The sequence below is a fragment of the Oryza brachyantha genome, chromosome 6 (assembly GCF_000231095.2).
Source record: "Oryza brachyantha chromosome 6, ObraRS2, whole genome shotgun sequence".
Taxonomy (NCBI): Eukaryota; Viridiplantae; Streptophyta; class Magnoliopsida; order Poales; family Poaceae; genus Oryza; species Oryza brachyantha.
In genome coordinates, this window is record NC_023168.2 from 7,069,930 (window position 1) to 7,194,259 (window position 124,330).

General features: G+C 40.9%; 12 protein-coding genes and 2 pseudogenes across 17 annotated transcripts; 8 read left to right on the forward strand and 6 right to left on the reverse strand.

Annotated features, from left to right (window-relative positions):
* Nucleotides 1-533: 533 nt before the first annotated feature.
* On the forward strand, nucleotides 534-3,067 carry LOC102719774 (protein NOI4-like). Of its 2 annotated transcripts, none has more exons than XM_015838343.2 (3): nucleotides 534-704; nucleotides 2,392-2,583; nucleotides 2,709-3,067. In XM_015838343.2, exons 1-3 carry the CDS (start codon nucleotides 699-701, stop codon nucleotides 2,748-2,750), a joined length of 240 nt encoding a protein of 79 aa, XP_015693829.1. In that variant the 5' UTR covers nucleotides 534-698; the 3' UTR covers nucleotides 2,751-3,067. The 2 variants fall into 2 exon arrangements, with proteins under 2 accessions (XP_015693829.1, XP_006656004.1); XM_006655941.3 differs by having other exon boundaries at nucleotides 553-704; nucleotides 2,706-3,067.
* A 6,805-nt stretch (nucleotides 3,068-9,872) lies between these two features.
* On the forward strand, nucleotides 9,873-17,753 carry LOC102711987 (annotated as a pseudogene).
* Nucleotides 17,754-19,130: 1,377 nt separating this feature from the next.
* Nucleotides 19,131-21,028, reverse strand: LOC102712268 (leucine-rich repeat receptor-like serine/threonine/tyrosine-protein kinase SOBIR1). The gene has a single exon (XM_006656830.3). The coding sequence runs from the start codon at nucleotides 20,858-20,860 to the stop codon at nucleotides 19,418-19,420; it is 1,443 nt and encodes a 480-aa protein (XP_006656893.2). The 5' UTR covers nucleotides 20,861-21,028; the 3' UTR covers nucleotides 19,131-19,417.
* A 10,774-nt stretch (nucleotides 21,029-31,802) lies between these two features.
* On the forward strand, nucleotides 31,803-33,531 carry LOC102720054 (UDP-glycosyltransferase CGT-like). Its single transcript, XM_015838816.2, has one exon. It carries the CDS (start codon nucleotides 31,910-31,912, stop codon nucleotides 33,305-33,307), a length of 1,398 nt encoding a protein of 465 aa, XP_015694302.2. The 5' UTR covers nucleotides 31,803-31,909; the 3' UTR covers nucleotides 33,308-33,531.
* Nucleotides 33,532-35,597: 2,066 nt separating this feature from the next.
* On the forward strand, nucleotides 35,598-37,123 carry LOC102712546 (UDP-glycosyltransferase CGT-like). Its single transcript, XM_006656831.3, has one exon. The coding sequence runs from the start codon at nucleotides 35,602-35,604 to the stop codon at nucleotides 37,105-37,107; it is 1,506 nt and encodes a 501-aa protein (XP_006656894.3). The 5' UTR covers nucleotides 35,598-35,601; the 3' UTR covers nucleotides 37,108-37,123.
* A 532-nt stretch (nucleotides 37,124-37,655) lies between these two features.
* On the forward strand, nucleotides 37,656-42,258 carry LOC107304504 (protein FAR1-RELATED SEQUENCE 8-like). Its single transcript, XM_015838823.2, has 8 exons — nucleotides 37,656-37,742; nucleotides 39,624-39,782; nucleotides 40,146-40,240; nucleotides 40,334-40,396; nucleotides 40,472-40,567; nucleotides 40,665-40,754; nucleotides 40,864-40,929; nucleotides 41,039-42,258. Exons 1-8 carry the CDS (start codon nucleotides 37,688-37,690, stop codon nucleotides 42,149-42,151), a joined length of 1,737 nt encoding a protein of 578 aa, XP_015694309.1. The 5' UTR covers nucleotides 37,656-37,687; the 3' UTR covers nucleotides 42,152-42,258.
* LOC102720334 lies at nucleotides 39,763-43,622 on the reverse strand. 2 transcript variants are annotated; one of them, XR_423591.3, is made up of 3 exons: nucleotides 42,965-43,622; nucleotides 41,268-41,372; nucleotides 39,763-39,968 (listed from the first exon to the last, which is right to left on the reverse strand). XR_423591.3 is itself a non-coding variant. In XM_015838824.2 (3 exons), the coding sequence occupies exons 1-3, from the start codon at nucleotides 43,280-43,282 to the stop codon at nucleotides 41,739-41,741; spliced, it is 372 nt and encodes a 123-aa protein (XP_015694310.1). In that variant the 5' UTR covers nucleotides 43,283-43,622; the 3' UTR covers nucleotides 41,697-41,738. The 2 variants fall into 2 exon arrangements, 1 of the variants encoding a protein (XP_015694310.1); XM_015838824.2 differs by lacking the exons at nucleotides 39,763-39,968; nucleotides 41,268-41,372 and adding exons at nucleotides 41,697-41,758; nucleotides 42,278-42,311.
* Nucleotides 43,623-44,947: 1,325 nt separating this feature from the next.
* LOC102712824 (UDP-glycosyltransferase CGT-like) lies at nucleotides 44,948-46,608 on the reverse strand. The gene has a single exon (XM_006656832.3). It carries the CDS (start codon nucleotides 46,541-46,543, stop codon nucleotides 45,113-45,115), a length of 1,431 nt encoding a protein of 476 aa, XP_006656895.2. The 5' UTR covers nucleotides 46,544-46,608; the 3' UTR covers nucleotides 44,948-45,112.
* Nucleotides 46,609-73,958: 27,350 nt separating this feature from the next.
* Nucleotides 73,959-78,722, forward strand: LOC102720804. Of its 4 annotated transcripts, none has more exons than XM_006655943.3 (6): nucleotides 73,959-74,043; nucleotides 74,160-76,690; nucleotides 76,959-77,079; nucleotides 77,175-77,930; nucleotides 78,027-78,121; nucleotides 78,204-78,711. In XM_006655943.3, exons 2-4 carry the CDS (start codon nucleotides 76,644-76,646, stop codon nucleotides 77,928-77,930), a joined length of 924 nt encoding a protein of 307 aa, XP_006656006.1. In that variant the 5' UTR covers nucleotides 73,959-74,043; nucleotides 74,160-76,643; the 3' UTR covers nucleotides 78,027-78,121; nucleotides 78,204-78,711. The 4 variants fall into 4 exon arrangements, with proteins under 4 accessions (XP_006656006.1, XP_015694305.1, XP_015694304.1 ...); XM_015838819.2 differs by having other exon boundaries at nucleotides 73,965-74,043; nucleotides 77,161-77,930; nucleotides 78,204-78,722; XM_015838818.2 differs by having other exon boundaries at nucleotides 73,965-74,043; nucleotides 78,204-78,722.
* A 7,709-nt stretch (nucleotides 78,723-86,431) lies between these two features.
* LOC102713645 (UDP-glycosyltransferase CGT-like) lies at nucleotides 86,432-88,091 on the forward strand. The gene has a single exon (XM_006656834.3). It carries the CDS (start codon nucleotides 86,485-86,487, stop codon nucleotides 87,907-87,909), a length of 1,425 nt encoding a protein of 474 aa, XP_006656897.2. The 5' UTR covers nucleotides 86,432-86,484; the 3' UTR covers nucleotides 87,910-88,091.
* Nucleotides 88,092-94,429: 6,338 nt separating this feature from the next.
* On the forward strand, nucleotides 94,430-98,435 carry LOC102721086 (U-box domain-containing protein 35). Its single transcript, XM_006655944.3, has 4 exons — nucleotides 94,430-94,918; nucleotides 97,516-97,634; nucleotides 97,747-97,862; nucleotides 97,959-98,435. Exons 1-4 carry the CDS (start codon nucleotides 94,564-94,566, stop codon nucleotides 98,245-98,247), a joined length of 879 nt encoding a protein of 292 aa, XP_006656007.3. The 5' UTR covers nucleotides 94,430-94,563; the 3' UTR covers nucleotides 98,248-98,435.
* Nucleotides 98,436-99,216: 781 nt separating this feature from the next.
* LOC102721370 lies at nucleotides 99,217-103,600 on the reverse strand (annotated as a pseudogene).
* Nucleotides 103,601-106,265: 2,665 nt separating this feature from the next.
* LOC102714198 lies at nucleotides 106,266-107,790 on the reverse strand. The gene is made up of 3 exons (XM_040524923.1): nucleotides 106,989-107,790; nucleotides 106,453-106,807; nucleotides 106,266-106,332 (listed from the first exon to the last, which is right to left on the reverse strand). Exons 1-3 carry the CDS (start codon nucleotides 107,788-107,790, stop codon nucleotides 106,266-106,268), a joined length of 1,224 nt encoding a protein of 407 aa, XP_040380857.1.
* An 8,313-nt stretch (nucleotides 107,791-116,103) lies between these two features.
* LOC102721652 lies at nucleotides 116,104-120,012 on the reverse strand. The gene has a single exon (XM_006655945.3). It carries the CDS (start codon nucleotides 119,896-119,898, stop codon nucleotides 116,512-116,514), a length of 3,387 nt encoding a protein of 1,128 aa, XP_006656008.1. The 5' UTR covers nucleotides 119,899-120,012; the 3' UTR covers nucleotides 116,104-116,511.
* Nucleotides 120,013-124,330: the final 4,318 nt, after the last annotated feature.

A 124,330-nucleotide genomic window follows, 5' to 3' on the forward strand; every position in this document is an offset into this window, starting at 1 on the left:
TCACCAAAAACAAACCAACAAACACCCTCCGCAAGCTGATCTTTTCTCAAAACCACATAACCAAAAAAAAACAGAAAAAAAAAAGAAAGAAAGAAAGAAAGAAAAGGGAAATCCCGTCACTACCCCTATGGACCTAGTCCCAGATTCCCGAGCCGTGCCAGCTAAGCACACACCGACTACGTGCACCCCTCCCCCTCCCCCTCCGCGTGCGTCTCCACTCTCTGTCTGACTGTCTCCCCCTCCCCTTCCACACCGCGCACCCGGTCAAACTCAGAAGTCTCACACCCACCACCACCTCCCGCCGCGCCGTCACACCGCCCACCGCCGCTGCCCTCTGGGCCCCGCCTCCCCCCCACCGACGCGTGGGCCCGGCCGCGCCGGTCACATTCACATGCGCGTCGCCCAGACTCCGAGGCGTGGCCAACGGACACAAAACGAAAAAGCAAAAAAGGAAAAGAAAAGGCGAGAAATACTATATTTCTTTTTAATTTTTATAGCCGCTCTAGGTATAAAAATCTACCGACTACTTTTCCACTTCGATTCGCCTCCTCTCCTTCGTCTCTTCCTCCCCGCTGCCGTTGCCGAGCTCCTCCTCGCCTCCCGTCCCCGTCGCTTTCCCCTCCCGCGCGCGCCGAGAGGAGGAGGAGACTTTCCCCCCTACAGAGTCCGTGCTCCCCGGATCGAGCTCGGCGCAATCCATGTCGGTGAGTGATGTTCTTTTCGCCTGCCCGGTGTATGTGTGTGTGTGCGCGTGCGTTTTTTTTTCTCGTTTGATACTGATTATGGAGTGCTGGGTTGCCCTGGCTAGATCGAGATGAGCGCGCCCGCCCTCCCTTCCTTGGGATTATATTGGCTATAGAGGCGAGGGAGGTTGAGTTTTTGAGGCGTGTGGGAGAAAGAAAAATGGGGAGAACTAGATGGGTGTTTGGTAGTATGTCAGCGACGCACGGCAGAAGGGACGTTATGCAGTTCTAAGGTGTTGGGAGGAGTTTGAGATTCAGATGATGTTTTGTTCTTTCGGTTCCAGGATTGTTGGCGGTCAGTGTTTCCCGCTAGCCTCTTTATTGGTAGAGTAGAGAATTGGGGTTAGGGTAGAATGTGCAAGTTTCTGAAAACAGAAGTAGCGAACAAAAAGTAAGAGAATATGTCAAATTGGTAGAAAGGAATGTCAAGTTGAAACTTTGATCAAGCTTGGGTTGCTTTACTAAAAACAAGGGGATATGCGGCAAAGGGAGAACAAAAGGCAGCATGATTTCTGCTGCTGAGATGGCATTACCGCATTACAAAGGTTTACTTCTAGTGAATGCCAGGGCTTGAATTCATGAAAGCTCATTAGGTTCCAAAACCCCATGAAGCAATTGTCAGATACGAGGTCCCCTGTCCCCCATATCACATAGAACTGCAATTTAATGCATTCAGGCAGCAAATATACTACTGTCCTATTTACTGTTGTGTACTGTGCGACATGCATAAATCAATGCTGGCTTGTGCAGCATGAATAAACAAGATGCATCTGTACTATAGCCTATTAAGTTTTCTTGGTTCATTTCGTTGAAATTTGCTACCTATGATTGTGAGTGTTACATAGCATTTTGTTCTCCCTTGGTAAATCCTCTTTACTTGGTGAGATTCATTCTTTTGATATTTCACTTATGGGGAAATGATACACATACTTAAATTTCTTTTGGTAATTCTAGCCAAAAGCATTAAATGGGCATTCTACCACGTCCAAAACATTGATCCTCCTTTGGAGAGGGTGCATCATGGATCAAGCATCTTGATTGTTTGTTAGCAAACATTTTGCAGCAATTACAAAAGCAGAAGGATCCTATGCCTCAACTAATTTAACTTTTTTTTTGCTAAGAAACGTTGCTAATGATAACCTTATTAGATAAGATTTTCTCTGTTGTCAAATTGTCTGACTCCATGTATTGGTGGTTGGGCATCTAGCTGTGCATTGTCAATAAACTGCTGGCAGTGCTACTCTTTCTCTGGTTATTGGACAGTCAATCTGATCATTATGTTATCTGAATGTCTTATGCACAGGCTGTGAATCTACATAGCTGCTCCATTATATGTTCTGATATTTTACTCAGGTTCATGTATTATAGTGTCCTTTAAGACTGTAATAGACAGGGGGATATAGCATATATGCTACATCATCCTTTAGTCCCTCAAGTGATGGCCTACTATGGATTATCATCCTTTATGTTCATTACTTTCTTCTTTTTCGGTTTTCAATTTTTTAGACTGCTATACATGAGTTCTTTCACATTTAATTTCTAATTGTCATTCTTTCTGTAGCATAATTTATCAATGTAATTTTATAGTCTACTCATATATAATAAAAGGTAGAATACCCCATTTATATGGATCATTATGTTTTCATAGGAGGAAGCAGGTCGTCCCTTGCCCAAGTTTGGTGAATGGGATGTCAATGACCCAGCTTCCGCTGATGGATTCACAGTGATATTCAACAAAGCCAGAGATGAGAAGAAGGGTGGGAATGGACAAGATACTGATTCACCCTGCAAAGAAACTAGGCCTGAGAGGGTGGAATCATATGCCCCCAAGACAAACTCGGTATGTTTCCTATATTACTCAGATTGACTATATTCCTCCGAATTTCTCCTTGATGAATATAAGCTAACCTTATTCAATTATACTTAACTAGACATCATTAATCTCATTGTTTTGATGTGCAGAAGAAATGGTTTTGCTGTGTGACATCCAGCCCTACACAATCTTGATGAAAACGAGTGCCATGCGTTGCAAAATTACTATCCTTTAATTTTGCTATATACATACTATCCATAAGACCTTGTAGGGATACCCAGACTTGCTGTGCTGCTAGAATGGGAATCTCTTAAAACTCGAGGTGTGTGTATGTATGTGTGAGGGTTCTCAGATGCACATTCGGACAGATGAACTTCTGATTGTAATTCTAGTCTTCCCTGCTGTGACCTTTTGTGATGTAGTCATGCTTCAGTGATATAATGAATCTCACCTATTGATATAACTGCACACGTGTAATTGCAGCTTCTGATGTTTGATGCACTTGATCAAATGGGTTCTTGTTAACTCGATTTTTACTAGTGGCCATGATTTAGGAATATTATTAACTTTTACAGGTGGCATGCTTAGTTTGAAGATTCATGATGACATCATAAGGTGTAGGTACTCCCTCTGATCTAGAATCAAGTCGTTTTATATATTAACAACCACTATTTTCTGTTAAAATATATTCATATACAGTAGTACTTTACTTAACAAATCTATACAAATGATCACATACAAACAATCCAAATATTAAAAAAAGAAAAAAAGTTAAAAGCTTTTAAAGTTTAATTTGGATGTGTACAAAGTGACAGGTTTTTTACCACGAGAACGAACAACTAGGTTTTCTTTACTACGAGTCAACAACTAAGATTGCATTTTGTTGTGCTCCAAACTCCGTATAATAACAGGTATCTTCACATAGCAATGAGACACAAGTTTAGCAGAAGTTTTGCGCTTGGCCAATTGACTACGTTTTCGTGGAGGGTGTTGAGGTTAAGATATTTACTGGTGGTAATTGTGTGGTAACGAGAGACCTTATCACGGACGACACAAGAATCGAGAGGTAAACGAAGGCTTCCATCGTTTCGGCCGGCAAATCGTTTCGCATTTACAATGGCTGGCAAGTTAAAATTTAAATTTTTAAATTTAATTTTAGATTTGATTTTATGGTTTGTTCACTGTGGTTTATTTTATAACCTTTTCTTTTGAGTCGCTATACACACGTAAATAAAAGTTTTACCTGCAAATTATTTTTTATTTGCAAAAACACGTTTTCGCTTTTTCTTCTAAAAAGTGAAATAATGGGAGCTGAAGTTACTCACGGAATCTTTATCTTTATTCCTATAAACATTCCCAATGAAAATAGTTGATATTACTGAATATGTTACCCACACCACCGATTCCTTGATTGTTAAAAGAAAAAAAATGTACTCTATACCTACATGTTAACTACCTTTACTAACTCTATATTTTTTCATGAAAAAAAGCAATAAATAGATATGTGTCAGTAATAAATATATGCAGTAATTAAGAGATAATCCATATGCTGTGTTCTTTTGTGAAAACGAAGATGAAGATCTTATGGTTTTAGTGGTAGCTATTTAATGGTATAATTGATGGAATTAACTATTATAAAATTAAAAATCTACTTTAAAAATGTGACAAGATGAATTTATATATAGAAACATTTTTAAAAACTCATTGTTTAGCAGTTCAAGAAATATATATGTGCGTGAAAGTAGGAAAAAAATTAAGAAAAAAATCAGTAGAAAACAACTCAACCTTTAGCTGGTTGGATAATCGTGTTCTTTCTAATCTCTATAGCTTATTATAATATTTTTTCTTGGCTTTTGCATGTACATGTGTATTTTTTTTAAAAAAATATACAGAAGTTATTCATATCATATTTGTAAAGTAGATTTTTAACTTTGCAGTAGTTAATTTTATTGTTTATATCATTAAAAAATATAAAATATTCAGATATTTTTTTTATCTTTCTCCTTTATCAGCAAAAGGACACATGTGTCATATCGTCTCTGGCACCCAGAGAGTCTTGAGTTAGTCGGACGTCTTTCATCTTTGCCCAGATGGCTTGCTACTCTTCCCAAACTGACAAATATTTATTCCCTGTGTTCGAAAATATAATCATTTATTGATTATCTAGCACATATGAAGGTTAGGCCAAAAGATATTATTTTAGTCAATGATCGGGTTTTACAATTTTGAATGGTTTAGATTCACTTTTTAAGCTTTTGTCTGGTTAAATTAGCACAATAATACTTACAGCATGGTATAAAAATTTGAATCTTAGAAATAATCGTATTTTGAAACAGATGGAAAAACTAAGTGCGACCCCGCTGAAAGAACATGACATAAAAACACTCCGGGGCACGGCCCAACCTCGTGTCTCCATCTTGATTAGGGTGCATACAAGGAGAGATACTATTGTTTGGCAGTGGCTCATTTCCGGTTATTAGGATAGTTCGGTCCAATTTGGAGAATTTCTAGTAGTGCAGCTTTCGGAAGGTCTTTTAAACGGTATTTAGCTTTTGAGAATATGTATATACCGAATCCAAAAATAAATTAATACCCAGAAACTAGAAAAATTCAACTTTTCTAGATTATGAAAAACTGATTTCTTACCAACATGCTTAACAAAATTTTAAACTTGCTAAACATGGTCTTAAACTTTTTGGTATTTTTTTCATTATCATTCATTCCGGTCTTGATTATTTTTAAAAAAGCTACAACCAACTATTATAGAAATTACAATAGAAATGGCTGCAAAAATCAAATTAATAGCTTGATTTAAGTTAGAAAACAACAAATTATGTGTAGTTCTTGTAATTCTTAAACTAGAACATATCTCCGAAATTAACGATCGATTTTAAGTCGATCAAATTCCGCTACCATCACCACTAGCGATTGGTGTCAGCCTAAATGACACTATCTGTAAGGAAGGATAATTGTTATTTGATGTTAGTTTATTTAGTTAAATCCTGTTTATTTTTTTCCAAATTGTAGTGCCTGGAACAGCTCTGCAACCTTTTCGAGGCAGATGCATGCATGCTAGCCATGGTATGGAAAGAAGTGGTATCATCTGTGTAAATCACCACATAGATATCCCGCGCGTTGCTACAGAAGAACTGTATGGTAAAACAATAGATATGAGTTCTAATTTTTCTAACTACTATACAACTTTTTTCATGTGTTTATATATTTTTTTGTGCGTTTATCAGTTATCCATAAGTTATAAATGATTGGGTTGTATAATACTCCATCCGTCCCACATTATATGGGATTTTGATTTTTATTTGTAATGTTTGACCACTCATCTTATTCAAAAATTTAGTGCAAATATAAAATATTATAAGTAATAATTAAACAACTTTTAATAATAAACAAAATAATAAACAAACTAAATAATATTTTCAATTTTTTTAAATAAGATGAATAGTCAAACATTACAATTAGAAAGTCAAAAATCTTATATAATATGGGACTGAGGTAATATGTCTTTTAGGGGAGGAGATACTATTCACTCTTGATAAGTCATCAAAAGGCTAAAAACGATTGAGAAGAGATACTATTCACTCTTGATAAGTCATCAAAAGACTAAAAACTATTGAGAAGAGATACTATTCACTCTTGATAAGTCATCAAAAGGCTAAAAACGATTGAGATGATGTGAAAAGATGCAATTTATACCCTTGATGTATCACCTTAAGGCTAAAAATAATTAAGGTGACGTCACTTTATGAGAGAGAAGAGAATTATATTAATTATAGTTAGTAGGCATGAACTTTATAGAAAGAAGAGATTCCTCAGTCCAAGCAACATAGCAAGTTCAATAGTATAGCCAAATGTTGGCTGCAAATCGTCTATAGCCCCTTAATAGTCAATTCATACAATAGTTACCTATAAACATATACCACACACTTAATCTACAGTCTCACCTATCATACATACATGTATCTTGGAGTCCGTGGTGCATTGGAGTTCGTGATATAGCTAACTATAAATCTATAGCTCATACTTTTTTCTCTTGTCTCACTTATAGTCTGCTACTCTCAGATTGCTGAATACCCTGCCCCAATGTTTACCGAATCAACCGCACTGAACCACATGATCTGCTTTCTTCTACGTGTGTAAACCAGTGTAGATGGCTTTGACCAATATTCTTGTCTGCTTGAACCACATCAGGTTGCAGTTGCAATGCATCCTACCTATTTCATTCTGCCTAGTAGACGTCATGCAGTTTCTCAGCCCTATCTTTTCGCCGTTGCTCGCCTATAAGCTAAAAAATAAATTTCTAATCTTAAATTTAAAGTTGATTTTAGGATTTTTTTAATCATAGTTTATTTTTTAGACTTAACTTTTAGATTAATAAAAACACGTATATACAATACAAGCTTTATTCATAAATTATTTTTTGTTTGTAAATATGTGGTTTCACCTTTTTTCCTAAAAAAGCCAAGCATTTGCAAAACTGCTTCCAACTGATATATTATGTCTAATGACAAACCGAGATCCACAGATTCGTGCTAATTTATGTGACATACCAATTCCTAGTCGCAGTTAAACAACAATAAATTGTGCAGTTTGGTGCACTCGCTCACCAGCACACGCATGGATGAAACTTCAGAGGTTTCTTCGAAGGGCAACAGGAACCTGTATTCAGGCCACGATTCGGCGTGCGTAGATAAGTTAACTTATATCCTAGCATATAAAATATAGTAATAGATTAATACATGATTAATTAATTATTAAGAAAATATAAAATAGATTAATATGATTTTTTAAAACAACTTTCCTATAGAAAATTTTTATAAAAGATACACTGTTTAACAGTTCGGGAACCGTACGCGTGAAAAACGAGTAAGGCTTAGTTAACTTATAGGGGGTGGCCGAACCGGGCCTCAATCAGATTTCAAGAAGGTGCCAAAGAATGTTTGGGAGATTGTCAAGCAAGGAAAGAACCCAGCTGTGTTTAACTTCACAGCGAGGAAAAGGTAGATAAAGCACAATGGCATCATGATAAAGCAAAGAGAGTGTTTTCTAAAGCACAGACATTGATAGCTAGCAATGCAAAAGAAAGAGGCAAAGGAAACTCAGACTCACAAGGATTAGGAGGTCCAACATATAAATCCCTCCACCTGCGTCTGTTGTTGACGAAGGCTGCTGGTTCACTCTGGATTTACTCTTACAATTTTTTCAAGAGGGTGTGACTGCGTAAGTGAAATCTAGTCTTCTGTTATTTTTCAGTGAAACCTGATCTCCTTTTTCAAACGTTTTTATTTGCATCTCTTCAACATTTTTAATCCTCAAGTTTATCAAGTTGTGTAAATCAACACTGTTTGTAATTCGTTAAAATGGCAGATTAAGAAAGTGCTTGTTGAGATGATAGCAACTAGTGGCTTCGAGAGACTGTAATCAGGCAAGTTTTAACAAAAAAAAAAATTAAGAGAAGGTGCCAGTGATGGACTGTTTTCAGTTTGGAGATGTCATTGTTGAGGATGCCATCAGCAAGCCCTACAAGGTGTGAGTAGCTGCTGGGGTTCGTCAAAATCCGGCAAAATCACGCAGGGTGACTGGTGAGTGAGGTCATACATTTTCAGTTGCTTTTATGTATTATCTGATCTTTTTTGAGGCATGTATTATCTGATTTTTGACAGAGTTCTTGTGTGACATCTGAAGGAGCCTGTTCCAGGAGGGCAGATAAAGATAGCAAGGACAAGGGGTGCGTTCGCAACTGTGGGCTAATTTTTCCCCTTCTTTTCCATACGCACGCTTACCGAATGGTTAAATAGTATGTTTTTTAAAAAATATATAAAAGTTTCTTTAAGAATTAAATTAATTTATTTTCAAGTTTATGGTGACTAATACTCAATTAATCATACACTAATGATTTTTTTCATTTCGCGTGCGTTGATTAGCCCAACTGCCACATGCAGTTGTGAATGCGCCAAAGTGTTCGGCATTTCATGGGCCAACAGCCACATATGGCATGAGGTTACTGTTGGGAGTGCAAGAGATAGGGTAAGCATATGCATTGTAGGACTTTTTTTTTTCAAATAAGGCTAGACGATACATTATCTAATTGTAATTTGGGACTTAAATTAAAAGAAAAACAATCTGCCAATGCCAAAATTTCTAAACACAATATCGGCAAAATGAGATTACTAGTCCTAATGGAGCCTTAAAATGATTCGTTGAAAAGTTACCATCGGTAAATAGCACCGAATTCCATTTTTGCACCCTAAGAGCAAGTATAATAGCAGGCTACAAGCTGGCTAAATGCTTATGTGGAGGAGAGAGGAGGAGAGTAGTTGGCTATAATCTTATAGCCAGCTTGGTCACAAGAACCAAGAAATTATATGAGAAAGACATGTGGGTCCTGTATTAATGATAAGGAGCTAACTACTGTATGAGTGGACTAAGAAAATACTATAAGAAGTTTTATAGCCAGCTTGTTGGCTATATTATTATTCTTGCTTTAAAGCCCAGACGGTCCAAGGTGGGCCGCGATGTCACTAATTTCTATGGCCCAACATCATTAAAACATTAATAATAGATACTACTCTCAATACAAATATCATTCATTCATATTTACAACGTTATTACTCTCATTCTCATATAAAATATGATTTTTTTATTTACTCACTTATCGTATTATATTTAATCATATATAATAGTTTATTTAATTTTATAAACACCATATATTGTAAATACGTTTATAGTGTGCTAGAAAGTCTTCACAGAGGACAAAAACATCTTGTAGGGTGGTGTGGACTGAGTCCTCGAAGGGTTCTGACATCTGAGCCACACCCTAACCCGTAACAGTTACTGCTAATAAATATAGCGGAGGAAAGGCTCGTTCTTTTCTTCTAATTAAATTTAGATTTTTAAAGCTTTTACACGTAAGATTCTCAAACGGTTAAACGATGCATTTTTTAAATAAAAAAGTTCCGTTCATCATCGTATATTTCTAAATTAGATTTTTAATTTTATATTGGTTAATTTTATAGTTTATATCATTAGATATCTATTAAAAAGTTGAATAATCTTTTATTTTTCATCTCGGGCCGACAAAGAACACGTTCAGTGATAGTCTCCGTGCCCTTGCAGCGACAGCAACTCTATGATAAAGCAAAGCGGAGCTTCCTCTCTCTGCTCAGATAGTTCGGTGCCAAGAGCTACCAACTCTGCTCGGAGAACGAGATCGAAGTGCCAGTCCCCTAGTCCTATTGCTCGTGGTGCTTGGTTGCTGCGAGATCGAATCGAAGGGAGGTCGAGCCGAGTGGAGCGGATCCATGGCGGAGACGGTGCTGAGCATGGCGAGGTCGCTGGTGGGCGTCAGCAAGGCCGCCTCCGCCGCTGCCGACGAGACAAGCCTCCTGCTCGATCGGCGTCCAGAAAGACATCTGGTACGAACTGCTCATGAATAATCGTCTCTAACTCCATCTTAGAATCGATTTTTACTAGAAACAACGCAATGCCGCGCGCATCTAAATAAATACTCTCTGATATTTTTAAAAGACGTAATTAATTTTTAGATTTACGTTTGACCTTTATCTTCTCTAACTTTATCTTAGAATCAATTTTTATTGGCCGCCAATTCTAATCCGAACGAAGCAGGCAAATTAATGGCTGAAAAAAGTGCACAAAACATATTATTGCTTACCTATGATATTTTACTAGATGACTTAAATTTACAGTCATGTAAGAAAGCATGAGCTAAACTTTTAGTATAAAATTTTGATACCAATGTACTCCCTTCTGTTTTTTTTTTGACGTTGGTTAGTTTAATTTTAAACTAGCCAATGTCTAATATTTAAATATGGAGGGAGTTCGTATTTACACTAAAATATGGTACGATATCAAGTATGACAAAAAAAAGTTCATAATTTGGAAATGCCAATTTATTAGCTACATACCATACATATGATTAGTATTGTATAGCGTTACCATTTTTTTTTGGCTTGGTTAGCTTGGCTACAAACCAAACAGACCCACAAAAAAAGTGTCATGAATCATGTCTATGAAATTCCATTGAACTGAATGTACCCGCTCTTAAAAATGTATTGTTTTCACTCTGTACCGTTTCCTACTAGAAATATAAATTTAAATTTAAAACAAAAGTCTTAATGATGTTAAAGTAAATTATGAAAAATCACAAAAAAGGTACATTATGAAAATTTTAGTCTATTATATTATATGAATCAGGGTAATACTGGATATATCCTAAATTGCTTTCAAATGAATAATTTCCAGGTATATCAAAGATGAGCTAAAAACGATGCAGGCATTCCTAAGAGCTGCTGAAGTTATGAAAAAGAAAGACGAACTGTTAAAGGTTTGGGCAGAGCAAATACGTGACTTGTCATATGACATTGAAGACTCCCTTGATGAATTTAAGGTCCATATTGAAAGCCAAACCCTGCTTCGTCAGTTGTTGAAGCTCAAAGAGCGCCATCGGATTGCTATCCGGATCCACAACCTGAAATCAAGAGTTGAAGAAGTGAGTAGCAGGAACACACGCTACACTTTAGTCAAGCCTATCTCGTCCAGCACTGAGGATGACACAGATTCCTTTGCAGAAGACATTCGTAATCAGTCAGCTGGCAATGTGGATGAAACTGAGCTTGTCGGGTTTTCAGACTCGAAGAGAAGATTGCTAGAAATGATCAATGCCAATGACAACAATGGTCCCACCAAGGTAATCAGTGTTGTTGGGATGGGTGGTCTAGGCAAGACGGCTCTTTCAAGGAAGATCTTTGAAAGCAAAGAAGACATTACGAAGAACTTCACATGTAATGCTTGGATTACGGTATCACAGTCATTTAATAGGATTGAGCTACTCAAAGATATGATACGCCAACTTCTAGGTCAAGATTCTCTAAAGAAACTCTTGCAACAATTGCAAGGAAAGGTGGTAGTGCAAGTACATCACTTTCCAAGTACATGACAGAAGAACTCAAGGATAAGAGGTATTTTGTTGTTCTTGATGATCTTTGGTCTTTGGATGCATGGAATTGGATAAATGATATTGCATTTCCTAAGAATAATAAGAAGGGCAGTCGGATAGTAATAACCACTCCGGATGCTGGTCTAGCAGAGACGTGTACCATAGCCTCACTAGTCTACCGCCTTGAGTTCTTGCAAATGAATGATGCCATAACTTTGCTCCTGAAGAAAACAAATAAAAAACACGAGGACATGGAATCAAATCAAGATATGCAGAAGATAGTCGAACGAATTGTAAATAAGTGTGGTCGTTTACCATTGGCAATACTTACAATTGGAGCCGTGCTTGCAACTAAACATGTAAAAGATTGGGATAAATTCTATGAACAACTTCCTTCGGAACTAGAAAACAACCCAAGCCTAGATGCTTTGAGGAGAATGGTGACACTTGGCTACAACCACCTACCGTCTCATCTGAAACCATGCTTTTTGTACTTGAGTATCTTTCCTGACGATTTTGAAATCAAAAGGAATCGTCTGGTGGATAGGTGGATAGCAGAAGGGTTTGTTAGAGCCAAGGTTGGGATGACAGCTAAGGATGTTGGAGAAAGTTACTTACATGAGCTAATTAACCGGAGTATGATTCAACGATCAAGAGTGGGCATAGAAGGAAAAGTTTTGAGTTGTCGAGTCCATGATATCATCCGTGATATTACGGTTTCAATCTCTAGAGAGGAAAACTTTGTGTTACTACCAATGGACGATGGCTTCGATCTAGTGCAGGAAAACACTCGCCACATAGCATTTGGCGGGAGCATTTCCTTTAGAACAGGATTGGATTGGAGCATTATTCGATCATTATCTATTTTTGGAGACAGACCCAAGAATCTAGTGCACATGGTTTGTTCAGATCAATTGAGAATGTTACGGGTCTTGGATCTTGAAAATGTGAGGTTTTTAATCACTCAAAAAGATATCAACGACATAGCATTGTTGCGCCACTTGAAATACTTGAGTATTGGAGATTCATGCATTTATACGGTTCCCAGATCCATTGGTAAATTACAAGGCTTATAGACTTTGACCATGAGAGGAACATACATTGCAACACTACCAACTGAGATCAGTAAACTCCAATGCTTGCATATTATTCGTTTTGGAAAAAGGGTTCATTTTACAATAAGGGCTCGTTATGACAATTTTAGTCTAAATCAACCGATGAGGTGCTTAAGTAACGCAATTTGTCTGTCCAATATGTTCACACCATCTGTTAGTCGTGATGATCATGCAATACAGATTGGTGAATTGCACGTGGCCACTAGAAGCTGTTGGTCAAAATCACTTGGCGTGAAGGTACCCAAAGGAGTAGGTCGTCTGACAGACTTGCAGGTCCTAGAGTATATAGATATCAATCGGACTAGCAGTAGAGCAATCAAAGAGATGGGGCAGTTAGGCAAGCTGAGGAAATTATGTGTGGAAACAAAAGATGCGACAAAGGAAAAATGTATGATACTATATACAACCATCCAGAACCTCAGTTCCCTACGGTCTCTGTGTGTGGATGCTGCTGGATCCTCAGATATTGGAACGCTTGAGTGTATAGATTCTATTTCCTCTCCTCCTCCCTTATTGAGGGCACTGACCTTGATTGGATATCTTGAGGAGATGCCCAGCTGGATTGAGCAGCTCACGCACCTGATGAAGTTGTACTTATATAGGAGCAAGCTAAAGGAAGGTAGAACCATGCGGATACTTGGGGGATTGCCTAACCTCAAGATCCTTTTTCTTCATTTCGATGCTTACGTGGGAGAAGAACTAGTATTCGAAACAGGAACATTCCCAAGTCTTGCAATATTTTCTATCCACGGGCTGGATAACCTAAGAGAGATCAGTTTTGAGGACGGCAGCTCGCCTTTGTTGCAAACGATAGAAATCTATCACTGCAAGTTGGAATCAGGAATTATTGGTATCTGTCACCTTCCAAAGCTCATGGAGATTTCACTTGAGTACGGGGCTAAAGTGGCTAGGCTTGGTCAGCTAGAGACAGAAATGGCCGCACACCTGAATCACCCTGTGCTGAAAATGAGGAAGGATCGAGGCAATCACGACTTGGGAGCGGATGCACAAGGATCTGCTGTTGAAATAGAAGCAACGGAGCCCCTGCCGGTGATCGCATTAACGACGAACGACAGGTCAGTTAGTCCCTCCATGGCAGCTAACTTGATTTCTCTGCTTTTTAGTATTAGATTTCAGCTGAGGCGATTTCAGTTTACCATTAATGTCGTACCTTGTTTTTTTTTATAAAAAAAATCGTACAGTGAAGAAGAGATCAGGGATGCAACCCTAGCTGCTACCTAGCTGTTGATCTCCTCTCTGGATTGGCGTCTTCCTCTCCTTGCACGCTGGCATTCCATCTGTGGGTGTCCCTGTGCCTGTGGAAACGTAACCGTTCCGAGGAGATGCCCGTTTAGGGGCTCTGGGCTCTGGCTTGCTTCTTGCGCGACTCATGCAACAGGTATGAATTGATCTATCTGGTCCGTTCTCCTGCAGTAATAAGTTACTCCCAGTTAGTGTTTTTGATGCTTAGTTTTTATCTCTATTTCTTACCTAGGTTGGTTGGCTGCTTTTACGGTACATTACACTTTGCTTGGTACTTTCTTCGTTTTACGATGTAAGATTTTTTTGCCTTGTTTAGATTCATATGTATATTAATGAATCTAGACATATATATAAATTATATACATTCATCAATTAATGAATTTAGACATGACTAGAAAGACTTACAATATGAAATGGAGGTAGTAGTAGTGTAGTAGGATCAGATCTAACCATTGATTTGGATGGCCATTTTAAATCTAACTATGTTTTTTTTATAAGTATATTATATGTTTTATTTGAAACTTTGATAAGATATATTTAGTAGTGGTCTTGGAGTGATTGTATCACCTTTATGTAATGACCTAAGATCAATAAAAACTTCCTTTATCTTAAAAAAGTAATCTATTTATTTTAATATTACATACGACACATAAATTTATCGTAAATTATATATTTTAGTTTTAATTTTACCTTTATAAAATTTTACTACGCATCTTGCCCGTGTAGTATAAGGAAATCATATCCGTTGGATCAAAGTAACAACAGACGGCGCGCATACAATTGTTTGGAGGGTACCTTAAAAAATACGGGTCGATTACACCGTGGTCAGGGATACGGTAAGAGCATTAGACAGTAAGTTGTGGTTTTTTATTAAGTTGTTTTCCATGCACTCAAATCTGAAATGGTTGTTAGATCCTGTTGTTATTAGGTGTACGGGGAGTTAAATTTTTTGCTAAGTTTATTGTTATTTCGTATTTTTTTCCATTTTTAATGAATATTAGGTTTTTAGATAATGATAATTAGTTGTCGTGCATCATGTCCGTCGCTCAGGCTGCTGGTGATTAGCCTTTTCTTAGGAAATGGTGATTATTTTTCATATCAACTGTGCGTGTGCGTCAATTTTCATTTCTGCTATTGTACACATAGTTCCTATAATTCTATCAAGTAGAAAAACTGCTAGTGAAAACCATACCGAAAAGTACAGGATCGAAAACCGATAACGAGGCACAACATTTGAGTATTTGAAGAGGCAAATTTTACCCGTACCCTACAGCTCCTCCTTGGTGTAGCATATTATGCTATGGCTTTACGGTGGGAGGAAGGGTTAGTTATCCAGTGTGATAAACATACTAATGATTAGTACATAAATAATTAGTTATTAGTTATTAAAAAAATATAAAATAAATTAATATAATTTTTAAAACAACTTTCGTAGAAAACATGTGCGCGGAAAACGATGGGGCTAAGATAACTTAGCCCTCTGGCCAAACGCGGTCTATACCATGTATCGGAAAATGCGCTACATGTAAGAGGTTTTCGTACGATCTTAGAGTATCCCCAACAACTCATCTATCACATCCTCCATCCTAGAAATAGAGGACGAAGAGTAAAAGTTAAGCTCTAGCAGAACATCTATCTCATCATCTATATTTGGATGTCATCTATATTAGGAGAGAGAAACTCTATATTTAGATGTTCTCTCTTCAATCCTTCAAATAGATATAGAGGATGCCATATACAGATGATCCGTTGGAGTAAAAAAGATATAAATATAAAGAATGAAAGTGTTAAGATAAGCTGCCGGAAACGTTCTTGGGACGAAACCAAACGGCCACGGCGCAGCAACCAAACAGCGAACGGCGCATGCAGGACCAAACAGGGCACCGCTGCTATCACGGACCGTGTCATCGTACAAGCATCGTACGAAAAGCTCGTACGCATAGCATCGCTCACCATGTATCTACCATCACTAGCTGGCAATACAATTAGCCAGTCATATCCGCACGTATGCTATAGTCATATATGGTTACAGGTGTATCGTCTATCTAGAGTTAGAGCCCGTTTAGCACATCTTCAGCTCCTAACTTCAACTTATCTAGAACTGGAGTTGTGCCAAACGGTATGGATTCTATTTTTTTTTAAGCGGAGTTGGTGGAGCTGCTTCTAAAAAATAAACTAAGGGGTGGAGCTGGGTTTTTGCTGCTCCACAGCTTCACTCCACGCCAAAAGACCCACTACCCTTTATTATTTCATTATCATTACTCAAATCTGTCACTCATGTACCCTAATCTATTCTCTCCCCATCTCCCTCCGTGTTTAGCGCACAACGGTTCGAAGCGGCGACGACACGCGTAGGACTCGGCAGCGGTACTTGTGGCACAATATATTTATATCATAGCATGTTATTTTGTGCTCATTTCATTTATGTTAATGATAATGCTACTATATATTATTACTAAATATTTATATTGTAGGTTAACTGTGATATAGTATTTGTCATATAGTATATTGTAACCATATAGTTGTGTTGTTTAAATTAAAAAATAATCAGTATTTAATTACATAAAAAAGAAACATAATTAAATTATGGCTTAATCATGACTACACATAATCCACAAGAGTATTATTAACAATATACTCTGTATCCTCTTTTTTAAGAGTTCTGTAGCAGACCAAGCTAGCCAAACAGTTTTGATATACTCTCAAGCTCTCACAGGAGCAGCTCTTACTGGAGTTAGAGTTTGGAGCTAAGAGCTGGAGTTTAGAGCCCTACCAAACGGACCCTTAGAGTCAAACTCTATAACTGTTGTAACTCCAAATCCAAATCCTCTGTAACCGATTGCATAGTATATACACATATTCTGCACTAACTCTAACATGTTACAGCATATACAACTAAATTGATCATATTTGTCATTCTTCATTCATTCTCTAACTGTAGGAGATATTGCTAATTGGTAGGTTGGACACGTCGATGATCAACTGGAACACATAGGACACATCACAGTGCTGTCCAAGTAACCCACTGCCAACAAATGGAAGAATGCTGGGTAGAGGTCCTTAATTTGGACAGGTGTTTGTTCAGTGTTCTTGCTGAAGCAAAAAATTCTGCAAGGTAGGTCATTTTGTTATAACTTATAACCCTTACCCTGCTATACTGTTTAGTCCACACAAAAATTATTTTAAAACCCTCTTACAAAATGCATCAATAGTGAAATCCATGATTTTTTTTTACTGCCCTGCCATGTAGAATGGTTAAGCTCATCTTCAATCTGCAATGTTTCTACCAGGATCCAAATTGGTGGCCTGGTGCTGCATCTGCATGCCATCAGAGATCATGACTACCGAATACTATTTCTTTACAGCGTTGAGGGCTCTACATCAACATGGTAACATGGGCCATATCGCTATGCATTTACTCCTAACTGATGGAACAAACAACCCGCGATCAAACTGACTGCAAGATCAAGTGCACAATCACTGTCAACTGTGCAAATATGGTGATGATAGTGGATAGATATGTCATATATGCTGCAAAGTGGAGACATGTACTTCATCTGAAATGTTCGTAGTGATACTATGGGTCTGTTTGGGAGAGCTTTTTTCACAGCTCCTAAGAATCTGTAACTACAGATTCTAGAAAATGAACTAAGAATCTAGAAGCTGGAGAAGCTGGGTTTAGGAGTTTTTCTAGATTCTCAGAAACTGGCTACCAAACAGCTGTTTCTTAGAATCTAAAGCTCTCCAAACAAACCCTATGTGAAATGTGGGAGGAACAAGCATGGAACAGAGATGATGGAGCATATCATCAGAAGATGAGCTACCTGTTTGTAACTGAAGAATGGATAGGGATGACAATGTACTACTACAGTCATGGAGTAATTCTTATTTGCGTTCAATTGGTTCATCTCCTTAATTACATTAGCTATCATTACGTGATGACACGTTAAAAAAAGATGCTGTTCCACATGGAGATGCAGGAGCATGGAGGTTGCTCCGTTGTTCTGTTATGTTCTGTAGTGCTAACATGGAAAATTGAAGTCAGTGGTCTTTACTGCTGGATGATAACTAAAACTTGTGCAAATATATAAAAATCACTACAAAATAAATAATAATTACATAAGTTTTTTAAATAGGACGGTCAACAAATCTAATGTCATCTATTAAGATACGACTAGAGTAGAAAAAATGGCAATTGTAGGTTGTAGCTTTTTTCCCCCTGATCTCTCAGATTCCTCACCACTAGTATTTTCTTTTTACCTGTCTAAAAACTTAGACGTTCTGTTTGTCAATGTTGTCAAAATTTTCTTGAGGCTGTCTACACAAATTTCCACCGATATTTAAAATAGGATAAACACGGCAAGAACTGAATTTGAGATGGAATGGATTTCCCCATCATTTATCCTCCTCGTGGTAGTCAATTTTCTCCATTGCGACATGCCGTGTCAAGCATGATGCGACCTATCCCTGATTTTTGAATTATTCTGGAGTAATCATAAGAGCACCTCTAATGCAGTGCTAAATAGAGGTATTTGCGTTAAAAAATCGGTAGAGTGCCTAGCTTAATCATGTTGTTAAGCATTTCACCAAGCACTCTCCTAAATATGTATTTAAGTACTTTCAAACTGTCAGGATCTAATAGGATCGCACAAATAAACTGTAATAGGAATTAGTGAGCAAAGTTTCACTTTGGTTGTGAAAAGTCTCCGTTGAGAGTGAGATTATGCAAGCACGGCAACTGCTTGATTACCTGTTTCAGACGGCATATTTTTGAACCACTTATAATAAAAATTCGCCTTACAAGAAATATTAATGTTCTATGTATCCTTACAGGACGCAAGAATATGCATGAATCGTTAAACCACTGACGAGCTACTTATGATAATCAAACGAAATCATATAGTCCTTCGGCTTTGTTTTTATTTGACATTTTCAACTTTTGAGTTTACGTTTTGATCGCTTATCTTATTAAAAAAATTATATAATTATTAATTATTTTTGTTACGATTTGATTTATTACTAAACTAACTTTAAATATGATTTAAAATTTTATTATTTTTTTAAAAAATATAAGACAAACGATTCAACGACGTCAAATTAAAAAAACCCTCGTGTAATTCTTCTGACAAAACAGTCACGTTTTGGAACAAAACAAGGTGGGATCAGATGAAGAACAGTCAACATCCCATCCATCTACCATGAATTAATCTAGTCCCGAACAACCATTTTAGTTTAATCCATTGTATAATTAAACTAATCACTTAACAAACATGGGCGGCAGCTGAGTAAACACGCACCAAATGGTCCATATCAACTGTGCCCCCCAGCCACCTTGACTCGACGACCCAGCACTATCACCACTAGTACGAAGAGGACCGAAGAAATCCATGGACTAATGGACACCAACCCGATCTCGCTGCCTAACTGGGCAGAGGAATTCACGATGCTGGTCTCGTTCTTCACGCGAAGAACGTGTGTGTTTAGTTCTAATTAATGGAGTAGTGTAGTGTATCTAGTTCTTGATCTGGGACAGCATGCAGCGGACGTCCTTGGCGGTGGGGCGCGCCTTGGGGTCGTCGGCGGTGCAGAAGACGGCGATGCGGAGCACGAGGAGGATCTGCTCGTCGTACCCTGCGCCGGCGATGGCGCCGTCGATGAGCCCGGCGTGGTCGCCGTCCTGCATCACCCGCCGCAGCCACTTGACGATGCCGACGTCGTCCACCTGCGTGAAGAACGGGTCCGTCGGCTCCTTGCCCGTGCCGAGCACCGCCAGGATGACGCCGAAGCTGTACACGTCGCACTTGGCCGTGAACTTGAGCGTCTGGTGGTACTCCGGCGCGATGTAGCCCAGCGTGCCGGCGACGTTGGAGGTGGTCATGTGGGTGTGCGCGTCGGGCATGGCCTTGGCGAGCCCGAAGTCGGCGATGCGGGCCTCCATGTCGTCGTCGAGGAGGATGTTGGCGGGCTTCAGGTCGCGGTGGATGATCTGCGGCCGCTGGGAGACGTGGAGATACTCCAGCCCGGCCGCGATGCCGACGGCGATGCGGAGCCGCGCCGGCCAGAGGAGCGCCGGCCCGCCGTCGTCCGTCGTCGTCGACGGCTCGGCCTTGAGCGCGTTGTGGAGGCTGCCGTTCTTCATGAACTCGTAGACGAGGCAGTGGCAGTCCGGCCGCGGCACGTGCGCGGCGAGCGGGAGGAGGTTGCGGTGGCGGATGTGCCCCACCGTCCGGATCTCCGACTGGATCTGCCGCGTCCACTTGTCCAGCTGCCGGCTCTCCTCGTCGCTCAGGTTGTTGTTGTTCTGGCCGGAGCCGTCGCCGGAGCGCTTCTTGATCTTCTTGATGGCGATGAACCGCGGCGCCTCCCCCTCCCGCTCCGGCGGGAGCTGCGCCTTGTACACCTCGCCGCACCCGCCGCGCCCGATCACGGCGAGCGACGCCAGCCCGTCCTCCTTCTCCAGGAACGCCAGGTGCTCCTTGTTCTTGATCAGCTTCGGGGTGAAGATCACTGTGTCGGACTTGCTCCGGTACCGGCCCCGCACGCAGTTGAGCGCCGTACGGAACAGCACCGACGTCGCCAGCCCGGAGATGACGCCGGCGAGGGACCCGACCACGAACCCGATGATCCAGTTCCGCACCCGGTGCTTGTGGCTGCGGTGGCGCTTCCCGGCCTCCGCCGCGGGCTCCGCCGTCGAAGGAGGCGTCGAGTTCGACGCCGCAGGAGCGGTGTGGTTCGCCGCACGAGTCGAGTTGCTCTTCTCGGCGAGCACGTACCTGTGCTGCGGCACCGGCACGGCGGTCCGGCGACGGCGCACGTACTCCCCGGAGCGCCGGGCGACGGCCGACCGCGTCACGTCGTGTCCCCCGCTGTAGCACTCGACGGATGAGGCTACCAGCAGCAGCGCGACGGAGGAGACGAGGAGGGGGAGGAGGGGAGACTTCCCTGGCGGCGCCATTGCTGTCGCGGTGTGAAGGCGCTGAGCTGAGCTGAGCTGAGCAAGAGCAAGAGAAGCGGCATTTAATAATGGCGGGGCCGGGGAGGCGTCGCCGCGTGGAACGGATGGACGGACGCGATGGCGCTGGTCGAATGGATGGACGGTCCAGATCGGAGCGAGGGCGACACGCGCGGCGAGTCTGATCGGGAGGGGAGACGACCGTTGACTTGGGGGTGCGAAGTCGTGAACCGGGCAGGACGGCGGGGGTGCATGCGGAGGTGGGGAATTTACCAGAATGCCCCCGGAGAAGACCGCAGCAACGACTTTGGAAAGGGAGATGTTGCTTGTCTGTGCAGGTTTTGGGCCGGGCCGCCGCACGTCTCCATTGTGGGCCGTAGTGAAGATGGGCTAGACATTGGGCCTGGCCCATCATAGGAAACGTGCGCTATGGCCTATATTGCCTCTACGGATGAAAACGGCTCGGAAACGAACGAAAACCACATTTACCATTTTCGTTTCAATATCATTTTCGGAATCGGAAACCTCGGATAAAAAAATAGAATCGAATATTGTTGAATACAAAAAGGGACGAATTTGAATTGGACCGGATACGGTAACGGAAATTTATCGCACTATAAAAACTCTCAAACCGAGGTTACAATTATTTTTCTAAAACAGTAGATCAAAAATTTCAAACATTACCAACTAACCATACCACTTTTTATCATCACAGTTAAGTTCATAGGTCACTTTGTTAATGATTATCTAAATACCAAATAAAAACTATAATTTATAAATTATTATAGTAAAGTACAAATCATGCATATTATTATATATGTTTTTATATATCATATTATAAAATAAAGTGTCCATAGTTGTTACAAAGTAAAGTGTTTGTATATATGTTTTTATTAAGGACTTAAGGCTAACTTGCTGATGTGAGCTGGGCCATTTAGGTTGATATTGTGACTTTATGTCATATAGGTTTTCAGAAAAATTCCGAGAAAAAATCCAGAAAGTTCCCGACCGGTTCCGATTTCTGACGGACAGTGCCCTTACCGTATCTATTTCCGTTTCCGATAAATTCCAAAAAAAATTCCGACCAAAGATTTCCGTTTCCGAAAACTGGCCTGGAATCCGAAAAGATTCCGAACCGTTTTTATCCAACACAAGAAGCAGCACGAGAACACAAACAATGTAGGAGTTCCTTACAAAAGCATAGACAAAAGGGCAGCTGCAGGCGTTTTCTCCGGTCATACTCTAATGCGGTTATCTTTTGGCTGCTCTTAGGAAAAGCGAAGCGATATATTTGTAAACGAAAAATAATTTATGAATAAAACTTTTATATATGTGTTCTTAGCAATTTAAAAGCAAAGTTTGAATGATAAACTCTAGTGAAAAAAATCTCAAACGAGCTCTAAATTTAAACTTAAAAATTTAATTTTTTTACTAATATGCATAAGTATAAATGAGAAGACGAGGCTGCAAGTAAAGTATTATAGCAGATATCAGGGAACTTGATGCTTAGGTTGGGAGTAATGATATCTCTAGCTTAGGCTCCAATGGTTGCATTTGCATATCTAGCGATCGAGCGTCCACCCTCCTCATTTCCCACCTCATCGATCGTGCCGTGCCTAATACCGCACGGGCCTCTCCTCCTCCTCCTTGGACCAAGGAGGGCCAAGGAGTGGGAAGGAGGTGGAGGACAGATCTAGCCCGGTGCTGCCGTACGGTACCGTACCTCTTGCCTGCTACCGCCGCTACCACCACCTCATCAGAGTTTCCCACCGATCCCCACTAACTCCGGCTGGATCTGGGCAGTGACGAAGGATGGATTGAAAATGAGCTGTAGACGCTTTGTCATCCATCACCATTCTGTGGCACCTCCTTGCTACCCACCCACAATTACGGACAATTTAGAGAAAATTGAGAGATACACCACATACATATACAATTTTATATGTGGGTTAAATCAATTTTATATAACAATTATGTGGTTTTTCATACTATAAAGATAAAATACATTGAAAATGCTTGTCAAAATGAAGATAACAATTCATATTTGTTAGCGTAGTGAAGATCTATTAATAGTGATTGATAGTCTTTTTTGACATGAAGTGATTGTTAGTCTAATAATGCCAAGGTTCCTAGTTGCTAAAACACGAACAAAAACATATAGAAGGGTGTTGACGTCAAAAATGAGTTTGATGATGTGTCACACACGTGGATCTGGAAGACCTTCTTAGATTTATTCAGTGCAGAACCTACTTTTTAGAATAAACAGGCGTGCCAGTCAATTTGACCCTACAATTGACAAGATATAAGAAACATAAAATGTTAAACCTAAAAGATCGGGAAATTTAACTATTTGCCACTTTTACAGGGTAAGTGGCAATAGATTTGCCACTCCCCTCTCACTGTAGCTGTGAGAGGGATTAAGGGGTGGTACTGGTGGCAAATAGTGGCAAAAATTAAAAGCCTCTAAAAGATCTATCCGCCAGAAAGCCGATACAGCTTGGACCGTAGCAGATGGATGGCGTTAGTCGGCTTTATAGGAATTTCATGGTATATAAGCTTAATGTATCTTATCGGCTAAATTATGGCCACGATAACTAATAAAACATGCTGATTAATCAGCCAATCCCAAAAGATCAGACTTAACCGAGACAACTTTTAGAACTAACTAGCCGATCGGCTTGATTTATGAGTTATCGTACATACAATCAGCAACCGATAAATCCTAATGCAAATTTAAACAGAATAGACTGGATTACTAGATTAATTACCAGCATACAACAATATCAGGTAACATCATGCATATTCAAGCTAAACCTGGAAGATCAGACTAAACCAAAGTAATTCAGATTTAAGCATTTCTAAGAATGAGATCGACATAATATTGCATAATACAGATAATCAACTATTAAACCAACATAACTCAATGACCTATTTACTAAACTTAATAGATCATAGATGTTTCTCTGTCTAGATCGGACCAAACCGAGATAGTATACAATCTGTGCCGATATAATCATAAAAGATATAACGATTTATAAGCTTAATAAACCAACCGGTGAATCACTCAAGATAATGTAGGCTAGAACTCCAGCAAAAGAAATATCCAGGCATTCGATCTAATCTTTAAACATAAGTCTGGAAAATATGATTGATCATACTAAACCGAGACAAAACCGCCTCAACCAAACTTATAGTAATAAATGCAATCGAATTCAAGCATAAACCCTGATCGAGGATAATCCATTGCTCCAAACTAGAATGTAGATCGAAGTAATCACAAAATCTCAGGTAAACCGTCAAATAGATTAGACAAAATATCGGACTAAACCGATGTTAACGTCAGATTTTGGCAAATAGTCGTTATGGATTGAAACACGGTTGAAGACCGAATCGGATAGGAAGGCTCGAATCGGCTAGGGACAGGAAGCTGGATGCGAAGAGGTTGTAGCCGATAAAGTGCGAATTGGACAAGGAAGGGAGTTCGATTGGGCCCAAAGTTTGGAGGAATATTCGTTGCTTAACTGTGAGTCTGTATACATTAATTAGATTTATTCCGAAGTTTGTTTAGGATTCTATTATTAAATTAGAGTCCGAATAATGTAAAGTTAGGTAGTAGTGGATTCTTATCCGGTTAGTTATTTCTTGGGGCTATAAATATAGCTGTCTGGGGTCCTTGTAAGGATATCTCTAGATCAATCTAACTTGGTGCATCGTCTTAAATCCTCGACTTGCTTGAGCTTTCAGCGCGGGGTTTATCAGCTTCGCAATGTAAGTTCTAGTTTGTCAAAACCCGTCGATCAACTAAGACATAACTGTCTCGGTTAAGTCCGATCTTCTGCTTGGTTGATCGGCGGGCTAAGTTCTATTATTGCTTTTAATCTATGCTGATTTGAAGTAGTTTTAGCACTTGTTCAAGTCTCTACGAGTTCTCCTTTCAATCTGGTGGCATTGTTCTAACTAGCCTGATTCTGTCTCGGTTCGGTCCGATCAATCTGGTTTATTAGATCTATGTCGTTGGATAGAATCGGGGGTTCGTAGAGACTTATCGCTGGAGTTTTAGCCAGCATTATCTCAAGTAATCGATTGAGTAATTTGTTAGCCTCATTGGTCTTCATACTTCTATGGCTATATCGTAGTAGACTGCATATTGTCTTTGTCTTAGTTAGGTCTGATCTATGTATGTCTGGAGCAATCTGTCCATAGAAATATGTCCGATCGGCTGAGTTTAACGAATTGGCTAATGGATTACGCTGTGTTGCTATCTCGTTACTCGCATGTTACAATATTCACTTGATGCTACGTATGGTTATGCTTAGATCTGTACTGTCTCGATTAGAATCGATCTTCTAGATCTGGTATAGACATACACGTCGTTGGTTGTTATTGTTTTGTGTCGATAATTAGCATAGTACCCCAGTTTATATTTAATTCCATGTTTAGTCTTACATCGGCTAGTGATTTAGCGGATGATGAGTACGGGAACGGTTCGATCGGCTGATTAAGCTTACGACTATCTCGGTTGGGTCTGATCTCTTAAGATTAACTTGCCGATTGGCTTATTTGGTATTTATCCCATTTCTGACTTGGCCGATTGGGCATATTTATAACTGTTATCCTAAAATTCCTATAAAGTCGATCGTCTAGTCTATCGGCTAGGGTCCTGGAACGGTATCAGTTATCCGACCGATAGCAGTTTCGGGGTTAACTATTTTCCCATATTATGTTAGTTACAGGATCAAACTGTCTGGCATGCCCGGTATTTCTAAGAATTAGGTCCTGCACTAGAATGGTCTAATATTGATTCCCATGCCTACGTGTGTGACCGTTGATTATTATTTTCAGCGTCAACAACCGAGAAAGTCATATCTAATTGATCCGAAGGGTTGATAATTACTGACTTAGATTGTAGTCAACTAACCTTGCGTCGAGAGTTTGCTCCGTCGAAATAGGTGGCAATGCGCCGAAAGAAATTGTATTGATTTGTGATTGCCCCTATTACAAACTATGGGATTCTGTATTTATACCCTTAAAACCGACTTAAAATAGATACAGATTCGTATCAGTTAACTAATTGTAACACACGCACACTCTACCTTTCCAAATAAGATAAATATCAAAAACTAAAACTACTATTTACACGTAATTGTTTTCATACGGGCTCTATTTATTTCCCGAATCGTCTTCATCTTATTTGTATCTCAATTAGACTCCTTCTCTAATCCGATTCACTTCTGTATCGGCTATCCGATTCACTTTCCAACTAATAGTCCGATTGCTCTATTCAACTCAATTTGATTTCATCTCCATGATTTTATCTCTAACGACTACAATCCAAATATTGTCGTTAACAGGGTGGAGAAAGAAACAAGTTGCATAGCATGAATTACACTATATATCATAATTGGTTAAATAAAAGCTACAAAGAGCAAAAGATTGAATATTTTATATTGGATAACTCATTATCAGGAGTAAAATCTACATTGATATTTATTAGTAATTAATTACACGGAAAAAGGAAACATATTTGACAGGCTCGGCAAGACATGGTGAGTGCCATACCTTGCCTATATGGTCCTCAGCCATTTGATTCGGGTGACATCGTAGCCTTTCTCCTCTCGGCTACTGCAGGTCCCCAACCGCTAGAGCATCCCCGGAGGCAGAAGAAGAGCCTCGCCGCCACCATCGTTGCAGCTGGCCGCCTTTGCCGTCAGACCCACTCAGACTCGGACGATGGCAAGGCAGGAGAGGTGCGCGAAAGGTAATAGCGATAAGGCTTAGCCTCCGTCTAGGTCACCCTAGGGAGGGTCGGAGGGAGTGACCCGGACCCAAGAATCCCTAGGGCAGCTTACTGTCATGTAAAATTTAAAATAAATGTATTTATATATGACTCATGCTATTTGTATTTAAATTATTTACAATTATAATGGAAATTTTATTTTTCAAAACAAAAATCATTATAACTCAATGTTTAAATTACTTCATAACTTTGAGAATAAACTGAACGGACAAAAACTAAATAACATTTCACTAAGCAGGTTATTATAATTTTCATTCAAAAACTTTAGTTTTATTAGTAGATTAATGCATATTATTAATAATACTTTTGTTATACACACAAGGAAATATTTGTTTGTTCCTTCCTTGTAGTTCCTTGTAGTAATTTATAATTTATAGTAAGCTTTTTAATGATAATAAGTGATATCTTACCACCTAAGAGGTAAGATTTATCTTAGCCCTTGGATCAATATACAATGAATGGCTCACATAGTTTTGGGTGTACAGTAAAATTTCCCTACTAAATATAGTAGCGTGTACGCAAACTTTTTTCAAAAAAATAAGAACAATCCCTAATACATATGATACGTCGCTATGTGTAAATATGCCGTATGGTTGAAAATATATTAATAAAATATATCTCTCATTTATTATGCCAATAACCAATGGTTATAAACTGTACCTATATAATTATGTTGACATGACATGGAATATGTAAATAGCTAGTAGGTAGGATGACGTACGTAAGTATGTTGTACTAATGGACTATATGAAGACGGAAGCAGCAGCAGGTGCACGCAAAGAATCAAGCGGACCATCGTCCGTACTCCTCCAAAAAGCATCGATTCTTCGGGGGAGAGAACTCGACGTTATGGTTAATCATGTTCTAATTAGATTTTAAAAATTTGTCTTACGATTTTTTATAACTGTGTAATTGTTTTATTATTTATGTATATTTAATTTTTTATTTAAATATTCAAAGATTTAATATAATATTTTTAGAAAAAATTTTTAAGAACTAAACATGGCATACGCTGACGTACGTGTACAATTTGAAGCCACGAGCTAGCCCGATGGATCGCCAAAGAGCCGGAGCGGGTAGCGATCCAGCTCTCTCTCCCTCTCTGCTTTCTCACGCGGTCGCGGGTAGCGATCCAGCTTCCCGTCGGTACCATCACATCTCGACAGGTCGCCAAAGAGCCGGAGCAGACGCACGCACTTGTGTGCGATGGCGGAGGCGCCGCTGAGCTGGGCTGGGCATACCTTCCTTTCGTTCAAATGCTATATACTATCTCTATTTTAAAATAAGATCATTTTTTATTTTTAAATATAATATTTTAACTCTTCATCTTATTTAAATTTTTTTTATGATTCATATTTTTATTCTTACTAGATAATAAAATATAAATAATACTTTATACGTGACTAATTTTTTTTAGTTTTTTATAAATTTTTTAAATAAGACGAATGGTTAAACATTAGACATGGAAAAATGAAAAATGATATTATTATGGGATAGAGGTAGTATATAATTTTAGTCGCAGTATTAATTAAGTCAGTCCTTGTTGATTTGTTATGAAACGTGTGTTTTAAGTCGGAAAGCCTCGCAAAAGGGGTGGGAGGGGGAATTAATGTTAAGCCCGAGCAAGGTTGTGAGCTATTCGGTGGCTCGTGTGCTAGCTAGCCTGCAAACGGGTGCATTATCTGGCCTAAAAGTAGAGCACCAATAAAACCACAAACTAGATAAAGATAAAATATTTTTAAATTTTATGATAGCTATTTAATGGTGTATATAAATGATGAAATTAACTGCTATATAAAGTTAAAAGTCTATTTTAGAACTAAGATGATAAACTTTTGTAAAAAACTTTTTGCAAAAAACCACCAGATAAAAATTTTTTGGAAAAAAACATGTAAAACCAAGGAAGAAAACTATGGTTAATCTAGCCGAATTAATGCAACCTTGTAATGGGCCGTAATACGACTCACGCTGCCAAGATGTCACATGCACAGAAGACAACAACACTCAAAGAGGTGGCGCATGATGAACAGTGCCCACCTAAAAAGAAAGAAGAACACAATAAATAAAAGCCAAAGAATGATTGAACAACCAGGATTCATTTACTTGTAATAACAACGACGGTCTAATGAATTATGCGTAACACTATTGTCTCCACGTATCAGTCCACTCTACATATTTATTGAGCGTGGCTCAGTTCATATAGTATCCCACTTACACTTTCGTCATCGCTTCGTGTAACTTTCGTCATCGCTTCGCGTAAAATAGTTAATCCAGAGATACCATAGTTAAAACACCAATCCACTTACACTTTTGTCCTCGCTTTTTAAAGTAGGACTAATTATTTAATCAACTAACCTACCTAACGATTAAAAATTTTACATTACCGTCACCGGCGCCTTCTAGGCAGCTGCACTCCTCATCCTCCGGATCTTGTCTTCTTCTCCTCTTTCTCTTCTTCCTCTCTTTTTTCTTCCAGTGTTAACGAAACCACAGTTATCTTCACGATAACCATGCACTTCATAGGGGCACGATAACGGTAAGTCGCGCTACTAAGGGATATGAATTTAGACCAAATTTAAGAAAATGAGAAATTTTGAAAAAATATATGCTATAGAGATTGATTTGTAATGATGTTTGCTGAAATAAATAGATAAAAAACCAATGTAAACGCAAGAACAAAGTGAGAACAAAAAAATTGGCAAAAAAGGTCACTTGTTAGTTTAGGTAATAGTTTCTATTTGAATTATCTTAGGGTTAAGATTATATGAAAAATGAAAATCGTAGTTGTTACTTGTTAGGTAATAGTTAACATTTGAATTATGTGTAGATACATATTTACTTTCTAGAGAGTGTACGTAGGAAAAATGAACGGTATAACATTTATGCTACTTATTACTTGTATTGTGTTGTACTCGTATACTTATCAATTGTTTTATATATATATATATATATATAGCAAAACTAATATGTGCACAACCCTTAGAATAAGCTATTTTATGCTCCCGTTCCTCATAAGGCCCAAACCCTCTCCTACCCCTTCCAAAGGCCTAAAATCTCTCTTCTAGTCTGGTCAAAGCACTCTCTCATCGGTCAAACCCGTTATTTGACCTTCCTGTACACCCCACATTTGCCAACTCACGTCTATCTGAAAAGTACAGTAACACGAAACCAAAAATACAGTAACATGCCTTATAAAATAGAGTAACAACGTTAAAATATAGTCATGATGGATCTAGCTTTTTCAATCACATTTTTTTAACCAATGGGATAAAAACGGTTTTAAAAAATAATATAATACACATGAGATATTGCTCTCTAAAGATTGGGAATACAGTATTTTTAGTTCTCTCACATGTATTTGTTGTACTGTAACAGCAATATAAAGTCACGATGTTACTGTACTTCTATCGTGATGTTACTGTATTTCTATCACGACGTTACTGCAACTGTGCAACACACGTGCTACTGTACGTATATCGCGATGTTACTATACATCTAGCACGACGTTACTGCAATTGTGCAGTAACAATACATATATTTTATAGCAACATAACGTTATTATTGTATAGGAGGCACATCATTACTGCACATATAGATATTTCTTAAGATTTTGAACTTTAAACAACTTTATCTCTCACCTCATATATTATTTTTTCAGAACTTTTATACCATATTGTTTGAAAAAAAATTGTTCCAAAAATGTAGATGCCTCATAGATATGTTTCGACGTTGTTCCTGCAAATTAGTCGTCGTGTTACTGTATTTTCCTAATTAAATAGAGGTCATGCCTCCTTTTCTCCAAATAACATATCCTAACTATTACAACTATAGCATATTATATATTTTCTTATTTTATATAATTTTACATTATTTTTTTTGAATTTTTTGAATTTTTTATCCTTGGATTTCACTCTTTATGATTTTCTCCTCAAACAACGCGGAACTGCACTGTCTCTGTTTTAGTTGTCAAACCACGGTTTTTGCTATTTTTGAAATTAAAATTTTTGAATCCGAATTTATTGTGGTTTTCACGGTAACCACACGATAACCGTAGCTCCGCCGCCAATCGGTCAGAGGTCTCTGACAGTTTCATATACCTTGTTCTCTTCTTTAGCTTCTCTTCCTCCTTGCGAGCTCCTCCTTTACCTCCTCCCATTTCGTTTCTTTTGTCTCCTTTCTTTCGTCTCCTTCTATTTTGGATTTGACTTTAACTAGGGAGATATCGACTACGGTCAAACTCTGCACATTTGACATGGGGGCTTGTCAACCTCCTAGTATTTGATAGGTCTCATGTTACCCATCCCTAATATTGAACACACAGTGTATTTATCTACCAACTCACAATAGGGTTGTGTTCTTCTCCCGTCTTGATTCTCTCATTTTTTATGTGCGCTTTTTGGACTATTAAACGGTGCGTCTTTTATAAAAATTTTATATAGAAAAATTGCTTTAAAAATTATATTAATCTATTTTATATTTTTTATAAATAATAATAATTAATTAATCATGTACAAATCTATAATGTTTTCGACGTCGGTTATATATCCAACCCCCTACGCAGGTCGGGGTGTCACCCCTCCTTAGGGCGTGTGCGACAGGTACCTATCAATCCTAGCTATTCGACAGGCACCATATCAAATTCCTATTCTTATTTTTGCAATTTCTCATGAAAATAATATTATTTAAAAATTACACAGTGTGTTCTTGGCTAGATCCAATAATCGTTGCGAAAAAATATAGTAGGGATTAATATATCATTAATTAATTATAGCTATAAAATTAGAAAAAGAGTAATATAATTTTTAAATGAACTTATCATTTAGAAATTTGGTAAGCGTACACGTAGAAAAAAAATAATATATAAGTAAATTTTTTGCTCGTGTGCTGTTAGTGATCTAGAAGCAAACGCTATAAAATAAACTAGGATAAAAAGAATCTAAAAAATTAACTCTAAATCCAAATTTTAAATTTTAAGTTATAAAGATATGGTTAGCTTTAGTACGGAGGGAGTATGGATCTAGCTTTCCTGAAGTTTCTCGGGTTTTTATTTCTCCTTTCTATTACTTAAGAAGAAAAAAGATAAAGAAGTCGACAAAGGGTATTGGTTGTTGTATCCTGTGGTGGATATTCCACATGTGGCACGTTATTAAGCCTAGGCGACAGCTACCAACACAGCCCAGCAAAAGGGCACGCGCACCTACTCCTTCCTCCCGCTTCTCACCTCATCACCAGGTGTTCGACCGCGGACAACGGCGATGCCGAGCTCCGGCGACGCGGCGGGCAGGCGGCCGCACGTGGTCCTCATCCCGAGCGCCGGCATGGGGCACCTGGTCCCCTTCGGCCGCCTCGCCGTCGCGCTCTCCTCCGGCCACGGCTGCGACGTCTCCCTCGTCACGGTGCTCCCCACCGTGTCGGCCGCGGAGTCGAAGCACCTTGAGGCGCTGTTCGCCGCGTTCCCGTCCGTGCGGCGGCTCGACTTCCAGCTCGCGCCGTTCGACGAGTCGGAGTTCCCCGGCGGTGACCCGTTCTTCCTCCGGTTGGAGGCCATGCGGCGGTCGGCGCCGCTACTCGGCCCGCTTCTCGCCGGCGCCAGCGCGTCGGCGCTCGTCACCGACATCGCCCTGACCTCCGTCGTCCTACCCGTCGGCAACGAGCTGCGCCTCCCGTGCCACATCCTCTTCACCGCCTCCGCCGCGATGCTCTCCCTTTGCGCCTACTTCCCCACCTACCTCGACGCCAATGTTGGCGGCGTCGTCGGCGACGTGGATATTCCCGGCGTGTACCGCATCCCCAAGGCCTCCATCCCGCAAGCGCTGCACAACCCCAACCATCTCTTCACCCGCCAGTTTGTCGCCAACGGACGGAGCCTCACGAATGCCGCAGGCATTCTGGTGAACACCTTCGAGGCACTGGAACCGGATGCCGTCTCGGCCCTGCGGCAAGGCACGGTTGCCGCCTGCTTCCCGCCGGTGTTCGCCGTGGGGCCGCTTCTCCCAGCGAGATCTCCGGCGGGAAATCAACCCAAAGATCCGGCGGGCTACATGGACTGGCTCGACGCGCAGCCGGCGCGGTCCGTCGTGTACGTCAGCTTCGGCAGCCGAAAGGCCGTGTCAGGGGAGCAGCTCAGGGAGCTCGCCGCCGGGCTGGAGGCAAGCGGCCACCGGTTCCTGTGGGTGGTGAAGAGCACCGTCGTGGACAGGGAAGACGCCGCCGAGCTCGGCGAGCTGCTCGGCGAGGGGTTCCTGGAGCGGGTGGAGAAGCGAGGCCTCGTGACCAAGGCATGGGTGGAGCAAGAAGACGTCCTGAACCACGAGTCGGTCGGGCTGTTCGTCAGCCACTGCGGCTGGAACTCGGTCACGGAGGCGGCGGCAGGCGGCGTCCCGGTGCTGGCGCTGGCGAGGTTCGGCGACCAGCGGGTGAACGCCGGCGTGGTGGCGCGCGCCGGGCTCGGAGTGTGGGCGGACAGCTGGAGCTGGGAGGGCGAGGAGGGGGTGATCAGCGCGGCGGAGATATCCGGGAAGGTGAAGGCGGCGATGGGAGACGACGAGGCGTTGCGGAGGAAGGCGGCGAGCCTCGGCGAGGCGGCGGCGAAGGCCGTCGGCGACGGTGGATCCAGCCACCGTCGCCTGGCCGAGTTTGTGCGACTCTGCTAAGAGGAAACTGACACGTATTACATTACACCTACTAGTCACCTCACCAGCCCGGGATTATAAACGGAGAAATTTGAATATTGTTTTAAAGATGTTGCTTATTTTGTTTTTTTTATAAGTAAATTGTCTTTCAATGTAAGTTATATGTACTCTTACCAGTATTACGACAGTTATGGTTAAGCGTGGAAATGAATCAAGCCGGACTTGTGAAAGCTTGGTCAAAGATAGACTTAGCTTGGCCTGGCTTCATAAAGAAAATGAGAAAAAAAAGGTAACTTGGTTTGGCGTGTTTACCAACTCGAGCTGGCTGGGTCAGGGATGTCGGTGACGTGGGGACATCGAGATCAAGCGATACTTGGGAGGGAGGCCAGAGTTGGCGTAGCCACACAAGAGAGGGAAGCGGTGCCGTGGAGGCCAATAACTTCTCTCGCTGTCTTGATCTCGGTGTGAGGGTGACGTGACGGCGTGAGAAGCCTGGAAGGGAAGGAGAGTTTCTGTTGTGTGAGTGCATAATAGGTTAGATTTCTCTATTTTTCATGGGTCAAACAACTTGTTAATGAGCCAGGTCAGTTTTTTCACAACTCAACAAGCCTACCGAGCGACTTGCAAGCAGCTTGGGCTCGGCTTGATTTGCAAATGAGCTATGGAGACAACTTCAGCTTGGTTTGTTTAGTTTTCGAGTCAAGCCGAGCTTCACGAGCTTGAGCCAAGCCTGAGCCGAGTTCATGAGCCTGAACTTTTTGTCCATCCTTAGTTACCGTTCAGTTTAGTAATATAAATAGAATATCCTAAAATCTTTCAAATATAATCATATAAATCAAATATTTAAAGTCATATATCTATCAAGCATTTGTTACTCTGATTATCTAAATAAATTTTGAAAAACAACAAACCATTAATTAATTGTGACTATTATAGATTTGGATAATTAGATTGGCACACCTGTTATTCACTCTTGAAGTCTATGCTATGCAATTGAATGTAAATTTATATCCATTTTTTTCTCTCCTATCATATTTCTTCTATGTAAATATAACTGTGTTGTAATAATTTCTGAGTCCGCTTATGTTACTTATTATAGTAGCTCTATAGCTCTAAGTGATGGAACTGGCTCAGTTTTCAACTGATATTGGACGAAAATTCACTATTTCGCGGGTGGTATATTTTCTTCCCAAACGACAAAGTAAACCATGGTCTCAAGGCCAATTAAATGTAACATTTTCCCCTTATTTGGATCTAGAACCAGAGTAGTTCCAACATTGTTCAGTAAGAGAGAAAGGGGAAGCATCTCAACACACCCTTATCTTTTCGCTTATGTTTATGCTTGTAAGTTAAAATATAAATTTTTAACAGTAAATTAGAGTTGATTTTGAGGTTCTTTTATCATAGTTTATTTTTCCGGCTTGTCTTTTAAATCACTGAAAACATGTATATAAAAGTTTTATTCATAATTTAGTTTATTTTATAAATATACCATTTTGTCTATTTGTGGAAGGAGCGAAAAGATGGGCAGGATGCTTATTTTTGTTTCACAAAAGTATTCTGATGCTTATTTGTAATTTATTGTATTCTTGGGACCCCTCTGTAATTTGCATGCTAAAAATAAAACCCCACCAAATCAATCAAGATCGTTCTAGCTAACCTTTTTCTCAAAACTGTTCTCTTTGCGTGGAGAACAAACCCCACCTAATCAAGATCCTTCTAGCTCTCTTTTCTATCGCGATCGTCATCTTTTCTTGGCGAACAAACTTATATTCTTCCTTGATTTATGACAACCACACTTACCTTGGCCGCTTATGTGGAAGTTATTCCATTGTCAAAATATTCACAACTTTATATTTTACTACGTCCCTAATAGCAAGCACAATAACAGTCTACAAGTTAACTATAAGCCTAATATAGAGGAGAGAAAAATAGTGTGTGGCTCTCATACTAGTTCTATACCTACTTCAAGATATATTATTAAATATTTTAAAAGAGAAAGAGAACAAAATTATTGGACACAATCTTATAGCTAACCTAGGAAAAGTCTTTTTTGCTTTTGTTTATACTTATCAGCCAACCTACGTTTCTTTTATTATTATATATGTTAACTCTAATATAAACTTATTAACTTGGCTGTATTAATTAACTTGTCATATAAGTATATGCACCGTATAACTAATGTTTAATATTATCCCATTTATATTATAAAATATGTTGGTGTTCTGTATATAAAATATATTTATTAATCATATATGGATATACGTATATCGGAACATTTTATAATAGGAATGTATAAAACGGAGGGAGTAGGCATGATAGAAAACCTGAATTTTTGTCTCCAGGCCGCAGCCTCAAACAAGCCGAGGTGTTCGACAATGTCGTCGGCGGCACCGACAAACTCCGGTGACCGCACTACACGAGGACGGCCGCGCCCGCACGTCGTCCTCCTACCCAGCGCCGGCATGGGCCACCTGGTTCCCTTCACCCGCCTCGCGACCGCGCTGTGCTCCGGCCACGGCTGCGACGTGTCCATCGTCACGGCCCTGCCCACCGTGTCGTCGGCGGAGGCACGCCACCTCGCGGCGCTCTTCGCCGCCTTCCCCACCGTCGGACGGCTCGCGCTCCATCTTTCGGCGTTCGACTTGCCGGAGTTCCCCGGCGCCGACCCGTTCTACGTCCGTTACGAGGCCATCCGCCGGTCCGCCGCGCACCTCCTGGCGCCACTCCTCGCCGGCGCGTCGCCGTCGGCGCTCGTCGCTGACATCGCCGTGGCCTCCGTGGTGATACCGGTGGCGAAGGAGCTCCGCCTCCCGTGCTACGTCTTCTTCACCGCCTCTGCCACGATGTTCGCCCTCCTCGCCTACCTGCCCACCTACGTCGACGCTAACGGCGGCGGCGGCCACGCTATCGGCGACGTCGACGTCCCCGGCGTGTGCCGCGTTCCCATGTCATCCGTCCCTCAGGCGCTGCACGACCCCGACGACATCTTCACCCGGCAGTTCATCACCAACGGGCGAAGCCTCGCGGGAGCAGACGGGCTCCTCGTCAACGCGTTCGACGCCTTGGAGCCGGAGGCTGTCGCGGCGCTGCGGCAAGGCACCGTCGTCGCTGGGTTGCCGCCGGTGTTCGCCGTGGGGCCACTCAGCCCGGCGAGCTTCCCGGCGAAAGATTCAGGCAACTACTTCCCATGGCTCGACGCGCAGCCGGAGCGGTCGGTGGTGTACGTCAGCTTCGGCAGTCGCAAGGCCTTGCCGAGGAACCAGCTGAGCGAGCTCGCCGCCGGACTAGAAGCAAGCGGCCGCCGTTTCTTGTGGGTGGTGAAGGGCACCGCCGTGGACAGAGACGACGCCGGCGAGCTCAGCGACCTGGTCGGAGAAGGCTTCTTGCAGCGCGTGCACGGCCGTGGCCTCGTGACCATGGCGTGGGTACGTCAAGAAGAGATCCTGAAGCACCCGGCCGTCGGGCTATTCGTAAGCCACTGCGGGTGGAATTCCGTGACGGAGGCCGCCGCGGGCGGCGTGCCGGTGATGGCGTGGCCGTGGTTCGCCGACCAGCGGGTGAACGCCGGCGTGGTGGCGCGCGCCGGGCTCGGCGCCTGGGTGGAGGGGTGGAGCTGGGAGGGGGAGGAGGGGGTGGTGCGCGCGGAGGACATCGCGGAGAAGGTGACGTCGGTGATGGCTGACGAGGCGGTGAGGGACACGGCGGCGAGCGTCCGTGAGGCGGCGGCGAGGGCGGTGGCTGTTGGCGGGACGAGCTACCGGAGCTTGGCGGAGTTCGTGCGGCGGTGCAGCAGTGGAAGTGTTAGGAATGAGGCCTGAGAGAAGAGAGATTCAAAATTAACCAACAAAATTAAAAAAATGGGTTTTGTATGTAATTTCTTGCCTTCTTGGAGCTGTTTGCTAGTAAAATAAGGGACTGTCTATGGTATTGCCGGCTGAAAAATTTTGGAGCTTCAGCCGTTTTTATGACCGTGCGATGAAGACATGCGTCGTTCATCCGAAGTGATACGCGCGTACGCGTTCTGTCCTTCTCCGTCGTACGTAGTTGCACCTCCAGATGCAAAAGCCAAAAAAAAACATTAATAAAGCCCAATGATGAAGATTAGATTGAAAAACTCAAGAATAGCCAAATGGGCTGGTTTTGACACTAGAAACATCCGTGGAATAGTTAATAAAAGCCCAACAACAAAAATAAGACAAAAAATATGCCCCACAACAACCCATGTGCGTCTACTCATCCAGCTGCCTCCCCCCAAAAAGGCTTCAACTTGGCAGCCAAGAAAGGGAAAAAGGAGAAAAGAAGAAGATCGATCAGGAGAGGAGAAAAGAAAAAGATCGATCAGGAGAGAAGGGGAGAAAATCCAAGCAGGAAACTCTCAAATTGATGCAAGGTTAAAAGATGACCCAAGAGGAGCAGGGGGATGTCTCAATGATAAAGAATGTCACACACCTAGGTATCATGCCCTTTCTGATTGCTTTTAATCCATGGGGATATGCTTCTTGAGTTTGTTGATCTAATCTATAGACGAGATTTTGTCTGAACAAAGAGGTGTTCTTTTTTATTTGATCTTTAGATCCTTGATCCAAATAAAAAACCATTATGATATGAGCTTCTGATTTTGTAAGTGTGTGTGCTGCATGTATGTACCTGTTCATCAAAAACAAAATTTATATATATTATGATTATAGCATAAATAACATAAATAAATGTCTAGTATATTCTGAACTTCCAAACGTTAATGTCAATGAGTAAAAAAGATCTTAACATAATACTGACTCTAGTTCTCAACTTAAAGTTAAATATATACATATTTGATTAATCATAAAACATGTCGGATATAATCTTTCATCTTGTCTAGATACAAAAAGCGCATACTTAAAGTTAACTATATATTACCACATGCTAGATGTTCATAACAAAATCTTCTAAGATTGAACTGAATCTTAAAAACCTCCTAGCAGGCAGTGTGCATGACTGTTGAAAAGAAACTGTAGGTTAAATCCAAGCTATGGGTAAAAATGCAAAAATGAGCCCTTGGACTTGATTGCCTAAAAAACTCAGTGGAGGATGACAATGTCAAAAGTGCTGTAACAGGGCCAACACCAAAGCCTTTGATTAGTACAAGTCACCTTGATGTGATGGTTTTTCATTCATGAGAGATACAAACACAACAGATACCCATGTGTGCATATATATCTTGCATTAGAGCAAATACCCATGTATTAAACAAACAAAACACCACTATCCAGTATCAATGAACTAATGTATTGAACTCTTAGAGGCCTCTAACAAGTACTTAAGTACAGGTTAAGCTGTACTCCTATAGAACTAACCAAAATACAAATTGAAATTAGGAACCTAGCTAACAAAACCATGGATTTCATAGACAAATTTATGGATTGCAGGACTTATACATTATGGATTCTTGAAAAAAAGGTGCATGTGGTATAATATTTTGAAACAAGTAGCTAAATATCCTTGTTTGCTACCGAGAAATATGATGAATTATACGTATGCTACTATTGTTTGGAACTTGTTTTTAGAGGTAAAAAATAGAACTATTATATGGACTATTTTGAAACAATATAGTTGGTGGGTGCCATCACCATTACCTTACTCTATGATATGGTATACATGGGGCTAGTAGAAACAAAATCAATCTTGTTCAGAACTTATACCTACTGTTCGAATACTTAGAAGTTAGAACGTACTAAGTGTTACTTGCTCATAAAACTAGCAAAACTCCCTTCATATCTGACAAAACTGATAGAACTCTTATTCCCTGACCATGGATGCTCAAATAGAACTAATAAGCCTGATAAAAGTGTATCAAGTGGTAGGACACATAATGAATTAAATGGTTGATTAAGTGGCAAGTATTAGCTGTCATGGTAGGAAGATTCTTTACATTTTAGAACTAAGTGCTACATGCTCACAAAACATACAAAACTTTCCTTAGTTTTTTTGTTGATAACAAAAAAAAAATTACAAAACATAACTTATTTTCTTATACTAACAAAACTCACAAAACTAACAAAACTATCTTTATTTTTGACAAAACAAACAAAACATTGTAAAACTATCTTCATATACAACTACCTAAAATTTGGACAAAACTAAGGATGTGATTAGGAACTTCAAGGACATAAAAAACTATGTGAGCCTGGATAAAAACTAACAAAACTAGGTATGACCAGTATAAAACAAAACTAACCTTACTTAATTTTAAAAACAAAATACAACATCACTGAAGCAAACAACCTTAATTGTGCATCTACATTGATAGAAGGAAACAAAAACGGTACTGACTGAAAATGTTATACAATTTATTCAGATGTAGAGATCACTCCTCCAAGCTACCTAAAACTTCCTGAGGCATATCAATCTAATCATGAGGTGTACACTCCTGTTGGTTCTTACCCTCCACCTGATATTTATCCTTCGCATGGTTGCTACAATCCTAGAGGTTTCTCTGATTCGTCTACAAACAAAGGTATGTTGTTCTATTATTTGTATTGAAACAATAATACCCGCTTATATAAAAATGATGTATTATTTCAGTACAAAATTGGTAACATGACTTATCTTCAAAAAATAGCATATTTCAAATGTATTAGCTCTTATAGGAATAATGATGATCCAACTTTGTCACTGTCAGTCTTTTTTTCGCTCCATAAACCTGGTGAATAATGAACATATCAAACTCAGTCTTGTGCTGTTAGGTCACTATTAGCTAAAAATGTGCTACCATTTTTTAAGACAAACTAATGTTGGAAGGAAAAAAATATATTAAAACTCTGAATTATACAAAAAAAACTGACATAAAATGGTACTAACATTATGAGCACATGTTCAGGTCAGATGCAGAACCATGCAAATAGTTCATCAGTAAATGGTGGTCATATGGGTGATCTGTATGATGAGTGCACCTTGATGAGGATTGACCCAATGGTAAACTTGACTATTGACTAATAAATTATTGTTTTCATTCCATCTATGTGTACATTATAACATATTGAAAAAAATTAAAATATGACTTGTTAGGTTCAAAATTACTATACTCAAGTTCCTAATTCATCAAGCACAACACAGGATGGAGATTTAACAGTAAGCAAAAAAAATAGTTTCTTTATTTGAAAAATCAATGTTCCCTATTGTTTATCCATATTTTTTTTGCATTAGGTGCTGCCTCGTGTTATTACTACTCTCATGCACCATGCTATGGTTAGAGGAGGTAAATTTGATGACACCACGACAGAGGATGCTTTTGGATTTCAGGTAACATAAAAAAGCAATGAAAAAAATGTTCAACATCAAATTCAAATGATTAATAAAAAAACTGACATGGAGAGCACGGTTTTTCTTTTTTGAACAGGATTCAATGGTGACGACAACTAATAGAACACAAGAGTACAGTGCACATGACGTTATAGGTGAAGAAGAAAAAATGGATGAATATGAAGAGGTACAAAACAAGTATTAGCACTAAAAATGCTATGAAAGAGGACACACACGCTCTCTCTCTCTCGCTCGCTCGCTCATTGTGATAAGTGGTTTATGCATAAAAACTCCAGGATCATGAGCTAGGTTGGTTTGGACAGTGGAGGGGCCAATTTCAGATTCAAACTGAAGAAGTGCAGGTATAAGAAACAAAAAAAGTTGTGATATAATGCATAGTACAAATCATAGACAAAACAAAAATATACAAAATAGTGCATATGATATGTTATTATTTGAAAAAATTTGTAGGGCAAGCAAAATGAGTCAGAACATTCTAAAGAACAAAATGATTCTGCTATTCATGAAGGCAAAGACGATGCAATTGTCATAAATGGTGATGAGCTGCTAACTGAAGAAGACATTGACATATTCCTAGAACAGGAATTAAGTACAGCTGCTGCAGGTGCACAAACATCTGCCCAAGATTCCGTCACATCTGTTCGGGGTGCTGAATCAGAAATTGAAGCTAAATACATACCATATGTTAACATGAAGTTTGATAGTGAGGAAGATGCCCATCACTTCTACTACTTCTACGCATACATGGCGGGCTTCTCGGTAGTTGTTGCAGACATACGTCATACTATAAGTAAGAAACGAAACAATGAGAGGATTGGGATTACATTAAAGTGTAGGAAGTACTTCAAGCCAGCTCAGGAAAATAAAAAAGCTATAGCTGATCATGCAAATATAGAACCAGTAATGTTTGAGAGGCAACGGAATGTGACAAAAAACACAGGTTGCCCTGCTCAAATGGTGTTAAAGCTAAGAGAAGGAAAATGGATTGTGAAAACATTAGTGTTTGAACACAATCATGAAATGAGCAAGTCAAATGAGACAAGATTTTTCCGTTCTCACAAGTACATGTCAAATGAGGAAAAAATGTTGATTAGGACATTGAATAGTTGTAACATATCGACAAGGAAAATGATGTCTATACTTTCTTTCCTTAGAGGTGGTCTGACAGCCCTGCCATTTACAAAGAAGGACGTAAGCAATCTAAGAACTTCGATAAAGAGAGAGGCGTCTACAAATGATATGATGCAGGTGCTGAAGTTTTTTGAAAAAAAACAAGGTGAAGATCCTGGTTTCTCCTACTCTTTTGATTTGGCTGAAGATGGTAAAGTTAGAAGCATGTTCTGGAGTGACACAAAGTGCATGGAATATTATAGAAACTATGGAGATTGTGTGTCATTTGACACAACATACATGACCAACAGGTACAACCTCCCATTTGCTCCATTTATAATAATAACAGATTATAGTATTGCAGCTATTGAAAACAACAAAAAAAAGCAGCTGGATGTAATTAATAGGAAAATAGATAGATGTAATGTGACTCCCAATATGGAAAATAAATAAGCATATAACTATCATAGCAAAGAGTCCGGGAGAGGTCATGTCACCCACTATTACCTCATTAAAAACCAAAAATGAAAAAAAATAAGATAAATATTAGCACAACAATTCCATGGGGGGCTTATATACCTTCTTTAGTAAATTGATGTCTAGTGGTTTTTTCCTATGAAATCAAAAGAAAATATCAGTGAGGCTGAACTTTCAATTCACACAATATCTCAGTAAAAAACAGAAGACATTAACTAACAAAATCCCTCTAAGGAGTTATGCTAAAAATACTTAACATTAGGCATAAAATAGATCTGACAGCCCATTTAACCTTTAAATAATGATACATAGCATTAATATATCACTGATTCAACAAAAATGCAATTTGAGAACATCGATCTTATTAACTGCAAAACTACAGAAGGTCTAAAAATCACAGAACTTCCATTTAGACCAAACAAAACTAAGTAGTTGGTGATATCCTCCATTTCCCTTTAGACCAACCATGTTTTGCTGCTGAAAAAACTGCATGCTCCATTTCACCTAAAACTCAATGGATCTAACTAGAAAAAACACTTGAATCAACAATAGAAACAGCGCCCATGCCCTTCTCCTGCTCCTTGCCTCTAGCTCCAGCAACCTAAACTCCTCTCTGGGCAAACTAACTTTAACTGAACCATAGCAGCACAACAATGTACTTGTAGATCTGGACAAACAACAACAAAAATGGGACAACCAAGTATGAAACATTCCACCCCATCCCCCCCACCCCACTCTAAATCCACATTCAAACAAATAAAAAAGGGCAGAAAAGGTTGGCTAGCTCACCCTGTGAATCGTTGCAGCTCCATTACTGCTCAAAGGTACAGATCGCCCGGGATCCACACAGCAAGCTGGCTGGGAGTTTTTGAGCACACCACCAGCCATCACACCACCCATGGTTGCGCCAACATTGCCCACGATTTGGCCTGCAGATGATTCGCCGACGACCACCACCTTCTCAACTTCTCTGCTTTCAACAATCATCCCTGACTCCACAGAACAAATATGATCTGCAACCATAGATCCTATGCATGGGGTTCCTCTCTGTTGATGGTGAAACTCGAGAATAGGGGCTCTGCCCGCCGGAGAAGAAGGAGAGAGCATCGCGGTGCTGCTCCGGCGAGTCCGGCAACCACGGTGGTGAAATCCCCTTTCCCCTCTCCCCCCACCAGATGAGAACGTGGTTTGTGAATTTTGAATAGTACCCTGCGCGCGTGTGCTGGCGGAGAGAAAAAGAAACCGATGGAGTGGGTGTGGGCCCAATCTACACAAATCTAGAGGATGATCGAACGGCCAGAAAAACAGCTGATAAAACAAAAAAAAAATTGCAGGGAACTGTGCAGAAATCCCTAAAATAAAATGCTCTTGAATAATGGTATCTTTGAAGCATGCAGACAAAAGCAGAGGGAAGGAAATTAGACGAAAAAAAACAGAGAAAACATGAAGAAGAAACAGAGGAGGAGAAAACGAGACGTAAGAATAAAGCAGACCAAGGATGCGTTCGGCACGAGGGGGGGGGGGGGGGGGGGGGGGGCAGATGTACGGCGCCATAAATTAGTATATGATTATTTAATTATTAAAAAATATAAAATAGATTAATATGGTTTTTAAAACAATTTTTCATTAGAACATTTTCGTAAATATACACCAGTTTAACAGTTTTGAAAACATGCGCGCGAAAAATGATAAAGGATAGATAACCTTTTGGGGTGGCTGAAGGCGGCCCAAGAAGAAATTAAGCAAATACCAGCAAGGCTAATAGAATAGCCAATAAGCTGACTATAAGGTCATCTCCAACAAATCGAGATAACATACCATCTTTAAGCATTCTAAAAGGCAACTTTTTCAATGATCTACCTTTTAGCTTAGCAAATATAGCTTAGCAAATAGCTCATAATACAAATGACCCTATAATTCATTTTCACTTGATATTAAAATATGTGCAAGAGACTATCTCTTAATTAAAAGATAGCTTTTATCTCTCTTTCTATTAAAAAATTATATAGTATATCTTATAGATAGATTATAGATACCCATTGTGTTCTCAAAAATAGATACCCATTGGAGGTGACCTAAGGCTCTTTGTAATCTTCTCTAATTCATTCATATAGTAGTTAGCTCTTTATTATTAATATAGGACCCACATATCTCTCTGATATATTTTCTTGGTTCTGGTGTCTAAGCTGGTTATAATATTACAACCCACTTCTTCTCCCTCCTTCCTGTCTCCACATAAATATTTAGCCGGCTTATAGCCTGTAATTATACTTGCTCTAAATTAAACAGAACATCCACCTGTCAAGCATACGAAGCACGCAGATAGAGACCTTCCGGCTTGTAGCAGCGTTTTGGCTGGGTTTACCGTTGTTTGATCACTTATTTCAAGCACTGTCCGGCTTATCTCCGATCGCATCAATGGTTCAGCTAGGAAATTTTATGTCTACGCGTATTGGTTAGAGCAAGTTCAGTACAATAGCCAACTACCTCCAATTCTTCTGTAGTCAACCTAATATGCATTTCATAATAGTTATCTACAAAATATTAATACATGATTCTATATATCACACACTGCGTCTTGAAACCCGTACTATAGCCAGCTATAAATTAACAGCACACTGCTCTCTCCTCTGTTATTTTTTTAAAATATGTTTATAGATGACTTATAGTCTATCATTCTATCTGCTCTCGTACAAATTTAACTTTTATTCCCTAAGCACTTTTGCTATTTGGCAGTCGATTGCCACGGAGAATTAATGATTCAGAGGCGCATTAGAGAGGAGATCAAACTTTTTTTTCAGGTACTAGCATCTCGAGTGGTTTTTTTTTGTCAGGTATAGCGTACAATGCAGAGGTTCGAGCTGCTGCGTTTATTTTATGGGTGAATGTTTGGTTTATTTGGTTTATTTATTTAGATGCATATATGACCGTAATTAATTAAGTGGCCTTGAGCTTGGCAACAAACTCGAGCATGCTGGTGTGGCTGCTGCCCCCCTCAGCGACGGCCTTGGCCGCCTCCTCGCGGACCTTCGCCGCCTTCTCCCGCGCGGCGCCGTCCGCCATCATCTCCTTCAACTTCGCGCCGATCTCCTCCCCGCTCACCAGCCACTCCTCCCCGTCCCAGCTCCAGTGCTCCATCCACACCCCGGCGCCGCTGCTCGCCACCACCGCTGCGGCCACGCGGTTGTCGCCGAGACGCGGCCACGCTAGCAGCGGCATGCCGGCCGCGGCCACCTCAGTCACCGAGCTCCACCCACTGTGGCTCAGGAACAGCCCCACCGCCGGGTGGCTGAGCACCGCCTCCTGATCCACCCAGGCCTTGGTCACCACGCCGCGCCCCTGCACGCGCTCCAGGAACCCATCGCCGAGCACGTCCCGGAGGCTGTCCCTGTCGTCGCGGTCCACCACCGTGGTCTTGAGTACCCATAGGAACCGGCAGCCGCTGGCCTCCAGCCCCGCGGCGATCTCCCGGAGCTGCTCGTGGCTCACGGTGGAACGGCTGCCGAAGGCGACGTACACCACCGAGCGCGCCGGCTGCTGGCGAAGCCAAGAAAGTATCCAGTCCTCTCCCTCTGCACCGGCGTCCTTCTTCTCGTTGGCTAGGGAGGTGTACGGGCCGACGGCGAAGACCGACGGGAAACCGGGGACGACCTTGCCGTCCCGAAGGGCGGCGAGGGCCACAGGCTCCAGGGCGTCGAACGTGTTGATCAGAACGCCGTCAGTCTTGACGATCTCTCTGCCGTTCTCGATGAACTGCTTCGTGAAGATCTTGTTCAGGTCGAGCAACGGCTGCGGCAGCCAGGACCTTGCGATGCGACGCACGCCGGGGATGTCGACGTCGCCAACGTCAGCCTCGGCGTCCTTGTTGTCAAGGTAGATGGGGAAGTAGGAGTTGAGGGACATCATGGTCGCGGAGGCGACGAACAGCACGTAGCACTGGAGTTGCAGGTTCTTGGCAATGGGGTTGACGTGTGACACCAAGGTAACATCGGTGACGATGGCCGTGACGCGTGGGGTGACGCCGGCGATGATGGGGCCAAGAAGGTGCATGGAGCGGCGCAGGGCCTCCCAGCGGAGGAAAAACGGGTCGCCTCCGGGGAACTCGGAGGCGTCGAACGGAAGCAGGTCGAAGTCGAGGCGGCGGATGCTGGGGAATTCCTTGAAGAGCGCGGCGAAGTGGTTGGCCTCGGCGTCCGACACGGTCGGGAAGACGGTCACCACGGAGATGTCGACGTCGTGGCTGGACAGAGCAACGATGAAGCGGACGAACTGGGTTAGGTGGCTCATGCCGGCGCTCGGGACGAAGACGACATGCGGCCGTCGGCCGTCGTGCTGAATGGAGCTCAACGCGGGGGACGGTGGTGCCATGGCCGTGATCACACTGTGAACCAGCTACTAGCCCTACTACAAAACGCTTTTTCAGTGGCTGAGCGCTCAACTGAGTATGGTGTCAATGGCATGGTCTGTCTGCCTTTTTATAGCTGTATTTAGTACTAAATCCATTTCATAGATGTTTGATTTTTTTACAACGTTTTACCATTCATTTTATTAAAAAATTTAGCACAAATATAAAAAATAATAAGTCGTGCTTAAAGTTATTTTTGATAATAAAATAAGTCACAAGCAAAATAAATAATATTTTCATAATTTTTTTGAATAAAACAAATGGTCAAACATTGCAAGTCTAAGCATCTTGTATTATGATTTCCAACTGTTCATGTTATTAAAAGCTGACACCAGACTTGTCATCGCTAGCTATTGTGGAGGAACGTGGTAGGAGATCCAAAATTAGCGAGGATTATCACGGCTAAAAATATCAATGTTTGCTGAAAATTCATTTTTAATATGAATAGAACGGCACGTAGTAATTGAATTTGAACTTGTATCTGGACATCATATTATATGTTAAAAAATTGTTCCCCACCCGCCCAACTCATTTTGTTTGTAAAAATTAATTTAATTTTTACTCAGTATGTACACACTCATGCATCCGTTTTACAAGCCACACTATGCACCAGTGTAATTCATGAGATTTGAATTCAAGACCTTACAAGCCACACCATGCACCCATATCGTTCACGTAGACTTGTTGTTATCATCGTATCATCAAGCACTTGTTTTGAAGGAAAGATACAATTTTTTGATTTCAACACTTCTAAATATACTTATTTGACCGTCTAAAGATATTTATATGATTTTGAAAGGTCTAATTATTTATTAAAATGACAGAAAAAAATATGCATAATACGGGTCTTGTTAGAAGCATTGGAGAATTATAAAAGAAATTGGTAATCAATAATCTGCTTAATTAACTCAAGAAAAACCCCTCAAAAAGAATTAATTTAATTAAATCGCAGTTCATAAATCATTAACTGGATTTAAATTCAAATTACAGAGTATAATATTTCGCTATAGAAAATTAATTTAAAACCCGGTAAAAGGTGAGGCTTTTTCTTTTTCTCCTTTTTCGCTCCTTTTTCATTTTTTCGGATTTAGGCCGTAGGCCAAATCTCGTCGTCCCAGCTCGCCCGCGCCCGCTCCGAAGTTCTCTCTCCCTCCCTCCTCCTCCTCCTCCTCCCTCCTAGCCCGAGCCGAGGCTCCGCCGCCGCAACTGCCACCACCTGCCGCACAAGCATGCGCGACGCGGAACCGTCACCCCACCCTAGCCGACGCCACACCCCTATAAATCCCCTCGCGCTGTGCGCCACCGCCCCTTGCCAGCAATCGATCTCGCCGTCTGCGCCTCGCCGCCGTCGACGCCGGCCGTCATCTTGTGTCCCGCTGCATCGTCGGTTCACCACCACCTTCACCCCCGTTGGTGACCACCTGCATCCCCCTCCCCTCCTCTTCTTCCCCCTCCGCCTCCACCACCAGGCCACCGGCCTCTTGACGGGTGCCGAGAGCCGCTCGCCGCCGCCATCGTCGTCGCCATGCTGTCGTCACGCCGTCGCCGACATTATGGAACTGTTGCAAGTCAAACATTTCCATAATTTTTTGAATAAGACAAATGGTCAAACATCGCAAGTCAAACATCTTATATTATGAAACGAAGGGAGTAATTTTTAACTGTTCATGTTATTAAAGCTGACACCAGACTTGGCATCGATAGCTATTGTGGAGGAACGTGGTAGGTGATCCAAAATTAGCGAGGACCTTGAGACACGGTTATCACGGCTAAAAATATCAATGTTTGCTGAAAATTCATTTTAAATATGAATAGAACGGTTGAATTTGAACTTGTATATTAAGTGGACATCAAATTATATGTTACAAAATTGTTCCCCACCAGCCCGCCCAGCTCATTTTGTATATAAAAATAAATTTAATTTTCACTAAGTATGTACACACTCATACATCCGTTTTACAGGCCACGCTATACACTGGTGTAATTCATGTGATTTGAAGTCAAGACGTTACAAGCTACACCATGCACCCATATCGTCCGCATAGACTTGTTCTTACCATCATATTATCATGCACTTGTTTCCAAGGAAAGATACAATTTTTTGATTTCAGCACTTCTAAACTTGTATACTTATTTGACTCTCTAAACATATCTATACGATTTTGAAAGGTCTAATTATTTATTAAAATGGCAGAAAAATATGCATAATACGGGTCTTGTTAGAAGCAATGGAGAATCATTTGCTGTTGCACATGAGGCCTAGCTGTAAAAAAAAAAAGAAAAACTTACCCTCTTAGGCTAGGCTACGTTCAGTTCCCAAAATATTTTTCCAAAAACATCATTCGAACTTTTGGATATTTAAATGGAGCATTAAACATAGAAGAAACAAAAAAACTAATTCCACAGTTATGGGAGAAATCTTGAGACGAATCTTTTAAGTCTAATTACTCTATGATTAGCCATAAGTGGTACAGTAACCAATATGTGCTAATGACGACTTAATTAGGCTTAAAAAATTCGTCTCACGGTTTTCAGCCGAGCTGTGAAATTCGTTTTTTCATTCGTGTTCGAAAACTCCTTCCGACATCCGTCAAACGTTCGATGTAATCCTTCCTCCAAAAATTTTTGACATCTAAATATGGCCTTATATATGCCCTATGTGGTTGTTGGCTACAGTTAACAGAGACCGTGGTGCCCAGCGATCGATATGCCACCAACTTGACTGTGTCATCCTCGAACTTGCGTGGCCGCTGGGCCGTCTCCTCGAACCGGGGCAGTCACCCCAGCAATGAAGAATTTTCTGAATTTTGAATTTTATTTATTAAATTATGCACCATTTTAATTTTGTGATTCAAAAATTCAAAGGATTAACCTCCTCCCGTGTTCCTAGAGGATGGAATGCTGACGTGGCACATGGCACGGTGCCCGGGCGGGACGGCGTTAGCGGCGTGGCCGGCAATTTTGCACTAAGCCCCCTTCCGCCCTTACGGAGCGCGGGAAAGGGTAAGTGTAAAATTTCGGGGGCCGCGGCCGTAGGGAGGGAGGGGGAGGGGGCTGACCATTTTGCAGCCAGCCCCCTACCGCCGTCTCAGTGGGCGATTTAGATTAGTTTGGGTAATTACTGTTAGGTTAGTGGTTAAATTTAGGTTAGATTTATGTAGTATTGTTTAATGTTATATTTAGTACTAAATTAAGCTAAAATTTGATGAAATTGGCTTTGTATATACAACTTAAAAGAAATTATGGAAAATATATTCCAACGTTAATTAGAACTTAAAAGCGAAGTAAAAAATTAAGGAGGTTCAATTTAATAAGTATTGTTTAATATTAAATGTAGCACTAAATTAAGCTAAAATTTGATGAAATTGGCTTTGTATATACAACTTAAAAGAAAATATAGAAAATATATTCCGAACGTTAATTAGAACTTAAAAGCGAAGTAAAAAATTATGGAGGTTCGATTTAATAAGTATTGTTTAATGTTAAATGTAGTACTAAATTAAGCTAACATTTATTAAATTAGCTTTGTATATAATGATGTGATTAAAATATATCTTGAACCAAAAAAAATATATTCTGAATGTTAATACAACTTAATAGGAAAGTAAAACTTGTAGCACATGAGAAGGAGAAAACTGAGAAGAACATAATAGAGCAAGAAGCGAAAATCTATTAAGATTCCACCGCTCAATTCAGGAAACAATGTCTTACAACAAAACTAAAATTGGGATATAATCGTTGAAAAAAATTGCGTTCACGTCGTTGTACCCTTGATCATTCGTGGTACTCATTCTCTCTCTTGTACTCATCACATGTTTCGGCTTCAATTATTTTATGGTCGTAGTACTCAGGTATGACTTCGTCGATCCACGTAGTGAAACAACACACTCTTTGGTTCCCCTATAAATACCGGAGATGCTCCCAAAGAAGGTTAACAAAGTTACGGACGTACAAGACATACTATCGTATTGGGATGATGTATACTTACGGTGTGGTTATCGGTTATATTTGGACAAAGGAAATATCTCCTTCCATAACTCTGTGGTTCAAATGATGTAGTCATCTGGTAGCGATTTCCACAACTACATATTGGACGTTCGACCCAATCTGGTATGCCGAATAGATTATTCCTCCAATCAAGGGTAGTGGCTTGTACACGCCGTACATCCTCCATCCCTGCTTGAAGGACTTGTCAGGGGTTTCAGGCTGCGTAATTGATTAACCTGCGATAAAAGATATCTCTGTATCTATCCATTGTAATAAGTTACATTTTCTTTGTTCTTTTTGCGTGAAATTCAGAATAATGTTGAATATTGTTAATCTATAAACTTGAACATCTGCTAATATATATGCAGAACAAATGGTACTTACAACGAGATCGTCGTCGACAATGCAAGGGCAAACGAAGCATCGTTGGCCGAGAGTTCGCCATGAAATAGATCTAACAACCTGGCAACGTTCACCGCAACGTTCACCGCAATGGTAGTCCGTTGGGATCGACCCACCAATCGTGATTCTTAGCCGCTATACGTCGTTTGTGTTCAGCTTTCCTTCTGCGGTAGTCAGATATATGTTCACTTCATGGATATTGGCGTGAGTCATTGCGGGTGAGATTCTCCCTATCAACCCACTGAATGAATCTACATACTGGGTTTTGGTACTGAAATATCCAAAATTTGGGAAACGATTTAGAAGGTAGGTACTTATGACAAACGTTGTGATTGGTGCTGTGGGCAAACATACCTGAGTCAAGTTGGCACATCTGAAGAACCTCCTCCCCGGACTTTCACTGTGCAACGAGGCCATTAGGATGCACCGGTCATCAATAGTAGAATGGACGATCACACCATGGTGGCATACGACCGGTGAAAGGATCCCTTCGCCACTCGAGATGCTCAAGGAATGGAGCCTCTCCCATGGCAGAGAAGGAATTGAGGATAAGCTTGTTTGTTTGGGTGGTGCGTGGAAGTCATCGCTGTTATAACGAGCGGCGTCGAAAGCTTGTTGTCGTGATGCGTTCAAAATTGATTGCGACAACTCAAGCACGGGCTGTCATTCAGACGAGTAGGGGCAGACGCTTAGCTAGGCGACATTCAACTTTTGGCACCTCGATATATATAATTCTCACTGTCCACACATGCCACGACAATCGACTTTCGGTGCGTCACACTGTTTATCCAGTCAGAACGTCCAAACGCTTAGCTTGACGACATTGAACTTTCGGCGCCCCCTCACTATATGAGCAAGGACCTTCGCACACCAACCAAACAAACCATCTTACTCATTTCATTCTCTACCATGGGAGAGGCTTCATTCCTTTAAGCAAGCAAGCAGACTATGCGCAACAGGTAAATTGGGATTACCAACCAGCCCTTTCAGTTTCTTCCAGTAGTTGAATAGGCTACTATTGTGAATTCTTCAAATGCAAATCTAGAAATTAAATAAATACCGGAAGAAACTGAAAAGGTTGTTGGTGGTCCTAATTCACCTGTTAAGCATAGTCTGCTTATAGAGAGCAGTAAGGATAAATTGCTATTCCGGTTGCTAATAGAACTTAATAGCACAGTGAAAATTGTACTATATTTTAAATTCAGTTTGTACTTTCGATTTAATGGTAATATTTATTAAGTTCACACCTTTTCAGAAGAAATAGTACTTACAACGACATCGTCGTCAACAATGCAAGGGCAAACGATGCATCGTAAATGCAGGATCATTGAAAAGGCCTTGTCGTTGCTCTTATATCATACTCTGCAGGGCCTTCGAATTTTGCTAGTGTTTCAATGCTTGAGGCAGCGAACGTACATTTCTCCTTTAGTTGAAATTTCCTACTTTATGTGTATTTTCTATTTGATATTGAAGTTGCTTTATTTGTAACATTGTATTCACAAGTATTGCGAGAAATGTCATGTAACTTTAATTAAATAACTATTTCTTTGATGAAATCTATTTGTAATAGGGTGTGGTTGAGGTGTCCAACGCCATTGGAGAGTTTGCTTGACAATGATAGGAGGAAATTAGGAGGAAATGCTGTTGTCATGTATGTGGCCCCTAAATGCTATTTCAATAACAGAGACCTTTATGGCATCGACCTGTGCGGCACAATAAAGGACAAACGAAAGACATAGAAAGCAGTTTTACGTAAATTCGTACAAAACATAGGTACAAACTACTCTGGGTAATGAAAGAAACAGTAATACAACACAAGTTTGCAGATAGTTGGTAGGTAACCCCCACCCTAAGCCCCAGAACCCCGGCGCTTGCTTTTCTTACCCTTCTCTCACTGCGCCCTCACGTGGCCCTAGGAGTACGTAAGTGGATCGGGTGGCACGCCGCGGGTAGTACGTGTGGGGGGGGGGAGTGGAGTGGACGAGGTAGTAAGCTGTGTGGGAAGCGGAGCTCCAGTAAGCTAGGAGGTGTCGATGATGTCTGGATCATCCTCCAAATCATCAAAATCTAGTGAAGGCTGTCCCGACGAGCTACTTCCCGCCGTGTCCTACCAAGCTGTGAAAGCGTACAACAAAAACGAAGTTGTAAATATGCTGCGTGCTTGGAGTTATACTGGTTAGTACATTAAAATAGAGGTGTCATTCGTACCTGGTGTCGTCGTGGTCCCGCTAGTAGGCTGGGTCATTTAACCGGCCCCAGTCCATCCGGACGAGCTACCTCCCGCCGTGTCCTGCCAAGCTGCGAAAGCGTACAACAAAAACGAAGTTCTAGACATGTTGCGTGCTTGGATTTATACCGGTTACTACATTAAAATTGAGGTGTCATTCGTACCTGGAGTCGTCGTGGTCCCACCAGTACGCTAGGCCATCCACCCAGCCCCAGTCCATCTGGACGAGCTACCTCCCACTGTGTTGTCCCAGCCTGTGAAAGTATACAACAAATACGAAGTTAGAAAACTATAGTACGGTCCATGTTGTATGCGATAGCATAATACATCAAAGTTGTCGTCGCTACCTTGTGTGGATGTGGTCCAGCTAGTAGGCACGGCCGTCCAACCTCCGTCTACCGTCCACGTCCCTCCGCATAGGAGAACTACCCTCCTGCCGACATGGATGACGTGCGTGGGCTTGTCTTCCACGTCCATGGGTCGTCCTGCGAGAACGGGTCCACAGAAGTTCCTCCACCCGGCGCCTATGTGGAGGTCCCTGGCCTGTGTGTGGACGTCCACGGAGTCCACGGAGGCTGCGTGGATGTGTGGCCTGCCTGAGAGTCCACGGAGGCTGCGTGGATGTGTGGCCTGCCTGAGTAGAAGTACCTCTTGCTTGCCTCGAGGACCCTGTGGCCGCGTCGATGTCCCCGCACCTGTGGATCCTAAAAACAACGTCGGGACAGTTGTAGTTCATTTGTTAGTCCATATGTAATACTGTTAGCAGTGATGGTTACACAGCAATGTGTCTTACCCTGTGCAGATGAACGACCATGACCACCCGCCGCTGAACTACCACCACGTCGCAGAACTACGTCATTACCACGACAACTGAGTGCACGCACAACAATTGTAACCTTCTTCTGGATGCGACGGAACGTGATGTTCTGCTCTTGGTCCGTCAGCGTGACACCAGAGTCTAGACGTCTGACAACACCGTCCACCTCCCTGTATCTCACGCGAGGCGTCCACCTGTATCGAAGAACATCCGAACAATGAAAAAAGAACTACGAAACGTCAATCTTCGAGAATGACTAAGGACTTACCGCACGAAAGTAATCCTGGTCGTGGTGCCTGGGGTACTGGTCATCAATCCTTGCGACGTGTGCGACAGGCTCCGTCTGAGTGTGAGTAACGCGAGTACGGGTTCGTGGCTGGTACCACCGAAGGTACTCCTCGTAGTTCACGTCGGTGTGCGGTCGTTCCTCATCTGCGATCTCCTCCTTCGCGATGAGCCAGTCGGCTACGTGCTCCTATAGTCGTGGAACCCACCACACCCCTAGAGTCTTTTCACGTCGACTAAATCTGCAAGAACAATGGCTGAATTAGCATACGAACCGTGACATACTCGTTGCTTTCAAAACAACATTACTACCCATGGTCGGGAGCTGGCTGCCGTGGATTGGGAACATCTGAAGGAGACCGAACTGACGGAGCACTCGATGGGGACTGTGCGGCTTGTCAGCCAGTACGCCTTGTCCTGTGTATAGAGAGAGGAGAGACCGCACGTAGTCCTAGCGAGTATCGCCGCATCTGTGTATGGCTCCCAAATGATGTCGCTCGCCTGAATCTGGTTGAACTCCATCACAAACTTTGGGTACGACCGCAACACCTGCTTGTGCGCCCACTTCCTCTGCAAATAACAAATAGTTCAATAATGTACAACAGGTGGTCATACACGCTGAACGCGAATGTAATGTTCGAGAAACATACCTGGCGACGACACCACAACGTCCCCATCATGGGGTAATCTACTAGTAAACGCCCTCTGTAAAGTTCAAAGTCGTACTCCGATAGGCTGACCTCCGGTCGTCCTATCATCAACTGCTCTGCTGCCCACAACTATAGAAGGAGGGGACATCCGGCGATAAACGCGTTCGAGGCCGTCCGCGTGCAGGCATCGCACAGTGCTCGATACGTCGCCGTTAGCACGGTGGACCCCAACTCCATTGCGGTACGCATCCAACATCTGCATCTACAATGGCTCGTGCGTACCTGATCATGCCCTTCTCCAGTAGGTGGCCTGACGTGCTAGTGAACATGACTCACCCAAACAACCAAAGCAGGTAGACCTCCAAGCTGCGTCGCACGGAGTACTCGTCGGCATGGGGGGCTAGCTTGTTCGACTACAAAACAATAGTTGAGGTTACAAGACATACAATCTTAATTTCTTTGTCAATTTACATGTGGTTACTTACCGTGAACTGCATCAGCCAGTGCTTCGTCAGCCCTGATGGCGCGTACGGATCCATCACGTGGAGTCCGTCGGGCCTGGGACGACGCTGAAAGGGAGCGAAACACTGAAGGATGTCCGCACGCCAACTCTCCATTCCATCCACAGGGTCAACCGCATCACCTGCGAGAGGGAGGCCTAGGAGGTAGGAGACATCATGTAGTGTAGGGGCTACCTCTCCGCACGGTAGGTGGAAGGTGTGTGTCTTTGGCCTCCATCTGTCGACTTGTTGACGTCAAAATGTGAATGTTGACGCGTCACACACGAAGGTCTAGGAGTCAATCTCAGACAGCTCCAATGCAAGACCTAAATTCTTAGATGATGCGCGGGCATGCCAGTCAGTTTTATCCTGCAACTGACAAGATAAACAGTAAAACAAGCTGATCGGCTATCGAGCCGATAGGTAACGAAAGATCCAACCGATCAGATGTTGATGCTATAATTGTTAGCCGATAGGATGAACAATCGGCTGTAATAAGCTTGGATCGGCTAGAAACTTGATAGAAATAGAGTAAAATTAAATATTAGACCAACGTAATCCGCCAAGTAACTTATTAATCTTAGTCGATTGGACGAGCCCCTATAACCAGATCGAACTAGACGTACAGAGATTGAACTTAACCAAGACAGTATGCAGTCGAGCACGATATGATTATAGGAAACACGAAGATCGATAAGGCTAATAAATAAACCGACGAATTACTTGAAATGTACAATGAATCATATGTTACGATCGGCTAAGACCAATTTACATGTAATTCTCGTAAGACGATGCAACATAAATAACCGCCGATCTAACTAATCAAGCCGATTGGTACAGAAATAATGCAGTAAAGCAGTCGGCTACTCTATTGATGTAAATATGATAAGCATGTAGATCGGCAAAAATCATCGGCTATAGACGGCGGCCAAACAACCAAGATCTATAAAATACCTAGCCCAGATTGCTAAGAATAATCATAGAAGATCGGACCCAACCGAGATAGTTCAAGATTAAATTTAGCAATGTCAGGATAGATACTAAACAGATCTAGATTGCTATCAAGTCAATGAGCCGACGACTAGTAACTTATCGGCTGGTACTCCGATAAAACAACGGGTAAAATACATCAATCTGATATAAACCATCTGACAAATGCAATCTACTAGATCGGACCTAACCGAGACAGTACTAGATTGAATATGTCAAATAGCGAATATCAAACCAACATAGATCGCCCAAAGTGGTCGACCAGATCAACTCAAAACACGAAAGTAATCTAAGTTAAAAATGTTACGATAACTAGCAATCGCATGACCAAATTAGAAGATCGGATCGAACCGAGACAGTCCTAATCTAGCAGATGCGATTGCCGTGGCCCGACGGAACGATGGACTTACCCCTCCGCTGGAGATCGAAGCGATGCAGCCCCGCGTCAGGTGCCATGTTCCGCCGGAGTTGAAACCTCGGAAGAGGGTGGTGATGCGCCCAAAGAAGTTGATCTAATTGATGTGTAGATGAAAAACAATGACCCCGAGTATACATATTTATACTCTCGGGTTAAGGCTAGGCCGTGTTGGACACGACATACAACTCCTAATAGATAAAAAGAAATAACAAACTCCTACTTAGATTCTATCCTCTAACACACAAGTCCCGACTGGACTTTAACTCTCTTAGAGATAAAGGAAGAATCTAAACTAACTCTAATTAATAGATAAATTTATGCTGCCAAGCTTTGGTCTTCACGATTCCCTATTGGATTCGGTCTCTTCCGGATAAAATGTCTGTCAGCAAATGCACCTTTCCTTATCCGAAGCCAATACGGAAATTTACCAAATTTCGGTGTTAACACGACCGGAGCGGCTAGTAGGGAGCGGTCAGCTGACCACCGCTTCGCCGGGTCCACATTGCCAGCTGATGGCTCAACAAGCCGGCATAGTGGAAGCAGGCCTGCCTCGCGTAAGCTGCAAAAAGTATATTTAATTAGTTCAAATCTATTATAATAAGTTACAATTGATTTCATTAATTGTTCGAAATTTTATTCTTGTAGTGGAAAAGGACAAAGTACCTCGGTACGTGGTGGGGGGTCAAGGGGGTGCCTCCTGGTAAGTGCGTGGACGGAGCATGCCAAGAGTCGAGTTCCGCTCAGCAGACATGAACGATCTATGTGTCCGATCGAGCAACTCCGGTGTGTCGACGTCCATACCTGCAAAATTTAAACAAAATGTCAATCTCATGCAATGGAAAAAATTGCTAACTTAATACATGGAAAGAACGAATAGTCAGGGTCAATGCGTAAGTACTATAACGACAAAGAGAACTTATTACATGTTATACAACAAACATCATAAATAGCGACATAACACACAGGGGATCAGGTACGAATAGACCGTGCATACACAGGTGCAGAGTTATTACATCAATCCAGTAGGAAATACAATGATACCAAGAACTACACCACCATTACAACAGTAGTAAATTTAAATAGTTGGTCCACATATATTATTACAATAAACCCAAAGTTCATGCATATATAACTAAAACAAGGCAATCACACAACATAACCAGTAGTATCACGACGAGAGGGCCTCCGACGTGGTCGTCGTGTCATCGTGCCTTCACCAACAGGGCGGCTACCATCAGCTCTAGCTTGTTGTGAAGGGTCTTCCGTGTTGGTGGCAACCGTACTCATCGATTCACCAGGGCAATTCTTGTATGTATGGCCTTCACCGTCGCACCTGCTACAAAGCTTCTTCCTTCTCCCAAGCTTGGACTCATCCATGTCATTGCGAATCCGTCTTGTTTTTCGATGCCCTGCCTTGTTCCTAACCTTACTAGGGTCTGGTATGAACAACACCTGTGCATTACTACTTGTGAATGAACTAGCAAAACCGAAGTCATATATCTCCGAACTCCATGTGTGATGTATGGCCTCTTTCTTGAAATACGGAGATACGTACAAGTTCTCACGTATGCCGCACTCAATACAAGCGGCAATAACATGAGAACAAGGCATGTGAAGAAGTCTCGGCTTCTGACAAGTGCATGCGTATGTCCCGTCTTCCTTCAGAATGCCCTCTTGTGTAACCCTTGTACGGTATATGCCACGCCTAGACCAATCGGCACACTGAACCTCAAACCTATGTTCCCGTGTCTGTTGGGGAATGACTCGATGTTTGCTTGCTTTTATACCTCTCTTTTCCAACTCTTCGGTAATCACCTTGCCGAATGAAAGACTGGGTTCGTCATATATGGTCCTATGGCTCTGAACCGCTCCTGAAAATATTTGCAACTTCCGTGCATTATGAACTCAATGATTGCAACAAGCGAAAGACCTCTCACACCTCGCATCACCCAATTGTACACCTCTGCTAGATTAGTCGTCATTATCCCATACCTAGCACTACCACGGTCATGGAATAAAGACCATTTCTCTTTAGGTTCATTCTCTATCCAATGTGAGAACTTCCTAATGCCATTTGCACGTCTTCTTCTGATGGTAGGTCCATCACCAGGGAGTGCACCTAAGGCTTGCGGCGCTTCATCTCTAGTAGGTACTGGCCTTGTTGACTGTTCTGAACTGTATTTCGTTGTAATTAAACTCATCTAACTTTCTCCATAGTTCGTTGAACTTCTTTTCCTGATTCTGCGCACAAAGCCTCTTAAACATATCCATAAGTTGCTTGTTCTTGAATTGATGGTAGAAGTTAGCACCCATGTGTTGCATGCACCACCTACTTTCCACATCTACCCATTGTGGTGCCAAACCCTCCTCCAAGCTTCCATCTCTCAACAACCCAATAGCACGAAGGAGCCCCGCATGTCGATCATGAATAAGGCAAACACCAGGCCGCATCCGAACAACCGCATCCTTCATGCGCTTCAGAAACCAGTACCAACTATCAGTGTTCTCACTCTCAACAAATCCAAATGCCACTGGTACCACCTGATTGTTTCCGTCCACACCGATTGTGTCAAGATTTGACCTCTGTACTTCCCAGTCAGAAATGTACCATCGATGCAAAGTATGGGCCGATAATGAACGAATGCAAACATACATGCACTCAGTGAGAATAACACACGTTGAAGCACAACTTGAAGCGGATTTTGAGTAGAAGGGAAGGATTTGATACCATAGAAGCTTTCCGGATTTCTCTGTAAAATAACAGCTAGCAGCTTTGGAAGATTATCGTATGAAGTTTCGAACGTACCAAACCGACGCTCAACAATCTTCTACTTTGCCCTCCAAGCCTTCGCATATGAGATTGTGTAGTTGTACTTCTTTTCGATGTGTCGAATAATTGACTTTGGTTCATACCCTAGGTTGTTCACAACAGCACCGTACATCTCAGCAGCAATGAATGCAGATGTCATGTTCCTGTGATACTTCTCAACACCTGGAACATGACAATTGTGTTTGGTCACAATTGATACATCCAAAATCCTTCCATTTACCCTTGTAAGCATGTACCCTACATGGACAACCATTATCTGACCATCCACACTTCACTTCATGCACTGACTTGCTTAAGTTCACTACCTAGAACTCTCTCCGTAATGATATTGCCCACTACTTAACTGCCTCTGTCAAATCCTCCTTGTCTCGATACCTTGCCCCTTGTATGATCTCATTATCGTTGTACTCCCAAGGCACATGATGCCCTTCTCTAATTTGGAGACCAGAAAAATCCTCATTCGACCATTCTGATGGGTACACATCAACACATTCTTCATCTATCGATTCCTCAACATCAACCCTCTCATTCTTAGTGTCTTCCCTTTCCATGGCCTCAACTATTTTAGGATGTACCTCCCCTTCATCCGCTGCTCCAGTCGGAACCCTGTCTTCTCCTTCCTCCCCTTGACCTTCACTACCTGATTCAGCTTCATCTCCTCTACGACTTGGCCCCTCCTGCTCTTGGATACTCATTGTCTGAGTTCGCACCTTGTTAAACACTGCAATGTGGATGATGGGTGGCCATCCTCGTTGCATTGCATTTTGCACATACGATCTCCATGTCTTTGTCGAGGTCACCGTCATCAATTCCCAAATATTACCTTCTTCCGCTCGGCTTATTACCACCGACAAGGTTATATCTTGTGTTTCTAGGTCGTATCGAAATCCCTCATTAACCAAATAGCACCAAATGTCCTTTCAAGAGGTCTATCAATGCCCTGAACGGTGCATTTGAATTGAGTAAGATCTACTCCATAGGGACCATACATGACATTTTCTTCTCCATAGTACAGTCGAAACTGCACTTTATTGGCCACACCTACAACGGGAATACACTGTTTTTTCAACACATCTTTTACGACACTCATTTTAGTGTGCTTATGAATACATATTGTTCATACGAATTATATTGTACTATATTACATCCTACCTGTAGCTACATTTTTAACTATATTGTTTTTAATTTTGTAAATTCAAATTAACTTACATTAACTTGGCAGTAAACCCTATATCATTATTTTTTAATAATAATAAGTCCACGCAATATTTGATTGTAGGTTTGATTACATTTTAACTATAAGCGATAAATCATATTTAACTTTCAATGTTAATAGTATGCTACCAACAAGCAATCATTGTATTTTAATTATGTAAGCGACAATAATAAGAAGATGCTAACAACGAGAAAAAACTATAGCTTTACATTAACTTAAATATGCTTAACAATGTACTTAACTACAACATAAACTACTTTCATTTTCTATTTAACATAATTATGTTTTACTATGTCTTTTTATACTATAAATAATTTTTGTTGCCACTAAGTTATACCATTAGTAAGTTGTACCATTGCTAAATCAGTTATGCACTAAATAAGTTTCTAAATTGTACAGTACAAATACACTTTTACTAACTAAATTACACAATGACTACATTAATTATCTAGTAAAATAAATTTCTTTATTATACCGTATCAATACATTACGTATGGACTATATTATACCATCGCTAAATCAATTATCCACAAAATAATTTTCTAAATTGTACACTACAAATACACTTTTACTACTAAATTACACAATGACTACATTAATTATCTAGTAAATAAATTTCTTTATTATACCGTATCAATACATTACGTACGGAATAAATTATACCATCGCTAAATCAATGATCCACTAAATAAGTTTCTAAATTGTACAGTATAAATTTTTTTTACCTACTAAATTATACATTCACAACAGTAATTATCTACTACATAAATATCTTAATTATACAATATAAATGAATTTTGTTCTAACAAAATTATACAATCGCTAAATAAACAACATTTATTAAATATAACATTTCAAAAATTTACTGTAGTCCACCAAGAAATTTTAGCAGGGTTTCGCCACTCCAAAGCCCTCCCCTCAACTCTGAGTGGATGAAGTGAGGAGGGGGCAAATGAGGGGGAAGGGGGCTGGCGGCCTTATAAAAGCCGCCGAATAAACCGTCCTTATGGAGGGCAGAAGGGGCCGCCTGCAAAATGGCCAGGCCCCTTCCCCCCTCCTCCGTGGGCGCGTTGGCCGGCCATGCAAATTTTGCACTTATCCTCTTTCCGCCCTCCGTAAGGGCGGAGGGGGCTTAGTACAAAACTGCCGGCCGCGCCGCTAACGGCCGTCCCGCCCGGGCGCCGCGCCATGTGCCACATCAGCATTCCGCCCTCTGGGAGGGCGGGAGGAGGTTAATTCTGTGAATTTTTAAATCGCAAAATTAAAATGATGAATAATTTAATAAATAAAATTCAAAATTCAAAAAATTCCAGCAATGAACGCCGCAGCCTGCAGTCACAGCCGTCTCCTCGAACCTTTAGAGCTGCTGCAGAAATTCTAGAGGAAGCAATATTATATGTTTTTGAGACGAGATTTGCTCCGGTCCAACAAAAAGTATCTTGAGATACCAGTACCTCGAGGTACCAAATCGTTTTCCACCATTGGATCTAGCTGATTATGATGTGTACTGTTAGATCCAACGATCAGAAACGAAATTGGTACCGTAAGGTACTGATAGCTCGAGATATTTTTTGTTGGACTGAAGCAAATCTCTTTCGAGACTGAGATTTTACGCCTTGTGCTTGGTGACTATAAAGCCCTACAAGGCCCACGGTTACATCGTTTACTAGTTTAGGCCCATATAACTTTTAGTCACCGGGGTATTAGACACCGGTAACTATTTATACACCTGTAGCTACCAAATTTCTTTGGAACAAACTATACTATAACTAGACATCAATTTATTTATAGTGTTAGGTTTCACAAAAGTCTGTATCTACGACGGTCTTGTAGTTGTCTAATCTACTTATATTTGTATATGCTTAGTCTATTGGACCACCTAATGTGAAAAATTAGGTCATTGACCGTTGTTTGAAGGTATAGTACTCTCGTTGATCTCCTGTGTGGCGAGAGGAGAGGATGTAGAGGAAGCTGAACCTTGATCGGCTCTAACACTTGTAGTCGTTATATATAGATGTAGTGGTAGTCCGGAGATGAACACCAGCTTGGTTCCTAAGAGGACACCACTGACCAACAGGGTATTGGTGTCCTTCGTGTCTCCACACTACTTCAATTCAGAAAAGGTTTTCTCCGAGGCACCTCCCTAATATTATAGGCGGACACAAGCTATCACCACCGGAGATGGGATGGGTCACGTGGGTGGTATACGCCCGCATGCGAATAAGGTTCATCGCAGACAATTGTATTAGGTGGACTGCCTACGATGATCCATCACTCATCATAGGCGGTCTGGGTAAGACGACCGCCTGTGATTAGCCTTCTGTTGTAGGAGGTCGGCTTAAGTGACTACACGCGATGACGATGACGCACATTCACTTTAACTTGCTTGGACAGAGTCAAACCATGTCATTTTTATCCCGAAGTTTCACTCTCCAGGAAATAACAGCACATCGGGGAAGCTTTTGAATTTGATTTCTTCCGTTTATATTCATATAAAACATTAGATACATGTATTCCTAACAATACAGATATAAAATTTATTTTTCGCCGTGGATTTTACATTCCTAACCATACGTATATAAAAGTTTTACTCAAAAAATATTTTTCGTCTCTAAATATGTTATTTGGTTTTTAATCAAAAAACCAAATCAACCCTCTGTTCTCTATTTAAAGCTAGTCATTACCTGTATTATTAATCTTGCTCTATAGAAGACAGGAACAACCGGGATACGATGCACGGGGAATAGATTTTTGTGTCGGACATGGCACTCGGCCGGATACCATCCAACCAAATACCGTCCACAGCTGCAAGGATGCGAAGTGGCATGTTCCTCGTCTCTGTTCTACTGTCGCTGTAAACCTCCGTCAGTCATTGTTTAGTGTTCTATTAAAAAAACAAAATAGTATATTTAAAAATAAAAAATAATTTGTCAATAAAAAAATTATATACGTTGTTAGCGATCTAAATGCAAATGATAATAATTATATTAAAATAAAAACCTTAAAATTTAAGGATGGAATTTTAAATTTTGACTTGAAGTATAAGAAAAACGAAAAAGATAAGTCGGCAAAATTAAATATGTGACAATAGGATCTTGTAAGTAAAGAGTTACAGGTATAGATACATTTTTCACTGTATGGTCGAAGGTGACCCGGGCTTAACTCTAATTGGAGTTCTTGACATGGTCCTGCATCGAATTTAAGACAACCGACACAGGTCACCCAACCAGTCTCAATCGGACCACATGCATGTACCCGATAATTTAGGGGTACTTTGATTAAGAAAATTTTTAAGAGAAGAGTCACGTCAAATGTGTGACCGAATGTCGAAAGGGGTTTTTGGACACGAATGAAAAAAACGGATTTCCCGGCTAGCCTAGAAACCTCGAGACGAATCTTTTGAGCCTAATTAATCTGTCATTAGCGCATGTTGGTTATTGTAGCACTTATAGCTAATCACTTTCTAATTAGGCTCAAAAATTTGTCTCAAGATTTCTTCCGTGACTGTGCAATTAGTTTTTTGGTTTATCTATATTTAATACTTTATTTAGGTATTTAAAGATTCGATGTAATGTTTTTGGAAAAAAAATTTGGAAACGTATCACGTAATCATCGTACGTTTGTCGTGACTAGATGACCCGTTTCTCGTCCGTTAATTTAAATCCAGACTCTCCGTTCTAAAATATAAATATTTTAAAATTATATTTTTATGTCGATTCTTATAATTTTAATTATTTTAATAATTCTATAGCCAATCAGATGCTTAAAAAATGTAATAAATTAAAAATAAATATTAATCATTAATATGACTAAAAGAAAATCTTTTGATATAATCTTAGGCTATATTAACCAACATATGGATATTTATACTTTGGAATATATTTATAGTTACAGGATACAATAAGATACAATAAGTAAACCAAGTGACATCGAGGGATACGGTAGAGGTGATTGGTTTTACCTTTTAGTGAACACCTGGTGGAAAAGCAAAATGAAAGGATCTTATTTCATGCTTAGTCTTAGTCCCGTACTAAAATACATGTACATAGTATGTGATATGGGATATGCTACACGCTAAGATTATCATTATGAATATAAGTATGTCCAGGGCTATAGTACTAATTTGTTTTATTTCACACTAGGCAGGTATGTGAATTTTTTAGAGAATATTAATTTTTTATGGAAAATGGTAATATTGAAGGCCACCTAACAAAATTCGCAAAAGTAGAGATCCGTCCAACAGTGGCCGGACGATAGGTATCTGTCAAAGTCGACAGGGCATGGGCTATCGAGATGACCGGGCCCACCTAAAAACAATAACGACTACTGTATACGTGTGCTTAAGAACAGTGTAAGGTTAGCCCCTATAGTGTCTACCTCTGGTGCCTAGCCCACGACACATTACCATGCCCACAACCGAACCATCCATAGAAAACTATAAGCTAGTCTTTCTAGCCCCAACCACTATCTAGCCAATATTTTTTTAGCAATAAATGTCTACAAATTTATGTTTTATAATTCTCTTCTCTATCTTTTCGTTTTTACTTATGTTTACAAATAAAAATAAAAATTTTTAATCTTAAATTTAGAGTTAATTTTAAATTTTTTCGCTAAAATTTATTTTTCAGCTATGAATTTTACAATCCTAATAATACGTTAATAAAAATTTTATTAACAAATTATTTTTCATCATTAGACATGGCACTCGGCCAGATACCATCCAACCAAATACCGTCCACAGCTGCATGGATGCGAAGTGGCATGTTCCTCGTCTCTGTTCTACTGTCGCTGTAAACCTCCGTCAGTTATTGTTTGGTGTTCTATTAAAAAACAAAACAGTATATTCAAAAATAAAAAATAATTCGTCAATAAAAATTTTATATATGTTGTTAGCGATCTAAATGCAAATGATAATAATTATATTAAAATAAAAACATTACAATCAACTTAAAATTTAAGATTAAAATTTTAAATTTTAACTTGAAGTATAAAAAAAACTAAAAAGATAAGTCCGCAAAATATGTGACAATAGGATCTTGTAAGTAAAGAGTTACAGGTATAGATACATTTTTCACTGTATGGTCGAAGGTGACCCGGGCTTAACTCTAATTGGAGTTCTTGACATGGTCCTGCATCGAATTTAAGACAACCGACACAGGTCACCCAACCAGTCTCAATCGGACCACATGCATGTACCCGATAATTTAGATCATGAGTCAAGGCGTATCACGTAATCATCGTACGTTTGACGTGATATGACACGTTTCTCATCCGATAACTTAGATCCGGGACTCGTCCGTTCTAAAATATAAATATAATTTTATATTGATTCTTATAATTTAATTATTTTAATAATTCTGTAGTTAATCAGATGCTTAGAAAATCTAATAAATTTAAAAATAAATATTAATCATTAATGTGACTAAAGAGAATCTTTTGATATAATCTTAAGCTATACTAACCAACCTATGAATATTTATATTTTTAATAGATTTATAGTTATGGGATACGATAACTAAACCAAGTGACGTCATGGGATACGGTAGAGATGATTGGTTTCACCTATTAGCGAACACCTCGTGGAAAAGCAGAACGAAAGGATCTTATTTCATGCTTACTCCCCCTACTAAAATACAGGTACATAGTATGGGAAATGTGATATGATACATGCTAAGATTATCGTTATGAATATAAGTATGTCCAGGTCTACAGTACTAGAATTTGTTTTATTTCACACTAGGCAGCTATGTTTTTAGACTGATGGATTAGCAGTGAGAAATATCTTAATATATTATTCTCGCACACATATTGACAATTTATCATCCAATATACGGTCGTACAGATACTACATTTTTAGCTCAATTCACATGTATCAATAGAGCTATAGTTACTTTATTTTTAAAACACTAATAAATATATCTTCTATTCTATCATCTTAGTTATTTCAAATAACTCATTGTGGGAAACGAAGATGGTAAAAAAATAAACTCTTTGGGGACCAAGCGAGGGACTCTGCAGTATACCATCGGATGTGTGAAAATTATTCTATTTCATGCCACTTTGTCCTATTTTTTCTTAATTTTCTCTTTTCATTTTACCCCGAGTTCAATAACAACTTCCTGGATCGATCGACCTGAGATTTATTCTATTTCATGTCATCTGACTTGCAAAGAGGGAAAATGTGCGGCCTCGCGTTCATCGGCGGCATCTCATTCTCCGTTGCGAGCAATACACACTCCTACGTGCGGCTACCTCTCTCCTAAGGTTTGCTAGATTAGATATCTTGCTTTCTACATAGTACTCCTAGAGCTTTTGTGTTATTTGATTTGATCAAAAACTCTACGACTTTTCACACTCCGCCACAAATTAGGCCGACCAAAAAATAGGTCGCAGGTGGCATACTTCTTAACGGCCTGCAAGCTGCAAAGATCATGATCACCCGGCGGTGGTAATCAGCTGCCAGTGAAAACCATTTTCACATGTGGCCCAAGAGACATAAGTCGCATTTTGAACTACTTTTTGTAGGCGGCTCACAATGTCAGCCACCTGCAAAGATGCATTTCCTTAGGTGGCTGATGCCATGCGCCTGTAATGTCTACCTAACTAATATTTCTTCTTCCTCCCCCACCTTACTCAATTCTAAACCCTTCACTCCCTTTAGGAAAAGACAAAAAAAAAGAGATAAAGTTTTCATTTCGAATCATTTAATAGATTTAACTCTGCAATTTTAGTGCACTGCTGCTTTTTGCTATGTCGTTGGAAAAGGAGTATTTTTATTTGAAATGTCGATGGTTTTGTATTTGTTAATTTCCAAGCCATATACATATTTTTTCCAAATCTTTATTATTGTTATAGTCTCTCTCTCTCTCTCTCTCTATATATATATATAATTTTTGTTGCAAATATTAGTGCTCCATAAGTGTAGATCAAAGTGAATAGACATCTAGATCTAGTATCGAGAGAGAAACTCTAATCTAGAGTGGAAATATAAAACCTTATCTAGATTTAGTTTATAGTTTTTGTAAATTACCTAGCAATTCCTAATTTTTCTCATCTTGATTTTGATATATGGAATTAATGTCTTTTAGGGAGTAACAATTATCTCGTGTTTTCTCATAATCCCAACATGTTAGAAGAACCTCTTCAACTTTTAGTCTTTCTTTTGATGTATGGAATTAATGCGTTTGGGGGAGTAACACTTATTTTAATAATTTATCGTAATTCTGACATGTTAGAATAACCTCTTCAAGTTTTATCTTTATATCACTGTAACGAATAAATGTTTTTTTAGGAAGTAAAGGTTATTTTTATGTTCTTCCATAAATCCGATATGTTAGTCACTACTGGAGATGGGAAGTCTCCCGTGTGCTTCGGTTCGTTGCCGTGTGTCCAGGAGAGCGCACGGTAATACTCAAAATATACCGTGCGCTACAGAGAGTCACACGGTAACGGTAGAAATTACCGTGCGCTCTAAAAGACCACACGGTAACGTATTATTGAATGGCGTAAGGTCCGTTTGCCGCTGCCCATCTCCGTTGGCGCGAATGAAAATTATCGTCGGCGCGAAAGAAAAAATGTTGGCGCGCAGTTAGCAGGGTGGGCGGCAAAGCATCCCGTGCGTGTGTTTGTTCTGTGCACGGCAATCAACAGGGGTGGTCCACATGTCAGTTACTTTTAAAAAAACAATATACATTGCCGTTGAAGAAAAAAATCCAGTGCAGTAGAACAGATCGATCCGCTCGTTGCCTGCTGCTCCTTCAGTACGCTCCGCCGCCACCGCTCCCCTCATCGCCGCTTCAGCTCCATCCCCTCCTCTCCCCTCCTCGCCCCCGCTCCACCTCTGCGCACCGCGCCGCCTTGGCCCCTCCTCACCGCCTCCGCTCCCCTCCTAGCCACCCCGCTCCACCTCCGCGCTGCTTCCGCTCTCCATCTCGTCGGACCTCCAAGCCCCTCCCCTCTTTCACTCCAGGATCGGTCCATCGGCATCACCTTCCTCCTCTGTCCCACTGCTCATTCGTGCCGCCAGGTACTTGGTACTAAATCTTTTTGTTGTCGATGAGGAATAATACTAGTCTTTGATGTCTGATTGTGAATGGAAAAGTTGTTTTCGTGACTGGATTTGGAAATAGTTTATTATTGGCTATTAGGAACTGTGCTCGTGTTTTTCATGGCACGATTAGGATCTGTGTTTGTGTTGTTACTTGCAGAGGCTCTCCTCTTTTAGGACAAATAAATACAGTTGTATTTTTTGGATGTAAATAAATATGTTTAGTGTTGTACGTACTGAACTATCATGTAAACTATATAGCTAGCTGGTCCTAATTTGCTAACATAACCTAGCAGGTGTATGACTAGTTGTAATTCTTGTTTCCTTTGCAGCAATAGGCATAAAAAAGATTGAACGATGAATATATGTTTTGCAGGAGGATGCGACGATTAAGCTCAGGCTCTAGAGGGGCCTCCAGTTCTGCAAGAGCGTCCAGTTCTGCAAATGGTTCAGCTAGTGTCAACACGAGGGGCCTCCAGTTGAATGGTTCATCTGCCTCTCAGCAACTTACCAATCCAGATCAAGAAGAGGAGCAAGATGGTGAATTCTGGTATCGTGGCCCCACACGAGTGCCCACGCGGCCTACTCGAGAGGAGGATAAACCCAGGCTTACTCCGAAAGGGGATAAGTAATTATTCTCAATTTTTTATTTTATTATTATATGCCATTCTTTCAAGTATGCAGCTGATATCTAGCTTTCTGTTGACGCTTGTGCAGGCATTGGACTGTAGAAGATTTTGGGTGTCGGACTAGAGTCCCCAATGGTATCTTGACTGTGCTGATAAAAGAGTATTTCCCTGGAGTGGTGAAGTTCAATGGCATAGATGAGCCTGCATGGTCTGCTGAACATTACAGTCTACTACCGGATAATCCTAAATAGAATCAAACTCGCTTACCAAGCCTTCTTCATTGCGTTGAAGATGAATTCTGGGTATTTCATACTAGCGAAGTGTCTTTCATGTTACAAATATCATGTGCATATTCGTTGCTTAACTTTTTGTTTGCTGCAGCGGTACTTTAGATGGGCAGAGGGCAAAGAAAAAGAGGCTAGAATGGTTGTGCACAACTGTGTGAAGGTACTCTTTACAGATATTTTCTATGAAACTCGTATGTGGGCTGTGATTAACTACCATAAGAAGATTCTCAAACAAGATATTACTCGGGAGGAGGCTGGTAGGACTTATCTCACAAAGCAGGAGTACATGAAAGTAAGCTAAGTTGTTCAAAAATTGTCATTAGATGCATAAGAAGATGAACCTATTGGTGCCTAAGTAAACTGTGATTGATGTAGGTAAAGCCATGGTGGTTCCTAAAGACACCTCTCGCGTGGAAATTGTTGATAGAATTGAAATGGTGTGATCCAGACTGGCAGGCTTACTCCCGTGCTTGTCGGGAACGCAAGGCAAAGATGACAAGGCATCACCGCCAAGGCAGCGCTAGCATGGCTCGTTTCCATAAGAATTTGGTAGGTTAATTTGTACCAAACATAGTACAAAGCCAGTATAGCTTTATACATCGACTGTATGATGTTTGTTAAATTACTGCAGCATACAAATAGTATTAACATACTCAGTTTTCTCAATGCAGGAGAAGGAAAGAGGCACAGCAGTGCCTATATTGGAGGCTTACGCTTACGCAAATAGGTCAGAACGAAATGGCACCTTCTGTAATGTTCCAACCACTGAAGTACTCGTAAGTGCTTTGTACATTTCAAATGTGTGTTGTACTGATTTGTTGTCTGAATTACATTTGATTAAATGCCATCTTTTTTTGAAATCGTAATAGGAGGCCTACGCTGAAGCTTTTACTGAGATACATGGACCAGAAAGTAATTGGCGGACCGAACCCATTGATGGCGTGGCTGTGCACAAGGCTGAGGGTGGCAAGAAGCATGGCAGATTCTGTCTTCTTAATGGATACCTCCACACACCATCTGTTCTTGCTGATGTTGGGATGAGTAGGTCACTTGATGATGAACGTCCTAGGAGACGATCAAGGCCAAACCTTGACGATATAGCCCGCATTGAGGAGCTTGAGCGACAACTTGAGCATGAGCGTGAGGAGAGGGAGCGGGCACGTGAAGAAATGGAGCGGGCACGTGAGGAGAGGGAGCAGGCACGTGAGGAAATGGAGAGGGCACGCAAGGAGATAGAGAAGGAGAGGGAGCAGGCGCGTGAAGAGCGAGCACGTGAGCAGCAGGTCTGGCAGCATAAAACAAACTATTTCACATCTGCCTTTGAGGTAACTATTAGCATCGTGTTTGTTGAATTATCCTCAATTTTTCCTTCTGAACCGTCTAAATATGAGTGGCTTGAACGGGTGAGAGCTCTGCTCTAATTTCCACTTTCCATGAACAAATTGCAGGCGCTGCAAAGCAAGCTCAACATAGACTTTTTGCCTCCATGTCCACCTTCGCTAACTCATCTGGTGAGTTTTATGCACGAGAGACGTGTTAGCATATAATTAGTAAAAAAATGGATGTTGGTCTTCTAACAGATATTGTTTATGCAGGCTACATCTGGATCTGATGAAGCGTCAACTGGAAACCCAACTGCTGGTAGTGAGAGAATGGTCCATGAACCAAATATCACAGAGCAGGTTGACCTCGCTGCTGGTGCTAGTGGTCTGCGTGTGGCATGAATGTCTGAAAATTACTCATACTTATTGAAGGATCTGGTAGCTGGGTTCTTTTTGTGATAGCACGAAGTTGTGAATGTTTTTTTTTGGCAAGTTGCTCTGGTTGGTTTTTGTGCCAGGTCTGCTTGTTTTTGGTGGAGATCCTTGCTGTGGCGATGGTCCTATACGCTGGTACCTGCTGGTTGTTCCAAGTAGTTAGCTTTAGGTTCATGTGTTGGTTAGAACTTGCCGGTGCCAGCCGATGAAGTAGTGTATTTTGTGCTTCAGCATTGACGTGTGGTGGTTGTATATTGTAGTAAGAACCAATGCAGAAGGAAAGATGGTTATGGGCATGGAATTTGATTCTCAGGAAAACGTATATTTTGATTCAGAAATTGTTGCTGTATAGCTGCGGTACCACGTACATGTCAACCTCTTTTGTATGGTCGAAATTGACTTCAAGCGAGCACGATTATTTTGCAGGTTATACAAACGCGTTTCTGTGTTGACATGCGCATTCAAACAAGTGAAATTTGTAGTTTGAAATATAATACTAATCCGCCCCTAAATAATTAATAATTATGTAAATTTTTTTAATAAGACGAGTAGTGCTCAAACGTGTATTAGAAAGTCAATGGTGTCAAACATTTATAGACGGAGGGAGTACGAATTTTCAGTGGACAAAACTAGTGCGTAAAAACAATGCTATTCATATTTGATGGCAACACCTCAAATATAGATCGTCTTTTTCCACTCAAAAATATAGATTGATTTCTTTCTAAATCATTTGGTCTGTACGAAAAAAATACAGAAAAATGGTAAAAAATACAAAAAAGCATAATAATGTAAAAGCGTATAGAAAAGGTAAAAAAAATAGTGCATAAATGTTGGCATGACCTGTGCAATAATTTGCACATTTTGCATACTTTTGTAATATGCTGACCCACTCATCAGATATCATGATTGTCATGGTCCGGAAAAGACACATGTCTGGGACCTCTCAGAGGTCATGGGTAGTCATGTGAGGCGGCTGGCCAGATGGCGCGACATGGCTACGACTATACGTGCATAGACACTTGTAAGTTTGAAACTGTGAGTGCAATTCAGCGAAGGTTGTCAGCGTCCCGATACATATCTAATATGCTACGGTACGAAGATTCTACAAAGACAGAACTATATCGATTGTAGCTAGTATTTTAATTTTTTTGTAGTATTACAATTTTACTATTTAGTTCCATACGAACTCAGGAAATCTTAGGAAGTTTCCTAACACTAAGATCCATATGATTGTACAATAATACTATAAAAATAGGATGGACTAAAAATAACGTGAATAAGCTTACTGAAAAGTTACATAAAATCAATTAAATTCATCAAAATTAATATTATATGCTTCAATTTATACAACATGTTACGAATCCTATATAAAAATATATAACAACATGTGTTTTAAAATCTAGTAATATCCCAATAATAATGTAGTATCCCGATTGTACTGATTACCTTGACGTTAACTACACTTGGAGCGAAAATGTAGTTATATGGAGCAAATTGAGCCTTTTCACTTCAAGCTAGGTATATAGAATCTAAAGAAAAGTGGGTATGGAATGGACGTGTATACATTTCAATCCAATTTAAATTAGAGTAAATTTGAAAATATTATATAAACTTTGACAAAACTATAAAAAAAAATTACAGATTTTACATGATATATCGGGTAAATGATAAAGCATAGTGTGACATGATATTACATATCAATATTTTACATGAAAATTCAGGGTTATTTATGTCTATAGTGCATATAAATATGACATGTACAAAAAATTTTTTTATTACAAAACTTGACTGCTTTGCATACGATTTTTATTCATCCACATGTAGAACTGGCCATTTTACATGGTGACCCACCTGGTCAGAAACCCCCCCGCCAAAAATACGCTACCAGCGAAGCGCACTTTCCCCAATTTCGTTCTGTTCCGAAGCCGCGAACCCTCGAAAAATTGTGCTCGCCGGCGCCGCCCGCCACTGCCGGCTGCGTCCCACTCGCGGTCTCTCGCGACCGAGCGGAGGGGAGGGCCGGGAGGCGGCCTGCGGGGCTGGGATGCGGTGGGCAAGAGGCGCTGGCGCAGGCAGCCGCAGGAGGCAGGGTGGCGTGCAGGTGGCAACCGGTGCTTGGCAGCACGACGGGCAGGCGGCGCGAGCGGCTGCGCGCAGGTGACCGCAGCGTGCAGGAGCTGCTTAACCACCGAGGGGTGAGGCCTCCACAGCTGCTGCTGCCCACCGCCTTCTCCACCACTGCTGGGCGCCTTCTCGGGTCCTGCACGGCTGCCGGCCACCGCGTGCCGCAGCCGGTGCTTGTGCGGGTGCCGCCGCCTTCGTCTGGAGTCTCTCGTCTGGAGCAAAGCAGGCATCGGCTCACTGCTCAGCATCTGGAGCAGCACAACATTACATGGGTGGCCTTTCCCCAAAGAATACTCCGTAAGTGAGCACTAGCTATTTGTATTTTTTTTGTTCAGCAACTATATTGATTTATTTTTTAATACCAAGTGTTACTCTGACCAACATGTAACATGTTGTTTTTTCTTTGCAAATAGCATGGAAGAGGATCGCAGTTGGATGTACAAAGGCCGTCGAAAGCGAGGTCAGGTTAGTGCTGATTGGATTGTAAAGACTACAGATTTTTTGGAATGGGCATTTAGCAGAGACACAAGAGGTGATGGTGTCGTGTGCCCATGTAACTATTGCAATAATACACGGCCCCATCCAAGGGATACAATGATGAAACACCTTTTTAAGCATGGATTTAAGCCGGATTACACTGTGTGGGACTACCATGGTGAGTCATGCCCTACACGGGATGATGTGATCTGGCAACGTACTGAAGATGAAGATAGGGATGTTGATGTTCATCGGATGGACGACATGGTACATGATGTGCGTGATGCATATATGTCAGTTGAGGAGGAAGATCCTGAGCCTACAGCACGAGCTTTTTATGAAATGTTGACCGCATCAAATCAACCTATCCATGCATACACAGAAGTATCTCAACTAGATGCCATCACACGGTTACTTACAGTGAAGTCTCAGTTTTCCATATCCATTTCAGGGTTTGATGCATTGTTAAATGTGTTTACTGCTCTCCTTCCACAAGGCCACAAGCTACCATCCAATTTATATGAGGCCAAGAAATTTCTAAGTGCACTGAATATGCCATATGAGAAAATAGATGTATGCCCAAAATATTGCATGCTCTTTAGAAAGGAAAATGCAGAAAAGACCCACTGTGACAAGTGTGGAGAGAGTAGGTATGTGGAAATTCAGAACAGCGATGGTGAGAAAAAACAACTAAACATTGCAAGGAAAGTCCTTCGGTATCTACCGTTCATCCCACGACTTCAACGACTATATATGTCTGAAGCACAAGCCAAGCAAATGACTTGGCACAAGCATGGCCATCGGTACCATCCTAACAAGATGGTACACCCTGCTGATGGTGAAGCATGGAAGCAGTTTGATCGTGACTTTCCGAACTTCGCACTAGAAGCACGGAATGTGAAGATTGCTGTCGCAACAGATGGGTTTAACCCATTCGGTATGGGTGCTGCCTCCTACACTTGTTGGCCTGTGTTTGTCATCCCTCTCAACCTTCCACCTGGAGTATGCATGCAAAAACACAATGTGTTCCTCAGTTTGATTATCCCTGGACCTGAATATCCTGGAAAAAAACATTAGTACCCTCATGGATCCCCTAGTTGATGACCTAGTGTTTGCTTGGGAGCATGGTGTCCAAACATATGATAGGGCTAGTTAGCAGAACTTTAATATGCGGGTATCATACCTATTCTCACTCCATGATCTTCCAGCCTATGGTATATTCAGTGGGTGGTGTGTGCATGGTAAGATGCCATGCCCAATCTGTATGGAGGTTCTTAAAGGAAGATGGCTGAAGTTTGGTGGAAAGTACTCCTTCTTTGATTGTCATAGACAGTTTCTTCCAAATGATCATATTTTTAGAAGCGACTCAAACTCTTTTCTTGCAAACAGTATTGTTACTTCTGAACCACCTAAGCGGTTAACGGGTGAAGAGGTCCGTGCCCGCTTAAATAACCTAAAGCCTGCTGCAAATGGAGAAGGGTTTGAAGGCTATGGTGAGGATCACAATTGGACGCACATTCCAGGCTTGTGGAGGCTCCCATACTTCCACAAACTGCAACTTCCTCATAACATTGATGTCATGCATAATGAGAAAAATATTGCTGAGGCAATATTTAACACTTGCTTGAACATCCCAGACAAAACAAAGGATAATGTTAAGGCCCGAGTTGATCAAGCAACACTTTGTAACCGGCCTGGTCTTAACATGGTCCAAAAGGAACCATCTGGGCAGTGGAAGAAGCCAATAGCTGACTATTGTTTGACCACAGCTAAAAAAAAGGAGTTATTACAATGGTTTCAAACACTCAAATTTCCAGATGGGTATGGATCAAATCTAAGGAGAGGAGTGAACATGAAAAGCATGCGCATCAATGGGTTAAAAAGCCATGATTACCACATAATGATGGAACGGCTTTTGCCAGTCATGTTCCGTGGTTACTTTCCAACTTATGTGTGGGAAGTGCTAGCAGAGTTGAGCTTCTTTTATCGTAAGTTATGTGCAAAAGAGGTAGATCCTGTTGAGGTACAAAACATGGAACTTCAAGTGCCTGTTTTGCTTTGTAAGTTAGAAATGATCTTCCCACTTGATTCTTCACCTACCATATGAAGCAAGGATGGGAGGGCCAGTACAAAACCGATGGATGTATCCAATTGAAAGAGGACAAAAGGAACTTAAGCGCAAAGTAAAAAACTGAGCTCGTGTTGAAGCATCTATAGCAGAAGCATATATACTAGAGGAAATCTCAAACTTCACATCCATATATTTTGCTGATCAAGTGCCCACAGTTCAAAATCCAATCCCTCGGTACAATGCCACTGTCATTTCTAATGAGTGCTCACTTAGCTTGTTCTCTGTTAAGGGTGATTCTACTAGTAGAGGAGTCACTAGACAATTAACTGAAGTGGAGTGGGAGGCTGCCATGTTGTACGTCCTCACTAACCTCCTTGAAGTGGATGACTACATTGGGTATGTATTCTACCTTCTGTTTTTTAGGTCAGATTCTGTTGAATACTTGCTGGTTGTTTGCTCCTTTGAATCTGCTGGTTTAGCTAGTAAAGTGAAATAGCTTGTTGGTAATGGCCTGGTAGGTAGTGGTAGTTAGAAAATGTTTCCTAGGAAATTGTTGTTAATGGCCTAGACATGCATGTTTAGCTTGCTATTTCATATATTATGCCTAGCTTGCTAGGTCAATGCCACTATATTTCTCTTGAAATGCATGATTTCTTTTTTACAGGAAATTCATATATGAGGAGTGGAATAGACGAGGTGAGCCAACAAGAAAGCAAAAGGAGAACCTCTTACGAAATGGTGCTAGGAATGGTCGTCCTAATTTTGTAACTTGGTTCTATCAACAAGTAATTTTCAGTCACATAGTTCAACAATCACACCATTTTTCTACACCTTTTTATAACTATAACGCATTATAATTGTTTTAGTTCTTCACTTGTAGAGTCTTATAGACATGACTATGAATGATGAGCTGAAGGATGTAGCTAAAGGATGTCATACTAGAGTGAAGACATATAGTATTTATGATGTGAATGGATTTCGTTTCCGTACAGAGAAATATGAGAAGGAGAGGCCAAATGCAACCACCATAAATAGTGGTGTGGTCACAATTGGAGAAGGAGATAATAGTGATGCAACCAAGTATTATGGCTACATCAAAGAAATAGTGGAACTTAGTTTTCAAGGCAGTACAGAACTTAGTCTTGTGCTTTTTAATTGCCATTGGTTTGACCCTGCCCAAGTGAGGTACACCCCACAGTATGGTTTAGTGGAAGTTGCACATGCATCAACCCTTCCAGTGTATGAGCCATTTGTTGTAGCTCATCAAGCCATGCAGGTTTATTACATGCCATACCCATGCAAATCTGTGAGTGACCTGATTGATTGGTGGGTAGTATACAAGGTGCAACCAATTGGTAAAGTAGCAGTCCCTAATGATAATGATTATGACTTTCTGCCCAATAGTGATGCTGTCCATTATTTCCAAGAAGATGGCCTCCTGGGCACTTTTGTAGTTGATCTTATGGGAGAACTCCATAATGTTTCTGAAGCAACTACTAGGGATGCTGAAGCCATTGTCAATGAGAAGGACTTGCAGTTTCTAAATGGATCCAGTGTGTTGCCACAGGATGAATCTAATAGTTCTAACTCTGATCAAGATGATGACGAGAACCCCTTCATTGATGAATATTTCTGAGTATGCTTCAAAAAATACTATTGCTTTTCACTTTTCTTCTACAACTCACAAAGATGACTTATTTTTATCTTCTACATTTTTGTCTTGTTTGAATAGAGCTGATAAAGATGGCAACAACGATGAGCTCTTCTTTGTGGACTTCATAATTTGGCATGCATTTTACAGAGCTCTATATATTCAAGAGATTATGGGTATGTAACTCAGTCCATTGCTTCATCTAGGAATTCCATTTTGATATCAACAATTCAGCTTCCATCTTTCACCCATTTGCAGTTACATGGGCTTCCTGTTACTAATAGGCAGATCACAATTTCAGGCATCAACTCCATGTTCTACACATTGGTTATCTAGTGCTAAATAGTCTTAAAAATGTCTTGAATATTTGGTTGTAATTGGCCTGCACTTATGGATCATAAGCTTCTTGTATCCCTACATTGTCATGAACCATAAACTTCTTGTTTGCTGAATAACTTGAAATATTCTGAGGATGTGATGCACTTGTGATCTCCTATATGATTGGTCTTTGATTTCATTGTGATGGAGGAAGGTATTGATGTGTGTATTCTTCTGTGGTTGCTATTGATTAATTTGTATTTGATGGATGACTGCTAAATTAACTGCAAAAATAAAAAAAAAACATATCGAGTGCCCTATTATATGGCAGCAGTCAACAACATTACCGTTCGTTGTAGCTTGACCTAGAATAATATAACTCATATTCCCGTGAGGCACATGGTGAGCAGTGCACGGTAATTTTTCAAACTTACCGAGCGAGCTACACGCCCAGGAATCCTCTCACCGTTCCGTCCTGAAACCCGTTAGCTTTACCGTGCGTCCTCAACGCACAGTATTCTTTTAAGTCCCGTGCACATCCAGTACTCGGTATAGAAATGACATTACCATGCGTAAATTGAGCAAAACACCGGGAATGCCACACAGGAAAGTGATGAAGCTCCCGAGCCACTTTTACCGTGCGGAGGCACCCGGTAATGTAGTTGCTGTGCGTTTTTTGCCAGTTCCCGTGCGTTTCTGGCGCACGGGAGAAATTCTGTCTCCAGTAGTGAGTACAACCTCTTCAAAATTTTAATACTAGCTTTGGAACAAGTATTTTGAAAAGTAACAATGTTTATCATGTTTTTTGTTAGCCTAAAAATATATATATGGAGTTTGCAACATTTATTGTTATTTAATGAAAATCACTATTTGTCACACTTATTTCATTATGCACAGGCATACATGGATAAACGTCATGCCCATATACGATCAAACTTTCCTTGATGAGCCTACCGAAATTCATCCAAGCCACCGGGCAGCGTGCGAGATAAAAGAAGACCAAGAAAATATATTTTCTATGTGGACAATGTTAGAATAAAAAAAGTAATGGATAGAACTTGCAGTTATAAGGTCTTACCTAGTTTAACATGGGTTCATTATAGGATATACAATCTGGTCACAACACGGCGACATAATCAAATTTGAAAGAACCATCGTTGAAGAAATGGAGGACAATGTAAATGGTGGTGAAAGTGATTACATGCATTCAAATAACTTTGCTAGCACCAAATGACTGTACTATTTGGAAGAATGATGAAGGTGATGGACATAGTACTATTTTGACGGATGATTAAGGCGGTGGTGATTTGGAGGAGATGTTGCAGCATGCTAAACCTAATGCGATAATAGGGTCAGTGAGGGGCTTACATAATTTTGAGATTTTGTTGAAAGTAACTAGCGAAAGTTTGTATGATGACTTAAAGAGTCGTGGGAAGGACTTCTTAGTACTTAGGTCAATGCTAGACCTTCTAAGGCTGAAGGCTACAAACTTTTGCCAGACCCAAACTTTTACCAACCGGAAAAACTCATATGTTCTTTGTCATTGGGTGTGCAAAAAATTTATGCATGTGTTAATTATTGCATTATGTATCGTAAGGGGTATATTTCCCTACTTGTAATGCTAGTACGTAGGTACAAGACTCCATATCTTTGGACATCACCGATGTTTCGTTTGAAGCTAAGCAGAAAATACTGGCCAGGGTCATATGGTATCTTCTAGTGAAAGATTGGCTAAAATGATTTTTCTTGAACCCTAGAGATGCAGAGCAAATCAGGTGGCACAAAGAAAAACGCAAGAGTGACATGATGCATATACACCCAGTGGATGTGCAACAATAGAAAACTTTGAAGAGAAAATTCTCAATTTGCTGACGATCCGAGATATATTAGTTCTGGATTGAGTACCCACAAGATCAATACCTTTGGTGACATGAGCAGCAAACACAACACTTGGCCAGTACTTATGACCATGTGCAACATTTATAATTATCTACGTCAGAAGAAGTATATTCTATTGTTCATATTGATATAAAGTCCAACACAATCAGGCAAGTGACATTGATATTTTTCTGGAACCTTTGGGCATTGGAAGACATGACAGATCTTTAGGGTGAGTAAATGCATTAGTGCTTCACTCTAAGCGCTATTATTTTTATGACCGTCAACGATCTCCCAGCAACATTTCCATTCTATTTTAACTTGCTACATCATTCCTAGTGCTCCTAGATTTATTGCTTTTGGCTCTAATCCATGTCCGTAACGATGTCTCTTGGCTGCAAGTAAAAACAGTTTCGAGAGTAGTCCCACAAAATCCAAACCGATTTTCATTGGTATGTATCTATTATACTAAAACCCAATTGAACATCATTCCTAGAGCTCCTAGATTGCCAAATGTCACTCTAATACATTAGAATAATATATTAGAATTTTCAGAAAAAATAGGCAAAACGTCTGGACATCAATTTTTTCCTAAACCAATGACCTGTTATTTAAAACCATTGGATTAGATACATCAATCATACAGACACCAATGTCTCCCCCACCTGATGCCCCAGAAAACGATATTCATCTACATCCTACCTCTTTCTTCTCTATCACGAGTATTAGGTAGGAAAAAATGATTTAAAAACAAATACAAAGTACGCTTAATTTTTATTTAAATATCTACTACTTCAGACTACTAGATTAGACTCATTGATCTTAATAATCCGACTTTTCTCACACCTTCTCCTGTCTTCAGTCTTCTCGTAGCATCTTTGAGAGAATGATCAAATAACCCTCTATACTAAATTTTAGCAATTACATTAAAAAAAAGACCTCTAAGAGATTATTCATATATATGACTTCCTATATAAATGGCTAAACTTCTTCCTCTATGGTCAAATTTATCAAGTCTCTCTCCCAACAAAATGGATGACTATTGGTGAATCCTATAGAGATGGTCTTATATTTTTTTACAGAAACTATAGAGAGTCCATTGGAGGTGTTGGAGTTTTTAAATATTGGATAGTACTCCCTCCATTTCATAATGTAAGATGTTTGACTTCTTTGCTTGTAATTTTTGACCATTTGTCTTATTAAAAAAATTATGAAAATATCATTTATTTTGCTTGTGACTTACTTTATTATCAAAAAGAACTTTAAGCATGACTTGTCATTTTTTATATTTGTACTAAATTTTTGAATAAGACGAATGGTTAAACGTTGAAAAAAAAGTTAAACATCTTACATTATGAAACGGGTATAGTAGTAAATAGTCGTTAAGATTGGATAGTAAGAATGAAGGGTCTGTTAGAGCATACGTCAATTTAGAGCTGAAATATTTTGAAACAAATGCCTAAATTGATATCTCGAGGGACAAATTTTAGCCATGCTCTTTGAGAGATAATACATCACCTTTAGATAAATTCTAGCAAGCTAGCACGTGTTATCTCTAATAAATTAGAAAAATTCTATACATATCGAGCCATTGGTTCTCACGTATTGTTTTTTTTATATATCCAACAATACAAATGCAAAGTCATCATAAGCGCTTTCTATCAGTAGTACGTACGTCTTCTAGCGCTAAAATAATACTTTGACATAGACATATACGAGCACTCGTACGAATTAAGTCTAGTGCTTAAACACGGATGGGCATGTTCCACCACACGTACCTAACTAACTAGTTGAGGTACACTCACTTAATTAGTAACCATTGATTTTCATTCAATAAGGTGGGCACAACGTTAGATTGAAACAAGTAATTAAAGCATGAAGAATATGATATATATATATATATATATATATATATATATATATATATATATATATATATATATATATATATATAAAGTTTAATTAGACGATAAAGAAAGTTCTAACATAAAGGGCCTGCTCTGATGTCCTGATACCCCCAACGGATCCCTACTGTATGTAGTGAAGCAAGTGTCGACTTTGCTTCCGAATTGAAAGAGATCGAAACCATCAGTAGTTTTAGATATTACAATGATCGATCATATATAATTTTTAAGGTGCATATCAATTTGTAGTTTGTTTAGTTTTGGAGCATTATCAATTTGTTGTTTGTTTAGTTTTTGGAGCATAAACTTCTTTTGGTCTTTAGGATTTCATCATAGAATGCAGCAGCTAATTGGAAAAAGAAACAAAAATTCATCTCCACCTGGATTTCGAACCCAGATCTACGATTCTATCCCCCGGCGAATTTTTTGAATCAATCTATTCGATTAGTGCACGGTACATAGGTTATTTTATTGTAACGAATTATTTTGGTGCTTTATAATCGTGGTGACAGCAAGAAGATCTAGTCCAACTGTGCCAGGTTCTGCACTAATTGCCACGCAAGTTAAAGCTGTGGCAATGTTGCAACGAAAATTGATTATGCGGCAATAACTTATTTTCTATTGCAACAAAAATAAAAAATATTGCAATGATTTGGATAGTCACAATAGAATATGCCTAATTGCCATGAAAAATACGATCATTGTAATAGCATAATATATTGCTATAAATAATTATTCGTGACGATAACTCCATTTATCTGTAGTGCCAACCGGATATCCACGGTAGGATTCACATGATAGATTATGTAATCTAAATGTACATCATTCATGCCCAATGAAGCCTAGCGAAACCAAAAAAGAAAAGTGATTGGTTTCATGTACATAATTGTTAACAGTAAGCTATAAAATTAGTGATGGAATAACTGTAGCACAAGTTCAGCTTCACACATAAGGATGGACGGCAGAAACGTTCCCTATTTTAATAGTGGTTGGTTTCATGTACATAATTGGTAAGAGTAAGCTATAAAATTATTGATGAAATAACTATACCACAAGTTCAGTTTCACACATAAGGGCAACAGAAACGTCCCGTACGTATCTATTATAGACAACCACTTTAAGATATTGCGTTCCCTCTAGGGCTAGAAATTATCATGTTAATTGTAAAAAAAGAAATATTTTGACCATCAGATCAGAAGGAGAGAAATTTGTCATTAGATCATGGTGATCCTATATTGTAACGGTCAGGATCTAACCACACATATATAGTATATATCTGTACGTTAGAGTTGTAGACTAAGTCAATCAAACTTATATTTTTTTTTGACTCCAACCGAGTGGAACGCAACAGATAAATTAAAGGTACTAGAAGTCCAGGGCTCCAAGGCACACCGTACCTGTCCAAAAACAAACTCTTGCGCCAGCTGGCCAAACCAGTAGTAGGAGCCTGTAATCGTATTAGGAAATGGACATTTACATTTTACAATTTCGAAATAAAAAATAAAGAAAAATAATAAAAAGAGCCCACGTGTAAATAAAAAATAGAAAAATCCAAATATAGAAATACAATTTTGGAACTAAAAATAAAGAAAAAAATAAAAAATAGTCTATGTATAGGTATAGTTTATGAAAAAATCAATATAAATTTTGGATTAAAATTTTCAAAATAATTAATATTGAGGGAAGAATCCATCTGTGCATACTATTTAGAAACAACTAAAATTCTGGTTAAAAAAATTTGATTATAAATACAACTTCAAAATTAAAAATAAATAAAAAATAACAAAAGAGTCCATTTGTAAATACAATTTAGAAAAAAAATTCAAATTTTGGATTAAAAATTTTAAAATAATTGATATCGAGGGAAGATTCCATCTATGAATACAACTAAGAAACACCTAAAATTCTAGTTAAAAAGAATTCGATTAGAATTTCAATTTTAAATTAAAAAAGAAGAATAAAAAAAGTCCATGCATAAATACAATTTAGATCAAAAATCCAAATTTTGGATTAAAAATTCTAAAATAATTGCCATTGAAGGAAGAGTCCATGTACGAACACAACTTGGAAACATCTAAAATTCCGAGAATTCATGTTAGGCATAGAAAATATGGGCCATAGCTTTTGATCTTAAATTCATGTCAACAGGAAATTAAAAAAAAAACTACTAGAGAACGATTCCACCGGAAATGTTTGATGCTTCTAGGGGCTTCTTTGGCGACAATACAGTCACTGGATGAATTGCAGAGTAGATAAATCAAATCCGGACTCTTGTTTTATACATGTGTTCTTATCATTCTAAGCTGCTCCATATGTTCTTCTATATAATATAAGTATATTTTAATGTATATGTTAGTGGATATTAATTATTTAACCCTGGCAAATCTCCTAAAAAATAATTGACATCTATAATGCTAAATAAGTATAGTCAAAATATAGAACTAAACCAACATTAGGGCATCCACAGTGTGGTTCAAAAGTGATCCATAAGCAATATAATATGTGATTCAGCCACCTAGCAACATTGTAGAACTAGTCCATAGCAAAGAAATAACAAAAGCTGCACATAAGCATATGAGCTATACATAGAAAATAAAATATATGATTTATCTATATCTCTTCTCTCCTCCTAATGCTATTTGCTATCCATATACAGTGTGAAGGTTACAATAGTTAAAGTTTATATATATGGGTCCCATCTATATGGACTACTTTTATCATATACATTATTGTTGCCCTTAGAAATGGAGGCATATATATGTTATGGTAGCTCACCCTGGGTAGCATATCATTTCAAGTTTGAGGCAACAATTATAAGTGAGCAACATTTAATAGTGTTAAAGTGAAATAACTAATAATTAAAAGAAAAAACTCAGATCTTTTTAAGAGTTTAAAGAACAAAACATATATTATTAAAACTTAAAATTAAGAGCATTTTTTCTATCTTTGATAAGGTAACAGGAGGTATCACTGATTTCTATGTAAAATTTGGTAGCTCTTGGTATCTTAGATACTAGAAGGTATCAAAATTTATATGGAAAATAGTGGTACCTCTTGATACCTTCTCAAGGATAGTAAAATTGCTCTAAAATTAAACTAAATCTAGCCACACAATTTAATAACGGTAGAGATTATGTTTAGATTTACAAGCTGAAATTTCTTTCTTTTTTGGAACACACATGAGTAGTTGTGATGATTCAAGTCAATACCTTAGATATTAAAAGGTATCAAATTTTAAATAGAAAATAGTGATAACTTATCCTTAAGAATAGAAAAAAGTGTTGAGCAGTTGAGCGCGCAGCTCAGCGCGAATTCGTGGAGCACTAGAGGCTTGCACGGCTCAATTCAAAGCCATGGCCGCGACCGCAGTGCAGAGCACCGGTCAGGCAGACGCCCGAGGCCATGTCGTCTTTGTCCCGAGCGCCGGCATGGGTCACCTGCTCCCGTTCTCCCGATTCATCGGCGCACTGTCCAGGCACGACGTCGACATCTCCGTCATCACCATCGTCCCAACCGTGTCGGCCGCCGAGGTAGACCAATAGGCTGAGGCAGACCAATTGTCGATAGGCAATTGTTTGTATTTGTTTTTAAGACATGTAACTGTGTATTTGATTTGTCTACTCGAATTGATTACTAGACCGAAATTTAATATATATGTTATTGTTCGAAAATTGACGTAAATTTCTAGACGTGACATGCCGGAGCCCAAATTAGTTACTGTTGGAGATATTCTTATTCCTAGCGTAACACCAAATATGCCAACTAGTTAACTACTACAAGATACAAAATATATACTCTTGAGCGGTTGAACACTCGGCTCTACGAGTATTCGTGGATCACTAGAGGTTGCACGGCTCAGGCGGTGTCGGTGTTGCGAGAAGATGTGGCAGAGGCAAGGGTTATTTTTAATAATCTCGTCAGAACGGAATATCATATTATGTTTTAATACTGATACAAACTATTTTTAGATTTAGAGGTTGAAATTCGTTTTTTTATTGGAACACACATGAGTAAGGATATACGGACACATATTTAAAGTATTAAATATAGTCTAATAACATAACAAATTATAGATTCCATCGGAAAACTGCTAGACGGATTTATTAAGCCTAATTAATCTGTTATTATTAAATATTTACCGTAATTATGTTTAGATCGAAGATTGGTATGGTAATTTACGCGTAATCTATATAATTGGTCTTTTGCCTATATTTAATACTTTATGTATGTGTACAAATATTTGAACGGGACAGTGAAAATTTTTACTGTCAAGACTAAAGAGGACCTAAATAATTGTAATTGTGACGAACGTCGATATCGCACGACGACGTATCACCTAACCTGTACTACGAGGCCCTAAAAGTTTGCTTCTAAATAGAGGTTTTTTAGTCCTAGCGTAGCACCACTATACCAAATATACCGCTAGAGGCTTGCAAGCCATGGCAGCGACCGCAGCTCAGAGAACCGGTGAGGCAGGCGCCCGAGGCCATGTCGTCTTCGTCCCTAGCGCCGGCATGGGCCACCTGCTCCCGTTCTCCCGCTTCATCGGCGCACTGTCCAGGCACGACGTCGACATCTCCGTCGTCACCGTCGTCCCGACCGTGTCGGCCGCCGAGGCAGACCAGTTGGCCGCGCTCTTCAACGACTTCCCCCGCCTCCGCCGCATCGACTTCCACCTGCTGCCGCTCGACGCTTCCGAGTTCCCCGGAGCCGACCCGTTTGTCCTCCGCTGGGAGGCCCTGCGCCGCTCCATGCACCTCCTCGGCCCGCTCATCGCCGGCGTCACCCCACGCGTCACGGCCGTCGTCTCCGATGTTACCTTGGTGTCCCAAGTAAACCCCATTGCCAAGGACCTACATCTCCAGTGCTACGTGTTGTTCGTCTCCTCGGCAACCATGATGTCCCTCAACTCCTACTTCCCCATCTACCTTGACAACAAGGACGCCGAGGCTGATGTCGGCGACGTTGACATCCCCGGCGTGGGTCGCATCGCAAGGTCCTGGCTGCCGCAGCCATTGCTCGACATGAACAAGCTCTTCACGAAGCAGTTCATCGAGAACGGCCGAGAGAACGCCAAGACCGACGGCATTCTGATCAACACATTCGACGCCCTGGAGCCGGTGGCCCTCGCCGCCCTGCGGGACAGCAAGGTCGTCCGAGGGTTCCCGTCGGTGTTCGCCGTCGGCCCGTACAGCTCCCTGGCCAGCGAGATGAAGGACGCCGGTGCGGAGGTAGAGGACTCCACACTTTCCTGGCTTCACCAGCAGCCGGCGCGTTCGGTGGTGTACGTCGCCTTCGGCAACCGCTCCGCCGTGAGCCACGAGCAGCTCCGGGAGATCGCCGCGGGGCTGGAGGCCAGCGGCTGCAGGTTCCTGTGGGTACTCAAGACCACGGTGGTGGACCGCGACGACAGGGACAGCCTCCGGGACGTGCTCGGCGACGGGTTCCTGGAGCGCGTGCAGGGGCGCGGCATGGTGACCAAGGCCTGGGTGGATCAGGAGGCGGTGCTCGGCCACCCGGCCGTGGGGCTGTTCCTGAGCCATAGCGGGTGGAACTCGGTGACTGAGGCTGCGGCGGCCGGCATGCCGCTGCTGGCGTGGCCGCGGGGCGGAGACCACCGCGTGGCGGCGACGGTGGTGGCGAGCAGCGGCGTCGGGGTGTGGATGGAGCACTGGAGCTGGGACGGGGAGGAGTGGCTGGTGAGCGGGGAGGAGATCGGCGCGAAGGTGAAGGAGATGATGGCGGACGGCGCCGCGCGGGAGAAGGCGGCGAGGGTCGGCGAGGAGGCGGCCAAGGCCGTCGCTGTGGGCGGCAGCAGCCACACCAGCATGCTCGAGTTCGTTGCAAAGCTCAAGGCCACTTAATTAATTACGCTTATATGCATCTAAATAAATGAATAAAGCATCCTATATCCTGGTCTATTCGAGCCATTCATGGTGAGTTTATCCCTGATGAGTGGGTGCAATCATGCACGGTGGAGTGTATTTGTTTATCCAAGATGATGTTTAAGTTGTTATAAGGGTGTGATTAAGGTTGAGATAACAAATAATTGTGATTGATTGAGATGTTGAAAGATGATAAATTCAATGGGCAATGGTTCTAATTGATCATCATCAGAAATTATATGGGCTAGTTGTATTTTGGACATATTTTTAGTCCAAGAGATGTAATATTATGGTTCATTGTTATATTTGCTCCTTTATTTACCACTTCCAGAAATTATATTTTAATTTGTATGTTTTGATAGGATATATTATACATTAGTCTATCTTAAAAAAATATTTTTTGTAATTATATATTTTACAACACGCAATACAATAATATAAGACGAAATCCACTCAGTTCTGATTTAATTTCCTTCCCTTCTTCGAGAGTTCGTTGCAAAGCTCAAGGCCACTTAATTAATTACGCTTATATGCATCTAAATAAAGGAATAAAGCATCCTATATCCTGGTTTATTGGAGCCATTCATGGTGAGTTTATCCCTGATGAGTGGGTGCAATCATGCACGGTGGAGCGTATTTGTTTATCTATGGGAGGCTAGATAATCCAAGATGATATTTAAGTTGGTTTCTTAAGGGTGTGGTTAAGGTTGAGATAAGAAATAATTGTAATTGGTTGAGACGTTGAAAGATGATATATTCAACATTTTTGCTATTTGGCAGTTGACTGCCCTTTCTCGTACGTGTCACTCGATCGTATCGACCATCAGATCTGAACCAACGTCAATTAGCAGCAAGATTGATCTTTTTTGGCTAACTACAATCGGCTGACAACTTTAAAAAAATCAGTCAACTGATAAATAGCCAGACCCTATATTCAATGGGCAATGGTTCTAATTGATCAGCATCAGAAATTATATGAGCAAGTTGTATTTTGGACATATTTTTAGTCCAAGATATGTAATATTACGGGGACGGTGAAGAGATTAATGTCTGATTTATCATGCTATAAGCATCAATGTTCGTTGTTATATTTGCTCCTTAATTTACCACTTCTAGAAATTATATTTTAATTTATATGTTTTGATGGGATATATTATATTTACCACTTGCAAAATAGATCATATACAGTCCTGATACACAGGGAGTATGATGTACAATGACACCGACACGACACCCAGCTCCCGGGAGACAGATCTAACTGTTCACAGTTGCTGTCAACACAAGGTATTGTCGACCGGCCATTAAGGCAACCGGCCACACATCACGAGCACGGGCAGGCAGCATCGACTCAAATGATGATTTCTAAATGATATATTTTTTATAAAAAAATTATAATGTAAATAAAAAAATTTATATGTATTCTTAATAAATAGAAAATCAACTTCGATAAATAATCTAAAAGTAACTTAGAATTTAAAACTAAAAATTAAAATTTTAATGTGCAAGCATAAGTACCAGCGAAATAACGGGCCGCGCATTTCCTCAGTGACAACCATCTCCCGACCAAACGTCCGCAGCCGCCTCTCTGCCATATAACAATAACGGTGGCTTCAGTTAAATGAAACGTAGCGATCTCCTTGGGAAAACAAAAGAATTAAAATATGGGCAAAATTTGCTACATGTCCTCGAAAAAACGCGTAATTATCCAGTAAACACCGTAAGATCACGAATTTGCTGCAGGGTACCATAAAAATATAGTAATTAGCTGGTAGACACTTCGGACATTATTTTATTAATTTTGGAGTAAAAAATTTTAAAAATGGCGAGATTGCCCTCGGTGACCGGGTCGCTGCCGTCCTCGTCGCAGCTGGGTCACCGTCACCGCCGCCTGCACAGTCACCCTGTAGGCTAGGGCTCAGGTGTGGTGCGGCGCCGAGACCGACTGGGCCTGGTTCGACCGGACCTAGTCGACACAACGGGTTGGCCACCGAGGGCAATCTCGTCATTTTTAAAATTTTTGACTCCAAAATTAATAAAAGAATGGCCAGAGTGTCTACCAGCTCATTACCATATTTTCGTGGTGCCCTGCAACAAATTCATGATCTTACGTTGTCCACCGACTAATTACACGTTTTTTCGATGCCCTGTAGCAAATTTTGCCTAAAATTTATGGACAAAGTGTGCTGATATATTGATTGCTTGATGTCGTTTGAAGTTGAAACTATTGGTGTTCTCTTCCCTTGGTATTTCCCTCCACACTAGGTCAGAAAATATTTTTGCATATGGGCTGAATAATAGGTCGCATGCAGCTTACTATTTGATGGCCAGCAAAAAGGAATACCACTCAACGTAGCATATGCCTGCAAAAACCATTTTTGTAGGCGGCACATGCGGGTTAAGTGGCTAGAACAGAAGCATATTATCGTAGGCGGGGCACAAGGATAGCCGTTTGCGAAAATATATTTTTTCAGATAGCCAATACCATGAACCGCATGCGACGTTATCTCGTCTATTATTTCTTCCTCCCCTGACCAACACTGCTTTCTAGGCCTTCACTCATTAGGAGATAAGACAAAAAAGTAGGGGGAATATTTTCATTTTGAATCATTTAATAACTTTAACTCTCCAAGGTTAGTGCACTACCTCTACCTCCTATCTTGTTGCTATTTTTATGTACTTTAAAACCTTATTTTCATATTTCAAAAAAAAAAAGAATATTTTTATTTAAAATGTCCATGGTTTTGTATTTATCAATTTCCAAGACATATGCATTTTTTTTTGGCAAATCTTGTTTGTTGTTGTAGTCTCACTCAATATGTATGATTTTTATTGCAATTAGTTCTCCATATCCAAATGGATGGATATACATATAGTATGAAGAGAGAGAAACACCCTAATCTAGTGTGGAGAGAGAGCAAAACTAATCTAGATTCAGTTTCTACTTATCGTAAAATACATAGCAATTCTTAATTATTATGGATTTTGTAAAATTGAATTAATGCTTTTATGGATTATGGTTTTTGCGACATGGCAGTATAACCTCTTAATCTTTTAAATCTTTATTTTATGTAATTCACTAAATCATTTGAGGTAGTAACACTAATTTTATTTTTTATCATAATTCCAACATTTTTGTATAACCTTGGAGAATTTTAAATCTTTATATCGCTGCTTAGAATAGTTATTTTTGTAAATAATTTTTTTTCTACCAAATTAGTATATGGAGTTTGCAATATTTTGTCATGATTAAATGATAATCATTTAAGTTTTTCATACTGCCCGTAGATAAACAGACATAAATGGATGTATGACATGCCTAGATATGAACATATGTTCCTCAAGCTATCAAAAGTCATCCAGGCTGCCGAGTAGCATGCGAGAGCAAAGAAGATTGAGGAAATATTTTGTCCATGTAGAGAGTGTAACTTAGTTCAGCGTAGATTTATTACAGGATATACCAGTTGGTCACAACACGGCGAGTCAATTGACTCTGGAAAAATGTTGCACATGGAACCTGGTACAATGCGCATTCAGAAGTTTCATAATTTTGTTTTTGTTTCAGTTCATCTGTAACTTCTGTTTTGTTTCTCCTGAAAATTGTCTGTCTGGCTATCTCTTTTGTTGTTCCTAGATTGTGCTAGCTCTTGCTTTGCAAAACTGGTATGTTGTTTGGTCATGTGTTTTAGTAAAAAAAAAAAGGAGGGCCCTGGTTCCTTTTCTCTTAAAAAAATCCGTACTAAAATGGAGAAAGGGTTAATTTACGCTGACAACGCATACTATGCAGTAATTAGCAAATTCCTTATCCTAAAATCTCGTTAAACCATGTGTTTACGACCCTATAATCAGGGCCTTAATGCGTGATCGGGCGCATGCAGATCTTGATCGAACGGCTACGGACGGTGCCAGCAGGATACGCAGCTTAATTCGCAAACCAAACGGTTTTTTTTTTTTTTGCTTCGAAATAAAATTGTAAACCAGTTTCACTTTTTCGCTAGATGGGCCTTCACGTCCAGGTTGACGCACACATCCCGATTCCAACTACCAGCCCACGACGTCCCAATTGTGGGGATGGCCGTACGTGCACCGCTTGCAATTTAGCACTGGCTCTAATTTCACTAAATGCTAAATAACCTAAATTATATTACAAAATAAATTTTACTATGGCGCATAAGAAAAATTACGTTAATTAAAATTAACTTAGTTTTTTTATTTATTAGTTAAATTAGAGTCACCCGGTTCGATCCACAGCCATCGCTACACCCAAGTTCAGGCCTAGTCGTCGTCGCCGGCGGCGGCCACCCGGTTGGTCTCCGGCGGACGGCGGTGCTCGACGACGTCACATTTGTTTGGCCGCGCGTCTCCGATTTGACCGAGACCGCTGGATGTTTCGGCCAACGGAGAAGACAAGGAGTGACGGATTAATTGAGGGAATCCGACCGCGATCCCCGAGCATATTCCGCTCCCGGTCCACGCCCCGCCTGCAATCATCTCCATTTCATCACTAGTTTATACTACTATTATACGTGTGAAATTTATACGCTTGATTCCTTTTATTTTTTTTAAAAAAATAAAATTGACTCACCTGCCATGATCTCCATGATGTAATACTCCGTATAATACTCTGGACATACCATACGTGTTCCAGTGTCACTGTGTCAAGAAGCTTAATCTGATTGTTAATCAGCCGATTTGTGAGTATAATTACTCGTCGGATACAGCGAGCATGCATATGACATGTATGTATGTTCTGTGAACTTTGCTGCGAGAGCGTGTCTTCCTGAAGAGATCACATAGAGGAGTGAATATATGTGCTAATGTGCAGGTTGATTATGTATTCAGTGTGTTCCTGGACAGACTAATTAAATCATCTGTACGTATAAATGTGCATAAATACAGGATGCAAGTCTTAGGCGGTGTTTAGATTTAGAAAATTTTTAGAAGAAGTGTCAGGTCAAATATTTGACGGGATGTCGGAAGGGGTTATTGGACACGAATGAAAAAATAAATTTCACGGCTAGCCTAGAAACCGCGAGACGAATCTTTTGAGCCTAATTAATCCGTCATTAACACATGTTGGTTACTGTAGCACTTATGGTTAATCATGGACTAATGAGGCTCAAAAGATTCGTCTCAAGATTTCTTTCGCAACTGTGCAATTAGTTTTTTTGGTTCATCTATATTTAATGCTTTATTTAGATGTTCAAAGATTCGATGTGATGTTTTTGGAAAAAAAATTTAGGAACTAAACAAAGGCCTTAGAGCATGTACAATGATCCTACTCAGCAGGCTACAAAATAATCCATGTCATCAAATTCTTACGTGGTGGGAAGAGAACAAAGGAGAGAGAATAAAGCGAACGACTAATCTATCGTCTTCCCCGAGCGATGCGCTCGCATGCAGCTGATGTTGCCGATAAAAAATCACATTTTGTGGGGCCACACCGAATCCCATGGATCCCATGTGGTTCTCTTGCGCTTAGCTCGCTCTAGATCTCGCATCCCTTAAACACAAGCAACTCACTCTTCCGCTCGAGCTGATCTCCGCCACCGCTAAAAATGGCGCATGGCATGGAAGAGCCGCCGCCGCCACGGTTGGATCGATGCCCGCACAGCTCATGTTCCTCTTGCACTCAATCGATACCTCCCACCCGTCAGATCCTCCGCTTGAAACATGCGTGCGTCATTGCCTACCAGATCCTTGCCATCTCGTGGTTTCTTCCATTGATGGAAGCAAATAACTAAAGAAATGATTCTTTAGTTATTGATTTGCGGATTTACCTCCTCTTTTGCGGATTTTTTCTGTTCCTCTCTTGCGGATTTTGTTTCGTTCGATCCTCCTTGCTTTCTTGATGTATGCATATTTATTTATTCATGCAATATTTCAATTTATTGAAGGAGCGATACAGTTGTGGCAAGATCTATATCTTTCCTATGGCATTTGATGAGAATCGCCCTTTTAATATAAATGTATGTTCATGTCACAACACACACAAATAGCCACAAAGATTAATTTCTCTTTTGATCATACACAGTTATACATGCATTTATTATTTATTATTTATTTATTAAGAGGTGTTCTCCGTAATAGCTAACTTATTATACCAGCTAGTTGTAATACTGGCTATAGAATGACGTGAAAACCAGTATAGCCGGCTGTAGGCTGTATTATTGACCTTGCTCTTAGTTTGTACAGTCGCTGTTGCGTCAAGTTCAGGAAACCTAGTTCTCATCCATCCATCCGTCCAACCATCTGGTTCTCTCACAGTCTCTCTCGTATTTATACACTACATACATACGTACTTACGACTGTTCTATGAGTTTCTGAATAATTAATCCATTAATTGTATCCGTAAACAGGACATTTTTCGCATATACGAAAACGTCGAATTAATTATGGGAACATGAAATAATCGTACCACACTAATAGTAATATTTAATTAGTACCCGAGAAAAAGTCAAACTTGAAACGCGCACACAAGCCCATCTTCCAGCTTCGCTACAGGAGTTTCGTCATATCATATCAGGTCACCAACACCCTCCTCCCCTTCGTCTTCCTTTGCTGCGTCGTCGTCTCGATCGCCATAGCTACCTTGCTAGCTAGCTGCATAGCATCAACACTGTCCTCTCTCTCCACATGGCCGAGGAGTCTCGGGAAGGAGGCGGAAGCGGCGTCGTTGACGCCGTGGAGGACGACGAGATAACCGGCGGCGGCGGTGACGACCGGCCAGGCAAGAGCCGCGGCGGCAAAGTCGACGACGACAAGATTAACAATGGCAGCACGTGGGAGATCGAGGAGATGGAGGATGACCAACACCGGCAGCCGGCCGGGCCGCCGCCCCCTCCTCCTGCCGCCGACGTGTACGTGGCGGTCGGCAAGGGCGGGTCGAGCATGGAGGCGCTGTCGTGGGCGCTCCGGCGGCTGGCCTCGCCGCGGAGCTTCGTCTACCTCGTGCACGTCTTCCCCGTCGTCATCAGCATCCCCACCGCATGTAAGCGACCATGCATACTCGCTTTTGCTTGTTTCAACCAGCTGAGATCTTTCTCGCCATTCATACTTACCTCAAGAAAAATCTGGCAGCACATAATTTTTATGCTTCATGAGACCATTAATATCAGAAGATACTACTTCTTGCTACAAGCTTGGTTGATTAGTCTAAGAATTATCATATGTTTTCTTGGTTGTGAACTTGTGATTGCAAGCTTCTTTGATTAGAAGGGTGATGTTTACTAGTTAGTGCATATGGAAAATTAAATTAGAGAGATCATTAAATGGAGGGACAAATTGATCATGTGCATGGTTAATTCCAAGGACTGTTCTTGTCTCATAATTGGTAAGATCACCGTTTGGGTCCCAGCAATCTTTTTGGTTGGAGATTGGCCTGCATTGCTGCAATCAAGGTCAAGTTCTTGGACTAGCTTTGGGGGGATCGATTTGTCTGTGACTGAATTTTTCAAAGCTGGCATTGTCACAAGCTGTAGCTCCATTCTACTGCCTCTGTGGGCCTCCTGCCGCCCTACGTCAGGAATATTTTGGCCCCTTCGCAAACCTTGCAGCAAAAAAAAGGCTTCTAGAGCTGATGCTGACAGCATGGAGATGTACAAACAATGCCACCCATGTGATGTTGGGTTTAGGTGAGTGTTCATGCTAACTCTGGATTGATCACCAACCAAAGGCTTGTCTGGACAATCCTTTGAGAAGAAGGATACTGGACCAAAGCTGCAAAAGATTTGATGAGATTATGCCTGATCCCTTGTGATATTTCTAAAATCAACGTCTTTCAAGGTGATAGAACTAATTTTACTCCGGTACAAATGCGTCCCATTACGAGTATACATGTTGGATGGCGAACAGTAGAGTAGGGATATCAATATACTGTATGATGGTAGGTTTACGAGATGCCGGCGTGAGCAGGGCGAGTGCTGTACTACTCTGCTATGATTCCACTGAAGTGTGAACATATGAGCACAGTGAGATTCCGCTCTGCTAGTAGACGCGCACAGAAATTCACTGATGGATGATGCAGACAGGTCATTCTTAAGCTATATTTTCATTTTGTAGAAGAATATAACCTTTTTTACGAATATGGACATAGCTAAAAATTACAATGTTTTAGGACAGAGGTAATATATCTAGGCCGCGTTTGGTATTGGAGAATAAGGTAACTTATTCCCAGCACGGAAAACGTAGTAATAGATTAGTACATGATTATTTAATTATTAATTATTAAAAAATATAAAATAGATTAATATGATTTTTTAAAACAACTTTCCTATAAAAATTTTTTGCAAAAAATACACCGTTTATCAGTTCGGGAAGCGTGCGCATGAAAAACAAGAGAGATAAGGTAACTAATGCAGCTACCGAACGCAGCCCTAGTATATAAAGAGATATATATTATGTATCTAATATGTAGTTATGTTTAGCTATGAATGATTTGGACATAGGCTTCATTTACATTTGTAACAAAAAATAGTTATATTTTCGAAAACAGGTAGTATCTTATATATACAGACAGATATATTGTGCATAGCTTTATTTTTGGCTAGATACCTTACTACAGTCAAAAATACTACGGGTGGTTGTGCAGTATATTTGTAAATAAAAAAATAATTTATCAATAAATTTTTTTTAGTGTTCTTAGAGTTCTAAAAGCCAAGACTAAAAAATAAACTACGACAAAAAAAAACTCTAAATCTACTCTAAATTTAATGTTAAAAATTTAAATTTTGGTTTATAAGCATAAGTATGAGCAAAAAGATGGGGCTACATGAGGAAATCATAAACACACAATTCTGTTAGGCTATAGTCCAACAACAAGTCGAAGTTCGTTTTTTTTCCTCTGAAATGAATGTGATGTTTTATTTTCTATCACTTCTTATGTGCAGTAGGGGTCATTAGTGGGGGAGTTTTCCACCTAGCAACGAATCTATATTCAAAACCTTTTTCATTTGGACATTATATTCATGGTGAATTCATAATTTTTCCATAAAGCTTGAATTGTTGTTAAATAATGCTACTCCCACACATGTATACAACAGAAAACATGACTAGTAGCTTTTTTGCCATGACATTTTTTTTAATTTTAAATTGGTTTTGAGTTTTGAACATTTGATAGAGGGAAAGGAGGAGAATGGATTTGCAAAATTAGTTGTTTTCAAGGGAATTATTTTGTCAGATTATCCTTTCCAAAATATCATCTCTAAGAACATAACACTGAAGTAGATGTTCAATATTTTGTTGAAAATGTACCTCAATCCTTTTTGTGCAACTCTCCCCTAGCTCAAAAAGGTTCGAATACTTTTAGAGTATTGCTCATTAATACGTGGACCCAATAACAATGAGCAATACTGCTTGCACTCCAGCCGAAAATTTTGGGATCGGCCCTGATACTGACAAAGTAATAATATTTCTGAAGTTCTGCTGTCACCATCAGAATGGACAAAATTTCTGACCGTGTTTTTCTCTGAAGACTGATCGACTGTATTATATCTGAGCTCTTAAGTCTGAACATTATTAAGTTGATGCATATATTCTGATGAATGAACTCGAGTACTTGACGTATGTCTCCTTGGATTTCTGAAATAGTAGGAATGATGCCTAAGAGCCAAGCAAGGCCAGAGCAGGTAGAAACTTACATGAACCAAGAGAGATCAAAAAGGCGTGTGATGTTGCAAAAATATTTGGACCATTGCCGCAACTTTCAGGTGAACTAGTGGGCATCAGATCTTCACATTTCTGAGCTCATACAACAACTTGAGCTGTATCGGCAAGGCACGTTTATAAAGTCAATTATTATAATTCTTGTCATATCTTCAGGTTAATGTTGATGTGCACCTAATCGAGAGCGATCATGTTGCTGATGCAATCCTCGAACTCATCCCAGTCTTTCATGTAAAACAACTAGTTCTGGGGGTTTCAAAATCCAATTTGCGGTAAGATCCACATACCATGCAACATCCAATTAACCGAACTTCAATAAAAATCTTGCATTTCATAAGTACATCCTGAATTTGTCTGAATTCATTCAGGAGGTTCAAGAGAGGAAGCACAATAGCAGGACAGGTTCAGAAGAACGCACCAATCTACTGTGAAGTCAAGATTGTCTGTGATGACAAAGAAGTTACAACCGCGACAACTGCTGATCCAACACCACCGCTTTCACCTGCTCCTGTAAATAACAAGAATAACTCTGTCAGCCCAACACCAATGTCACCTGCAACGAATCATAATATTGGAGCTGCCGCTGATGACAAAAACGAGACTAACCTCAATGAGAGAAATAAAATTACAAAATATTTGAAATGCTTTTCATTTTGATCTTACTTTTATGGCTGCTGTTTCAGTAACTTTTGCAGATATCGAACAGTGCGTGCATAGCATCTTCAGACAACAGAAGGCTTGTACAGAAACAGTTTCACCAATGTTGTGATCTTGAATCTCTTGTTCATTTGTACAAAAGATTATTATTTTATCATATGAGATATTTCCAGCATTTTTTGTGTAATTTAGAGTTATGCTTGATAGTGATGTCTAGCACCACATGGAAATTGCAGGAAGTGGACAGACAATATCCTGCAATTCCTCATGTGTTGCCAGAAGACCAAGCAATAAAACAAAGACAGCTCCAGTTGTCAACCTGGCAACCCTAGCATGGAGCACTTATCATTGATCATAGGTTGCAACATATGCATGTGAGAATTTATTACTCCAAAAAGGAATTTGCCCTAGATGCGTAAAATCGAAACCTGATTGTAGACAGGATAGGGGAGAGGAACACATGACTATGTCAAGTTGTCAGCCAATCATTCACTAACAAACAATTATTGATTAGCACATATGCTAATTCCAGTACACACCAGTGAGTTATACCGAGATGTACATAAACTGCTGTCAGTCAATTACTGAACAACTATAGTTACATGAAGTCATCAGTATAAATGTGCACATGATTAACCTACTTTATTCTGGATCAAGCACTACTCAGTGAAACATCTCACTGAAATACTGAAAGCTTTTCAGCTCATGCACATAGTTAGGAGTATTCAGCAATTGCAGTTAGAAGTTGGCAAGGACAATAACATGAAATGCTCCATCAGACAGAAATAACTGAATAATTGCTGAGTAGTTACTATGAGAAATACAGGGTACACAAAACTGAGCTAGCTCTGCACAAACCACAAAGTACTGGTGGCCTTCGTTCGACTCATTGAAGATTAACTACTTCAGAACTTTGCTGAGGAATATAAATCTGAATGCCCACAAGTTTACTTCAGGAAAATCAGAACAGGTTGACAGAAACAAAAATCTACATGCTAATCTGCAAGTCACTACATGTGAAAGCCCTACTCAAGATGATGAAAACAAATGGAAAAAAATTATTAATCCTAAAAGAAATCGAATTCTAAATAGTTATCACTGCTTTTCTAGGCAGCATCAGAAGTGGCAGCAGCAGACTCAGATGTTGAAACACGTTGCTTTGGAGGCCTCTCAATCTCAACAGGCCTAGGAACCTCTGGAGGGCTTGCACAGCGGATCAATGCCGAATTTACACCCTCAAAAAATGGATGTTGTTTTATCTCAGTAGCACCACGCTTACACCCCAATCTTTGCTGGGGTTCCTTGACAAGTAGGCCTCTAATTAGATCTCTTGCTAAGAAGCTCACAACTGGGTATTCAGGGAAACGCAACAGCTGACCAATGACATTGAATAGCGTCGCCCGGTTTCCTGAACCTTTGAAAGGTGTCTTTCCAAACAGAAGCTCATACAAGAATATACCAAAGGTCCACCAGTCCACAACATACCATGACCCTCACCTTTGATAATCTCCGGGGCCAAGTACTCGTGTGTACCAACAAATGACATTGAGCGTGCATCACTAGGTTCTGCTATGAGCTCAGGCCATGGGCTGACCTGGTTGACAACTTCAGGCTTCGGTTTTCGATCTTTTTTTGACTTGGAGAAGAACCGGGGACCAAAGCATGTTGTGGGGGTGGCACAAGATGGCTGCATCATGCAGGATGGCTCCACGCAAGCTGGTTGAACACAATACGCCTGATTGTTCTTCCGAAGTGCTTCGGCATCAGGGTTAGATGATCTGATCAGTGTCGGGCTCACTGCACATCGCAGGGAGAGGTCAAAGTCGGTTCCAGGAGGACAAATTGGTATCCCCGGTCCAAACAGCCTTCATCCGGAGGAGAGCAATCCATGAAAACTTTCTCTTTGTAAGGGGAATGACACTGAGGGCACACAAATCTAACATACCGATGGTCCTCTTCAAGCTCGACATCACAAAAGCATTTGACTCGGTTTCCTGGATTTTCTTGCTTGACATGATGGCTTCGCGGGGTTTCGGGCAGAGATGGTGTTCCTGGATAAGATCACTGCTTTTGACAGCACAAACAACAATAGTTCTCAATCGATCGGAAACCTCATCCTTCAAACCAGCGAGAGGGTTGAGACAGGGAGACCCTCTCTCTCCATTACTGTTTGTACTAGTCATGGACGTACTCTATAGGATGTCCAAGCTGGCCTGCAACAGAGGGGTTATCTCGCAAGTGGACTCAAGAAATATTCTGCCTACAGTCTCCATGTACGCAGATGACGTCGTCTTCTTCTTCCCGTCTATTCTAGCGAACGCAGTGGCAGTGCGAGAGCTCCTGGGTGTTTTCGGACGAGCTACAGGTCTCTGTACAAACCTGTCTAAAAGCTCGATCGTCCCAATTCGCTGCGATGAGGGAATAATTCAGTTGATCACTGAAACTCTTGGCTGCAAGTCAGAAAACCTGCCGATCAAGTACCTTGGCCTTCCTCTCTCCACCAAGAAACTGACAAAGCAAGACCTTCAGTACTTAATGGACAGATTCGCCAAAAGGATCAGTGGATGGAAACCGAAACTCCTATCCGCCGGGGATCGCCTTAACCTGATCAAAGCAGCTTTGCAAGAAATGCCTCTACACCTTCTCTCAGTTCTGGAAATCCCAAGTTGGGCAGCAAAAGAGATTAGCAGAAAATGTAGAGGCTTTCTCTGGAAAGGTCAGTTGGACATAAATGGTGGACATTGCTTGGTGGCATGGAACCTGGTCTGTAGGCCAGTAGAGCTGGGCGGCCTCGGTCTGAGGGATATCTCGCTTTTTGGGGCAGCACTTAGGCTGAAATGGTCCTTTCTTCAGCGGATTCAAGGAGACAGGCCGTGGACGTTGGTTTGGAGGTATCAGAACAACAAAGCCCTTGAAGACATCTGCCTCACAGTCACTAAAGCAAGAGTGGGCTCAGGTGCTGCCACAAATTTCTGGCGCTCCAATTGGCTAACCTTTGGGTCAATTCAAAATTCCATGCCAGAACTTTACAGTAGTGTCAAACGCCCGAGCATGACGGTTCAGCGGGCCCTAACTGCGAATAACTGGGTGAAAGCAGTCCGTGGAATACACTCGAGTCAAGCCATTGCACAATATCTCAAACTTTACGACGTGCTCCAGAATGTTCAACTTCAGCCCGAGGTGAATGATGAAATGGTTTGGCCATTGGAAGGGCATGGGATGTTCTCAGTATCTTCAGCATACAAGTTCTTCATGGCCTCTGAAAGAACATCCTGGGGCAAGTTGCTATGGAAGACTAGAGCGCCATCAAAGATTAAATTCTTTGCCTGGTTGGCAATCAAGGGACGATGTCTAACCGCAGACAACTTAGAGAAATGGGGATGGCCTAACAGGCAATTATGCCCGCTCTGTGATATTCAGCCAGAGAATTGCATCCACTTATTCGTCACCTGCCCTTTCTCCAATGCAGTGTGGCGTTGTTGGCGTAGCTGGGTAGGAGTGCCAATGCAACTGCTGGGTGACGACATATTCACACTGGACAGGTGGTGGCTGAAGAAGAGATTGATCTTCCCATCCAAATTCAGGAAATCCTTCGACTCCTTGTTCGTCATGATGTGCTGGCTGATCTGGAAGGAGAGGAATGCCCGGATCTTCGATGGAAAGAGCCAGTCGCCTTTTCGGCTCTTCAATGAAGTGAGGGATGAAATCAAGCTGTGGCTGGTCTTTCCAAGAGCAATCAGGAGGGTGCTAGCTAAGTAGCAGCTTTTGTCTTCTTTTCTGTTTAGGTTCTGAACTGGCGCTTAGTCGGTCCCAGCAGCCTGCTGCTGTATTGTAACCTTCTTTTTTTCCCCTAATCTTAATGAAAATTGGTCGGCTCTTCAGCCGAACCGGCAAAAAAGTCGGATAGCATGATGTGTCCATCCTCACGGACAAGGACATTTTCAGGCTCGAGATCACGATATATGATACCAAGCATGTGTAAGTACTCCAAAGCAAGGAGTATTTCTGCCACGTAGAATCTGCGACCAAGAAGAAAATGTAATATTAGTTTAGTATGCTACCATCTTAGTTCAATACAAATAAATTAAGTTGGAAATAAACGAATTCAAGTAGATGAAACAGAATAAATATTACAAAGATATGCATGCCACTTTTTATACTGTGGTTCCTTCATTCTATTTGAGTTTAAGCTGTTGAATGCGGATGCAAGCTGCAGCGAATAGTAATTATACAGAAAAAGTTGCATGTGTTGACTTCACATTAAAATTTTACACAAAATTATTATCGCAATCAGCTCACACACTGACTATAATCCATCCATTGTGCAGTTACTAACTTAAAGCAAGCCATAACCCTTTATGATTGTGTATTCCATAATGTACAAACAGCTATGGAAAATATAGTGAAACCTACAAGAGTACAAGACAGTAATGTGTCATGTGCATTGAGTAAATCAGACGTACTTGACAGCTTGTTCTGCAAAGTACTTGCCACGCTGCCTCTCTCAAAGAGTATGCAGGTCTCCACCAGGGCAAAACTCAATAACTAGGCATGAGAACTTGTCAGTCTCAAAATGAGTATATAATGTCGGACGAAAAGGATGATCTGGGCACTGCAATATTTCCTTCTCAGTCTGGGCTCGAAGCAACTTCTTGCGGCTTGCAAGTGATGCCTTGTCCATAACCTTCATTGCAAAATAGCTCTTTGTTCCACTTAGTTCTGAAAGATAAACACTGCCGATATCACCACAACCTAGCTTCTTCAATAGCTTAAAATGGCTCAGGCCAAGGATTCCATCTCTAGTCCTGATCATCTGGATTGCCTCCCATCGTGAATCATTTGCCTTGTGAGGCTTGGTGACGCTACTGATGCTGCTGCATGAGCTTTCATCACTGACATCACTGCTTGTGCTCGGCCTGCATCTGCTGCTACTGAAACCTCTTTCTCCAGTCTCAGATCTTCCGACCAACCTGGCACTTCCACTTCCACTTGCTAGACCATACCCCTTGCCTAACGCTGAAGATGATTTCAAGCTTCCGTTCGTAATCCCACTTTCCACAACATCCTTTCCTTCATCTGCAAGACTCTCTGGAGCCAGTTTACCCTCAATTAATTCTGCAGGAACCTTTCCATCTGTAAGATCGACGGACTCATTTTGTTGTTGAGTTGATTTCTGCTCCTTTGATACCACGTCAGAATTCGATTTGCTTGATTCAGCTGACCTTCCGGGAACCAATGCACTTTGTTTACTCGGACTGGTTGTCTGCAGAGAGGAATCATTCTGAGAGCACAGTTTCAGTGACTGGATGTTGGGAACTCCTGGGGGCTCTTGAGGCATTGTTTTTTAAGCCATTGCTCCAACAACTGATATGGGTATATCAGATCAGATTGCACAAACACTACTGGCCAATCAAAGATTTATGCTTGCTGCTGAGCCGTACCACTGAAGAATGCACTTGCCTTCAAAATCTGCAAAGAGCAACAATGTTTTTTAATAAATTGGAGCTTGCACAGATACAAAAGAATCGCCTAAAAATACAGAAAACCACCACTCGAGGAACAAGACGTGTTCATCCCCAAAAAACCAAAATAATCAAGAACCAACCTGCACACTCAGATCCATCAACCTCCCACAGTTCCAACCCAATGAAACTCGCAACTGAATGCTAACTGAAGAATGATTTTATCTAAGCTCGCTCAAGAGGCATCACAAAGTTCATGTCGAAAACACTGAACCTGTCCAACCGCCCACTAACCGCAATCATACAACTCTACAGATCTACTACTATCACTCCTACTTTGGAATAAACAACCATACTAGGGATCAGCAAAGATGGATTGTCCCATCAAAGGTGCCATCTTTTCCTACAAAAAGAAGAGAGAAAGGTGTTTCCCTATTTCCTAGCACCTTCGATTTTCCTGCAGCCAAAACTTAACCAAGCAATGGAGGATGAAAGCAGGCACAGCCTTCCTGCAGATTAACGACATTTCCCCCGCTCTCCTCGAGTGGCCGCGCGAACAAAGTTGCAGCTGATAGCAATGGCTGCCGCTGATATTACCAGTCACATCAAAACGCAAACTTTCCTGCAAAAAAAAAAAAAAAGATGAGCAAAAGCAAGAACCGCCAAAAGAAAGGTGCCCCCTTTCATCTTTTCCGCAGAAATGCAGAGGGCATCATAGAACCACGCGTTTCATCAGACAAAAAAAAACAGAAAAAGAAAGAAAGCAATGGGGGGAGAAAAGAACAGATATGCAGAGAGAAACAAACAACACGAGCACGAGAACTGAATCTAAGAGAAGGGTTCGAAATCTCACTCTCACCTCTCGCCAAGAACGGGCTGCTTGCAAAACCTGCGGGGAGGGATCGACGGACACAGCCGTCGCCGGCTCCAGGGCTCCAGAAACCAAGGCGGCAAGGAGAGTCCCAGAGGAGGCGGATCGAGCCGCCGAGCATTTGACCCCGGGAGGGGAGGTTGCTGTGGGCACTCCTGCCGCGAGGAGTTAATTGCTATTTTGGCCACCAAACCGAGCGGCTTCACTAAAATAGCCATGAAACCTTTGGCTTCGCTAAAATGGCCTCGTATCCATTGATTTTGCGTTAGAATGGCCATTGCAACTATTTTTATTTCACAAAAATCAGAGTCAAGCAGTCAACACAAATGGTGACCAAATTACCCCTGGGTGATTTAGCACTTCATTTACAATTTCTCACTCTTTCTCTCGCTGTGTCTCTCTCGTGCGAGCGTGCATGCGACGAACAGTGGGAGGAGGCCATGGCCGGCGCCGACGGCATGCTGCCGGCCACTCCCTCGCCAGCGAGCGGCCTCCCTAGCGCCGGCGGTCAATCCCCCCGACGCCCCGCGCCCGAGGCCGCCCCCCTCGCGCTGTCGCGGCACACGTTGCCGGCGACGCCCTTCCCCGATCTGCGGCATGGGCGCGCGCCTCCACTGCCGGCCGACGCCGCGACGACCTCCGACGTCGACCACCGCGAGCGCCCGCGCCGGTTGACCCCGGCCCCTCCCGAGCTGCCACCTGGGCGAGCCCGACCGTCGGCCGGGCTGCTACCCGACGAGGCGCCGACGACCGACGCCGCGCTGTCGTCCGACACCGCGGCGCCATGCCTCCCCGACGCTGACGCTAATCTGTGCCCGCTGCTGCTTGCTGCTGGAAGAGAGGAAAGCAGCAGCAACACCATTTTTCAGCAGCCGCGGCAGTTTTCAGCAGCAGTTTTGGTAGTTTTGGGCAACAACAGCAATAGAAAAATTATTGTATCAGTAGAAATTGCGAAATTGTTGTATAAATTTAAGCCTTTGGTTAGTTTGTTGTATCAGTACCTCTTTTTCTCTAAGAAATGCATGTATGATCCTTTGCAAAATAGCTGGATAAAATGCAGAACTGAGCAATGATTGTACCAAGTAATAGGCAACAGCAAAGCAAAGTTCATTTCTTCAGCAGCAGCAGCAGAAGCATTTTTCAGCAGCAGCAGCTGGAAAAAATGCATGTATGAAGATCATTTTTTCTCTTACTTTCAACATCCATCTCAGGCATACAAAACATCCATCTCAGGCATCAATCATAGGCATAATGCAATTTAGAACCATACACAGACCATCTAAATAGGCCATCCAAATATTTAAGAGATCTCAATATTTAGAAGCATACACATAGTCCGTTCACATTTACACATACACATAGTTCATTCATTCACTAGAAGCAAAGCGAAAAATAATGTCTAATAGTCATTTATCGAGTTGAGTCTTCTTTTTTGGAGTAATTTTTTTCGCAGCCTTCTTTCGTGGAATTGGTCGTTGGGTAAGAGTTGAAGAGACATGGTTGAGCTGAGATGAGCTACCTCCTTCCTCATGTGTAGCAAGTGTCCTACATGTACATTTCATTTGGTGTAAAGTGAAATATTTAGTAATGACAAACATGTGGACCATAGTTAAAGTTTTTCTTGTTAGCATAGAAGGACCCTCTTCTATTGAAACGTCATGTGGACCTCCATCTGTATTGGTGTCTCATGTTGGTGTGCCTATATCAGCAGGGAACCAAGCTTTAGTGGTATTCTTCCTAGGTTTTCTCTTCCTGCAAAACAACATATAAGTAAGTAATTCACTAAAAAGGCAATACAAATAATATGTAAAGTAGATTTGGAGCACAAGCCTTTTCTTTATTCCGTTGTAGGGACATTTGTAGCTGCTTTGCCTATATCCCAATCCTCCACATTTTTGGCACTTGGTTGGGCCCTTAATCCTTTTCTTTTCTTTCTCAGTCTCCTTTCCCTCGTTGTTAGCTTTGTTCGTAGCACCACCACCCTCAAGAGCACCCTTTATCCTATTTTTCCTTTGTCGGCCAGCACTTCTTTTACCAAGTGGAGCACCTAGGTCATGAGATAGGTCAACCTTTGGCCATTGGGATTTATCTGGGAGTGGTTGGATCAATCTCTTGTAAGCATTTTTGAACCTTTCAACAGAGTAGTACTCATGGACAAAGTCTTCCATCTTCACATCTCTTAGTGGTTGTGCAGTTATCAAAGCCAAAGCATGCTGGCATGGCTTACCTGTGTGTTGCCACTCTTCGCAAGAGCACTCATGAAGATATGCTTTAACAACATGTCTTGCACTAGTGGTACTAATGTCAACAACTTGTGCGGCGTAATGATCACCATGCACAACACTCAAGTGACCAAGTCCCCCTAGTTTGTGCATTTAAGACATGTAGGACAGCTGGTAGTATCTTGCCCTCAAGTCGTTGACCAATCTTTCGCCTCTTGTACCACAAAACCATGATCATTTCCCTCAACCGGTCTGCAAGCTCACAAACAGGCAAGTCCTTGATGTCTTTGATCCAGTTGTTGAACACCTCAGCTATATTATTGGTGACATAATCACATTTGATGGCTGGATTGAACCCACTTCTCATCCACTTCAAACTATGATATGTATCCAAATAATACTTAACATCTGGATTTTCTAGGACTTTAGACATGTGGTACTCATACACTTCTCTCCTGTAAGCCCTTCCTGCAGGATACATATGTTCTGCACCACTAAATTTTTTAACATAGTTATCCATGAGATGTCTAAAGCACTCTCTTTGTTCAGCCATGGGAAATGCATATTTAACGGCTAATTCTAGACCTTTGCAAGCATTAGTGCAAACTGCAAGTAGAGGAAGATCTCCTATGACTTTATGCAGTTGTGTCATGAACCAAATCCAGTTATCTGATGTTTCAGAGTCAATGAAACCATATGCCATAGGATACATCCAATTATGACCATCAACACTACATGCAGTAGCCAAATGACCATTCCATCTACCATTAAGTGCAGTAGAGTCTATGCTGAGATATGGTCTATATCCCTCTAGAAAACCCTCGATGCAAGGACCAAGTGCACAAAAAAATCTACGAAAATGAGGCATACCGTCTTCAACCACCACGTCAATTTCAATGACACTATTTGACATCTTCTTCATTACTTCAGCCCTCCAATTATAAAGAAGGCCAAAGCTCTCTTCCCAACTACCATATAACTCTGCCATTGCTCTCTCCTTCCCTCTCTAAACTGTGTCATATCCAATAGTGCATTTAAAGTCATCCTGCAACTTTAGTTGTAATTCCTTTACACCCATATGAGGAGTCATCTTGAGGATAGAGACGGCCTTCGATGTCACCCACTTGGCACTAGGAGTTGTTGTCTTTCTTCTCATACTAGATGTACATGTGTGTCCACCATTGTATGCAGAAACCTACAAAAAAAAATATAACAATGAGACTAACATAGTTCTAACCACAAAGATTTGATAAACAAAAGGTTTAGAGAAAAATATTACAATGATGGTATCACCACCACGTCGCTCTGGCCGTCCATGGACATGCCAGGTACAATCTTTAGTCCCCCGACAATATCCATCGTGCCTGTCTGATTTAGTCCTTGCAACATGTAGCTCAAACTCCTCATTTATGGCATATGTCCTAACGGCAAGTCTAAACTCTGCCATAGAGGGAAATAATGCCCCTAGCTGCATTACCGGTTTATCTGGGTCATAGTCAATAGCCCTCTCATTTAGAATGTTATCATCGACAAGAATAGCAGCACCATCAAATCCAACATCAATATTAGGAAACCTATGAACAGTTCGCGTACCACAAGCTTCCCTATCATTTTTTCCCTCTCATCCTCGCCTCTCAAACCCAATAAAGCATAGAGTTGCTCATCACTGGCAACTTCTAATCTAACTTCATTATCTATTGATTCAATAATTTGTAAAGCGTCCCAATCAACAAAGTTTAATGGTGGCTGCACACCCACCTCACCGGTTGAGACATGTGATTGCCCATCGAAAGGGACAACCGTCAAACTAACCCTGCAACAAGAAAACATACATCTTACTTCAACTTGGAAATAAAACAAAAAAAACACGCTATGAATAGGTCCATACTCTGCATCATCACCACTTGCTATGTTCTCCATGCCATCGTGCACATCTTTTTCATTTATGCAATCCAATGCACCTAGGATATCAAGCAATTTCAAAATTTCATGCTTAGTCACACCTAAATTGGTCATACATTCAAAAAGAATCACTCGCAATAAAGTCAAGTATGCATCGATATTTACCAAATTGTAAAGGAATCGAAGTGTTGATGCTGCCCAAAACTGCTGCTGAAAACTGCTGCGGCTGCTGAAAAATGGTGTTGCTGCTGCTTTCCTCTCTTCCAGCAGCAAGCAGCAGCGGGCACAAATCAGCGTCAGCGTCGGGGAGGCATGGCGCCGCGGCGTCGGACGCCAGCGCGGCGTCGGTCGTCGGCGCCTCGTCGGGTAGCAGCCCGGTCGACGGTCGGGCTCGCCCAGGTGGCAGCTCGGGAGGGGCCGGGGCCAACTGGCGCGGGCGCTCGCGGTGGTCGGCGTCGGGGGTCGTCGCGGCGTCGGCCGGTGGTGGAGGCGCGCGCCCATGCCGCAGATCGGGGAAGGGCGGCGCCGGCAACGTGTGCCGTGACAGCGCGAGGGGGGCGGCCTTGGGCGCGGGGCGTCGGGGGGATTGACCGCCGGCGCTAGGGAGGCCGCTCGCTGGCGAGGGAGTGGCCGGCGGCGCGCCGTCGACGCCGGCCATGGCCTCCTCCCACCGTTTGTCGCCTACACGCTCGCACGAGAGAGAGACACAGCGAGAGAGAGTGAGTGAGAAATTGTAAATGAAGTGCTAATTCACTCAGGGGTAATTTGGTGTGTGTTGACTGATTGACTCTGATTTTTGTGAAATAAAAATAGTTGAAATGGCCATTCTAACGCAAAATCAGTGGATACGAGGTCATTTTAGCGAAGCCAACGGTTCCGTGGCTATTTTAGCGAAGTCGCTCGGTTTCGTAGGCAAAATAGCAATTAACTCTGCCGCGGGGGAAGGTGGTGGTGCCGTGGTGGTGGAGAGAGAGAGGTGACAGGTTTCTCTCTCCTCCCTCACACACACACTACTGGAATTTGATGTAGAATCGTACCCAGATCGCTTTCTGCATAGTATTTGGGGGCTCCGGCTTGATGTAGACGTGATGATCACCTCTCTCTTGCGCGGATTTTATCCCAAAATGACATTGCTGCCCTCAATCTTGCTGTCGGTAGCTCGTTTACGGGGGCGTTTAGACTGAGAATGTTTTTAGGAGAAGTGTCATGTCAAATGTTTATGTTAAATGTTTGATCGGATGTCGAAAGGGGTTTTCGGACATGAATGGAAAAACGAATTTCATGGCTAGCCTAGAAACCGCGAGACGAATCTTTTGAGCCTAATCAATCCGTTATTAAAATATGTTGGTTACTGTAGCACTTATGTCTAATCATGGATTAATTAGGCTCAAAAGATTCGTCTTAAGATTTCTTCCGTAACTGTACAACTAGTTTTTTGGTTCATCTATATTTAATGCTTTATTTAAGTGTCTAAAAATTTAATGTGATGTTTTTGGAAAAAAATTTTAGGAACTAAACAAGACCTATTTTGCAGTGTGATGTGAGGCACAAATTTGAGGCTTACGGCGTGCCAAATCAATTCGGCACGATGCATTTAAGTTTCAAATCGATTGAATAAAAGCCGGCACGTTTGGACTTTGGAGTCCCTGCTGCAGTAAACACCAACTACTTGAGGTTGCGCTTATAACCTAAAATTTAAATTTTTAAATTTAAAGTTAATTTTGAGGCTTTTTTCATTGAAGTTTATTTTTCAGTTTCGACTTTTAGATCGCTATGAACATGTATATAAAAGTTTTATTTATAAATTATTTTTTATTTGTAAATATATCGTTGGGTTTTTTCTTTTAATATGCCAAAAGATGACCCAAAGTTGGAGAGCTCTATTTCCATCACATTTGCATTTAATCCTTTTGATTTACTCCCCTATTTGCCAAACTCACTTTTAAATATATTGCGCATATTTAGGTGACCATTTGCTTGATAATCTATCCATGCTATAAAAAGATAATTCCTAGCATCCAACGCAACAATTCAGACAAATCAAATGGAAACCATACATAAATAATACTATGATACATTAATTTTTTAGCTAGAACAGTACAGATCAAGTAGGGATGTCCATAGGTTGATCCATGGATTTTTTTACAGTTAACTTCATTTTAACTTAATGAACTAAATTTTATTTTATCATGAAACTTAGTTTGTTTTGTTAAAAAAAAAAGCTAACCCTAGATTACACACGAGTCTAACAAATGCCCATCCTTATAGATCAACCAATTAGTTGGACTGGTACATATCAGCCAATAATGTATAGGACGGTTGTACGATGTACACGGCTCAAGCACCACTATTTGTACAGCCTCTGTAACTGTTTACAGATGCAAATATTACGAGCATTTGCAGAGAATTCAGGGTTAGTTGCAGTGACTGTACTACATTCTCCGTTGAGACCTTGGGTAAAAAAACATTAGGGGTAGTAAAACTTCTATCAAAACTAAATGCTCACAGCTAATGAGCCAAAAGAAGCCCTGTGACTGTAAATACTGCCAGGATAAAATTTGTCCAGACGTGGTCAGAATTTGGCAGGCTAAACGTGAAAAAAAAATTGCTGTCTTTTCTCCGAATCTTTTGAATCCTATTTTGGCCGTATGGACCAAGTACATCACACTTCTCTCTCATTCAGCACCGTGGTTTTATTTGAGGCAAGATACACACGAGTCCAAGAATTTTGAAACTGCAGAGCTCAAATTTCATCTAAAAAATCCAAATTTGAACGTGCAGAGTTATTGCACACATAAATGTGTGCAGGTTTGATAGCAGTTCTCGATATGCTATGAGTGCACTTCGATGTCCATATCAGCAGCCATCAATGCAGAAATAATGTTTGCCAATATCCGTCTACCCTCATGCTCAACGGATCTCAACTTTTTGAGAGAAAAAAAACAAGCCCAACAACAACCTATTCCTAAAAGGCCCATAAATATACTCCTTTAAGGTTTTTTTTTTACGTCGGTGACCATTTTATTTACGTTTGACCCTTTGTTTTATTTAAAAATTTTATCTAAATATAAAAAATTATAAATAATACTTAAAAGTTACTTTAGTAATAAACCAAATCATAATAAAATAGTCAATTTTTTCAGTAAGACGAATGGTCAAACGTAGATCAAAAGGTCAGCGACGTCAAATAAAAAAATCGGAGGGAGTATATAATAACCTATTATAATTAATATCCAATTGCAAAACACACATAGTGTAGTAAATTTTATGGTATCTTTGTTATTTTCAGGTCAGTATTAAGGACAAGTTCAGGACTCGGGAGGACGAAAGAAAGCATAGGGCAAAACGGCATTCCACATTAGAATTTTAGGATAATACCTATATTTGTCCATACCAAAGTTTTACTTTTTTAAGATAATGAAAGCTTTTATTGGTTTCAACTAATTACATCAAAGGTGACACCAAGCTTTCACTATCCCTTGTTTGTTCATGATATCTGTCAACCCATCTTTTATTTTATTAAGAGAATAAAGAACAAATAAGCGAGCAAGTCAACTTTCAACAATTGATGAGTACTACAGTATTTTTAGTCTCCTAGATCAATCCCATCGATGAATATTTGTAATTTGTACACATGTCTAGATTTATTAGCATTCATATGAATATATGCATGGGTTTTTTAGCATCCTTGAAAAGTGTTTCAAGATACCAAAAATTTTAGTACAAATCTTTGATATCCAAGGTACAATGTACCTTAAGATATCACAAGATACCGCACGTTTTACACTAAAAATGATGTTATCTTGAGATATTTTGTTAAGGATAGTAAAAAAACTATATGCAATGCTAAAATCTTATATTATGAAACGGATCAAGTACTTTATAAATTTTCACTTTGTCGATATAATTTTTTTGAAACAAAGTTTTCAGCGCCTCCAGATGCAAATAAAAAACACAAATTATTTTCTGTAAAAGAGAAAAGGATAACGCATGATGCTCCCGGCAAGAGACGGTCCAGTGAGTTGGACCAGAGTTGCTCCAATTTGCCATCCAGCAGGTTGGTTGTCACAATCACGGAGGGCCGGCATAGCAGCAGCCTCCAGCAGTTCGAGTGTAAGGGTCATGGCCCATGATCTTTGCAGAGATCTTCGTCAAGATATATAATCTGCATGCATCCTCTCCAGCTAGCTAGCTTATGCCTCTCCTCGCAAATCATGCCTGCAATCTGATATCTGAATCAGTATCAGTTAACTGAAAGATATCTTTTTGCTGAATCTAATTGTGACATATGTGGAGGATGTCATTGCTGTCTGAAGATTAGCACTGATCAGGGTCTGCATGTGCTTGGCTCTTTTGTTTGTAACCATATAGGCTTTGGATGTTATTATACTGATCAGCAGATAAACACAGCCATGTGACCATGGGGTGAAACAAAGATTAATGTGGGGTCCTTCAAAGCTTGGGGTAAATTAAGCAGCAATTGTGGACGCCTAGCCACATATGTCCATCCGTGAGTTTAGCCAAATAAAACGAGCTTTGTATAAGAGAGAACAAATAACAATTCCTAATTTACAAATTGAGACCATGTTTATTTCCTTACAGACTTTTTTTCCTGTCATATCGAATGTTTGAACACTAATTAGAAGTATTAAATACAGACTATTAATAAAATTTACCTTATACTCTGGACTATTTCGCGAGACGAATCTATTGAGCCTAATTAATCCATGTTTAGCGAATGTGATGCTACAGTAAACATTTGCTAATCATAGATTAATTAGGTTTAAAAAATTTGTCTAATGAAATAGCTTTTATTTATATAATTAGTTCTATTATTAATCTATATTTAATATTCCTAATTAACGTACAAAGATCCAACGTAATAAGAATTAAAAAAAAAATCACTGATCCGAAAGTCACTAGATCCAAAGTCCCCGAGTGAAAACGAAAACTGGACTGCAGGTCACATTTGTATAGTAGTTTTGTCGTACATATAGGGTCTAGATGGCTACGATTCTTTCTTTTTGTGACGAAGATGGCAAACTGTGGCAACACCGATGCAATGTACTCAAAGATTCATTATAATTGCTTGGTGAATCCGTGCAAGTATACTCCATATTGAACGAGAAAGCATAGGAAATAGCCTTTTTTAGTTTCCAAAAACTTTTCTTAAAACATCACATCGAATCTTTGAACACTTAAATAAAGTATTAAATATACATGAACATTAAAACTAATTACACAGTTATGGAGTAAATCGTGAGATGTTATAGGAACCAATATGTGCTAATGACAGATTAATTAGACTCAAAAGATTCGTCTCCTGGTTTTAATCTGAATTTTTTTTCATTCGTGTCCGAAAATCTCTTTCCATATCCGGTTAAACGTTCGACGTGACCCTTTTGCCAAAACTTTTTGGCAACTAAACAAGCTAAACTATCTATCTTTAAATTTGAATTAATAAGGAATTTGTGGATGGGTTGGGACCTGAAATTGTGGCTTTTGTAACATAACCCAGGGATCTACCACTTGGCCACACAGATATCCCCTATACAAATTTTCATATTGCTATAGCAATCATCAGTATGACCTTTTGCATTTAATGAATGTGGATGCAGGAACATGGTCCATGAACAACCAAAGTGAGATTACTCTGAAGAAAAATATTGTGTCCAGACTACACTCTAAGAGTTATAACGCAAGATAAGTTGGATTTTCTGAAAATTTGGCCGGCCCAGTGGCCAGTTAGGTCGGCCCGGCAAAAAAAAGGTTGGATTTTCAGTGTGTTCTATCTACATGCGAATCAAAACCCTGATCTACATGTGAAGATTTATCAAAGCAAGGTACAGCACAATAGTAAAGACAACTGAATCGCGTCACCACCAATATTTTTCCTTTTTAGAAAATGGGATGAACCCAGCCTCTACATCCAGTTGGATGTACACGGCCAATAATCACCACCAATATATACCCGTTGTACTGTCATCAGATATTCAGATATCTCTTCTGACTCATTTTGTGCTGTGGACAGTCACCCACATTTCCAGAGCATCAGATTATCACTATTTACGCTGATGTGCAGACCCAAGACGATTGTCAAGGCTTATTTGAGTTTCACTCTAGTAAAATTTGCAACACTGCATTTTGTGTCAAAACTACTAAAGATTGGGAAATGCATGGACGATTCAGTGGGAACTGTCCTGGGCTCGACTTTGGGCCAGCATGGGTTGACTTTGTCCATCCAAGGCCATGAACTCTGGATGACCGTCCAAGGGTGTCATCAAGGTCCATTAATTACTAGCTCATGTGTAAAATTGTCCTACTATGACAATTTGGTTAATTCGGCTTAGCTAGGATTTGGACCTGGCGTGGTACTATCTTGTCTCTTTGAGCTTATGGATGCGGCGCATCTAAGCCTAATAACAAGAGTATAACATGGCAATCCATGATTATCATTTTAGGTTTATTTTTCTTTACAAGCCAAGATGTAAAAGGCCTTAGGCCCTGTTCGGGAGTGGTCGAGTGGGGAGTGGGGAGAGTTAGTTATCCAGCGTGGAAAACGTAATAATAGATCAGTACATAATTAATTAATTATTAAAAAATATAAAATAGATTAATATGATTTTTTAAAACAACTTTCCTATAGAAAATTTTTATAAAAACTACACCGTTTAGCGGTTCGAAAAACATGCAAAACGAGGGGTTTAGATAACTTAGCCCTTGAGACGAATACGGCCTTATCCTACCACCTCCGTCCCATAATAACTTCATTTTTCGTTTTTCCGTGTCTAATGTTTAACCATTCGTCTTATTTGAAAAATTTGTAAAAAAATTAGTCACACATAAAGTATTATTTGTTTTATCATCTAGTAAGAATAAAAATATTAATCGTAAAAAAGTTAAAATATTATATAAAAAACTAAAAAAAATAATCTTATTTCTATATCTTCGGTCTCTTCTTTTGGTCTTTTTAGTGAACCATTTAGGCATGCACCCAAGGTCACGCAGCAGCTCAAGGACAAGCTGCTCGAAAAGAGAGGTCTGGTGTTATGGGCCAGGGTCAGGCCCATGTACTAATTTAGACATGAAAAATTATGAATAAGTCAAATTATTTAGTTAGTAAAGGGATGAGGTTTCTTAGTAAACTAGAGATAGAGATTAGATTGGTTTCCATAATACTCCCTCCGTCCTATCTACGTTGACGCCGTCCCGGCCATCTCCCCGGTGTTTTATCCCAATGAAATCTTGCCCATAAATCTACATTAAGGTACAATCTAACTGAAGATGGTTGAACAATATTGAAGGCTGTGTATAATTAAATGAAATTCAATTATTTTCGCTTGTTTGATGTAGTACTAAACAACCAAAGCTTAATAGTAACTGAAATATAAGGGAGCGAGTGAAGATCTTGTTGCCACAAATTATAGAACCTGATGATGCCGTTCTGCTGAACAAAAACCAAATGCACGATTTTCATCTCAAATACAAAATAGGTCACAACACTGCCAAAAAAGATCTCCTTTCAAGAACTTGCAAGAGGTTCGTGCATCGTAGCAGTAGGAAGTAAAAGAATGGGGCTGGCAAATGAGAAACAGTGGGACTACTGCTCCCCTAGCCAAACCTGGGAAACAACTCAACAAGTAACACAAAAGGACAAGCACACTGATCTACTCAAAATGACTAAGAGAACAACTTATATGTGATACAGGACATACCGCACCTCCACCTACTGCTGTCCTTTTGATTTCTTGAACCAAATGATCAAGGAATTTCAAAACATTGATCCAACATTCTGTTCATCTCCTTGTTATTCTGTTGCATTATCATGCTGAGGACATCTCCAACACAGAGGCCACCTACCTTTCCTTTTCTTCAGCCATTTTGCAATACCACTTGATAAAATAATTACAATCACAAGGTACAGCACCACACAGCATACTACCATGAAGACAAATATTGATGTTCTGACCTTTCTGCAGCTTCCAGCTGCATAACCAATCATCAGAGCCAACAGGTCCAGTATCATGATCAAGAACAATGCTTGAAGTGGAACCTTATTCTTTCTGACAGATTTAATAAGAAGAAGCATGATTACAGCAACAGATGCCATGAAAGAGAAGGAATTAGAGACATAGAAAACCATGTAGCGCCTGGAGTGTATGTCCTTAAGGACTGGGTTGCCAGCTTTGTAGCCATCTGGACTGTCATCCGACCAGAAACCCCCAGGTGGGTTTAGACCAGCTTGGTAAGCAATGGATGCAGCAAGAATTGCAAGCAGCATCAAGTACTTATGCCTCTTTTCTTTCTCTTCATCAACAAAGGGAACCAACTGCACAACATTACTTTCATTTTTTGACTGACTTGGACTTTCTAGTGACTTTTTAGAATCCCCAAGCCCAAAAATATTCTGCAACCATCTCCTTGACCAAGCTGGCCATTGTAGTGCATCTTTTGTTGATGACAGCACAAGAACTTGAGTTAAAAGACAGATGAGAACAGCAGAGGTTATGATAATGAGATAACCTATTGATTTTACTTTCCTGAAGCTTCCTGCGGAATAAGCAATCAGGAGACCAAGCAAACCAGCTATTAAGCAAAAACGCAGTGCATAGGACTTGATTCCATGCTCACACGATTCCCTGTTAATAAGTAGTATGATAACAGCCACAGATGACACAAATGAGACAGCATTTGAATAGTAGAAAACATCATAGCGTTCTGGATGGCTGTCTTGAAGAACAGGATTGCCAGGTTTGCCACCATTAGAATTCCCATCAGGCCAAATGCCACCTGGAGGGTTCAGGCCAGCTTGATATGTGACAGTTGCTACTAGAACAGCAAGAATGAGAAGCAAATTGCGCCTCCGCTCCAAGTCCTTCTCACTAGCAGCCTTTGCATCATTATCTACACCTACACGAGGGGATTCTTCCATTCCATGATGTAGCCTCTGGGTAAACCATTGTGTCCACCGTTCAGGGACTATGTATATTAATGCCCAACAATGAAGAGGAACATATGCAACTGCAAAAAATATCACCACTGATATGTAAATGGACTTTGTTTTCTCCCTGCAGCTCCCAACAACAAAGGCCCCCAATAGAGCAAGTAAATCAGTTATCATTGCCGTTTGTAATGCACGGCGTTTTATAACCTTTTTGCTCATCTTCTTGTCCAGGAGCATAATGAGCATGACAAGGGAAGCTAGAAAGGCAGTCGCGTTGAAATAAAAGAAAGCAAGGTATCTCTTATGGTAATTATCCTCAAGGATGGGATCACCAGCCAAGTGATTAAGGGCATTCGATGTCCAAAAGCCACCTGGTGGATTTAGACCTGCCTGATATGTTAAGGACACTGCAAGAACTGCAAGAAGCAACAGGTATGTGCGTGACTTCTTAAGACAAACATCATCTGGATTTTCCTCTGTGTCATCACTGCTTCTATCTTGATCCCTTGTGCCTTGATTATTGTTCATTGTGCCATTCTCAGACTGTCTGACTTCTCCATCAACCTCTGAACTATCATGTTGACCAACCATTAGTTGATTTTGTTCATCACGATCCATCTGGCTCTTGCCTATATTATGTTCAGTTTCAAGCATATTAGCTGATAGTGTCACATCACCAAGTGCTGAAATTGGGTCAGACAAGCTCTGCTCTGGCATAGTAGCTTTTCTACTTGGCACATCTGCAGATGGAGAGTGTACTGCTGTAATGATCATATTGTCTTTCTGATCATGAAATTGATTAGCCATAGTGTTTATGTTATCTTTTGTGCTATCCAAATCACTGGTTGGCGCAGATTTCGCATCTTCCTCACCCAAATTTCCATGATCTGCATCCTGTGGAGGACTTGACAAGGGTCCTTGATTTCCATGTGATAACTGGTTTTCCCGTGGCCATGAAAGCTTTTTCAGAACATTGTCAAATCCAGGTTTCACTGCATTATTGATCCACATAGTTACAGCTCTGGATTGGAAGAATATAACAAGGATCAAGGCACAGATTAAAACCACAGCAATTATGAGGATCACCGACACTGATGTTGCAACATCCCTGCAGCTCCCTGTAGCATAAGCAACAATCAGGCCAAACAATTCAGCTATGACACACGCAAACAATGCCCGAGTCCTTATACCATGTCGGCTCAATTTTGTGCTCAGAAGTAATATGATTGTGACCAGAGATGCTACAAAAGAAGTTGCATTGCAACAGGTGAAAATATTGAACCGGAGAAGGTTGTGCCTGCGAAGAACAAAAGTAGCTGGACGGTAGCCATGTACGTTTTCAGCCCAAAAGCCACCAGGTGGACTCATTCCAGCTTGGTATGTGATAGTAGCAGCAAAAGTTGAGAGCATCAATATAAACTTACGAGCTTCCTCGATTTCCTCCTTCTCATTTTGTTTGCTTCTTTGCTCCGCAGGGACGTGACAAATGGATAGTGTTTGCAGCTTCTCTACAATTCTGTGTATGAATGTCTGTATAACCTCTTTTAACCATTTTGGAACCACCTTTATGAATACTAAAATATGAATCCAAACATAGAAGAAAACAGCGAAAACTAGCACGAATATATAAACAGAAGAATTTAGAGCTCTGCAGCTCCCTGCAGCATAGGCCCCCATAAGGCTAAAGAGGTCCAATATCATGGTAAGCTGCATCGCACGAAGCCATAAATGCTGATTGGCCACACTCCTACTTAAAAGCAAGATGATTAAGACCAGAGATGCAGCAAAGGCTGTTGCATTGCAGTAAAAGAATGATTCATATCGCTGGAAGAATTTAGATGGAAGGAGAGGATCACTGGCATGGTGGCCGGGGCTGTCATCTGTCCAAAACCCCCCTGGTGGGTTCAATCCAGCATTGTATGTGACACTAACAGCTAGCACAGCAAGAAGCAGCAGATACTTTCGCAACCTCCACAGGAACTCAAAATCAATCTTTATTCTGGCTTCATGGCTATTGAGCGATGCTGACCCGCTGGAGCCTTTGCACGAATCTTGTGCTTCAACGTCGACCATCTCACCATCTTCCTGGCTTTCGATGCTGGCTGCTTCTTCTGCCATCTGACGATCACTGCCCAGTTCTGGAGTAGGGAAGCTATTGATCTCAACAATCTCAGTCTCAGGCTGCCTGTCATCCACCGCGGCTATGCTCTCACTCCCCAGGTGAGGTTCCATATTAGAACCGCTCTCCATCAGTGCATTCTAACTAATGCATGACTGCTCCTCAGGAACATGAAATAGTTTTCAGGATTCAACGGTAGCTCAGACAGTGTGAACAACAAGAACATGGATATTTGGAACAATACAACAGAGACGAAGAGCAAAGACCTAGTGAAGTCAATGACCAAACAATGAGAGGTACGATAAATAGCATTGGGACCTGAGACTGGACAGGTTGTGCTTTCTTGGCCCCACGGCAATAGCAACATTTTGTATTGTAGCAGCTTGCACAAGTAGCATATTAAGAAAGACAAAAAAAAAGTAGCATATTAAGAAATTGAGTGTGGCCTATAAACTTGTAAATGACTAAAAAGTTTAGAAACGTCAATTATAAGCATCGACAATTCCACACCAGCCTGGCTGGTATTGTCACTCACTAATAAAACCATCATAGACCCACTTTGCAGTTAGACCCGTGATAGGGTATAATACATGCCCAGTAAAACTAGTGATAGCAACAGAAAACAAGGTACAGATTAAACTAATGACATTTTGATCGTATCATGTTGGAAACTAAATATTATTGAGGTCAGTTAACTACTCAGATTTGATTTCCGTAATAAAATGATTAGTATAAATAAGCATTGGTTACTAGATTCCTGAAGATAAACTCCTTTGTTTTTTTCACCACTGAACAGCTACCATAGATGAACTGCGAGGTGTAGTATGTGTATCAAATTGGCAACGGCAAGTAATAGCAGCAACTATCCAAGTATGAACGGCATACCTTCGCACGGGAAACATCGCCATGCTCAAATACAGCTCAGTCTGCATTCCAACATCTCCAGCCAAGCGCAAGCGCGCGCTCCAAGAACCACGCCTCCCTGCACCGGCAGCAACCCACGGGGTGCAGACCCCGGAGCAACGGAGGCCGGGCGGATCGGAGAGCCAGCCATGAGGGGAGCTCGGCTCGGGCCAGCATTTCGTCCAACACCACGGATGCAGGCAGGTACGAACCAGGCAGCAAGGGAGGCGCGTTTCCTCCGGCGGCGCTCGGACTGTGTCGCGCTCAGGTCCGTCCCCTCGCTGGAGTTGTCCTCGCCTGCGTCGTCGTAGCCGCCGCTGTCCGTCGCCAGCGACACACTTTTGCTGAGGTAGTAAACGAAGAGCGGCGAGCAATCTCTAGTTATCCCTAACACGCGGATGCTCGCGCGCGTCCTCGTTCATGCGCGGCGTTCAGCTCACCTGCCTTTTTCTTATCGAAAAAGGTCAATTTTTACTGTGGGTGAGCTTTTAGGGTCGAAACCAACCAGATCAAAACCGAATTTCTCGGTTGCTAGTTGGGACTAACCGAAATAATTTTGGTTAATTTAGTTATAGTTGTTGATTAACCCAAAAAAACCAAACTAATATACTCCCTCCAATTTAATAGTTTATGTCATTTTGGACAGTCATACTATTTCTAAAATTAATCTTTTATTGTGATTTTACATTAATATATATATAATAAGTGTTAATTTCTATTATAGTATTCTTTATGATTCATCTATATATATTACCCTAATATTTTCAGATCATTAATAACTAAAGTTTTAAAAGTTTGACCAAACTAAAACATTATGAATTATGGAGCCAGAGGAAGTAGCTCACAAAGCTCATCAAAGCATAGTAACACACAGATCCCTGTCAAATTATACATCAAAGCCTGGTAGCTCACAAATTCCACAAAATTATGCAATATGAATCTATGATATTATGATTAGAGATATATCTGTGATTTGATGTCATCTTCAGTTATTAAACTATAAAAGACATATAGAGTGTAGGTGTTGTCAAATTTTTTTTCAATTCCTATCATCCTCATCATCATCCTGCAAGAGAATAATAATATATTTTCTTGGATGAAGGCTTCAATGATTTACCTAAGATAGGAAGAATACGATCAAGAAAGAGTTAACCAAATTGTTAGCAGTAGGATTTGTCAAGGAGGTACATTACTCGGATTGGCTAGCAAATCTAGTCCTAGTCCTGAACAATAGCAAACAATGATCGATGTATGTGTGTAGATTATTCGGATTTGAATAAGACATGTCCTAAGATCTTTTTGTTTACCACTGATTGACCAGGTTGTACATTCAACTATCGGATTTGAGCTGCTAAGGTTCCTTTGTTGCTACTCGGGGTATAACCAGATCAGTTTGAAACAATCTAACCAGCTTAAGACTTTGTTTATCGTATCCTCTGGAGCGTACTGCTATATCACCATGTCTTTTGGTTCGAAAAATGTAGTAGCAATATAGCAGTGTACTATATAATGGTGTCTTCAATCATAGGTCGAGCGAAACGTAGAAGCGTATGTTGATGATGTCTTGATCAACATGAAGTACAAAGATAATTTGATTTATGAAGTTTCCACCAAAAGATATATGCGTGCTACTCCGTTTCTTTGTGTCGCATCATGACAACGAGGCCAACCCAAAAAAATCCAAGCCATACTTAATATTCATAGCATCTAGCACCAAATCCTTTGACCAATTGCTTCCGAAGGTAGGGAGATTTGGTGATGATGAAGGTTTGGTTGGTTGCGACTTGCGAGCTATGCTGGCTCCTTTATCTCATAGACCAACCGGTCGAGAGCAGCACCATTAGAATTTTAATATTTTGGTTCTTTTGAAAAACTTATTTTATAAATAGACCATTAAAAATTTATTGTACAAATGAACCTTTTTGACCGCGCCAACATCATTGGCGCCATCGTCGTATAGGACGGCGCCAATGTCATTGGTGCCATCGTCGTAAACGACGGCACCAATGACATTGACGTGGTCAAAAAGATATTTATACAGTAAGTTTTTTCATGGGTCTATTTATAAAATAAGTTTTTCAAAAATAGCAAAATATCAAAATTTCAGGCAGCAACAAGCCTTCATACGACGTCATCAAGCGGCATCGCACTTGAGCAACCCTTTGTTGCATATTTGCAAGAAAAACACAAGGTTTGGTTGGTAGGCCGGGCTGTGAATGTTCATATATACCATCTGCAAAAAGCTCTCCAGGAAACGCCCGGGGAGGGAAATGGCCTCCGGCTCCGGACGCAGCACTTGCTTCGCTCCTACAGTGCGGCGCCAGCAAACGCGTCGGCGTCGAGCTCCGGAACTGGAGCGGAGCGACGGCCGGTGTCCGGGACGTACACCTCGATCCCTCCCGCTTAGGCATTGGTTCGAACACCTCACTGACTGAAAAACGCGTTTGCTCCGGAGAGCTGGTCAGCCCTTTTCAGTCAGTCTCGGCGCGCGGCGGGGTCGACTCCGGTCTCTCCTCGCCCGCCGGCCGGCCGGCCACTATCTGCTGGTCCGCCGCCCTGCGGGTGCGGAGTGACGCGGCCGGTTAAACAAAGACCGACGGCCAGTCGCCGTCGCCGTCCCCACTGCCTGGGGTCGGTCGTGACTCGTGACTCCATGCTTTTGGATGGGTCTTTTTTTTTCCCTTGCTTTATCGAATCTTTTAGCTGGCCTGACAAAGGCATATTAAAAAATTCCCAAAATAAATCGATCTTTGATTTTAAATACAATGTTTGATGCTTCGTCTTATTTAAAAAATTTACGATTAATTTTATTTTTATTAGATAATAAAATATGAATAGTATTTTATATATGGCTAATTATTTTTAAAAATTAAAAAATTCAAATAAGATGGATGATCAAATGCTGGACACTAAAACTAAAAATTTGCTTCTTTTGGGACAGAGAGACTAAGGCCCTGTTTAGTTTCCAAAAGCATCGTATCGAATCTTTGAACAATTAAATAAAGTATTAAATATACAAGAACATTAAAACTAATTATACAATTATGGAGAAAATTGTGAAACGAATCTTTTTAGCCTAATTAGTACATAATCATTCATAATTGCTACAGTAACCAATATTTACTAATGACGGATTAATTAGACTCAAAAGATTCGTCTCGCGGTTTTAAGGCGGAATCTAAAATTTGTTATGTAATTAGACCACGTTTAATAATTTAAATTGTGACCACACGCGTCGATGTAACTTCTCTCCCAAAAATTTTTTTGGAGCTGAACGGGGCTTAAGTATCACATCATCGTATGGCTTTGGAAACATGCAAGTGGTAATTATGTTTAGTTTTTTTTTCTTTAGGCAATACTCCTGGCATCTCCTGATACAAGATGTTATCCATATTTACAATAATGTTAATAAATCTAACACATATATATATATATATTAATTAATGTACAAATTTATGTATTAGAAGGTTTTACAATATAGATTGGAGTGAGTACGTATGTTTAGTTGCTACTATCTTCGTCTTGAAATCTAATAATCTGTAACCTAGTATCAGATTTGGATGTGAATCATTACGGTACTAAATTATATCATATCAAGCACTATGTCTAAATATCATATGAGGCGGGCTGACAGGGAAGTATTTGGATAGGAGGGGAAAA

Bases quoted from the DNA above. Each gene is read 5' to 3' on its own strand.
- LOC102719774 (XM_006655941.3), top strand. The intron at 2,584-2,705 runs GTATGTTTCCTA...TTTGATGTGCAG, and splicing joins ATGCCCCCAAGACAAACTCG to AAGAAATGGTTTTGCTGTGT.
- LOC102712268 (XM_006656830.3), bottom strand. From the start codon at position 20,860: ATGGCGCCGCCAGGGAAGTCTCCCCTCCTCCCCCTCCTCGTCTCCTCC.
- LOC102720054 (XM_015838816.2), top strand. From the start codon at position 31,910: ATGCCGAGCTCCGGCGACGCGGCGGGCAGGCGGCCGCACGTGGTCCTC.
- LOC102712546 (XM_006656831.3), top strand. From the start codon at position 35,602: ATGATAGAAAACCTGAATTTTTGTCTCCAGGCCGCAGCCTCAAACAAG.
- LOC107304504 (XM_015838823.2), top strand. From the start codon at position 37,688: ATGACCCAAGAGGAGCAGGGGGATGTCTCAATGATAAAGAATGTCACA. The intron at 40,397-40,471 runs GTAAGCAAAAAA...TTTTTGCATTAG, and splicing joins CACAGGATGGAGATTTAACA to GTGCTGCCTCGTGTTATTAC. The intron at 40,755-40,863 runs GTACAAAACAAG...TAAAAACTCCAG, and splicing joins AAATGGATGAATATGAAGAG to GATCATGAGCTAGGTTGGTT.
- LOC102720334 (XM_015838824.2), bottom strand. From the start codon at position 43,282: ATGCTCTCTCCTTCTTCTCCGGCGGGCAGAGCCCCTATTCTCGAGTTT. The intron at 42,312-42,964 runs GTGAGCTAGCCA...TTGATTTCATAG, and splicing joins GAGCTGCAACGATTCACAGG to GAAAAAACCACTAGACATCA. The intron at 41,759-42,277 runs GTATATAAGCCC...TGTAAATGGCAG, and splicing joins ACATCAATTTACTAAAGAAG to GGCTGTCAGACCACCTCTAA.
- LOC102712824 (XM_006656832.3), bottom strand. From the start codon at position 46,543: ATGGCACCACCGTCCCCCGCGTTGAGCTCCATTCAGCACGACGGCCGA.
- LOC102720804 (XM_015838819.2), top strand. From the start codon at position 74,015: ATGGGTGGCCTTTCCCCAAAGAATACTCC. The intron at 74,044-74,159 runs GTAAGTGAGCAC...CTTTGCAAATAG, and splicing joins CTTTCCCCAAAGAATACTCC to CATGGAAGAGGATCGCAGTT.
- LOC102713645 (XM_006656834.3), top strand. From the start codon at position 86,485: ATGGCAGCGACCGCAGCTCAGAGAACCGGTGAGGCAGGCGCCCGAGGC.
- LOC102721086 (XM_006655944.3), top strand. From the start codon at position 94,564: ATGGCCGAGGAGTCTCGGGAAGGAGGCGGAAGCGGCGTCGTTGACGCC. The intron at 94,919-97,515 runs GTAAGCGACCAT...TTTCTGAAATAG, and splicing joins CATCAGCATCCCCACCGCAT to TAGGAATGATGCCTAAGAGC. The intron at 97,635-97,746 runs GTGAACTAGTGG...TCATATCTTCAG, and splicing joins ACCATTGCCGCAACTTTCAG to GTTAATGTTGATGTGCACCT.
- LOC102714198 (XM_040524923.1), bottom strand. From the start codon at position 107,790: ATGGCAGAGTTATATGGTAGTTGGGAAGAGAGCTTTGGCCTTCTTTAT. The intron at 106,808-106,988 runs GCAAGATACTAC...GGCAACACACAG, and splicing joins GATTGGTCAACGACTTGAGG to GTAAGCCATGCCAGCATGCT. The intron at 106,333-106,452 runs GCAAAGCAGCTA...GTTGTTTTGCAG, and splicing joins TGTGGAGGATTGGGATATAG to GAAGAGAAAACCTAGGAAGA.
- LOC102721652 (XM_006655945.3), bottom strand. From the start codon at position 119,898: ATGGAGAGCGGTTCTAATATGGAACCTCACCTGGGGAGTGAGAGCATA.